The 144,179-nt window shown below is 45.5% G+C and overlaps 3 protein-coding genes and 3 pseudogenes across 4 annotated transcripts; 2 read left to right on the top strand and 4 right to left on the bottom strand.

The window, feature by feature from the left end:
* Nucleotides 1–25,466: 25,466 nt before the first annotated feature.
* Nucleotides 25,467–74,349, top strand: SUOX (sulfite oxidase). 2 transcript variants are annotated; one of them, XM_077483420.1, is made up of 4 exons: nucleotides 25,467–25,567; nucleotides 50,902–50,962; nucleotides 59,559–59,721; nucleotides 69,513–74,349. In XM_077483420.1, the coding sequence occupies exons 2-4, from the start codon at nucleotides 50,904–50,906 to the stop codon at nucleotides 70,971–70,973; spliced, it is 1,683 nt and encodes a 560-aa protein (XP_077339546.1). In that variant the 5' UTR covers nucleotides 25,467–25,567; nucleotides 50,902–50,903; the 3' UTR covers nucleotides 70,974–74,349. The 2 variants fall into 2 exon arrangements, with proteins under 2 accessions (XP_077339546.1, XP_077339547.1); XM_077483421.1 differs by lacking the exon at nucleotides 25,467–25,567 and adding an exon at nucleotides 25,617–25,926.
* A 10,107-nt stretch (nucleotides 74,350–84,456) lies between these two features.
* LOC143984180 (uncharacterized) lies at nucleotides 84,457–92,480 on the bottom strand. The gene is made up of 2 exons (XM_077484477.1): nucleotides 91,390–92,480; nucleotides 84,457–84,495 (listed from the first exon to the last, which is right to left on the bottom strand). The coding sequence occupies exons 1-2, from the start codon at nucleotides 92,443–92,445 to the stop codon at nucleotides 84,457–84,459; spliced, it is 1,095 nt and encodes a 364-aa protein (XP_077340603.1). The 5' UTR covers nucleotides 92,446–92,480.
* A 186-nt stretch (nucleotides 92,481–92,666) lies between these two features.
* Nucleotides 92,667–92,818, bottom strand: LOC143986406 (U2 spliceosomal RNA; annotated as a pseudogene).
* Nucleotides 92,819–93,122: 304 nt separating this feature from the next.
* LOC143986405 (U2 spliceosomal RNA) lies at nucleotides 93,123–93,274 on the top strand (annotated as a pseudogene).
* A 10,337-nt stretch (nucleotides 93,275–103,611) lies between these two features.
* LOC143984179 (uncharacterized) lies at nucleotides 103,612–108,849 on the bottom strand. The gene is made up of 2 exons (XM_077484476.1): nucleotides 108,168–108,849; nucleotides 103,612–105,002 (listed from the first exon to the last, which is right to left on the bottom strand). Exons 1-2 carry the CDS (start codon nucleotides 108,481–108,483, stop codon nucleotides 103,612–103,614), a joined length of 1,707 nt encoding a protein of 568 aa, XP_077340602.1. The 5' UTR covers nucleotides 108,484–108,849.
* Nucleotides 108,704–108,855, bottom strand: LOC143986404 (U2 spliceosomal RNA; annotated as a pseudogene).
* Nucleotides 108,856–144,179: the final 35,324 nt, after the last annotated feature.

The following is a 144,179-nucleotide window of genomic DNA, read 5'->3' as shown; positions in this document are numbered from 1 at the left end:
AGAAAAAAAAGTTATGTCAGAATGAAGGAGCAATGAGGAATGAATGGAATGCTGGCAGGATTCTGAGGCTGGGACAGTTGCAGACTAGAGCATACAGAGGGTTAAGAAGATTGGTAGATGAAAAGATTGTGGGCTCGGAAATGCTGAGGATGAAGGGGGGCTGCGAGCGTATTGAGAGCTGGACAAGCAATGAGAAAGAAGAAAAGTGCAGGGTGTGAGGAGTTAGTGTGCAAGTGATGCCGGAAAGATTACCGTACTTCATTTACCTTCTACAAAGCACATTCCGGTCGTACAGAGGCACTGGGCAGTGGTACACAGAGATAGAAGAGGATCACATGGCACTGCACAGTGGCAGAAGACAGGAGCAGGAATGGGGTCAGATGTCAGAATCCTCCCACATGCAGGGACTTCTATCACCAATTGCCACACGCAGTGCTGAGTGATGGGAGGAGGGGAGCAACCTCCACAGCCTGTGCCTCCGATAAAGCTGTACACCGGACGCACTTAACATACTGTGCAGGAGCAACTCAGAGCGAGATGTCGGGAGGCAGAGCTGGGAGGTGAAGCCGCTCTGCACAGTTTCCTTCAAAGTGTACACAAAGCACGGCAGCACTCCAGAACGGTGCCCCTGCCCCATTTTCGGCGCCATTATCGGCAAGAATTTTCTTTCGGCAAATTGCCTAAAAGCCCATTTTCGGCCGATATGTTTCGGTGGCCGAAATTTTGGTGCATCCCTACTTGTGATACTGGAAAAGTAAATGCAGGTTCTTTGCTGCTTCTCTGATATGGAAAGCCTAATGTTTAAAATAATTAAATAAAATCTCACTAAAAACAAAACATACCTTTTTGGTAGAGCTGCACGATTCTGGATAGAATGAGGATCGCAATTTTTGCTTAAAGATCAAGATTCTCAACATAACCTCATCTTTTACATAGGCTAAATTTACTGTTTAGTGCTTTTTTTTTTTTTTTTTCAAGAAAATTGCATTTGACAGACCTCCTGCGTAAATACAATGTGAAATAAATTATTGCAATGACCGCAATAATTTTCTAGCAAAAAATGATTTTTACTTGTAAGCAACAAGTGTCAGAAAAAGACTTAGGCCGCGTACACACGGGCGGATTGTCTGTCCAACTTAGTCCGCTGAACGGTGTTTCAGCGGACAATCCGCTTGTGTGTGGGCTTCAGCTGACTTTTTCAGCGGACTGTCTGACGAACAAAGTCTTATGGAATTTCCGTAATTTTGTCCGTTCAAACTTGGTTTTGTCCGTCCAAACTTGGTTTCAGCGGACAGTCCGCTCGTGTGTAGGCAAGTTGGACGGACTAAGTATGGCGCATGCTCAGAAAGGATTTACACGGCCGAAGGTTGCATTGCAGTGTATAGGACGTCGTTTTTCTAGTCCCGTCGTACGTGCTGTACACGTCATCACGCACGCTTTCAGCGGACTGTCTGCTCATCGTGTGTGGTCAAGTCCGTTCATTCAAATTTTGAATGGACTGTCTGTCGGATTGTCTGACGAACTTAGTTGGGCAGACAATCCACCCGTGTGTACACGGCCGTAGACTTAGTCTTTAAGTGGTTAAACTGACCTCAGTTGCAGACAGAAGTTCATCTCTTTGATCTGTAAATGAACAAAGATACAATATTTCTTTTTAACTCTTTTTAGCGCTGAGCAATGTTTGTGATAAATCATGAATCATGGAAATGCTGGATTAAGATCGTGTGGGGGGGGGGGTTGAATCGAGATTGCGATTTTCTTTTTAACAAGTTTTCATGCAGTTCTACTTTTTTGGAGTTTCAATGTAACTGGAGATGCAGGAATTAGAGAGAAGTTACAAAGCATAGGCTCTAAAAGGTCAAATCTATTGACCCTGTCAGATGGTCTGGAGTAAACTTTTAGATTTTTAGCTCAGTTGATGTTTACTTAACAGCACTAGCAGCTGTTGTGTGATTGCACTATACGTATGTATATATGTATTTTTTTTCTGCTCCTAGAAGCGAATAGCATATAAAAAAACGCTAGGGTGCACGAAACCTTAGGCAGGTGTGAGAAATGCTATAAATTAAATGCTTTCAGAAATGGGAGTGTTAATAGTTTACATTTATCAATTAAAAAATGAGTAAATGAACAGAAGAAAAATCCAAATCAAATCAATAATTGTAATGACCACCCTTTGCCTTCAAAACAGGGTACACTTGCACACCGTTTTTGGCAGGTAGGTTGTTCTAAACTTCTTGGGGAACTAAACCCAGATCTTCTGTGGGTGTAGGCTACCTCCAATCTTTCTGTTTCTTCATGTAATCCCAGACAGACTCAATGTTGAGATCAGGGCTCCGTGGTGGTCAGACCTTCACTTCCAAGACTCCTTGTTCTTTATGCTGAGTATAGCTCTTAATGACATTGGCTGTATGTTTGGGGTCATTGTCCTACTGCAGAATAAATTTGGGACCAATCACGCATCTCCCTGATGGTATGGTATGATGGATAAGTATCTACCTGTATTTCTCAGCATTGAGGACACCATTGGTCCTGACCAAATCTCCAACTCCATTCAACTGTTGCCTGCAGACACTCATTGTACTGCTCTCCAGTACTTCGGTGAACAGAAAATAAAAATTTGAGTGAAATTCGGTGAACAAACTGCCTCCTGCTACAGCCAAGTATTTCAAGTTTTGACTCATGAGTCCAGAGCTTTTGCTGCCATTTTTCTGCTGCCCAGTTCTTGTGTTTTCCTGCACAGTTGAGTTGCTTAGCCTTGTGTCAACGTTGGAGGTATAGCTTTTTGGCTGCAGTTCTTCAGTAAAGCCAATAATTTTGGCAAATTATGTGGTAAGGAAACTTACTGGATTTTTACTCTGAACAGTATTATACAGGATTCATATAGCACCAACAAATTACGCAACTCTTTACAATTTGAGGGTAGACAGTACAAATACAATACACTTTAATACAGTATGAATCGGAGGGCCCTGCTCCTTAGACCTTACAATCTAAGAGGGAAGGTCAAGAGATACAAGAGGTAATAACTGTGGGGGATGTGCTGATGGAGAAAATAAATGTACAGTTGTTAGGTGGGGGCCAGATGGGCTTCCCTGAAGAGATGAGTTTTCAGGGATCATCTGAAAGTCGAAAAAGTAGGAGAAAGTCGGACAGATTGGGGTAGAACATTCCAGAGGATGGGAGAGGCTCTGGAGAAGTCCTGGAGGCGAGTGTGGGATGAGGTGACAATGGAGCTTAAGAGCAGGAGGTCTTGGAAGGAGCAAAGAGAATGATTTGGTTGGTATTTTGAGACCAGGTTATTGATGTAGCTGGGGGCCAGGTTGTGGATGGCTTTGTAAGTTAATATTAGTATCTTGAATTGAATTTGTTGGTTGAGTGACAGCCAATGGAGGGATTGGCAGAGGGGTATAGCAGACACTGAGCGGTTTGTAAGGTGGATGAGCCTGGCAGCAATGTTCATGATGGACTGAAGTGGGGATAGCCTATTTAGAGGGGTAAGCCAATGAGGAGGGAGTTGCAGTAGTCGAGGTGAGATATGACCAGGAAGTGGATTAGAAGCTTTGTGGTGACATTGGTTAGGAAGGGGCGTATCTTGGAGAGGCTGCGGAGGTTAAGATGGCAGATTTTAGATAGCGATTGTATGTGGGGCCGAAAGGTTAGTTAAGAGTCCAGGATTACACCTAGGACCTTGGCGTGGGGGGACAAGTTGATAGTTGAGCCGTTGATATTGACAGAGAAATCGGGGGAAGTGGCACGTGGGGGAGGAAATATCATGAGCTCGATTTTGGATAGATTATGTTTGAGGAAGTGATGTGACATCCAGGCTGATAAGTCTGTTAGTAAGTTGGTGATGCGTGAGGAGACCGATAAAGAGAGTTGGGGGTTGGAGAGATCGATTTGGGTGTCAGTGGAGAAATCATATTGAAAGCCATGGAAGGCAATCAGATGCCCCAGGGAGGTGGTGTAGTTTGAGAAAAATAGAGCTCCAAGAACAGAACCTTGGGGCACCCCAACGAAGAAAGGAAGAGTAGAGGAGGAAGTAGAGTTGTAAGTGGCACTGACGGGAGTGGTGGAATAGGTAGGATGAGAACCAGTGAAGAGTACAGTCATGGAGACCAAAGGAGTAGAGTTTTTGGAGGAGGAGGTGGTTGTCCACTGTGTCAAAGGCAGCAGAGAGGTCCAGGAGAAGTAGTACTGAATAATGTCTGTTGGATTTTGCCGTTAGTAGGTCATTTGTGAGTTTAAGATAGCAGTTTCCGTGGAGTGTTGAGGGAACGAAATCCGGACTAAAGGGGGTCAAGAAGTTTGTTCTTGGTCAGATAGTCACTTAGTTGGTTGTAGACAGGGCAGTGAGTGAATTAAAGGGTGGAGGTAGTGAACAGTATGACGCCAAAGGGTTAAATAAGGATATTGAAATTAGTACTGTATTGTAATTGCTTCTTTACGTCCATCATAACTTTCATTTAAAATGGGGTAAAATTCCTTTCTTTTCTATGGTTTTATCTTTAGCTGAAAAACAAGATGTAGCAGCAGAAAACTACAATGGTAACCGTACATATTTCTTGGTGCAGGAACACTAACGTTGTCATAGTGAAATGTAGCAAACATTTTAGATAACAAGATAAGTTAAAAGGGATTACATTTTTCCTTTTTTAACCGGTTCCCGACCAGCGTACGCCGATGTACGTCGGCAGAATGGCATGGGCAGGCATATTGGCGTACAGGTACGTCCAATCTTCAATGCCACCCTGCCATCGTGAGCGCGCCACCGCCGGTGCACTCGCGTATCGGTCGGGACCCCCGTGAGTCCGGTCGCGGGTCCCGCGGACTCAATCGCCGCGGGTATACCCGCGATCATCTCACGGGGCGGCTGAATGGAGGAAATGCTGTTGTAAACAGCATTTCCCCATTCTGCCTAGCAACCAGTGACGCTGATCTCTGCTCCATGTGATTGGAGCAGAGATCAGTGTTCACTAAATGAAAGCCCAGCCCCCCCACAGTTATTAACACACCAGTAGGAACACTTAACCCCTACACTGCCACCCACTGGTTAACCCCTTCACTGCCAGTGTCATTTACACAGGAATCACTGCATTTATATAGCAGTGATCGCTGTATAAATGACAATGGTCCCAAAAATGTGTCAAAAATGTCCGATGTGTCCGCCATAATGTCGCAGTCACAATAAAAATCGCTGATCGCCGCCATTACTAGTAAAAAAAAAAAAAAATAAAACTATCCCTATTTTGTAAGCATTATAACTTTTGCGCAAACCAATCAATAATCGCTTATTGTGATTTTTTTTTTTACCAAAAATATGTAGAAGAATACGTATCGGCCTAAACTGAGGGAAATTTTTTTATATATATATATTTTTGGGGGATATTATAACAAAAAGTAAAAAATAATGCGTTTTTTTTTCAAAATTGTCGCTCTATTTTTGTTTATAGCGCAAAAAATAAAACCCGCAGGGGTGATCAAATACCACCAAAAGAAAGCTCTATTTGTGGGAAAAAAAGGACGTCAATTTTTGTTTGGGAGCCACGTCGCATGACCGCGCAATTGTCAGTTAAAATGACGCAGTGCTGAATCGCAAAAAGTGGTCTGGTCTTTGACCAGCAAAATGGTCCAGTCTGTAAGTGGTTAACCACCTCGTGCCCGCCCTATAGCCGAATGACGGCCGTAGGGCAGGCGCGTTCGTCCGGGAGGCCGTCCCTGGACGTCCTAATGTTTACTTCCGCAATGCGCGCCGCCGTGGGCGTGCATCGCGGAAGTTCTGTGTTCGCCGTGTCCCCCGGAGACAGGCAAATGCAGATCGCTGTAAACGGCCAATCACAGCGGCCGTTTACAGAGCGATCGGCGTGTCCAATGGGAGATGATCTCATATGTAAACATATGAGATCATCTCTCAGCGCCGCTCTCCCTCCTCACACAGACAGAGTGTGAGAGGGGAGAGATGAACGGCTGCAGCAGCAGCCGTTCTGCTTTCCTTTGTTTTGATGAAAAAAGTAAAAAAAAAAGTGCCATCCTCCCCCAGCAGTGCCATCCATCCTCCCCCAGCAGTGCCATCCACCCCAGTTCTACATGCCCCCAGTGCCACCTGTTATCAGTGCCATTTGTCCCCAGTGCCATCTGTCATCAGTGCCACATATGTGCCATCTGTCATAAGTGCCACGTGTCATCAGTGCCACATAGTGCCATCTGTCATCAGTGCCATGTATTAGTGCCATCTGTCATCAGTGCCATGTGTCACGTGCCATCTGTTGTCAGTGTCATGTGTCATCAATGCCACTTATCAGTGCCATCTGTCATCAGTGTCACGCGTTATCGGTGCCATGTATTAGTGCCATCTGTCATCAGTGCCACGTATTAGTGCCATCTGTCTTCAGTGCCACGTATTAGTGCCACGTGTCATCAGTGCCACGTATAAGTGCCATCTGTCATCAGTGCCACATATTAGTGCCATCTGTCATCAGTGTCACGTGTCATCAGTGCCATCTGTCATCAGTGTCACGTGTCATTGTCCTGGTGCTTCAAAAGTGTAATAAATAGTCAACAAGTTAGATGTGTAATTTATGTTCCTAGAACACATGATGGCGCTACTTGCATGTTGGGCCTCTCTATGTGGCCAGGCTGTGAAAAAGTCCCACACATGTGGTATTGTAATACTCAGGAGGAGTAGCAGAATTTTTTGGGGGGTGTCATTTGTGGTATACACATGCCATGTGAGAGAAATAACCTATTACAATGACAATTTTGTGGAGAAAAAAAAATGAAAAATCTTAATTTTGCAAAGAATTGTGGGAAAAAAATGACAACATCAAAAAGCTCACTATGCCTCTTACTAAATACCTTGGAATGTCTACTTTCCAAAAAGGGGTCATTTGGGGGGTATTTGTACTTTCCTGACTTGTTCGGGTCACAAGAAGCGAGATAGTCCACCAGTACATCAGATGTGATCAATTTTGTGCGATTCGCACCACAGCTTGTAGACTCTCTAACTTTCACAAAGACCAAATAATATCCACTAATTTGGGTTATTTTTACCAAAGATATGTAGCAGTATAAATTGTGGCCAAAATTTATGAAGAAAAAATAATAATTTGCATAATTCTGTCACAGAAACAAAGAAATATGTGTTTTTTTTCAAAATTTTCGGTCTTTTTTCATTTATAGCGCAAAAAATAAAAACCCCAGAGGTGATCAAATACCACCAAAAGAAAGCTCTATTTGTGGGAAAAAAGGACAAAAAATTCATTTGGGTACAGTGTTGCATGACTGAGTAATTGTCATTCAAAGTGTGAGAGCACCGAAAGCTGAAAATTGGTCTGGGCAGGAAGGGTGTTTAAGTGCCCAGTAAGCAAGTGGTTAAACAAGCAGCCATGGGTTTCATAACAAATCCATATATCTATTTCATAAAAAATCAGTATATATCCACATATCCAATAAAATTTTCAAAAAAATCTAATTTCTTCATCAATTTAGGCCAATATGTATTCTGATACATATTTTTGGTAAAAAAAAAAAATCCCAAGCGTATATTGATTAGTTTGCGCAAAAGTTATAGCGTCTACAAACTATGGGATATACTTACGGATTTTATATTTATTTGTTTTTTACTATTTAAGTCACAATCAGCGACTTATAGCGGGACTGCGATATTGCAGTGGGCAAATCAGATACACACTTTTTTGGGTAACCAGTGACACTAATACAGTGACCTGTGTTGTGTACTGACACTGGCTGGGAAGGGGTTAACAAAGGGTTAACTGTGTGCCTAGCTAGTGATTTTGTGTACCTGGGAGGTGTTTTTACTAGAAGGCATGGATCCATGTCCCACATATATATGTGATCCTGCACACAACGGCCACTCTGTAGCAGTAAAACTGGCCATGAAGCGATTGATATGTTTTTACCTTGGTCTTGAAGGGGGTCAATGTACTTTAAATGCTATAGAAACCCTGTCACTAATTTTCAGTTTGACAAGCTAAAATTTTTTATATATCCTTACTTTTGTACCATTTCAGGTTATTCAATTGATTTGCATTGCTTCCTTAAAAAAAAAAAAAAAATCATCTTCAGAAGACGCATAAACAGGCATGGTTAAGACCAAAAAAGCAGCAGTCTGCCATAGAGCATCCAACAAAAAATACATTAAGCATATCTCTAAATTACAAGATGTTTAGAACTGCTGTCAGCTCAGATTTGGCAGAAAGCATTGGAGCTCTGGTATACCCATCTACAGTCTTGGCAATAATGATTTAAATAGGAGAGCTGCAATTATCTGAGGTGAAAATAGTCATACGACTCACTCATGAAAATAGTGATTTGGATTTCAGAAAATTGTCTGCAGGTGCTCTGGACTGATAACTTGTGACTTCAACACAGGGGTGTCCATCTCTATTTCTTACATCACAATGCATCCCCTCTTACCTTGTGCGGCTGCTGGGAAGAAGTTGAGGGCGGAGCCGGGAAGCAGAAAGTACAGGGTCTGAAAGGAGGGCAGCAGTCAGCTGCCTGAGTCTACAGAATGCTGAGACCAAGGAAGGTCGGAGACGAGGGGGTGCTGCAGCTGCACAGAGAGGAGCAGGATCTATAGGAGTTCTGTCCTCCTCTCTGCTGCCGACTGCTGAAAAGGGGAGGGTGCAGGGATAGGCATCTCTGTGGCTGTGTAGAGAAGCGCAGAATTTGGCGGAGAATTTCTGTGCTCTCTGCTGCTGACTTCTGGGACAGGTGTGAGAGCCACATAAAATGGCCTGGAGGGCCGGATTGTGTGCCAAAGGACTGGAGAATACCTGTATAAATGTCTGCAAGCAACAGTGAAAGGGGTTTGGGGCAGTATTTCATTTGTTAATTTAATAAAAATTGATGGCTACCTCACTGCTGAAACATACTGGCAAATTCCTTTGCATCATGCCATACCATCAGACAGATTTCTGATTGGCCTCTACTACATTCTGCAGCATAATGACCCCAAACCCATGGCCAAAATCATAACAAAATGCTATTTGATACAAAATGATAAAGTGAATCTTGCAATAAATGGTATTGCCCAACAATGACCTGATGTGAATATCAGCAAGCTATTAGATTACTTGCAGACGCAAAAGCAAGTAACAGCTAAAGTGTGCAGTGGAACTGTGGCAAGATCTCCAGGGTGTTGTCAGGAACCATGAAACAGACAGAGACAGAAGTACAATCAAATCACACTTGTTAATAAAAATAAAAAGGTAGAGTGGCCTTATCTGTGGCAAGTGCTGCGGTGTGTGGGACTGGGAGACACTTTTATTAAATGGGTTCAGTTGCTGTATGCTAGGCCCACAGCGAGACTTAGGGTAAATGGGGACTTGTCGGAGCCGTTTTCATTGTACAGGGGCACTCGGCAGGGGTGCCCTCTATCACCCCTGTTCTTTGCTCTAGCTCTGGAGCCACTGGCGGCTAAGATACACGGGAACAAAGATATAATTGGGTTCCAAAGATCTATGGGTACGGATGTGGTGTCCCTGTACGCTGACGACACCCTGCTGTACCTAGGTGACACGCAGGGATCTTTGCAGGCAGTTATGGGCCTTATTAAGGCCTTTGGGGAATTGTCAGGTTTTGCCATCAATTGGGATAAGTCAGTGCTGATGCCCTTGGACCCCTTACTCGTCCCTATCCCTAGTTGTGCAGCGATGGTCCAGATAGTGACTGAATTTAAGTATTCAGGTAACCCCGGACCCATCCCACTATATTGCGTGCAACTTGGCCCCCCTTCTTAGCAACTTTAGGAAAAAATGCACGGCCTGGTGTAAACTGCCTCTGTCGATTGCCGGGAGAATTAACTTAATTAAAATGATTTGGGCTCCGCAATTACTATATATATTCCATATTTCCTCGGTGTGGATCCCTAGGAGATGGTTTGAAAAAATTGAGTCGCAATTTCGGGAGTTGATTTGGCGGAAAAAAACAGCTAGGATTAAGTTATCTACCCTCCAGTACAATAAGGAAGAAGGTGGGATGGCGGTCCCGCATCCCAGGCAGGGGCGGATCCAGGGGGGGGCAACGGGACAATTGCCCCCTCCCAGAAAATAGAACTTACTCCAAGGCTTTCTCCCTCCGCCACCTCACCAGATTTGCATGAGGCATCTAAATGCAGCTGGGACTTTATTGCTGCTTCCCCTGGCTTCCATCAGTTTATTTAGAGGGGGCCAGTGGGTCACTATGGGGGTCTGTAATTGATGTGACACAGGCTGCTGCTACATGCTGGCAGAGTTGCAGCAGAGCAGCACGAGTGTCACTTCACTTCCCTGTCAGGCGGAGTGATCTCTACCCGACAGGAGCTTCCTAGTCCCGGCTGGTGTGACGTCACGATTCAGAGGCGCGCAGGATTGAAGACAAGATGGACTGTAGCCATCTCAGTGCACTGCAAGTGAGTGATCACTTACTTAGCTAAGGCAGTGTTGTGTTAATGAGCTACGGTGGGCATTGTTATGTTAATGAGCTACGAGCGGCATTGTTATGTTAATTAGCTATGGCAGGCATTGCTATGTTAATTAGTTAACACCTTGTCTTACAGGTGAAGTGGTGAATGCTTTGGGGGTGAGGGGGGTGAAATAATTTACACTGGTAATTGTAATATGGCACATGGAGGGGGTTAATGTACTCACTCATGTATTTGTGTTCAGTGACAATTAACCCCTTTGTGCTGCATTAATGACAGTGGCACCATCAATGTTAATTAACCCCTTTTATGCTACAGCATGAAGGGGTTTATAAACACTGCCACTAGCGCCACTAATGCAGCACAAAGGGGTTAATTAATTGCCACTGGTCAGTAATACATCAGTGAGTACATTAACCCCCTCCATGTGTCATATTACAATTACCAATCATCATCATTATCATCATGATAATCACACAGCACAGGTGCGTTGAGCCACAGCACCTGTATTGTGTGATCATCATGATGATAATGATGATATAGAATGACAGAAATCCGTATCTTTATGCTTCATTCACACAGGGCAGACATGCGTCTGACATGCAGGGCTGTCTTTTACTGGCTTGGGGATGCATAAAGTGTTACATGCATCCCATTTATTTATACTGAGACACACAGCCGCTATATCCCAGTATGTCATGCGTGCGGATCCCAGAATGCATGCAGGGTTTATTCAAGGACCCGCACCAACATGTCATATTGGGATATAGCGGCTGTGTGTCTCAGTAGAAATAAATGAGATAAAACCGTCCCGTTAGCGGCCTTTACCGCCGTCGCCCGCCCACCCCAGTGTGAAAGCAGCCTTATTTTCTGGCAGTGCCCCTCCCGAGACTAGACTCTGGATCCGCCCCTGATCCCAGGACTTACTTTTTAGCATCCCAACTGCAACAGCTAGGGGGGTGGGGTTTGACAGACCTGACCGACCCTATCTGTAAACTGTTAGACACTAAGGGGGACAACGAAACTGCACTTACGAGGTTGGAGGTGGGTTACCCGTACCTAGATTCAAAGGCTCCCACTGTGCAACTGTTGAATACTCTGTGGCCGTATGTCAAAAAGACACACGGATTACGGGGGTACTTGCCCGACACGCCTATATGGCGCAACAAACAATTCAAAGAACTTCAGAAACTGACAGGCTTTAGCAACTGGGAAAGGGCGGGTATTAAGTATGTCTCCCAGCTGTATGCAGGTCATATATTTAAGTTGTTCTCTGATATTCAAATAGAATTTGGGGTTCCGCACAACAATTTCTTTAAATACCTACAGCTGCGCCAGCGCTGCAAATACAGGCAAGGTCCACTGTGCTGCGGCCTGCAGATCACGCTATTCTTCAATCCATCCTTATGAAGGAGGACAGGAAGGGGATGATCTCGAGCTGCTACAGTATAGTCCTTGCACGAATACAGGACCCTGCTAGGCTGCCATGTAGACAAGGGTGGGAGGCAGATCTTGGCCCCATTGACGGGGAAAAATGGGAATTGTGTCTAGCGGCAACCCCTTTGGTCTCACTGTCAGCGTCCCACAAACTGTCACAATTATACCTGTTACATAGGGCCTATAGGACACCCAAGAGACTCCATTCATGGGGCATCAGAGATTCCCCCCTGTGCCCAAAGTGTGAGACAGACCATGGTGATCTTCTTCATATGCTGTGGAAGTGCCCCAAGCTTTTTAGATTCTGGAAGGAGGTTACAGTTATGATTTCTACAGTATATAATGTGACCATCCCAATGGATCCGGCCGTCTGCCTGCTGGGTGCGCTGGAAGATGATACGCTGACTTCACACACAGGCACCGCAGTCCTAAGATTGCTCTATGAAGCACGTAAACTGATTGCCCAACGGTGGATTACCCCAAGAGTGCCTACCAGGGGGCAATGGGTGGACAGTGTGAGCAAATTATTAATTAAAGAAAAATTAACATACCAGCATAGGAAAGTCCCACAAAAATTTTATTTAATGTGGCAAGCATGGCTGGAGGTTCCGGGGTTGGTCCCCTACCAACTTATCAAAGACAGACTGATTCTGGGATAGACACTCGGAGCACAATTGCCCAAAGGTTGCTGATAGGGACAGAGAGTGAGCCGTACGAAAACAAGGCATTTCTGCTATTGGAAGAGGGAACGTTGGAATACCACTTTATTATGATGTTCTTTTCTAGAATGTGTACACAGGAAACTAAAAGTACTGCAAAGGGTTACTTTGGATGTAATGTTGTTCTTGACATATTAGTTGCTATGGTTTTTTCTATCTAAGATACACGATATTGGAATTGTTGCACAGTGGATAGCCTGGTGTATAAGAAATGAAGGGGAGAGTCAGTAGACAGAATAATGGTACGTTGTAACAAGAACCTGGGAATAACGAGGGTATGTACCGAAAGGGATTAAATGCACAAATGCAAGGGAATGGGTTGTGAAATCATTCTTTTTGGGACTTGATTCTTCTCTCACTGCATCTCACGTTGTTGTAATCAATATTTTGCTTTTGTTTCCTTATGTCTCTTTCTGCACTGTCTGGTGTATATTTTGTACTGTGCAACAAGCGAAATAAAAGTTATTTTCTGATAAAAATAAAAAAAAATAAAAAGGTAAATAGAAAAAAGTGTAGTCAAGCATAGCCAGAGTCCAGTAGCCAGATCAGGTAGTCAGCCAGTCCAAAGTTCATAAACCAGATTGGGTAATCAGCCAGTCCAGACGTCAGGGATCCAAGGAGAGCAAATGCAAGCAGGATAGAAGCCAGGAGGGATGTCAGCAAGCCAATCTTGAAACAAACAGCAAGAGATGGTTCCTAGTGATGTGACCAACGTGAAGGCAAAGGAAAGAGTGAGCTCGAAGGCTTTAAATAGGCAGGTCAGACAAGCATCATCGGGAACATCTGGTAACTGTGGAAAGAGAAGAGAGCTGGCAATTAGCCGACAGCTGAGCGGCCAGCCCAGAGGAGGAAGGGCTAAGCCAGCCCTGACAGGTGTTTGGAATAAGATACCACAGAATTACTTTGCAAGTAGCTTCCATGCATACGTCAGAGAATTTTGGCTTTGTGAATGGCAAGGAATGGTCCCACCAACGTTTGGATTACATTTATTTTCTACTTTTTGCACTTACTAGGCAGTTCCATTGATTAACCACTTCCAGACCGCCCATCGCATATATATTGCGGCAGGGCGGCCCAGCTTTGCGCAAAATCACATACCTGTACATGATTTTGTGCACAGGGTGTAGGGCGCTGCTCCCGCCAATCATCGGGCATGATGGCCGCCGTGACCTGCCATTAGTTCTGTGGTGAGACGGAGCAGTGGTGTGCCTATGTAAACAAGGCAAACCGCTGATCTGTCAGGGAGCAAAAGAGAGATCTTGTGTTTCAGCTAAGCTGAAACAGGAGCTCTCTTTTGTTCCAGTATATCTGTCCCCCCACACAGTTGGAAAGCACCTCCCAGGCACACACTTAACCCTTTGATCACCCCTGGTGTTAACTCCTTCCCTGCCAGTGTATACTGTGACAGTGCTTTTTTTTTTTAGCACTGATCACAGTATTGGTGCCACTGGTCCCCAAAAAAGTGTCACTTGGTGTCCAATTTGCCACAGTCCTACTAAAAATCAGTGATCGCCACCATTACTAATAAAAACAATAAAATAAAAAGTCCCTAAATATATCCCATAATTTGTACACGCTATAACTTTTGCGCAAACCAATCACTATGCGCTTATTGTTTTTTTTTTTAACAAAAATATGTAGCAGAATACATATTGGCCTAAATTGATGCAGAAATTTGATTCTTACTTTTTTATTGGGAATGTTTTATAGCAGAAAATAAAAACCACGGAGGTGATCAAATACCACCAAAAGAAAGCTCTATTTGTGGGGAAAAAAGGACATCAATTTTATTTGGGTACAGCATTGCAAGACTGCGAAATTGTTAGTTAAAGCAACGCAGTGCCGTATGGCAAAAAATGGCCTGGTCAGGAAGTGGGTAAAACTTTCTGAAGCTGAAGTGGTTAATAACTATTTGCAATATTTTTATAACCCTCCTGCTTTAGAGCTTTTTTTTTTCCCTAGACATTTGAGAAGTACCGTAGTTTGTGAGCTTTAACAGCAGACTAGGCAAGCCAAAACAGACACAATTCTCTACACTGGAGTTTTGGTTCACACATTCAGCCATGTGAATGGAAGGTTTAACAACTATGCAAACTTCCCGACACCAAGGATGGGATTATGTTACTAGAACAGGGTGGCTCCATAACTCTCACACCACCCATCCTGTTCTTGGACAATAAACATCTACCGTTCTATGGTTATTGAATGAAGGTGTCTGATACTTGTGTGTGCGTGTGCGTGTGTGTGTGTGTGTGCGAATGCTGGGATATTAGATAAGGTACAAGAAGTGGCTTAAATAAGAAACAAAATGTTATCAATATTCTAGAACAAATCCCGCTGAAAGTGACAAGCTGCTACTAGCTAAACCACAATTTTAGTTTTCACTGCTGGAAAAATAGCTTCAATAAATATTTTCCCACATGCTTGAAGGATGGACCTATCCCTCCTTGTATTGAGCATTGTGCAATGTTCTTTGAACCACCATCCAGTTAACTGTCCTGATAAGAGCTTTGCAGGTAGACTAAATAAAGGCCCATACATATGATCAGAAAATCGTACATAAAATACGGCTTTCGTTGTGATCATGCGATAGTCTGATCATTAGTACGCAGTTCTTGTCCGAAATTAACTGAAGTGACAAACACAAAAAATTATTTCTGGTACAAAATTCCAACACAATTCCAGCAATTGAACTCCATATTCAACCTGGAGTTCAAAATATACGTAATCCCTCAAAATTGGTTTCTTTTATTTGCTCCTCTTTGGTCTGTAAATAACCATTGAAAGCATTTTGTTCTATTTTCATAAAATATCCTGTTGATTTAGCAAAAAACCTTGTGGGCTGATGCTGTGCTGTCCTCTTGTTTCTGCACATGGAGTCATTATGGTGATGAGGAGGGATTTGTGTTCTTTGGAATCCATCTGTATTGATGTAGGCAGGGTGGAAAACACTTGCCAAGAATTTCAGATCTGTTGTCATCTCATAGAGGAAGGTAATAACACACTATATTTCAGACACATCAATAGTTCTTTTTCTGTACCTGTAGCGTGTTTTAGGTGATAAAGGGAAAAATTAGCAAGTATTACAAATATGTAAAATATAATATCCGTGCTTACGAATGACAAAATGTAAAAAAATCTAAAAGTGTATAATAACCATGTACTGCCAATGAAGTCCCAAATAAAGTCCAAAATAAAGTGCTCCAATCTTCATAAAAGTGCTGAAGTGCTCCAAACATCACTCTGCGATGTGGCACACATCCCTATTCACCAGAAATCATGGGCTCCCAGCTTTTCAGTCTGGGGGTTAAGCAGACTTTAAGCTGGAGACGGACAATGGATGACAAAATCGAATAGGGACCCCCCCCCCCCCCCCCACATGATTCACCAGGACTCAAGGTGTTTACCACAATTAGAACAAGGAAGGGGACCAAGAGTGAAATATTGCAAAGCTGTAAGATTTATTGCGCATAAAATATTGTACTTACAGGACATCAGTAAAATCAGGCATGTAGAAAGCAAGCAATCTAATTTGGGAATGCCATAACCAGCGGGAGTTCAACCGCAACCAGAAGTGACGTCGCTTGGACTCCGGACCGGAAATTACATTAATGCATTTCACCCTCCCATAGGGCGTTATCAAGGACATCATTTCCAGAACACAAAGTCTATACTTTTATATCCAAGGGGAGCAGCCTACCTCACAGATAACCAATAAAAATTTAGATAGCGGCCATTAAATATGTATACCTGAGGAGGGCATCTCTAACCTCCAGGCAACCAATACAATTAGAGTAACAGCCATCATGATCAGGGCAGGACTTAGGGTGGTGGGGGTCCCTGGGCTTGAGTATATTTATCGGCGTAAAACACGCACACCAAGTTTAGGAGGGAAGTTTAGGGAAAAAACTTACTTGCCCATCAATGCAGCCTTATCAGTGTCCATCTGTATCCATACTGATATGTCATTCAGTAAGTTGGAGATCGGATTGAAGGGGTGAGTTGAGTAGTGGAGAGATAGATCTGGGATTGGACACTCCGATCAGCACTCTCAGCCATTGGCTGAGAACATCAATCGGAAGCCGGTCGGCAGACCTTCCTCAGTCATGACCCTTTGACAGAAGCTGGCCCGGCTGCAGTACATATGAGCCCAATGTCGGACGGTTTCTATTGAATTGGCTGATGCCGTCCAACGTTCGGCCCGCGTGTATTAGGCTTAACTTTTCATTGGAAGCAGAAAAAGAGTTAAGACATTGGTGCCCCTTACTGCTAGTCACTTAACATTTGGAGTGAGATTTAAGGAGCATTCACACTTGTGAATGTATCCGCTTGGCGATTACATGCAAGAACCCCAGCGAGGCTTCCAGTGGATAGCTGCAAGTGGCAGCCCCATTGAAGGCATTAGGAGGCTGCTGATTCTGGCACGTAGTCGTGCCCACTCACATGTAATAGTTTATGCAGCAATCTCATGTGAATGATCGTGTCCAGGGCCAAATACTCACAGATAATCACTTACATTTGTATGGGCATGATTAGCTTTTAATGAGGCTACCTCTCACACCTAATCACGGGAAGCCCTGCATGGGTTCTCGCATGTAATCGCCAAACATGTGCATTTGCGAATCTGAATGCACCTTTCGTGATGCCACTACTGTCCTGCTCACTGTTCTTGATGGAAGCTCTGAGCTGTGGAAGCAATGCCCTACCTCTACCAAGATTATCCATACACAGGCACAGAGCAGAACAAAACAACGATAAGTCATATTGGAAAAAGTCCAGCTGCAGGCAGACCAAGGGCAATGCTTTTGGCAACTGTTTGTCTTTTGTTGGGCAATGCTTCAATAGTTCAGCTTTACTTTAAAAAATGCAAATGTCTATTAGGCTTAATCTCTAATAGACGGGACGTTTTACAACCTCCCCTGAATGATTTAACTTGACAGATAGTAAACAATGTTTAAAAATGTCAGTTTTGCTGCGTTTAAGTGCCGCGTTTCTTTTATTTTATTTTTTGCAAATGGTCAGAAACGAAAAAATGCCTGTAAACGAAACACAGCTAAATGCAAGTTACCACATTTACCAGCTGTTACAGGCATTTGGCGTTTCAAATATCTCTGAACATCTGTCCTGAACGCATTTTTTTTTGCTTTCCAAAAAATGCTTCTAAACTCAAGTGCCTATAAACGACCCTGTGTACATGTACTGATAAGATAACAGAGGAGAGTTCAGGGCCAGCTGAAAAAAATACCCAACTGTTCCTAAATGAGGATGAGCTCAGGTGTGTTTGCAACCTGCACGTGCAGAGCCTGCCAGGAAGTCAGCACTGCACAGCGCTAATCACAGGCAGTGAGACATTTTCCCAAACCACGGCTGCAGAGATCGAGAAATGTGTCACTGCCTGTAATTAGCGCTGTGCAGTGCTGAATTCCTGGCTGGCTCTGCACGTGCATGTTGTGAACACGCCTGATCTCATCCTTACTCCTAAACGTCCGTTTACCAGCAGCAGTGTACATGAAGTCTTACTAGACAGGAATCAACATATAATGCTGTTTACCACTATTCAGACATTTTACTACTATAATATATATTACACATTAACCCATACCTCCCAACTTTTTTGAGATGGGAATGAGGGACACCTACTAGCAAAAGTAGGTAGGCATAGGACACACCCCCCTGTCACACCCCCTTAAAGGAGAATGAACAAAAAAAATGATTAGTTAAACCCACAAGGGCCTTTTTTTTTTTTTACCACTATTATTACTTTATATTGGCTTTAGAAATTTACAAATGCAGCAATTTAGAAATTGGATGAAAAGTTTAGCACTGGGAAACACTTTTTGAAAGATAAATAGTGCATTTTATATACAACTATATAGATCAGACCAAAATGAGGGGTAAATGAGGAGGAACGAGGGACATTGCTCCAAATCGGGGACAGTCCCTCCAAATTAGGGAAAATTGGGAGCTATGATTAACCGATGTTATTTTAAATGTAAGAAATTGAAGCAGCACCAGAGCTTGGCTCTATTTTATTTTCAGCTCTGCTTTAGCTCCACCCCCTGAGCTATCAAATTCAGCCAGAGCCTTGCAAACCCACATTTGTTCTCCTGGCAGCAGTTGCAATATCACTCGAAGTATTGGATACTGTAATGAGGCTTTACATAGTTAGGTTGAAAAAGACACAAATCCATCTAGTTCAACCAAAAAAAACAAAAAACCTCCATATCGGTGTTGCCAACCTTCCATATTTTTTTATTTTTTACTGACAAAACATGGAAAAATTACTGCACATTTTTTACTGACATCCTGAAAAATCACAGAAACTCCTATTATAAACTAAGACAATCAAAATGTAAATAGTAAAAACATTATGTAAACATTTAACAATACTTAGAACAATTAATGTGCCTGACTTTACAAATAAGAACTCAAAACAGAGTGACAAAATGTGAGCATGAAAGGCCTGGGGCACCCTGGGATAGAATAGAAGAAAAAGTTCTGCGGCGTTCATAGCACATCTTGTCGTTGAGTGTGCATGGCTAGATTTTGCCTAACAGTGGGAGGGGCTTAATGGGGGCTCATTAAACAGAATCTATACCTAGTCGCTATAAACGCTGCAAATACTCCTTGTACTGAACCACAACTGACAACCTCACAGACACATTAAAAACTCAGGACAAAGTAATCATTTTTTTATTTTTTTTTATTTAAGTTTCCATTACATATTCTTTTACGCACACAAAGGGTACAATTTTGTCTGACTTGAGCCTACCTTAAAGGGGAGGGCCAGCTGAATTATTTTTTTTTTTTTAAGTCAGCAGCTACAAACACTAGCTGCTAAACTTTTAATAAGCAGACTTACCTGTCCAGGGCGCCCGCGATGTCGGCTCTCGGGTCCCGCCGCTCTGCGGCTTCACTGCCCGTTTCCTACTGTGCATGCGTGAGTCGTGCAGCGCTATGTGAATGGGGCGCGCTGTGTTCTGGGACACACAGTTCCCAGAACACACAGCGCCCCATTACCCAGAAGACAACGCAGGGAGGAGAGAAGACTGAAGATCACCGCAGAGAAGGAAGAGGCAGATTAGGTCGATCTGCCTAGCAATGGCCATTTCTGGTAAGCTTGAAAAGAAAAATGAAATTTATTTATATATTTTTTAGATTTTTTGCAACATTTTAATGTAGTTTTGTTTTTTAGGGTGGCTCTCCACTTTAAAGCAGCTGTATACCCGGCTTGCTCATTTTTACCTACAGGCAAGCCTATTATAAGGGTTACCTGTAGGTATACGTATACGGTTTAGGAGATATTCATCTTGCAGGCAGCCGCTGACGTCAGCGGTGCATGCACTCTGAAAGTCAGGTGGATTCTGCCAGACCTTGCCAGAAAGAGGACTCCCGCGCCGCGTAGGAGTGACATCATCGTGGCTCCGGCCACTCACAGTGCTGGAGCTGTGAACCCGGAAGAAACGCCGAGGGGAAGATGTCAGCTCCCTCAACGGTGACCAAGAGGCGGTGCAGGCACTTCGTTCTAAGGTATTTCATGAGGAGCATACAGTGCTCATTATGCCCTTGCCTCATAGGGGTTTTTTTTTTTCAGGGCATACAACTGGTTTTAGGCTGGGTTCACACTGAAGCACGGAGCATCTCCCAGCAAGGGTCCGTGTGTCCCTGCTCACCATTTCAGGCCCGATTTCAGTCAGAATTTGTTGAGGTTGAATTTGGACCTGAAACAAACCAGGAGACACACAAGACTCCTGTGTAATTTGCTCCACAGTCTTCCCCGAGATGTGTGAACCGGCTCCATAGAGAGCCCTCACAATCTCCTGCTGTGCAAATTGGATGCGGAGAACCAACATCCAATTTGCAATAGTGTGAACCCGGCCTAAAGAAGAACTTAATTAAAACCAGCAACTATTGGGACGATGAACACCTTGGTCAGGAATCGGGAGTCAGGACTATGCAAGCTTCAGCATAATGTATAGTGAGTGTAGGTGTTAGAAGTACTGTATTTATCGGCATATAACAAGCACCCCAAGTTTAGGAGGGAAGTTTAAGGAAAAAAACTTACATTTAAATGCCCATCAATGCAGCCTTGTCAGTGTCATTTGCAGCCTTCCATTGCAGCCTTGTCAGTCATTTGCAGCCTTGTCAGTCATTTGCAGCCTTGCATGTCATTAGCAGCCTTCCATTGCAGCCTTAGCCCTTGTACACACGGTCGGAGAATCCGTCAGAATGTGTCCTATCGGACCGTGTCGTCGGATAATCCGACTGTGTGTGGTATGCATCGGACTGATTCCGTCGGAATATCCATCGGACCCAATTTTCCAACATGTTGGAAATATTTCCCGACCAACTGGGCCGATCGGACATACTCCGATCATGTGTAGAGAATTTTGATCGGACCAAGTGCCACGCATGCTCAGATCAAATTCCTACATCAAAGCTATTGGCTACTAGCGTGAACGTAGTCCCATTGTAACGAAATTACGTCATCACATTCTGAAAGATTGGATTTTTCTCCAACTTTGTCCGACCGTGTGTATGCAACAGTTTCGGACAAGATCCGACGGACAAAATCCGACGGGCAAAATCCGACTGATTTGGTTGTGGAAATCTCCGACCGTGTGTACAGGGGCTTACATGTCCATTGCAGCCTTGTCAGTCATTTGCAGCCTTCCATTGCAGCCTTGTCAGTTTCTTTTGGAGGCTTTCCTTTTAAAAATGGCGCTGCCGAGATACACAGAGCGGATGTCCTGTGTATCTCGGCGGCGCTCGGTAGCTCTCGGCCGTTCTCGGCTATTTTCGGCGGCTTACGAAAGCTTCTGAGACCAGCAGAAAAGGCAGAAGAGCTCACAATCGGCGGGGGATCAGCATATAACGCGCACCCACGATTTTCCCCTGATTTTAAGGGGAAAAAAGTGCTTGTTATACACTGATAAATATGGTAAGTAACATTCAAAATATCATATACTGTAGAGTGCAGCAGTCAAGATGAACCCTCTGTGCACATCAAAGTCCCCAGCATTCCCCTATACATCAGGGATTACCCCTGGTGATATTACCTAGAAACAGGGCCGGATTAGCATAGGGGCTATTGAAGCTGCAGCTCTAGGCCCCTTTCTCAAGATAGGCCCATTTGCCCAAAAAAAAAAAAAGATTGACTTCGAGGATTGTAGCTCGGTGATCAGGAGTCACAGAGACCCCACATTTGGGGGGTGGGTAGCTAAAGACCCACTCTGGCACTGGTTAATATATGGGGCTGCTATCATCTATGGTTCCGGAGATAAAGGGCTCCTTGCACAGCCTGTCAGAAGCTACATACAGAGCGGCTAGTTTAAATACAAGTTGGAACACTCTGCAGCAGACTGAGAAGATGACCTCACAGTGCTCATAATAATTTGTATATTACTTATGATAATTAACCCCTTGCCACCCAGGCCCATTCTGAGACTTCTCTCCTACATGTAAAAATCATCATTTATTTTATGCTAGAAAATTACTCAGAACCCTCAAGCATTATATATTGTTTTAGCAGACACCCTATGGAATAAAATGGTGGTCTTTGCAACTTTTTATGTTACACAATATTTGTGCAGCAATTTTTCAAACTTTTTTTTTGGAAAGAAACTGTTTCATTCATAAAAAAAAACACTAAAGTTAGCACGATTTTTTTGTTGTGTACTAAGCGATGCTTTAATTTTTTTTACATGTTTAGAGTTACAGAGGAGGTCTAGTGCTAGAATTATTGCTCTCACTCTAACGATCGTGGCGTATGTAACCTGTGTGTATCTGGCTCTGATACTAACCAGTACCTACCCAGGGACTGACTAGTATCTCTCCCCAGCCTGTCCCCACACACCCTCTCACCTGCTGACCTGTGAATGGGGCAATCACTCCCGCAGTGCTATTGTGTTCTGACAGTGAATACAATGATTAGTGTTGCTAACTATAGCTGGCAGCACTGATTGTTTTGGGGAAAACCTGACAGGCTGGTTGTACTCAAGTCGGTTAATAGGTTGACTTGTGTAAAACCAGCTAGCCCATACATAGATCGACTATGGCTGGTCTCTGCTTAATTGGTGTAATTTCAACCCATGTATGGCCCACTTAACCACTACACAGTCCCTAAACATCCTTCCACAAACCTTTACATTTTTCCTTCCCATAGTACTTCATCTGCCTCTCCTTTACATAATGCCCACTTTCATACTCTCCACACTTCTCTCCTATACATAGTGCCCACTTTCATACTCTCCACACTTCTCTCCTATACATAGTGCCTTCTGTCATACTCTCCACACTTCTCTCCTGTACATAACGTCATATCCTACACACCCCTCTCTTGTACATAGTGCCCGCTGTCATACACTCCTCTCCTGTACATAGTGCCCATTGTCGTACCTTCCACACTCCTCTCCTATACATAGTGCCCACCGTCATACCCTCCACACTCCTCTCCTGTACATATTACTCACTGTCATACCCTCCACACCCTCTCCTATACATAGTGCCCACTGTTATACCTCCAACACTTCTCTCCTATACATAGTGCCCAATGTCATACCCTCCACACTCCTCTCCTGTACATACTACTCACTGTCATACCCTCCATGCTCCTCTCCTATACATCGTGCCCGCTGTCATACCCTCCACACTCCTCTCCTGTACATACTAATCACTGTCATACCCTCCATACTCCTCTCTTATACATAGTGCCCACTGTCATACCCTCCCTCCACACTCCTCTCCTGTAATTACTGCTTACTGTCCTACTTTCCACACTTCTCTCCTGTACATAGTGCCCACTGTCATACCCTCCACACTCCTGTACATATTGCTCACTGTCATACCCTCCGGAATAGACAGCAGGCAGACCCGTCCGTCCTCAGCGTAGACGGCACAAGCAGGCGGGCGATGATGACGTCAGCGCGCCGCTACTAAGCTGCCGTCGGGTGTACCAAGATGGCCGCGGCTCCGGAGCTAGGCCGAAGCCGCAGCCTTTCCTATGAGCGAGACCGCGGAGCTCACTCCACGGATCGTCCTCGATCATAATAATTTGGATCGATCAAATAAATTAACGATTAATCGAACAATTAATCGTTCATTTCCGCAGCCCTAAATTTTTATTTATGTATTGTTTATAAAAGGCCCACCAAAATCCTCTGCACCAGGCCCATGATGTTCTTAATCTGGCCCTGCCTAAAAATGTTAGTATATGTTATAGTTTGTTAATTTAGAAAAGCATCTAGATCTTCTTTCTAAATGTTCTACTGAGCTGGCCAGAACCAGTTCTCCACATTTTCAGCAGGGGGCCATTTATTCTTAATGTGATTAGATGTAGTGAAATTTTAAAACAAAATGGTGTAGAGTAGGACATCTTTCCCTATGGGTAGGGTGGCTCGTTGAAATGAATAAGCTGCCCTGCGATGTACACATGGAAAACGCGCTTGCTTATTTGTGTACCTGGGCTCGGGCCGGGACAAGGGGTGGGCGGGAGGTGCAGCTGCCCTGGACAGTGGTTTTATGTGAGGTGGGGAGTGGGCACTGCAAGGAGATTGAGGGGGAGGGGATTTGTATTGGGAGGGGTAATTTGGAGGGTGGGAGGGGGTAAGAATTGCCAGCAGTGGTGATTTAGGGGAATTTGTGTTGGAAGAGGGGATGGGGAAGAGGATTTGTGCTAGAAGAGGTCATATGGGGAAGGGGGGAGGATGTGTACTCGGAGGGGACAATTGAGAAGTAGAGGATTTGTGGTAGGAGGGGGTGACTTTTTTTGGGGGGGGGGGTTGCATTTGTGTTGGATGGGGGCAAACATTTGTGCTTGGGGGGGGGATTTCAGCAGATTTGTAGTTAGGGGATTTATGTTTGGGGGGTAAACAATGTGCAGAAGGCCCCCCCAATTCATGTGTCCGGCCCCTTCAGCAAACATGGATTCCAAGGTGGAGGGGCAGTTCCTTTTAAGCACCGCTTAGAACTCGAGGCTCTAATAGGCTTCAATATCGGTGGGCTTGGGTCACAGAGAGTCTGCTCTGATCCCACATGGGTGTGTTACAACAGCGACTGAATATTCGCTGTTGTAACACTTATCGCCGGCCAATCAGGAAGCGGGTTTTGACAACCAATTGGCTGAAAGGACAGGTGCTCCTATTGGATGCCTAGGAGAAGGGGAGGAGCTGGAAGCTGCCATGGAGGAGAGGACACAGAGATACACCACGCTACCTGTAGGGTTGCCACTTTTTCTTCAAGCCAAACCCGAACACTTTAGTGGCGCACAGCATAAAAATGTTTTTGGGGATTTTGTAAAGGATTGCAAAAGACCTAGGACACCTTTGGGCGCTCCAAGGAGAATAGTAATGTGGCTTGCATAGTGCCCCCTCACCCTCACTGTTCTGCGCTGCATTACTGCCTTAATATTGTGTCCAGGTTTCAAGTGGACTGAAACCTGGACACATGATTCAAAACCCGAACTGTCCGGGTGAATCCAGGACAGGTGGCAACCCTAGCTACCTGCCACAGCTGGGGAAAGTGCAAACAGCGGGGGGTGGGTGGTTGTTTGCCCCCACTGGTCCTGACACTGCCTGGGCTTATTGGGGGGGGGGCGCACGCGGCGTCAGCAATACAAACCTGGCCAGAGTTCTAGTTCCTCTCTACTCCATTCAAAATACACAAAAAATGTGGGCTTGCCTTTAGTTCTGCTTTACACTGTTGTTTTTTTTCCCATAAATTTCAAACAAATGAGGAGGAATGAAAAGGAGGTCCCCTGTGTTCCAATCCATCCCTCTCACAACGTTCACAAGAATAGCTACTGAGAGAAAACTTGTGCCCCTCCCCCTGTTTGGCTCGGGGCCCCCTCACACCAATTAGATCTCCTCCGCAGACTGGATACACAGCGGGGCGGGTGGAAGAGCCCGCCCACTGACGTCACGACTCGTATAATTGGAGGAGCCGAGTAAAGCCGGGGAGCTCGGCGAGGACGGGCGGTATCAGAGAGGTAAGTTCTCCTGGGGATTGAGCGCCCAGGGCGGAGAGTGGCGGTTATATAACGACATTCCTCTGGCGCTGTATGTATAGGCTGAGCGCTTAGCAGTACGTCAGCGCAGGGAGATACACGTGTGTCCGCTCAGTACTGTGACTACGTGTATATTGCTATAGACTGCCGGGGTCACCTCCATATGGCATTGCATCACTACAAGTCCGCTCACCTGGGTAGCTTAAGTCTGCAATGCCTGCCAGCTCTGTATGGCATCTTCCAGGTGCCAGTCTTTTGGCTTTCTTGATTGGTTAATGCAAGATTACATAAGACATGGCAGCTCGGTGTAAATGATGAAGAGGAGGACTATGGGCAAGCAGGTAAGTTAATTATAATTCACTGCACGTCTCCGCTGCAATAAAGGTCCTGCTTGTATTAATATTATTATATTTTATATAAAGTCTAATGCCCCGTACACCTGATCCGAATATCCTATGACTTTTTCGCTTAATAGTTGCAAGAAGGAGTTGAATAGGTTACTAAAGTCACAAAGTCTTGTTCAACAGAAAAAAGCAAGTGATGTCATGTATTTGTATTGTGTGTTTGGACAACTGTACTGACTAAACGAAAATCATACCATCCTGTAACGTGCAAGGAAAATTTTTGTGTTTGTCTGGTCAAATAACATCGGATGTATTGTGATCGGCTCTGTACTAACAATCCGATCATACGATTGCGTCTAAAGCTGTATTTTTCGTCAAGAGAAGGTACAGCTCGAGTGAGCACATCGCTGGATCCTGGGACAGGTCAGTGCCTGTTTAATAAAGCCAGCAGCTATGGGGTGTTTTTTATTTTTTTGTTTATTTAGCGTCTGACTTTTTTTTTTAATAAACACAAAAATGACTGAAGCTCCTCTTTAAAGAGGAGCTTCCATCTCCCCCTAAAGAATGAAAAGTCTTTACCTGTCGAGGGATCCAATGCTGGCCTCACCTGAGCCTGTTCGTCACTGAATTTCTTATCCCTAGCGCTGACATCTTCACTAAAGCATGCACGTGCCACACTGCGGTTTGTGACTGGTCCTGCAGTCTGCTGGGAGGTGAGGTTTCCCAGAAGGCTGCGGGTGAAAAAAGGGGGGGGGGGTGGCACTTCTGCTCAAATTGCGGCGATCTGGGCAGAAGTGGGAACCTGTCATATATCCAGGTACCCACTCCCCAAAATAACAAAATGGTATGGGGGGGGGGGGGGGGGAGAAGGCAAACAAGCATAACGTCCTGCCTTTTGGCTGAAGTTCTACTTTAATATTGTGTGTGGATCCAGGCATTGCAAAGAGGTGAAAGTGGCTCGTGCCCAGGAAGTGGGGTGAGGAAAGGGAACCAATGTCACAGTAGTGATCCCATCACTGGCAGCACATTGGGAACACCCATCTGCTCTTACTGTACTGCTTCCTCACTGAATGAAATCGCATTAACCAGGCAGGGCACAGTGATAGAGCAAAGCCATAGAAGTGGAGGAGTTCTCTCTTAGCAAATGGGAGGGTTGCAGCCAGCATGAGGCATGACTCCTTGTACCTTTTACTGTAGGACCTGAGGCACATTCTTGCATAGTAGTTACTGTTTTCTGTACAAAGTGCACACTCCTCTCTGTTGCTGTTGTGTATGTGTTTTTTTAAAATAAATGTGACACTTTTTGTAGACCAATGTGATTATTCTGTAATAAATATATATATATATATATATATATATATATATATATATATATATATAGATGTGTATGTATGTGAAACCCAACTTTCTTACTTTTTTTTTTTTCTTCCAAAAAAAAAAAAAAAAAAAAAAAAATGCACACAGCCACAAGGGGGCTGTACAGTGTGCATGAACATCTGCAACCACTGTAAAAACTTCCCTGGCACCTAGATTTACAGCGTATAGACACCAATTAGATTCAGGCTTGTGCCAGTACTTGCTTAAAGCACATACTATCCTATAGCACATAGACAGACTGCTACGTCTTGTAATTGAGGGGTATGGTTGCTGTACACAGCAGCTGTTGGTCCAAGGGAGGTTTTTATTGAGGGTCTGGATGCTCATGTACACTGTCTGGCAGAGGGTGTGCATCCAGGCTCACCTGCACACCTGTTAAATTAGGACAAGGGGCTGTTTATGTATAGCCACTGTATCCCCATAGACTTGCGTCGGCTGCCTGTGCACAGTACCTGATGGCTCTAGCCACGTAAAGAAGCAGCCAATTCAGTGTACAGGCCTCAGTGCCCGTGTCGGTGATGAAGGTCAGTATATTCACTTTGATCTCATATCAACATGTTTTACAAATGTGACTACCTAAACAATGTACACACTGTCAGTTCATGCCTGTTTTAACCAGTTTGGTAGGACATAAAGGAAGAGGGTCATAGACATAGAAAGCTGTCAGCTGTGCACATACAGCAAGAGAAAAACTAGGACACACAGACCTAGGGCATTAAAAGATGTATTTAATAATGTATAAATTGTAATAAACACTGTATTGTATAAACTGTACAAAAGCGACCATTGGAGCAGCGCATCTAGGGTCAAGGAGTATAGCAGTTTAGATGGACTCAGTGGGTTAGAATAAGCAGCATCCTCCATTATCTAGACGCACCTCGAGAGAGGTGTTGCTGCTTCATGTTCATTATAGTGCTGACATGCTTCAGGGTAGGGACCCCTTTCTCAAGCCTATCTTGCTTATACAAGGGGCTATATATAGCAGTCATGCTAATTAAACAAATAGCAGTATAACAAATACTGGGAAATTATATTCTTGAGGAATAAAAATCAAAAATAAAGGCAACTAATATCACAGGATTACACAGACCAGCCTCAACGTGTCTGCAAACTATGTACAATTAGAAAACCATATTTTATAAAAGATGTTACACAATCAGCATTTTTCAATTTTCTCCCTAGATGGAGATATACTGTACATCTGCATTAACTGGAAAGTCCAGCAATCCAAAAAGCATACAATGTAACAAATTTCATAAACCAATACTTACGAAAGTTATTCTAAGGTTTAAATGCTCATTATCTGCATTAAAGCAATATTAAAGCCATTCTCCCCCTTTTTTTTTTTTTTTTTTTTTTTTTTTGTACTTATTTTTAAATCAAGCATGTTCTACTTGCCTACTCTGTGCAGGCCAAATCCTCCTCCTTGGGTCCCCCACCGGCACTCCTGTCGTGTGCCCCACAGCAGGCTAGGTGCGCTCCCGACCCGTGGCTGTGTCCATTTACACACACGCACACAGCCATGACTCCACCCAGTCTGCTGATTCTCATTGGTTGCGATTGACAGCGTGGGGAGCCAATGGTTGCTACCAAAAGCCAATCAGGAGAGGCAAGGCTCCCGTGGACATCTCTGGATCGGGAGGGTGCTCGGGTAAGTAATATGAGGGGAGCGGGGGTTGCTGCACACAGGTGCCTTTTTACAATCACTTTAAGGTAAAAAAAAAAAAATATTTCACTAGCTGTTTCTTAAACCTCTCAGATACTTACCTGAGTCCTCTTTAAACCAATGTGTCTGCCAATGAGAATGGAGAGAGTCCCTTCTCTCCAGCAATGTGCATGAGAGGATTTACTCTCTAGGGACTCTCCTAGAGAGCCAATGCTCTCATGCACATTTCTGGATTCCTTGCATAGGAGGCTAAAAAAAATTCAGTCTTTAGAACCACTTGCATGTGAAGTTATTCTTTCTCAAGGATCGTGAAGGACCACAGCAGGGGTTTGCTGTGGGTTTCTTATAATCTGAAAGGTGTGTGTGTGTGTGTGTGTGTGTGTGTGTGTGTTTATATATCAGGGATGGCAGGCTGACAATATTCTGTTCTCTCAAAAAATATCTGAGATCTCAGGAACTGTTTTGGGGGGGGGCGGAGAGTCTCCACAATTATTCTAGATACCGAGTCTTGTTTTTAAAGTGTTTTTTTTTACTGCTTGTTCAGAATATTTAAATACTTTTCACAGGTTGTCAGGCCTGGGTAATCGTACAAAGAAATGGGCACCAGCGCTACGCAAACTGTACATGACTATAGGTAGCTGAAAGATGCTCAGTTAGACCCCTTTCACACTGGGGCTGCTCATGCATTAGCGGCAAAGCGCCACTTGTTTTATAGGTGCTTAACCACTGTTTAGGGGTTAAACTTCTATGTTGCGGCACTTTGGAAGCGTTGCCCATTTTTTGCAGTGGGCAGGGGTGTTTTGAGAGCGCACCTAAACCGCCCCATAGCGGCTGCTTGCAGGACTTTTTCTAATGTCCCGCAAGCGCACCAGCCGGGTATGAAAGCGCTCATTGCAATTAATGGGAGGCAGTTTTGAGGCGCTAGTTCTAGCGCTAAAACACCTGAAAACCTGCTTCAGTGTGAAGGTGGTCTAAAGCAACAGTAAAAAGTAAAACCTTTTCACTGTCACTACAAATTCACATTAGAAACTAAAACCTTTGATAGTTGAGCAGTATAAATATGTCAATATGAACGATACCCACAACAATTAAGAGGCGGTGGAAGGAGAGAGAAGGGAGGAAGAGTGTCCGCTGTACACACTGATTTACTGTAACTACATGGTGAAAAATCTGGTGCAACTCTGCATAGATCTTATATCTGGTAAACCATCAAGACTAGTAATTTATCACACATTTGTGCACTGGTGTTGCTTTACTAAAGCTGGAGAGTACAACATCTGGTGCAGTTGTGCAGAGAAGCCAATCGGCTTCCAGGTTTTATTGTCAAAGCTTCATTGAACCTGCTGCAGTTAGGAGCAGATTGGCTACCATGCACAGCTGCACCAGATTCTGAGTGCTCCAGTTTTAGTAAATCGCCCTCTGTTGGCTCTGATGGGGATATTTACATCTCACCACTTTTGGACTTCCCCAGCACCCTGGCTTGACTTATCTCTTTTTTTTTTTTTGGCCACCTCAGTGAGTTTATATAGGAGACTACATTCACCGTACAGCTAATTTATATCTCCTCCAAATTCCGCATCATCGTGGCATATTTCCTTGCTCAAGTTTTATTCTAAACAAAGTTAAAATCCAATCAAGACCGGATGGACAAACAAGATATCCAGCCCCGCCACCCGTTAATCTTATTAAGCTAGACTCAATACTTATTCTCGTAACTCTACTCCTGCAGGCATATGCTCTATTTTCTACCCGCTTCCCCCCTCCCAATCCCCCCCCCCCCACCACCAAAGGAAGCACAGTAAATATACCTGCCAAAGACTAGGAGAAATCTGTAGCCTGTGAGAGCATTCATTATGTCTCATCTACCTATGGGGGGAATCCCCAGTTTCACCAGCCCGGAACCCCATATCCTTTCGAATTTCTTAATGTTACCCTGTTTAATGAAAAAAAACCTTTCATTATTAATTATTTTTATTATATTACCTAGCCAAGTTTCAGCTAGCGGGCTGGAGTGTGACTGCCAATTTTGAGCAATTAATTTTCTTGCCTGAAAGAGGCATCTAATAACTGGTGTAAACGTATTTTTTGGGATTGTATGTCCCTCCAGTATAGCCAATAAGCAAGTCCTCGCAGTTGCCTCCAGTGTTAAGCTGAAAATTCCATTTGCATGGTCTACAACCTGTGTCCAATACCTAAACAACTTCGGACACCTCCAAAACATATGAATAAAATCTCCGACTTGGCCGCATCTGGGACACTGATCATTATCTCTCCAGCCCAGTTTAAACATTTTCCTGGGAGTCTGATATACTCGATGAAAAAAGAAGAGATGGGAGGCTTTCTGTGAAGGAGAGATAGAAACCTTACTTCCCTGTTCCACTATCCTATCCCAATCGAGTATGGACAGTGGACCCACGTCCCTCTCCCATCTCTTCTTATTTTCAATCATACCGTTACGATCTAAAATTTTCTCCCCAATTCTGGCATATAAGAGTGAAATCAGTCCTTTAAGCGTATCCAGGGACATCATTTGTGAAAGCACCGGAATCTGAATCAACCGCACACTTTGAGATCTAAATTGTGCCTGGATTGCATGTCTGACCTGGAGATATTTATAGAACGAACGGTTCGACAACCCAAACTCTGACTTGAGGTCCGCAAATGATTTAATATCTGAACCCTGAAACATCTGTGCTAATTGATCTATCCCTTGGTTTACCCACTCCCTGCATCTTTCTACTTTAAGTAACTCAGTTAAGTTTCTATTATCCCATAGAGGAGCTAATACGGATACCTTCTGATACCCCAATAACGCTTTGACTGTTTGCCAAAGTTTGGCAATCTGGATAATCGTTGGGCAATGCACATCAAACGAGTTTGCCTCAAGCGCTTCCATAAGCGTATTATGTGGGCATCCTAACATCAATAATCTATGGCAAGGTCTAGCTTCATTTATTACTGTTGCTCCTGCTAAGTGCTGTAGCTGAGCCGCTAAAAAAAAGTCTAGGATGTGGAATCGCCAACCCCCCCCCTCTTCCGGGGGCAGCTGCAACATCCGTAGGCTGATCCTAGACGGCCCCTCTCTCCATATAAGGATTCTATTTTCTTGAACCACCTCACACCAATCCATATCGGTGCATTGTGGAGAAAGTACAGAATTTGAGGAAGCCATACCATCTTGACCAAGTTGCAGCGTCCCGCCATCGAAAGGGGGAGATGGCTCCAAATGTCCGCCTTTTGTCTTAGCTTTGCTAGGAGTGGGATTAAGTTATCTTCCAGGTAGGAATTTACATCCCTTGTAATCCACACCCCCAAGTACTTAAACTTTTCCACCATCTTCAAATTCGCAATATCCTGTGGAACATAAGTAAGCTCCATATCCAACGGGAGTAGTGCGAATTTGTCCCAGTTAATAGTTAATCCGGACATATGTCCAAATTCTCTAATCATTCTCATCGCCGCTTTCAATGAGGTTTGAACATCCCCTAGAAAAAGCAAAACATCGTTGGCGAACAATGCAATTTTCTCCTCCACCTGTCCTCTCTTAAATCCCTGTATATCAGGGTTAGCCCTAATGGCAATGGCCAATGGTTCCACCGCCAAGACAAACAGTAGGGGGGAGAGGGGACAACCCTGCCTCATACCTCGTTCCAACAGGAACGACTCTGAAAACTCGTTGTTAATTTTAATTTTCACTCTTGGGTTTGTATACAGCAGTTTTATCCATTTGATAAAATTTGGTCCAAACCCAAATCTATCAAGAGCCTTAAACAAGTATTCCCACTCGAGACTATCGAATGCTTTGGCTGCATCCAGGGCCAATATTGCCCTGGAGCCTCCATTGTCCACCGGAATTTGAATATTCAAATGGTCTACGAATATTAATACTGGTAGACCTATTTGGGATAAATCCCGACTGGTCAGGGTGGATAAGCTTGTGGATACTTCTTTTCAAGCGAGTTGCAAGAATTTTTGATAATATCTTTACATCCGAACCCAAGAGTGAAATCGGACGGTACGAGGCAGGGTCCATAGGGTCTTTACCCTCCCTTGGGGATAACCACTATGTTGGCTTCCAACATTGAGGAAGGCAAGGCCCCAATCTCCAGGGCCTGCCTCAATGTCTCCAACAGTTGTGGCAATAGAACCTCCCCATATCTTTTATAGACCTCAATTGGCAATCCATCCGGTCCCGGTGCTTTCAGATTAGGCACCTTTGCCACCGCTTTTCGAAGTTCCTCAATAGTAATTGGGGCCTCAAGTGCCACTAAATCTTCTACTGTAAAAGTTGGTATACTTAAGTTCCCAAGAAAAGCTGCCATTGCTCCCCCTTCACCCCCCCCTTGAGATTTATATAGTAAGCTATAGTAGAGACGGAATATGCTATTAATGGTGGACGGTTCCGAGGTGATCTCTCCCTCTGGAGTCCTAACTGATAGTATCGCTGAGGGAGCAGTATTTACTTTAATCAGCAAAGACAGTATTCTTCCCACTTTCTCTCCCTCCCCAAAGTTTGCTTGTCTCTGAAATATGCGTCTATCAGTCTTGCTGGCTTGACTTATCTCTAAATTCAGTCACTGAGCTTGACCTTGCCCTGGTAAGACCCATGGCTCAGTGCGCAGACAGCAGCCAACAATCAGGCTGTCGGCTGCAAGCTGTCGTTTTAAAACTTGCCTCCCCCACAACGCTCAGTGTGCGTGATTTTGCTGCACATCTGGGGGTTGGAGTGTGGACTGACACAAAGGATGCAGGGGCAAGCAATGTTTAGATTGCTGGGGACAAGGAGATGCACAGTTGCGAAGATGTGCAACTACTGCCAGAGATTTTTTCGGTCACAACTGCGACTTGGCTAGTGGAAATTGTACAGCCTTTTTTAAAGACAATTATGCAGTCATGCAAAACGGTACCCAAATTTTCTTGGTGGTATTTAATTCACCAAAAAAAAAAACACCCTGACAATTTCCAGGAAAAAAAAACAACCTTTTTTTTTTTTTTTTTTCCTTATTTGCAAAAGTTTATAACGAAAACAAAGTCCCTTTTCTTCACTAATGCGTGATGGTGCCACACTGATCAGTGCTCTGATTATCAGTGTAAATGTCCCCTGTAATGGGAAAGCCAGTAATTGGCTTTTCTCTTTTTGTTCATTGATGGGCACAGCGCCTTTAATCTTGACCTTGGCGTTATATTGCCACCTTCAGGAGAGGACTAGGTAGAACATGTAAAAATGGCAAAACTGCACAGTACTGCCCAGGGGGCAGTCCTACTGGCTATAACCCCTCGCTCTGTTTCCAGCAGCTGTTTCTTTCTGCCTAGTGAAGGACCTGGCTGCCTGTGGGGACCAATTTTTTTCATTCTTCCTCCTTTTTTTTTTTTTCTTTCTGCTTGTAGATCACAGGAATCAAAAATCAACAGCCTGGCTCGGTGACAGGCTGGATAATATAGATCCTGGTAGTCTCCCCAGCCTGGCCATCGATAAGCCAAGTTGGCCACAACATGCCCCGTCTGGTCCAGGGGCGGACGGTGAGCTATATGCTCCAGGGCACACATATGAACAGGCTACTGCTGTCCGAGTCAGTGTGCTATGGCTAACAACCACCCCGTACTGATCGGGTGATGGGTCTGTCCGTGGAATGCATCCAGCAGTCCCTGCAGGAGGGGTAAGTATGGTTTCACCTTTCTCGGCAGGACGGAGCAGCTAGGCATTCCCTGGGAGGTCGACTAGGGGGTCTCACTCGCCCTTTCTTCTCCCTGTCCTTTTCCTAACTCCCCATGCTATGGGCCGCTGTGTGACTGGGCATAGGGGGTGCGGTGCATGTACCTGGCCAGGGGTCCTTTGGGGGGTCTCTGAGTCATGGCAGGGGGCTACGCTGGATGGTTGGTGGTCCACTCATTTTCTCAACGTTTTTTGCATGTCTGTGTGTTTGCCATGTGGGGCCTGGCCACCGCAGCCATTTTCCAGGGGCCACGGCCAGTTTTCTTAATCGCATTTTCTTGAAGTCCGATGCCCGTTTTCCCGGCGCTTTCAATCGTGTTTTACGGATGCGCCCATTTTCTGGTAGCCCCAGTTTTGTTGTCGTCTCTGGTGCTGGGTGGCTGTTTCAGTCTGGAACAGCGTGAAACTGACACAGAACACCTCGTGGCTGGCACAGGGGACAGCAGACGGCAGCAGCACAGCGCAGTACCTGGGTCAGAGTGTTGAGTCCTGCGGGGGGGGGCCTTCAGTCTGTAGCAGCTAGGAGGGTGGGATTTTGTTGTGGCTTGCCTTAGGCTTTGGGTGATCAGGTGGTGCCTCTCCACAGGGTCACAGGCTGCAGGGGCATCCGGTCAGGATCCAGTCGGATAACGCCACGGCGGTGGCATATGTTAACCATCAAGGAGAAACAAGGAGCTCGGCTGCAGCACTGGAGGTCGCTCACATCCTGCGGTGGGCAGAGCGGTGCGTGCCAGCTCTGTCGGCAGTATACATTCTGGGTGTAGAAAACTGTCAGGCGGACTACTTAAGTCATCAGATGCTTGACCAAGGCGAATGGTCGCTGTATCCGGATGTATTTCGGCTCACATCAGGTGGGGCACACTGCGCCTCTGCTCAATCAGAAGGTACAGAGGTTTGTGGCCAAGTCGAGAGACCCCTGGGCGGATGCGTCACATGTGTTGGTGGCTCCATGGGGGCATTATTGGCTGTTTTATGCCTCCCAACAACGCCTTACTTTACCGTCGCTGGTTTTAATGGCATGGCTGTTGAAAGCCAGGTGCTAAGGGACAGAGGGCTCCTGCCACAGCTTTCGACCAGGGCAATTGGTGCCTCACTGGACTTTCTGACATCAAGCGTCCGCTTCGCAGGTGTGTAAGGCGACGACTTGGTTGTCCGTTCACACTTTCACTACGTTTTATAAGGTTGATGTGAGTTCATCTTCGAATGCATGCTTCGGCCACAAGGTTTTGCAGGAGGCCGTTTAAGGTTGTAACGCCTCTGTTGAGGGGTTTCTTTTTGTTTATGGGTGGAGTTTATTTTCTTGTTCCCACCCCTCGTGTGTGGGTTTTATTTTTTTTTTTTTTTTTTAACACTTCTTGGGGACGTTCCTGAGGTCAAGTTTTAAAGGTGCTGTGTCCGTCAATGAATGAAAGAGAAAATAGGATTTTACGGAGAGTACAAAAATCCTTTCTCTGAAGTTCATTGTTGGACACAGCACCCACCCCTCCTATTTATGTTTGTACTGATTTTTTGACAAACTGAGCTGCTGCAAGCGGAGTGAGGGGTTACAGCCAGTAGGACCACCCCCCTGGGTGGTACTGTGCAGGTTTTCTGTTTTGCCTCGTCCTCTCCTGAAGGTGCCAATATAACCCTAAGGTCTAGATTAAAGATGCTGTGTCCGGCAATGTACTTAAGAGAAAATGATTTTACGGTGAGTGCAAAAATCCTATTTTTCATCAAATACTGACAACATGGAGGAAAGGAAATGCCGATAACCGCCATCTGTCTACATGTAATTAGCTGTGTCCAATGTGTGCCCTACATCATTGGCTCTTTACCTTGATCAGTAATACGCTGCTTCCAAGGTGCACCGGTGGGCAGGACATCAAATGATGTCCAGTCAGGATGGTAAAGCACGTGCCCGGCTGGCAAGAAGGTGTTAAGCAAAATAGAATGTATTTTGTTAAAATGAGCAAAATTGGGAAATATTTTCTATGCTATTGTCCTCCGGGCAAGTGTACACACCGAGGGGTTGTTAAATTGGCAGTTATAAAAGTTGCATAAATTGAGTTTGCTTGCACTGTTGTAAAATTCTCTTAGCGCATACCTTACTAAACACTTATCTCTGTAAAAGTCTGTAGACAAGGTTTAGATAAGGCAAGCTTTATGTGTTGTGTAAAATTCTTTGTTGGTTTGTAGCAATGCAATAAGCCATGGGTCTTCAAACTATGGCCCTCCAGTTGTTCAGGAACTACAATTCCCATCATGCCTAGTCATGTCTGTGAATGTCAGTTTTACGATGCCTCATGGGATGTGTAGTTTCACAACAGCTGGTGGGCCGTAGTTTGAGGATCTCTGCAATAAGCCAAGACTGCCTTTTGTGAGCTGGCTTTAATCCATTCCACCTCCTGAGAGAATAGTCATTTACACTGTTGGGGTAGGTAGTCTTTGGCTCCCCAGCTGTTGAGGAACTACGAGTTTCATGAATCATTGCAAGACTGACTGCCACAGGTATGACCCATTGAGGCATGATGGTATTTGTAGATTTTACCACAGCTGGAGTCAGTTTGTCAACCTCCCTCCTAGCTGTGCTCAATCAGTAGCTTGGAAGCCCATCTAGTGCTTTTCTGTATGAATGTGATGCCTTTATACACTTTTTTGATATAGGCACAAAACCAGTCTGAGGTCGTCTTCGTCCCAAAGACAGCGCCATGAAGTGCACGTGGTCATGAAAAAATCTGTATATAGTTGCTGGCAGTACTCTATCTTTCACGGTGGTTATGGGACCCGCAGAATACCAAGATATGGCTGCCCAAACCAGAATTGCGCCACCACTATGCTTTACCATTGGCACAAGACAGTCCTGGTTGTATGCTTGGGAAGGAAGGTGTTCATCACATGTGCACTTGTTCAGTGGTTGGGAACAACGAAGCTCAATTCATTGGACCTTACTACAGTATTTCATTGATCAATAGGCCACTATTTGAGTGTTGCACCTCTCCTCTCCTCTCGTGCATGCATGTTTTTTGCTTATGGAGTTCCCTCCACAGTTTGTGGACACGGGCTTTGGAAGAGATTGTGCTCTGCAGTCACGTTTGCTGTTTTTTCTTATTCTGAGCCACAATTCTGCACAATGTCGTGTTTTTATTTATTTTTTGTCTCCTGCGCTTATGCTTAATAGACAACGTTTCCCCGGAAACTGCAACTGTCTTGTCCTTTCATATTCCTCACGACACCACAAATTACCAACTTTAGTCAGAAGCACCAGCTAAGCGGGCTTCAACCATTTGTCCTCTTTGAAACTCAGAAAGCTCTTGCATGACTATGCAACAAATGATGAAAGTTAAGCTTCCTACCTGTTGGGTGTCTCATCACACAGTGGAAGCAAAATGTTACATCGCTCGCGGTTTCAAGGGGACGCATGTTGTCACTTCACCTGCAGATCATGTAGTGTTTCCATATATTTGTCCATCCCCCTGTATGTGCCCATGCTCAATGCGTGTGTTAATAAAGTGAATGGGTCCTAAATGAAAAATACTTGCATTCTAATCAATTTTTGCTTAAAAAAAAAAATAAACTCTCCACCATATCATAATTTAAAGTGGTTGTAAACCCTTACAAACCACTTTTGACCTACTGGTAAACCTAGATTGAGGCTTGCCGACAGGCACCGCTGTCTACGGTGCAGTTAGTGGCGGCTCCCATGCGTGAGAGTGAAGTCATCGCTGCTCCGGCGCTGTGAGTGGCCGGAGCAGCGATACCCGGAAGAAGGACGCTTCGTGCTACAGGGGATGGCGGTGACATCGCTGGCTCCTGTGTCGGGTAAGTGACACATAATGGGCTACTATGCATTATGCTTTACCTTTGCAGGGAGACCGAGAGGAAGTCAAGCCATCAGGGTTTACTTCCTCTTTAAAACCATAGTTTATGAGCTAAAACGTAGGGACTTTGCTCTGCACTAAACTGCAAAATATGTTGGTCAACCCCAATTCAGTTTGGAATTGTGCTTAAGGTATATTTTCTAATCTGTGTGTGTGTTGTGTATTTCACAGCTGTCCACTGTAAAATTCTAGGTATAAAGCAGAATCCAAAAGGTTATTCTAGTAAATATTTAGCTTTTGGTTAATGCTTGTACAGTGAATTGCTCAAGCAGCAGAAAACTTTTTTTTTTTTTTTTTTTTTTTTTTTTTTCAATAGAGTAAGGGAGGATTATAAACCCTGTTGGTTTCTCATTCCATCTGTGTCCCATAGGGGAGATTTCCCATTACTTCGAGTTTCATAGCCGAAACGGAAAGCAAGAGAGAATCCCTGGCTATCGCCAGAACTGGTTTTCCCTATATTCCTTTTTCCGGTGGCAACGGAAAACAGACCCAATGGGGTGAGGCTTTCTAACTGGGGCACAAGCAGCCTTAAAAACCTGACAGATATTCTAATCCCTTTCCACTCTGTCCAAATCTAAAAAAACTGAAATGATGCCTTTTTAGTTATACTTTTAACCACTTCAGCCCCAGAAGATTTGGCTGCCGAATGACCAGAGCACTTTTTACAATTGTGGCACTGCGCTGGTTATTGCATGGTCATGCAATGCTGTACCCAAAAGAAATTTGCCCCCACCCATTATAAATGGGGGGGGGGGGGGAGAGAATATATTATTATATTCAAATAAACAAAATTTTAGTCATAAATTTAGGCCAAGATGTATTCAGCCACATGCCTTTGGTAAAAAAAACAAAAATTCAATAAGCGTATATTTTATTGGTTTGCGGAGAAGTTATAGTGTCTACAAACTAGGGTTCTGGAATTTGCGTAGCTTTTAGTTTGACTGCCGATTTTCATTTCTTGAGGTGCTAAAATAAAAAAAAATTTATTTTTTTTTCCTCACACATGCCATGGTTGTATGTAAAATTGCACCCCAAAATACATTCTGCTGCTTCTCCTGAGTACAATGGTACCACACATGAGACTTTTTTGGAGCCTAGCCGCGTACAGGACCCCGAAAACCAATCGCCGCCTTCAGGATTTCTAAGGGTGTAAATTTTTGATTTCACTCCTCACTGCCTATCAATTTCGGAGGCCATGAAATGCCCAGATAGCACAAAACTCCCCCAAATGACCCAATTTTGGAAAGCAGACACCACAAGATATTTGCTAATAGGCATGTTGAGTATTTTGAAGATCTTGCTTTTTGTCAGTTTTGCAATTTTGAAGAAGAAGAAAAAATTTCCTTTTTCCTTAATTTTCAAAAACAAATGAGCTGCAAAATACTCACCATGCCTCTTAGCACAAACCCCAAGGTATTTGCTATCTGGGCATTTCAGGGCCTCTGTAACTGTGATGGGTAGTGAGGGTGCTTGGGGGGGGGGGTGGTTTATTTATTTATTTTTTTTGGGTCCTGCACATGGCTAGGCTCCCAAAAAGTCTCACGCGTGGTATTCCCGTACTCAGGAGAATCAGAAGTGTTTATTTTGGGATATAAATCCATATGCCCATGGTATGGTTGAGCAATATATCATTGACAACTTTGTGCAAAAAAAAAAAAAGTTAAATTTTCTGGAACTTGTGATTTAAATATTCCTATCGGCAAATGGCTTTGGGTGTTTACTTTCCATGGGGGGGGCGGTTTGAACTGTCCTGGCATTTTATGGACAACATTAGAATCTTATGTCATACATCTCCCACTTGAAGGTAAAGCCCTTTCTGACGCTTTTGTTTACATGAAAAATATTTTATTTATTTTTTGCTAGAAAATTACTTTGAACCCCCTAAACAACATTCACCAATGCAAAGACCAGGTTGGTCAGGACAGGAGGGACAATAAAAGCAGGTGTTGCACCTATATCCACATTTTTCTGCAGACTCTACAATTTCTTTGAGTAGGGGTACCACGGAGGACCTCCGGAAAATGCTTCTCATGCAGCCGGCTCTCTGCATTTGGATTGGGAGGTTGAGCCACATCACCATCCTGGAAACAGAAGGGCTGTGATGATCCCTTTCTGGAATTTAAGGAAGGATTCAGTTTGTCCTGAAGCTTTGTATAGCACATAAGCATTCAGAAGAGCCAATTGGAATAAATATACAGACCTTTCTTCTCCTTTTTTTTTTTTTTTTTTTTTTTTTTTTTCCTTCCTCCTTTTTATTTTTTATTTATCTTTTTTTTTTTTTTATACCAGAATCTGGCTTTTTAGGGCAATTGGGTACAGCACCAACAACTGGTCGTTGAGGTCCACCCTCCCATGTTAAGGTTGTGTTCATGGACACAGAGGGGTTTCTCCACTACACCAGTCGCCATTTGAATTTGGACCGTCGTGTCTGCGTGAAGGGAGGACAGCAAGAAAAACATTTTTATCCCTCCACTTTACAGTGAGAAAATTATTACAAGTCAAGCAGGCTCTCTCCCCCAGCCTAAAATGGGAATCTACAGTGCCTTGCGAAAGTATTCGGCCCCCTTGAACTTTTCAACCTTTTGCCACATTTCAGGCTTCAAACATAAAGATATAAAATTTTAATTTTTTGTGAAGAATCACCAACAAGTGGGACACAATTGTGAAGTGGAGCGAAATCTATTGGATTTTTGAAACTTTTTTAACTAATAAAAAGTGGGGCGTGCAAAATTATTTTGCCCCCTTGCGTTAATACATTGTAGAGCCACCTTTTGCTGCAAGTCGCTTGGGGTATGTCTCTATCAGTTTTGCACATCGAGAGACTGAAATTCTTGCCCATTCTTCCTTGCAAAACAGCTCGAGCTCAGTGAGGTTGAATGGGGAGCGTTTGAACCGCAGGTTTCAGCTCTTTCCACGGATTCTCGATTGGATTCAGGTCTGGACTTTGACTTGGCCATTCTAACACCTGGAAGATAAATCTCCGTCCCCAGTTTCAGGTCTTTTGCAGACGCCAACAGGTTTTCATCCAGAATGGTCCTGTATTTGGCTGCATCCATCTTCCCCTCAATTTTAACCATCTTCCCTGTCCCTGCTGAAGAAAAGCAGGCCCAAACCATGATGCTGCCACCACCATGTTTGACAGTGGGGATGGTGTGTCGAGGGTGATGAGCTGTGTTGCTTTTACGCTAAACATATCGTTTTGCATTGTGGGCAAAAAGTTTGATTTTGGTTTCATCTGACCAGAGCACCTTCTTTCACATGTTTGGTGTGTCTCCCAGGTGGCTTGTGGCAAACTTAAGACGAGACTTTTTATGGATATCTTTGAGAAATGGCTTTCTTGCCACTCTTCCATTAAAGGCAGATTTGTGCAGTGTACGACTGATTGTTGTCCTATGGACAGACTCTCCCATCTCAGCTGTACTTCTCTGTAGTTCATCCAGAGTGATCATGGGCCTCTTGGCTGCATCTCTGATCAGTCTTCTCCTTGTCTGAGCTGAAAGTTTAGAGGGACGGCCAGGTCTTGGTAGATTTGCAGTGGTCCGATACTCCCATTTCAAAATGATCGCTTGCACAGTGCTCCTTGGGATGTTTAAAGTAGGGATGCACCGAATGGGTTTTTTGGTGCCGAAACCGATACCGAAAATGAAAAATACACTAGGCCGAAACCGATACCGATGCCGAAAATGACTGTTTTTAAAAAATATTTTTATGCAGGAGGTCAGACTGGGGACACGGTACAGGAGGTGGTCAGAGACTGGGGACACGGTACAGGAGGTGGTCAGAGACTGGGGACACGGTACAGGAGGTGGTCAGAGACTGGGGACACGGTACAGGAGGTGGTCAGAGACTGGGGACACGGTACAGGAGGTGGTCAGAGACTGGGGACACGGTACAGGAGGTGGCCAGAGACTGGGGACGTGGTACAGGAGGCATCCCCCATTGCAGGCCAGTGTGTCCCCCCCCCCCTTGTTGCAGCCTGTGTAGGGAAGAGAGCCGCCTCCGCCGCCTGTTTGATCACAGCGCCGGGAACATCACAGCTTTCATTTCAATATCTGTGTGTTCCCGGCCGCGCACCGTCACACGCAGCCCCTCCCCCTTGTCCGGGCACTTAGACCATCCGCAGGATTGGACGGATGATCTGTCTATCAAAGTGCCCAGACAAGGGGGAGGGGCTGCGTGTGACGGCGCGCGGCCGGGAACACACAGCTATTGAAATGAAAGCTGTGATGTTCCCGGCGCTGTGATCAAACAAGCGGCAGAGGCGGCTGTCCTGCGCTATACACCCCCCATGATGGGCGTCACCAGGGCCCCCACCCAGGCCACGCCCCATTATCGGCCGTTTTTCTCTTTCGGCAAATTGCCGAAAAGGGCATTTTCGGCCGAAGTTTCGGTGCATCACTAGTTTAAAGCTTGGGAAATCTTTTTGTATCCAAATCTGGCTTTAAACTTCTCCAACAGTATTATGGACCTGCCTGGTGTGTTCCTTGGTCTTCATGATGCTCTCTGCGCTTTCAACAGAACCCTGAGACTATCACAGAGCAGGTGCATTTATACAGAGACTTGATTACACACAGGTGGATTCTATTTATCACCATCAGTCATTTAGGACAACACTGGATCATTCAGAGATCCTCGCCGAACTTCTGGAGTGAGTTTGCTGCACTGAAAGTAAAGGGGCCGAATAATTTTGCACGCACCACTTTTCAGTTTTTTTATTTGATAAAAAAGTTTAAAATATCCAATAGATTTCGTTCCACTTCACAATTGTGTCCCACTTGTTGGTGATTCTTCACAAAAAATTAAAATTTGATATCTTTGTTTGAAGCCTGAAATGTGGCAAAAGGTTGAAAAGTTCAAGGGGGCCGAATACTTTCGCAAGGCACTGTACAAGCCGCACGGTGCCACAGGTGCCAATTCCATGATCAAAAAGTGGTTTGCTTGTGTAATGTCCACATACAAGTGGTACCCCTTTCTGAATAAGGGTGACACCAAGTCCCACAGAATCTTACCAGCGCTCCCTATGTAGTCTGGGCAGTTCTCGGACAATACGCAACAATCTTCCCTCGGTCCACCCTAAAATGGACCTCCGCTCATCGGAATCCCCCCCCCCCTCCGGCACCACAATTGGCACCTTTCTGGGGGGAGGGGGGTGCAGTTACCTGGATAATCCAGGTAACTGCACCCGCTTCCGGGATAGCTGTCTGCGGAAAGGGGCGTAGATTACGCCCCTTTCCGCAACTGCCCGCCCCTTTGCGCAAGTGCTCCGCTGCCTGCTGGGAAACACACAGTTCCCAGAGGCAGCGGGGACCGTCCGGATTGCGGCTCGCGCATGCGCAGTAGGGAACTGGGAAATGAAGCCGAAAGGCTCAATTTCCTGATTCCCATACCCAAGATGGCGGCGGCAGGACCCGACAGACGACCTAGCGATCGTCTTCGGGTGCCGACATCGCGGGCGCGCTGGACAGGTAAGTGTCACTATTTTAAAAGTCAGCAGCTGCAGTATTTGTAGCTGCTGGCTTTTTAAAAAAAAAAAAAACGCGGAGTCCCGGTGGACTCCCGCTTTAAACCATAAAACTATATGTATAGCCCGTTTCCCGGTCACAGAGCTTGTACATCTTCACCCCAAAGCTGACACACTTGCTGGGAAAATACTGTTTGAATGACAAGCGGCCAGAAAACTGAATCAGGGACTCGACAACTTGATCGGGAGTAAACAAGGCTGCAAACTGCTGGTTGAAGTGGTTTACAAGGGGCCAAATTTTTGTGGAGCCAATCGTATTCAGGGTCACCTCAAGGATGACTGTTCATTGTCATTGAAATGCATGAGATGCAAGATCTGCTCATATCGTCTCCTGCCCATGGAGGCAGAACATGGGCATATGGTGAATTGGGTCAGTGGCCCAATATGACCAACTCGCCACTTTTATTTTTTTTATTTTTAGGCCCAGGAAGGTCTTAAATTTGGAGACTGCAATGGGTCTCCAATCTCTGGCAAGGGTCAACTGGGGATTAGCAGCGAAGAATTAACCAGCATACAAATTGCTTTGGTCTACAATAGATCTATAGAGATCTTCTGTGAAAAATGGCGATTAAAAATCAAGTGACCTAAAATCAACTGTTGGGTTTCCAATTCGGATTGGCAAATGCAGCAGGAAGTGCACGATGGGCTCAATGGGCCTATCTTTGTCGTCTTGGTGGCTGTGGGACACAAATTGAGCTAGTCACCTCACCAGGTTGAACTGCAATTATGGGACTCTCCTCATCACCAAGTGTTACTGCATTGCTGGATGTACGACCAAGATGTACTAGGCCACTGGTGCTTGCCAGTTCACCAACTAGTACTGGCTCTCTGCTCCATACGAGAGCCCTGCAGTTCTTGCACCTCAACAGCAGAACGGGGTCGGGTACACCTGACCTTGGCAGGGACCACTACTTCGTCATCAGAGCTACCTGTCAGTTGCTGCTCGTGACGTGTCAGTCTCTTCACTAGTGTACCTTCGATTGGACATTTTTGGCCTCTAAATTTTACTGATGCAACTAGTGAGACTCGCAGGCTTTCACACATACTGCAGGGGAGCCGTTTTGCAGGAAATTTACAGGTGCTATTTTTAACCCAAAAGATCCTGAAAAACACCCCAGTGTGAAAGGGGTCTAACTTTGAGATGAGGGGGGGGGGGGATCGGCCTCACGTATAGGCCCAAAAAAAAAAAAAAATCGGCATCATATATCGGCCTCTGCGATTTGCTAAATGGCCAGAGAAAAACCCATATCAGTTAACCTCTAGTTCAGACACTAGTACTAAAGGAGGTGTGTGGCGCGTGCCTGAGTGGTAGTGCTACTGGCACTAATCTGACGCTGCCTGGGGCAACGTAGACCCTAACTGATGTTAAAACTGATATCACCTGCCGGGAACACTTTTTATTAGGTAATGTATGGCCCTGACACTTAAAAATCAACCAACGTCACCCGTGACATTAATATGGTGATCACTGGTGACGGGGTGATCAAGGGGTTAAACCTTTATTAGGGGGGGTCTCTAGACTTGATGCTGATTAGTGTCATAAATGACACCAGTACAGTGATCAAAGAAAAATCTGAACGCTGCGCTGGGTGACACAGTGACAGGAAGTGAAGAGTTAACGGGGGGGGGGGGGGGGCACAATCAGGAGAGTGGAATGTATGTGTACTGTGTCAGTGTAGTGTTGGTGCAACTCACTTTGGATGTTCTGTGTCTGTCTGTCTCACATCACTTCCCCTTGCCTGTGTTTACACTTACAGGTAGGGGAAGTATTTCATTTTTTTATTTTTATCCATAACGATTTATTGAAAGATATTAGACATACAGTTGAAGTGCAAGGGTCTTCCAATCAACAATACAAAACTTTCAAATGGAAAATGCATGGATCAGCTAATTTTTAAAGTACTGTGTCACTATCTATCCGCAGACTGGGGGAAGTATTTCATTCAGCAGGTCCAGGCCAGAAATCATTGGCCTGGACACTGATAGGTTCTGATACAAGTCCGATTGTCGTGCCCTCAGTAAAGTAATGTTTCGCCCACCCATGCCATTCTGCCACAGTAAAACTGCGGCAGCTGGTCAGGAACTGGTTAAATAGCACTTGCTCTAACCACAATATAACTCTCGCTGTGAATTATAAATTGTAAACTAATTTTGTGAACTGCAGACTAATCTTCATAACCTAGTTTTGAAGTGTTATCCGGGTATAGTGCTTTGGGTGTGCCGAGAAAGCTGTAGAGATAAGATAAGGATAATAGTCCAAGCCATCACTGTAACGGTGTGATAATAGCATTAATGCTAAAAGATTGCTATTACAATAACATAAATACTATATGTACAAGAAAAACAAATATAAAATATGGTACAGCAAAAATTTGTAAATCGAGCAAGTTCACAGTGAGAAAAATAAAACGTGTCAAACACTGTCCTCCAGTAATTTTTCAAATCCTCAGATGTTAACGTTCCATGCGTGCAATAATCCCAAAAGTGATTGCCTCTGCGGTTTTTATTTTTTGCGCTAACAAAAAAGAGCCACCACTTTGGGAAAAGCATTTTTTTGCTTAAATGCACTGATTACTGTGTAAATGACACTGGCAGTGAAGGGGTTAACCACTAGGGGCTGATGAAGGGGTTGCGTGTCCTAGGAAGTGAGTCTAACGGGGGGATTGACTTCAACACACATGACAGAGCAGTGATCTCTGTCATGACACTAGGCAGAATGGGGAAATGCTTTGTTTACAAGGCATCTCCGAGAAGACTACTGGCATACATAGGATTTAAAGCCACCTGGAAGAGGAGTTTTACTACTTTTTATGTATTTTTATAGTCTGGTGCACTTTAAGCACCATCAAAATGTGAGTAGCCTGATGTTCCTTCTTCTAATTAACCGCTTCCTGACTGCTGCACGACTATATACGTCGGCTGAATGTCTTTAAGCAGCGGCACTGCAGGTGCACGCTAGGCTCTCCATGACCATGGACACCCGGCAAACCTCAAGTCCACAGTTATGGAGAGCCCAATGTGTGCCCATACCAGACCCTTGGCCGTTCATTAAGGGGGGTGGGGATGAGAGCGGCCCCCCTCCTAAACCATACCAGGCTGCATGCCCTCAACATGTGGGGTGGGTGATTTGGGGCAGGGGGGTGCCCTGTGGTCCCCCCTACCCCAAAGCACCTTGTCCCCATGTTGAGGACAATTGCCTCTTCCCCCCCACAGCCCTGGCCATTGGTTGTCGGGGTCTGCAGTGGGCCTATAGGAATCCGGGAGCCCCCAGATCCCAGCCCCCACCCTGTGAATGAGTGAGTATGGGGGGGGAAAAACTAGAAAGGTTTTTAAAGTAATTTTATTTGGCAGCTCTGGTGGTCTCTTCAGACTTCTCCGGTGTCTTCTGCCGGGCTCTTTTTGCCCGCTCTTTTGCTAGTGTTGGCACGGTCTTCTCCATCCTTCTTCCCTCCGGTCTTCTTCCAATGTTGACCCAATGCTCTTTCCCGATGTAATGCCGTGTGCATGGCATGATGGGGTGGTGACCCCGCCCCTTATGACATCATATCATGCCCTAAGGGGCGGTGTCAATGGATGACATCACCTGGTGACCACGCCCCTTGCCTATATAAGTCGTTGCACACATGGCATTACAACTGGAGAGCATTGTGTCAACATCGGAAGAAGACAGAGAAGACCTGGCCAACACTAGCAGAAGATAGCGGAGAAGAGGTCGGAGAAGTTGGAAGAGGCCTCCGGAGCTGCCTAATTACTATAAAAATCTTTCCTTCTTTCTCATAGGGTGGGGTGCCAGGATCTGGGGGCAGACCCCTACAACCAACGGCCAGGGTTTTTGATAAGAGGCCCTTGTCTTCATTACATGGGGGGGGAGACCGCAGTGCGCCCCCCTGCCTTAAAGCACCCAATGTTGAGGGCATATGGCCTGGTACGGTCCAGGGGGGGGGGGGGGGGTGCGCTCGCTTGTCCCCACCCCCTTTCCTGACCAGCCGGGCTGCATGCTCGGATAAAGGTCTGCTACGAATTTTGGGGGGGGCCCATGCTGTTTTTCGGCGTAGGGGGTTCCCCTTTAAACCTATATCAGACTGAAGGGCCTGGTATGCTCTTGGAGGGGGAACCCATGCCTTTTTTTTTTTTTTTTTTTTTTTTTTTAAATTTGGAGTGGCGCTCCCCCTCAAGTTCATTGGAGCACGAGTCGTATGCCAAGGTCAAATCGGGCAAGACGGCGATCTGACTTCTATGATATTCAATGGGCTTGTGTCGGACTGACTTGTGGCTCCAATAGGGAAACATTGATTTTCACACGTCATGCGACATGAGCTCCCAATGTCAGAGCGTTTGTCGCACCAGTATGAACCCTGCCTCGCACATGTTTTTTTTTTTTTTTAAACACATCTAATGCCAATTTGTATCTTAGGGCTTGTTTAGGGTAGTTTGCAGGATTTTCTTTTTTATATTCCCTCACTTTAACTGCATGAAGGGTTTTAGCTGGAGTTGAACCTTTTCATTTTTGTTTATCCCTTTAACTAAAGTATATTTAAAACTACATGTGCACCTGTCCTCTGGTAATAGTACTGCCGTGCAAGTTCATTACAGAACAAATCGTGTTGTCACCCTGTTAAAGTGGAACGTGATCCATTACTTGATTTAAAAAACAAAAACGTTCTTTAACTAGGAACGTACATGTCACATTAACCACTTACCGGCTGCCCACTGTCGTTATAAGTTAGCACTTAGAAGAAGAAAATCGTTGTTATGGCACTAGCTAGCTGCCATAACGCCATTATCCTCTTGGGCGGGCGGCTTTCAGATAAGTGGTCTCTGCAATGGATTCACAGCAAAATCACTTTTATCGTGGCGGCAGAGGCACTCCAGTGCCCTCCGCCGCTTACTGCAGCCGTTGGTTACACATTGTGTCCTCAAACTGTCAAACCATCAAATATAAATATAGTTATAACTGATCACATGTGCAGCATCAGTTGTAGTTGAAACAGAAGCAGCTTCTTTGGCTGTAAAAGATGGGGGGTTTATCTCCACTTTAAGGCTATCCACAGAGCGGCCTCTACAAACGCAATGCCTAAAAATAGAGCGCAACTGAGCATGTGCAGAGCAGGGTGGGGGGCAGCGTAATTACTGGATTTTAAACTGTATAGACACTTATTAATGTTTTACATAGTTATACCTGCAGGACTTAATTTTCTGTTTAAAACTTCCACTTTAAAGTCTAACTCCAGGTTTGTGTTAATTTTTTGAATAATTTGGGCCAAACTGTCACAATCTTCTTTTCATTACTGCGCTGACAGGTGCTTCCATCTTCACCCAGTCTTCCTTCCAGGTTTGCATCCTCTGGGCATTGGGTCACTCTGCAATGGCATCACTCCTGCGCAGTGGCACAGGTCTCTGAAGGGACCGCATGGGTATGCCGTCACTTCAGAATGCATGCAGTGTGACGATCTACTAAACCATGAAGATTTAGGATATATTCACTGTACCTACAGGTAAGCCTTACTATAGGCTTGCCTGTAGGTACAAGTAAAAAAAAAGGGTTTACTTCCACTTTAATATATAAAAAAAAAAAAAAAAAAAAAAAAAAAATGCAATACTCAACCTATATCCAGAGCTGCCACCACAGTAACTGTTCAACACCAGCTGCTATTCCAGTTTTAATGGTGACCAGTGTTCTACCCAATTTCTATGAGCCCTGGGCATCAAGGACCTGCCTTTTTGAAAGCTCAGTTGCCCTGAGCTTATAGTGACAGGACAGTGGCATGTCATTACATTATTGCAAGGTCTGTATTGCAATATATTCAGCAGCACTGTGCTTGATGAGTTTTATATTAACAAAAATCTAATGCCCAGGCTTTTATTTTAGATTTATTTTTATTTTATTTGGTTAATTTTATATTAAATATAACAAAAGGCTTTCAATGCTATATTTAACAAACTCTACAATTAAAACGTCAAAACAGCATGACAAAATTTGAGCCACAAGGGATAGAGTTGATAAACAAGTTCTGCTATGCATGGCAAACAGTGGACATGGACTGAGTGAGTGTGGGGTTTTTTTTTTTTTTTTTTTTTTTTTTTAAATCGCTGGATTTGTTGCCCATATACAGTATCTCACAAAAGTGAGTACACCCCTCATTTTTGTAAATGATTTTTATATCTTTTCATGTGACAACACTGAAGAAATTATACTTTGCTACACTGTAAATTGGTGAGTTTATAGCTTGTATAATTTGCTGTTCCCTCAAAATAACGTAACACAGCCATTAATGTCTAAAACGCTGGCAACAAAAAATGAGTACACCCCCTAAGTGAAAATGGCTGCTATATTGGGCCAGGAAATTTAATTGTGATCTATTTGATCTCCCCTTACGCCCCCCACATCCCAACAATGGGTTCAGGAGATTAACATGATACTTGACGCACACATTGGCACAAGATGCCGAACAAATTTACCAAAATTATGGCAAGAATGGTTGGAGTCCCCGTGAGTGGGCTACCCCCCCCCCCCCCCACAACCACAACTTGTATGGAAGGTGATTATGGGGTAGGACATACATGTGGAAGTTGTCCTTTGCTTGAGTTAGACTTGCCAACATGATGCACATGTTTGGAGACTCCAGGTATGCACTGTAAACTGTACTGTGATGGCAGTCTGTAACTGACATGCATATAACCCAAATATCTGTGTATGGGTTTACCTACTTGCTTCAACAATAAAATGTATTTTCTCAGATTTAAAAAAATAAATAAAATACAATTATTTTGGTCAGCATTCTGTTTTTACTAAAATAACCTTTTTAAGCTTCTATTTGCCTTGTTTCTAATGCAGATATGAAGATCCTTTATGGGATGTCCTCATTGGTGCTGCGCAGCCTTACTAGACCACAAAGGTAAGGCCTGATGATTAGGTTTATTAATATAGGTTGTGTGTGGGGGTTTTTTTTTTTTTTATTATAATCTATATCTGCTGTTTTTGTTAAATATCTAATCAGTAATGCTGTCATGTTTGAGCCTCATCGGGCACTACAAATGTCGGGTTCTGTTGACTAAAGTGAAAGTAGGTTGTAGAGTGGCACAGAATATGCTTTTCTTACTTGGACGGATTCTAATCGGCATCTTTTGGTGTCTATTAGGCCAGGTTTTTACATTTTTAAAAAATGAAGTCGCTTTAAAGACACTGTTACTTTGCCCGTGCAGGACAAAATGATGGTGTTCCCGGCAAAGGGATCTCCCTGACCTCCTTTTTCCCTACCAGCGCTCCCTTGCTGCTTTTTGCTCGTCTGCATGCAGCACTGGAATGACTGGTGTTGCTGACCAGGAGGAGCAGTGACATCACTTCCCAGTTATGTTGGTCAGACTTCTGTACAGCCAGAAGGGCTGGATAGCTGGCTGCTGTTACCTGCATGGGCAAGGTGTATCTGACTTATTATTTTTTTTTTTTTTCTCTTAAAAAAAAAAAAAAAAAAAAAAAAAAAAGCTATTTTAAGTGCTCATTATATTTTAACTAAAGACTACTCAAAACCCTCTATTAGAAATTCTAAAAGCTGAGGCCCTGTAGATAAAAATTATGGTAGGTCCGATTTCCCCCCCCACGATATTTGTGCCACAGATTATCAAATCCTATAATTTTCAGTAAAAATTACACTTCCATTTATTTTTGTGCACACAAACACAAGAGATGATGCACCATGTTTTTTAAATTCATTTTAGGGCACACAAACTCGGTATATACTTTTTATTTTGTTATTAAAGCTATAGCACAACAGTGAAGGCCTAATTTAACAGGTTTTGTAAAGAGGTTATACATATAAATGCACTAAATTGAATATTGCTACTTCAGCAAAGTTGTTTCACTTCATTTCCCCTTTTATATGAATCCAGTCCTATCTTTATTCCATCTTGCTTCCCCTTCCCTAAGCTCAGTTCCTGCCCCTGATGAAACGTGGCAAACTCCCACTTTGGACATGTGTAATAAATTCCACAGTAGTCATAACGTCATTCTCAAGTGATTTTTCTACCATAGAAACCAATACAGCTATAAAGCCTGACCACTAATTCAACTTTTCTGCTCTGCTTGAGGAATCCTGCATAACGTGGAAGTTCACATGACTGGAAATCCAGGAGAAAAGTTCTTGTATCAATGCTGAATGAGAAGTTTTCTTTCACTCTGCATGTTCCATTGTGGCATTTTAAAGATGAACACAGAAAATAAACACAGTTCTACCTTAATTTATTACCCTGCTTCTGATTTTGGCTGTTAATGGCCATTCATTGGGCTCTGACTTTGATGAAAACGTTAAGTAGTAACAGATTGCTACAAGTAGACTACATATTAAGTAGTCTTTTTTGTTTATTTTGCAGTCCATTTGCATTTGGGCAGGAGTGTTATGAACACTAAAAGTCCTATACTTTTTTAAGTCCTTTTTTTATTTTATAAAATCTGACAAGAAAAAGAGAAAAAAAAACTATCAAAGGTGCATATTCTTCTGAATATAAACAAAATCTGTAGCCGTATGCCTCTGCCAACTGATGCAACAACATATTGTTCTGGTACATTTTGGCCCTCCGGGGAGCCACTGGATATTGTGTCTGTATACCTACCTGGACATGACACAACTTGCTTACCCAGCACTTACTGACACACCTTTTGGAGTACTTCAAAGAATTTATTTGAACTTAAACATGAGCGAAACCCAATTAGTAAGGCAATAAAACAATATATTGACCCAAAGATAAATTTTGCTAAATATTGTTCAATCTAGCAATATATGACTAGTGAATAAAGGCTATTTTTGAACCGTTAAACTGTCTCTCTCCTCACTGGTCAGTGGTAGGTGGAGTAAGTATTGGCTGACAATGGTGGGGCCCTTGACGTGATATCAACAGTCCCAATAGGAAAGGAAGTCCTCTTCTGAGGGGATAAACTCTTCCCAAACCCAGGCTGACTCACTAGATCTCTATGCTCATGCATACTCAGTTCAGTTTAATGGACAGGGAAGAAGGGTTGTTCAACTGGAAAAAAAAAAGTGAAGTAGGCTTTCCTTCTCTTAAATGAAAGCAGTGGGAGGGTTGGCCTCGCATGGTGTTTACCTCCTACCCTCCCAGGGCATAGATTTTAAATTTCCTAGTCCGTATCTGAATGACCGTATGTCTGTCTCTGGGTTTCTTGGAGATGCTGCTCATCGGTCACGAGCATCAGGGTCCTGGTCTCCAGCAGCAGGGTTCGGGACGCACTTGGCAAGAGTCACTAGCAGCAGGACTCCAGTCTCGCATGAAAGCAGTCACTGATGGTGGGATTCCAGCCAAACCTGACAATGGCCACCAGCAGCTGTGTTCCTTACAGATCTGCAGCTTGATTTCCCCACTCCCTCTCTTGTTCACTCAAGAGAGGGCGTGGGGACAGGTGGTTTGTTGTCTCCCATCATAAGGCTACATGGAGAAATTGTCTACACACAGATGGTGTACAGAACTCCACCAGAAAATGTAATTTCCTAACAGACTCCATGGCAGCATATGTGTGGATTTAGCCCCACCTCTACTACTACCCTATAGGACTCCACTCCCATAAATCTTTGCTCCTCCTATTTTTTGTTTCAGGACCTATTTGCTGCTTCCTCGGATAGTGACTCGGAAGGGGAAGATCCCTGCGTGGGGGTTTTGATTTCGCTCTGCTTCCCCTTGGTTAAAGCCATCAGAGAAACTTTTTTTTATTTATTTATTTATTTTTTAAATTGGGAAGCTCCAGTGGCTGCCCCTTACAAGCAGAGGTCAAGCATTTGAAATCCGCTCCTCTGGTGGATGCAGCTGTGATAAGGCTGGTCAAACATGTGACCCTTTCCCTGGAAGACAGTCTCTTTCAGGGATGCCTTGGATAGGTGGATTGATTCTGACCATAAACGGGTCTGCCTAACAGCAGGTATGGCCTGCAAGCCAGCCTTAGACCTGGCCATAATGTCAAAAGCTATGGCAGTTTGGACAGATAACATGGATGAGATGCTTAGGAACATCTCGTAAGAATTGGCCAGGAGTTGGCTCATCCTGAAGCTGAAATTGGTATCTGTCTTTCTACTTCTAAGCCTGGCTGTGAATGCTCCAAATCTTGAAGGTCGAGGCAATCTTCCTTCAAAATCTGCCAAGAGCAATTCAACAGGGAACCGGCTAAGTCTTTTTGAGATTGAGCCCGCTCAGACAGGCCAGGTGGGGGCTTGTATTCTCTATCGCCATGTCCTCAATCCAAGACTTCTGGACCATTAAAACTGTCTCTTCTGGCCACGCCGGGACCTTCAGCAGCGCTCCCAGACTCGGGTGTTTTCCCTCATCTCTTCAGGCCTCAGAAGAAAAAAGACAGATTCTATTGGCCAACGTAGACTCTTGGAGCAAGGCGCTGCTATCCCCATCCCAGACAGCCAGTGAGGCATGGGGATTTACTCCCCTCTTTATGATTCAAAAGAACGGTGCATGGAGGCGTGTCATAGATCTGAACCACTTCATCAGATAAGGTTCAAAATGAAGACACTGTTCACAATCCAGCAGTCGGTCCAACAAGGAGACTGGCTAGTGTCTATAGATCTAGGGACGCTTTTTTTTTTTTTTTTTTTTTTTTTTTTTATTCCCCCCCCCCCCCCCCCATTCCGGTGGCAGTGGATTTCCAACAGTTTATCCGGTTTGCCATAGGTCAGTTTCACTTACAATTCACCTGTCTCCCCTTTGGGTTGTCGACCATCTCCATGTGTGTTCTTAAAGGTCTTATTGGCTGTTGTAGCTCTGAGAACCAGGAGGATCAGTCTCCATTACTTAGACGACCTCTGCCTCCTCCTCGTGGACGTTGGGTCTCGTCCGGTGTTCTGCCGTATAGTGTCCGGGCTGTACTGCGCATGCGCAGTACGAAGCAGACGAAGCTTCGGAAAATCTCCGAAGCTGAACGGTAAATTGAGGTGGTAGCCCCACCATCCAAGCGGACATAGGGTTGCGCTCGGCTATTTTTTTTATTCCTACTCTATGTCCACTTGGATAGTGGGGATAGAACCTGGACTCATGGCGCAGGTTCATCCTCTGCAGTTTTCGGAATCTGTGTTGCTGTGTACTGCTCATGCGCAGTACGCAGCGGACACTATCGGATGGAGGACGTTCTATGACAAGACACCGGCTCCACGAGAGGACATCTGCTCGTTTCTCCCTCCCCTGGCATGGTGGAGGGGGAGGTTCATCTGCTCGGCTCCGGTCTCCTGGAGGGAGCCGCTTCTCCCGCCCACCTCCTTCTCCCGGTCTCGTCAGGGGGGAGGTTAGGTTGCCTGCCTCTGCTTGGTGGCTCTTCTCCCGTCCCCTCCTCCCGGTGTGTCTACCGGGGGAGGGGGGGAGGTTTCGATCGCCCTGCTTCTGCCGGGGGGGGGTTAGTCCGCCTGGGGGCTGTGGGGGAGCCGCTTCTCCTGCCCCCCCCCCTCTTCCCGGTGTGTCTACCGGGGGAGGCAGGAGGATTCGATCGCCCTGCTTCTGCCGGGGGGAGGGGGGGTTAGTCCGCCTGGAAGATAACAGCAGCAAGCCTGTTTGGCTGGTGATGAAAGAACAATTATTCCAACCAGTTTTCATCAAACAGTTGTATACTAAAAGATGCTGTGAAATCCATGAAGCTTATCTGCTGCTGCTCCAGAATAAGTGATCCATTGCTCCCACTTCTCCTCTTCCTTTTGAAAGCCGCTATTTCCTTAGTTTTGATCCTCGGTATCTTTTTGTTGCCGTTCATGCTTTAACTCAAGCTCCTTAAAGGCAAGGCAGGTTTTGCTCCCCCCCCCCCCCCCCCCCCCCCGAGCTCCACGTGGTGGGGGGCTCCCCCCCCGAGCTCCATTGGCGGCAGTGTTGCTCCCGCTCTCGGTGGATGTCATATGATGGCACCCAGAACCGCCGCTCTTGCACGCCCCTGGGGGCGCACATCGTAGCGATCAGTAGTGTTGCAAGTCTGATGGAGGCTCTTTACATCGTGATCAGCCGTGATTGGACATGGCTGAGCAAGTGGTAAATGGGAAGAGCCGTTGATCTGCTTTTCCTCTCTTGCGTCTGACTGGCTCTCCTCTACTCGTGTATCAGCTGCTCTCCTGACTGGGGGGGGGGGGGATCAAGGCATCAATGAACCTTACAGTCCTTTGAGGTTGGATAATACTTTCTCTTCTCTATTTAGAGGCAACTCCTTACTGTATCTCCTTCTGTTTCCACAATATGCCAGGGCAATTTGTTTTATGGCCTTTATCTTATCAGGTAATTGCTGCTGATTTGAACTCCCAACAGTAAACTCCTCAGGGAAAATGCTGTTCTTGTATAAATTAGTGTCTGTATGTATACATACATACATACATACATACATACATACATACATACATACATACATACATACATACATACATTATAAATTATACATTATAAAAGGACATCAAGGCACCCATTCTATTGTCCAAATTGACTTTTTGTGGTTGGGGGGGGGGGGGGAGAAGAGATCCTTGTGTACAAATGGTAGTCAGAATTTCTATTGAACTGCATTTTTGTTGAGCTGTTTTGCTACACTGGCATATAAAATGGCTTTAAAGTGGGGTTCCACCCTAAAGTGGAACTTCCACTGATCGGAACCCTCCCCCCCCCCCCTCCAGTGTCACAATTGGCACCTTTCAGGGGGGAGGGGGGTGGAGATACCTGTCAAAGACAGGTATTTACACCCGCTTCCGGGCATAGACTCCCGTGGGAGTCTATGCCTCTTCCTGTCCTGCCGCGCTGTCTGCTGGGACACACACGGGTCCCAGAGACAGTGCGGACAATTCCTATTGCGCTGCGCGACTCGCGCATGCGCAGTAGGGAACCGGGAAGTGAAGCCGATTCGCTTCACTTCCTGATTCCCTCACCTAGAATGGTGGCAGCAGCAGCCGAGAGCCGAGCGATCGATCGGCCTCGGCTGCCGGCATCGCTGGGCCCCGGGACAGGTGAGTGTCCATTTATTAAAAGTCAGCAGCTGTAGTATTTATAGCTGCTGGCTTTTAATGTTATGTGTTTTTTTTTTTTTTTTTTCCCAGTACAGTCCCGCTTTAAATTCTTATTCACCATAGCTAACCAGATTTTCCCAAACTGCAGTGCAAACAAAGTAGAATCTGGTTGCTAGGGCTACATAAACTTGCATACTCTATCTATTATTCACAAGCCCATGACCTAGAACAGCGGACCCCAACCTTTCACCAGGGAACGGCTACGTGGAAGCAAATTGTGCCAAGGTCCAGGGGTGAGGGTTGGTGGTATAAGTTCTTCTCCTTCCCCTCCCTCATGGGCAATTTGTCAGTTCAACGGCTGAGGTTAGTGCTTCAATCATCCTGGCACCATGCTTGATATGGTGTCAAGGTGATTGAAGCACTTTATTTCTATGACATTATAGTTATAATAAATGAAATGGTTCAACTTGCCATAATGGAGAATCAGTGGGAGCCCAGAGCTTGCCACACTTCCATGCCACTAGATGTGGATTGTTACTTGTCACATCACCTGCCAGTGCCACCAGATGTGGATTGTCGTTGCATTGGCAGCACTGGTCCATTTAGCACAGAGGCAGGAGAGCGGTGATGCTGGGTAGGTTTTAAGAGATGTCATCTCTGCTCTCCTGACACCTCCAACATTGAAGAGGCTGACAGAACACCGGCTGTGAAGGGCAAAAGAATGGTGGGACGGGCAGAGATGTCATCTCTGCTTGCCCGTCCGCTCGCTCCTCCCATCCACCCGGTTCTCACGCCGCCCGCCAGGCTCTTTCATGCCAGCCACAGAGAGGCAAGGGCTGGTAGTGGGCCGCGGCCCGGTGGTTGGGGACCCCTGACCTAGAGAACTAAAATACAGGCAAAAAGGATGCTCCATAAGAAATGTTAATCTGGCTGGACATGCAACTTTGGATTATTTACTCCATTGCAAAAGCTTGATCAGATTCAGATTTGGCCATATATCTCTGTATTTTTAAGTCTGTATGATGCAGCCATTTAGCAAGCTACAAAAGATGACCAATGTAGTTATGGAATTAACTCCAGCTTAACGATGAGAGTAGTCAATTGGACAGTTTAATGCGGGGATAGTACAGAAATTGCTTGCCGTTTTCTTCACATTGGGACCTTCCTCAGACTGGAGCACCTGAGTATGGCAATCAATCTGTAGGGAGGATTTCCTAAACCAAATGTAACGGAGCAAAGACAAAAAATACACTATACTTTATTTCATGTAGAATATTTTAAAATTCCCTCATAATGCCAAACGCGCAAAAACCATATGCCCACTTCTCTCAATCATATATTACTCACGTTCATAGAACCTATAATCTCCTGTAATAGTACAGCAACATAACCATCATATTTGGAAATGGAGTAATTCAAATATATTTTGGCTGATCCTCCAAATTTGAAGATGGTTATACACTTGATTCTAGAAACTGAGCCAGTTGGTAAATATTTATTTATTCCAGAAAGGAAAGGTCATGCGCTTAGTTCCAGAAACTGAGCATATACGTTAATTTATTCCAAGGCATATAAAGCAATTTTAAGAGTCTTCAGGTATTGACGAAAGTTCCAGAGTATGTTCATCATATGCACCGCAGAGCCGCAAATTATACATTGGTTGCACCCTTGAAGAGCACTGTGGTCCAGAGGAGGATGTTTTACAGAGCCTGTGTGTTCCCTTTAGATTCCCTTAGATCATTAGTTCTCAACCCTGTCCTCAAGTACCCCCAACAGGCCATGTTTTTTGGGAATTTCTCTTAGATAAAATAGCTGTCCAAAATACCAAGCCATTGACTATGATTTAAAGCACTAGTGTAAGATGAAAGAAAACCTGCAGACATGGCCTGTTGGGACTACTTGAGGACAGGGTTGCGAACCACTGCCTTGGATAACCAAACCTATATTCGGCTGTAAGGACCTCCCTCGCACATCAGTAAGGGCTCATTCCATAATGCCATAGGCATAAAAGACTTGTATCCCTAAAAACGTTTCAAAACATGTGCTACCAGGTATCCACGATTCAAGTTTATATACAATATGATAAAGTTAAAGCTATTGCTTGTAAATTTTTTTTTTTTTTTTTTTTTTTTTTTGTTTTGTTTTTTTCCCCATGCCAGTTTTACTGCTGACTCACATCGTCTCTCGTGTGTGACATGATTGCTATACAATTAGGGATTTGATTTGGAGGGTCAAATTAAGGTTTTTGAGGATTTGCTAAAACCGGCGCACAAGGAATCTGGTACAGCTGTGCATGGTAACCAGTATCGGCTTCTAACTTTAGTTCAGTTGAGCTTTGACAATAAAACCTAGAATCTGGCTGCTATGCACAGCTGCACCAGATTGTGCGCTCCAGTTTTAGTAAATCAACCCCTAACTTGAACAAGCTGAAATTGGAGGAGGTTTGGCACAGTTGCTCCAGATTTTATCTGCTCAGCTTTTGTTCCCACCATTGTATTTTACTGTCTTTTGCATTGTTTCCTAGGTTGCAGAAGCAGATGGTTTGTGTACAGATCTGCTCACAAGAGAGAAGATACAAGAGCACAGGAGCAACACCCAGAGCAAATAACTGGAAAAAGGGTGTCATCACAGCTGGGGCACTTGTGGGATTGGGCAGTTTCTTGATTTATGAGACACAGCAAAGAAAAGTAAGTACCATTCAAAATGATCTAATATGTACATGGAAGTATTTTTGGACAGATTCTAGAAACAGACTATTGCATCCACATCCCTGGTGTAGAGTAAATGGAAGGAATTGAAGGGAGCAGAGAAAACCTGTCCCTTACTTTTAAGGATGCAAATGTCTGTCATAAGGCAAGCACAACCATAACGGGTAGTTGGGGGAAAAAAAAATAGTTTATTACAAAATAAACACTTTAAAACCATATTAGTCATAGAACAGAGGACCAAGATGAATACCTTGATGATGAGTATTAATCTTGGTCATCTGTTTTATGACTAATATGGTTTTATATTTTGTAATTAATTTTTTTTTCTATTACCCGTTATGGTTGTGCTTGCCTTATGACAGACATTTGCATCCTTAACCTGTCCCTTAATGCTAATTGGGACTTTTTTCTCTGCTCCCTTCAATTTCTTCTATTTACATTATAATAGGTCCAGGCACACTCATTCCAGAACAGGTACGTTGTGTTTGTGTGTTTTGGTTTCTTACAAAAAAAAAAAAAAAAAAAAAAAAGTGCATTTACAAATCGGGGGTGAGTGGAAGTTGTCATCAAGCATAGGTGAGAAGGGAGCAAAATAACGTTCCAGGGGGTTTACAACTTTAAGTGGAGATGGAATGGAGTGTATTGGGCCAGATGAGCGCTGTCTAAATGGAGATTGCCAGGGAAAAGCGACTAGGAGTGAGTGTAGACTGGTGTAGCTGTGGGCACTTTAAATGTAAGCTTTGATGTGGTGGTGGGTGGAATTTGTGGGTAGAGGCTGTAACGATATCACGTCTGAGCCAGGATATATTGTAACTAGTTGCCATTTTGTGTGGAACGCAGCCATGACAGTTTGGCTACCTTGTAAACTTACTTACATCTGTAAAAACTCCCCCCTCCCTTGTCTTAGGAATTCCAAATGTTTTAACATCTTCAAAAGGAAAGCAGAGAAAACAGAACCAGGCCAGGTCAAATAGACAAGGCTCAAGTTGCCTGGCAAGATATTGCGGCCTGTCGTAAAACTGTCACTTTCTCCATTCAGAGAACTAACAGATCCTCGTCGTAAATACTTCCAACAAGATGGCGTGCAAACAGATTAGTAACGTGTTGAAACTTTAACATTTTTTATAACTTTCAAAGCCATCATAGCACAGCCATAATATGGATATATTTGGTTTCCTCGGATAATTTCTAACATTTCAAGTCCAAACACCCCTATGTCAGGTCATATGGGAAGCCACTGGGACCCCTTACTCCTCCTAGATAACCCTGAAATGGGAAACCTGTCATGTGTGGACTTGTTTTGAAGCAAATATCATGCTGATCACTAAAATGGATATCTGCAGTCTATAAACAATAGAGAAGCAGAGAGATGAATATGTATCATAAGTGTACCTGGGACAGGGTCATGAGTGTAGACACCTCCCAGCAACCAACCCCTAAACAAGATGACCAGACGATTGGTCACTGGTCGCTGTCAACACCCCCTTTGATTTGACAGAAAAGAGGAGAGGCCAAGGCAATAGGCAGTTCTCCTTTTACCATCCAAGCAGGAACATCTGCCAAGTTTGAGAACCGATTACCTTTGCTCATCGATTGAACTCTGATCAACTCTCGGACATTAATTGCAAGTATTCTACCTTCTCAATTCTACCTTATTTCTTTGTGGCTGTATATTGTCTTTATTTTTTGAAACATCCTTTTTCTGTAAATGTTTTATTCGCACCAACCTTGACCTTTTCATAATAAATCCTTATGTTGAAAAGTGTTAACCTTGTCTTTAAAGCTCTTGATGCAAACTATAAACGAACCTGTCTCTTAAAAGGGCGCTACTGTGGTAGAGTAAGGCACTGAGCAGACCTGTCTGTGGTGGCAGTGTGTTTAGCAGGCGCTTATTCTAAACTTATAATTGGTATTGCTAAAATTACGAGTCCCCCCCGGCTCTGTCTTTAAACGGGGGTGGTGGCAGTTAAAGGGTTAATTGTGTAATTAGCCCAGTGACAATCGCTCTCAGGCTGCCCGCACCTAGATTGTGGTCCCGCAAGCTGGAGAATCTTTGTGCTGGGTGCAGCTGAGTGTGGCATTGTTACGTAAGTGACAGCGTGGTGTGAGGTTGGCCGGCCCTTTGTCGCCAGTTAGCGAGGAGGGCAGGGATCTGACACCAGCGTTCGTCACAGAGGCGAGCATTCGCTGGGTTATTGGTGGTTGGCAAGAAAGGGTGTTCTTGAGGAAGGGGTTATAAAGGTTGTCATACCGACTTTGGCTGTGAGTTAAAGTGGAAGTAAACCCATCAATTTAAGTTTCAAAAAAAAGTTACATTCTTGGCATGCCGGGAATGCTAACTGCACATTGGTTGTGCTCTGTCAAACTGTCAAACCATCCAATGGCTGGTGTCATAACTGATCACATGTGCAACACCATGGCAGTTGAAGATTAAACAAGGTCAGCTTCCTTGGCTGAAAACGATAGAAGGGTTTACTTCCAATTTAAGGGGTGAATGGACTTCTGCAGAGAGTATTATGGTTAATAGAGGTTGGTGGAATGCAGATTGGGTGGCTAAAATGTATCCATGATTGGGAGAGAAATGGGGGTTATGGGAGGGACAAATGGAGATTATGGAGAAAGTTGGTTGATGTAAACCTGATTTAGGGCTGAAAAACAAATCGATTTAATAGACAACGAATTGATTATGACATTAATCGATTACTATTTTCGTAATCGCTTCATCAGCCAGTAACATAATGGGGTTAAAAAAAAAAATGAGCCCTTTATAATACAAAGAGCAAATCGCTACTGTAAATATTACTTTCACAGTTCTACAGTAAAAAAAAAAGAACCCCCTTACAGTAGTGGTGGTGATCTGCCTTTTTCTACTATAAAGGGCTCATTTTTTTTTTTTTTTTTTTTTAAACCATTATGTTACTAAACATCTTAGACCTGGTTTACATCTGTGTTTATTGGTGCTTTTTGCAGAAATGCACTACAGTTCATTTACATGATTTCCTATGGGACACGTTCACATCTGAAAGGGTCAGGGACTTTTAACGCAAAATGGTGCTTTATTGGTTCAATATGCTTCAATGGAGAAGCTGCAGAAAAGCATGTAATGTGTTTTTTTTTTTTTGCAGCAGCAATTTGTGTGTTTTTTTTTTTTTTTTTTTTTTTTTTTAATCTGCCCCCAAAAAAATGCAAATTGTAGTAAAATTACGTGTGCAAAAATCAAATCGCACTGCAGAAACAGATCAAATGCAAACTGCATAGGTGTGTACAGAGCCTTATGTTGACCACATCGATCAGTTTTCAGATGAGAATTTTCAGAAAAAATCTTTGTACATTCGCAGAATGAAAGAATTTTGTTTGAAATTTTCAATTGTTTTTAACATTCTATTTTTAAAATGAATGTCATTTCTGAACGAAAACCACATACACGGTCTGAAAATTCCTTTCACTAAAGTTTTCAATTTTCCAAATTTTTCTATCACTGTGGTTGAAAAAATGTTAATTTGACCCACTTTTTAAATAATTTTTTTTTATTTTAGATTATTAACAGATTAATGGAAACAATCGGCCAACTAATCGATTATGAACATAATCGTTAGTTGCAGCCCTAACCTGATTCATAAAATTTGAGCTGGGAACATATATCTGTAGTGTTTTCTGCTCTCTCTCCAAAGCAGAGTTCCGTGTCTTATTTCTGTTCCGTAGCTCTGTTATGAGCCTGATGACTTCTGACGAGTTCTCAGACAGATAAAAGCAGCCTGAAATTTGTGTCCTGGGAGGTTGCTATAAATTAGCCAGCTTGCCTTCTCACAGTACAGCTCTGCACAATGCCTTACTTTGCCAATGTGGATTGGGGGTGTGTGCCTTTCCTCCAATCAACTGTCTGCAATAATCCACTTCCAGTGCTGAACAGGAAGAGAAAATCTGTAATGTGCGCTCTCTAAAGAAGATATAAGGCTGAAGACGGCAGATATACATGTAAAACTTATGTAAGGAGATTTTTTTTTCATCTTTGTATATCCTCTGAGTCTGCTCAGTTCACTGGGTATATGGGAGGGTTTACATCCACTTTAAGACAGGTTGCTGGACCGAGGGAAGCTGTGATCACTAAAATCATAGATGTGACACAATGGCTTTAAGGGCAAGTGTGTGTTTGACTGACTGTGGAGCAGTGGGCTAGAAGTGGAAAGCATAAGGTGTGGGGTGTTTTTTTGTTTTGTTTTTCTCCCCCCCAGTTGTTACTCCTGTCCATTTCCTGTTCACTGGTTCTAGGAATATTATCTGCTCTTCAGAATCCAGATGAGTGGTTATATCTTTGAGCAGATGCTAGATCGCCCTAAATAACAGGAGGCGATGGCTTGCTACATAGTTAATCTGGTTGAAAGAGACCAGTCCATCCTGTTCAATGCAAAGAGAGAACATACGCAAGTGGAAGGCCTTTCATATACACTGTGCTAAGCCCACAGTTGATCCAGATGACGGCAAAAATCTGTCGCTCTGTTTTGTTGTAGCAGTTAACCTTATCCCGCGTACACATGATCAGACTGTTCGGCGGACAAACCGTTGGACTTTGAAGCGGAGGTCCGCCAGACTTTTCGAATGAGTGGACCTGCCCACACACAACCGGACTTTTCTAGCGGACTAGGTCCACCGGACTTTTGGCAGGAGTCCGCCGTACTTCTGAAAATGAACGGACTTGCCCACACATGGAAGGAAGTCCGTTCATTTTGAACGTGGCTCCAGGTAGCCGGGGCTAGCAAAGGAGGTCAATGTCGCCGCCTTTGGCGGCGAGATTGACACGTCAGTGTCACCTGGTATGGACTTAAAGGGAAAGCCCTACGCTGAAAAAACGGAGTGGGGTCGTCTTCCCCCCCCCCCCCCCCCTCCCGGGTCCATCTCAGACCCTTATCCGAGCACGCAGCCCGGCCGGTCAGGAAAGGGGGTGGGGATGAGCGAGCACGCCCCCCCCTCCTGAGCCGTACCAGGCCGCGTGCCCTCAACATGGGGGGTGCCTTGGGGGAAGGGGGGCGCTCGGCCCCCCCCACCCCAAAGCACCTTGTCCCCATGTTAATGAGGACAAGGGCCTCTTCCCGACAACACTGGCTGTTGGTTGTCGGGGGGTCTGCGGGCAGGGGGCTTATCGGAATCCGGGAGCCCCCTTTAATAAGGGCCCCCCCCCTATGTGAATGAGTATGGGGTACAATGTACCCCTACCCATTCACCTGGTGAAATAAAATGTAAAAAAAAAACACAACACAAGGGGTTAAAATTTATTGCACAGCTTCTCGCCAGACTATTTTCTGCTCTTTAACTAGTGGAGGAGCCCAGCTTTCTTCTTTGTCGCCGCCCGGGGGTCTTCTTCTGACTTCGGGGGCCTTGCCCCCCCCTCGTCGGTTCTTCTTGCCAGGCCACCGCTCGTTCTTCCAGTTCTTCCTTCTCCTTCTCCTTCTCCTCCCAGGAAGAAGATGATTATTCCCCAAAGCAACCCCCATGTTGAGGGTACGGCTCAGGAGAGGGGGCGCTCCCTTCCTGGGGGGTGGCCGGGCTGCGTGCTCAGATAAGGGTCTGATATGGACCTTGAGTCCCACGCCGTCTTTTCGGCGTAGGGCTTCCCCTTTTAAGTCCCATACCAGGTGACAGGGCCAGCGACGTGTCAATCTCACCGTTGGAGGCGGTGACATTTACCTCCTTCGCTAGTCCCGGCTACCTGGAGCCGCGTTCAAAATGAACGGACTTTCCTCCGTGTGTGGGAAAGTCCGTTCATTTCAAAAGTCCGGTGGACTAGCACACAATGCCGGATTGTCCAAAACTACTTTCGAAGTCCGCCGGACAGTCTGATCGTGTGTACGCGGCATTACTTGATCATAAAGAACTGCAGCCTGCTCCATGTACTTTGTAATAAAGAAAAATCTTTGCCATTCTGAAGCTTCCCTCCAACCACTTTGCATATTTTATTTATACTGTGATTCTGTACTTGCCAAATATGCTGCATAGATTTTCCTCCACTGAGTCTGGCTGCAAACCTTTTAACTGTGGGCAGCTGAAGCTGCTGCCTGTTCACTGGATTTAGAGGCACACCTCCAGTTATGCAGTCCTCTTTGGCCCTCTAATGACTCATCCTCCCTCCCTTCCTGACACTCAGGAGAGAGAGAGAGCTGTACATGTTATAAGCCTAGGCTTTTTAACCAGACAAGCAGTTAAAACCACAAGCGCAGAAGATTTAATTGATGGAAAGTTGAAAAAGGGCTGAAGGTCCGCTTTAAAGTCCACCTGTATTAGCTAATTACATTAACAAAATACTTTTAGGCCTGGCTCACACCTATGCTTTTTTATTAATTTTTTTTCCAGTTTTGCAGAAACACACTACAGTCCATTTAACATGGTTTCCTATGGGTCATGTTCACATCTGTGCATTTTAGGGAACGGGACTTCAGGGGTGTGGGTTTTTTTTTTTTTTTTTTTTTTTTTTTTTTCTTTAGGCTTCTGTGGTTCAAAAATGTGTATTGAAAAATGCAAACTGCAACCTGCATGAACCAGGCCTAAAACTAGCCATTGTGATGTGCCTATACTTTTGAAATTCCTCAGCCATGTGAGAGAACCTGAACCAGACACACATACTTGTAAATAATGATTTTTCAGCTCTGAACTTTGAGATGTCGCCCCCTCTACAGATCTGTAAGTCGGCACATTGCATGGCAGATAGTGGGGTATAGCAAATCGAACTTGGAGTCCCAATATTTATTTTTATTTTTTTGTGTAACTGTTTGAATTGTGGTTTACAAGGATTATTTACTGTACCAACTTCTCTTCATCAACCTCTCCCCTCTCATCTCTTGATCTCTTAAACTGAAAGATAAAAACTGTCACCACTTTTAGAATGCATCGTATGCATTGCTTGACGATGAACAAGCTTCATTTCAGTATGTACTTTCTTCCTGCAAGTAAAAATGGGTAGGTAGCTCAAGCACAACAAGTCTTCTCCTACTTTCATTCTAAAGCCCCGTACACACGTGAGGACTTATGTCCGACAGACTTCAGAAGGAGTTCTGCCGGAGTTCCGACAGAGTTCTGACTGACTTTTCGACTGAGCGGACTTGGCCACACACAATCGCACCAAACTCCGACGGATTCGAACGTGATGACGTACGACTGGACTCGAATAAGGAAGTTCATAGCCAATAGCTGCCCTAGCGTCGGTTTTAGTCCGTCGGAATAGCATACACACGAGCGACTTTTTCGGAGGGACCGGGTCCGGCGGAGTTCCGTCGGAAAAAATTTCAAGCATGTTCCATTTTCTAAAGTCCGTCAGACTTTTGCGAATCAAAAGTCTGTTGCAGCCCACACACGATCGAATAGTCTGACGGAATCATTCCGTCGGACTTTGGATGTTGAAAAGTCCGCTCGTGTGTACGCGGCATAAGAGATTGGCTGGAGAACTTTTAGGTTTTATAACTTTTAGAATTTAGGTAATTTTTCCACCAAAGCAGTACATTCTGGTTCTCTGATTACTTTTGTTGCTCAATCTAATGAATGTTTTAAAGACAATAACTGTTCCTAATCTTTAATCTCTTGCTGCTTCATTTGATTAATGGATTGGCAATTTGTAATTTTAAAATCTAGCATGAGTTGGCATTGGAAATAAACTACAGTGCCTTATATTCATACCCCTTGAAATTTTCCACAATTTGTCATGTTACAACCAAAAAAAACTGTAAATTTATTTTATGTAATAGACCATCGCAAAGTAGCACATCATTGTGAAGGGAAAGGAAAATGATAAATGGTGTGGTGTGTGTGTTTTTTTTTTTTTTTTTTTTTATACAAATATTTGAAAGGTGTGGCGTGTATTTGTATTCAGCCCCCCCTGAGTCAGTACTATGTATAACCGCCTTTCGCTGCAAGTCTTTTTGGGATGTCTCTACCAGCTGTGCACATCTAGTGTGACATTTTTGCCCATTCGTCTTTGTAAAATAGCTCAAGCTCTGTCAGATTAGATGGAGAGTGTCCGTGAACAACAATTTTCAGGTCTTGCCACAGATTCTCAATTGAATTTAGGTCTGGCCATTCTAACACCTGAATATGCTTTGATCTAAACCATTTCATTTTAGCTCTTGCTGTATGTTTAGGTGAACCTCAGTCTCGAGTCTTTTGCCGACTCTAACAGGTTTTCTTCTAAGATTGCCCTGTATTTGGCTTCATGCATCTCCCCATCAACTCTGACCAGCTTCCTTGTCCCTGCTGAAGAAAAACCTCCCCACAACATGATGCTGCCACCACCATGTTTCACAATGGGAATGGTGTGTTCAGGGTGATGTGCAGTGTTGGTTTTCTACTACACATAACATTTTGCTTTTAGGTAAAAAAAAGTTCAGTTTTGGTCTCATCTGACCAGAGCACCTTCTTCTACATGTTTGCAGTGTCCCCCCACTGTCTTGCAAACATGACTATTTATGACTTTCTTTCAATAATGGCTTTCTACTTGCCACTATTCTATAAGGGCCAGATTTGTGGAGTGTACGACTAATAGTTGTCCTGTGGACAGATTCTCCCACCTGAGCTGAGGATCTCTAGCGTTACCATGGGCCTCTTGGTTGCTTCACTGATTAATGGTCTCCATGCCTGGCCTGTCAGTTTAGGTGGATGGCCATGTCTTGGTAGGTTTGCAGTTGTGCCATACTCTTTTCTATTTTCTGATAATGAATTGAACAGTGCTCCAAGATGTTCAAAGCTTGGGGTTTATTTTTTATTTTTTTTAATAACCTAACCCTGCTTTAAACTTCTGCACAATGTTATCCCTGACCTGTCTGTGTTCCTTGGCCTTCATGTGGTTTGCTGACTAAGGTTCTCTAACAAACCTTTTGAAGGCTTCACAGAACGGCTGTATTTATGCTGAGATTAAATTATACACAGGTGGACTCTATTTACTAATTGGGTGACCTTCTGAATGCAATTGGTTCCACTAGATTTTAGTTAGGGGTATCAGAGTAAAGAGGGCTGAATACAAATACACGCCCCACTTTTCACATTTATTTGTAAAAAAGTTTGAAAACCATTTATCGTTTTCCTTCCACTTCATGATTCTGTGCCACGTTGTGTTGGTCTATCACATAAAATCCCAATAAAATGTTTTTGGTTGTAACATCACAAGTGTGGAAAATGTCAAGGGGTATCCATACTTTTTCAAGGGGCAATTAACGGTAAACAGAATATATACATGTATGTATGTGTATATATATATATATATATATATATATATAATTTTTTGTTTTTACGGTAGCAATGAGTACAACCACATGACACCAGGCTATCATATAGCAACTCCAGCACCACCTTATAAGGCCACATGTAGTTCGATCATTGCTGACCTTTGCATCTAAAGATACTTGCTGTCTGTCATGCTGATCCAGGGACATCACTAATCCTTAACCACTGGCTTTAGTTGCGGGATGCTTGGTCCCGGTCAGTAACCGGTTTAGGATACATCCACACCTATACAAAACCCATATGCTGCATCTTTGGTACAGTTTCAGAAAAATGTTCTATGGAGATGAAGGGTAATGCCTTCATCTCCATAGAACCCACTGCACCTAATACACATAGGTGTGACTGTAACCTTTTTAATATTTTTATTAAAAATCAAAAAAAGTTGGTTGCATGATCTCCAGGCATCAGATTCACGTTAACTACCTCTGCATTCTTTACCCTCACAGCTGTTTTTTTTTTAGAATCAACATGGATTCATTTTTAACTAGACTTTTTTTGTATTTTCTTAGGTTGCTCAAGCTGATTTTGAGGAGCACCCTGTACCTGGTCTCTCTTTCCCCACATATACAAGAGAAGATGTGAAGAAACACAAAACGCTGGCTGACGGGGTGTGGGTGACATATGCAGGAGAAGTGTTTGACATCACCGATTTTGTAGAGTTGCATCCTGGAGGAGACCGAATCCTGTTTGCAGCTGGAGGAGCTTTAGAACCTTTCTGGGCCCTTTATGGTGTGCACAAAAGTGAGCATGTTCTGGAAATTCTGCAGGAGTACAAAGTGGGAGTACTTGATCCAAACGACAAGGAAGAGGTGCCAGACTTATCTGATCCCTATTCCCAAGATCCATCTCGACATCCAGTTCTAAAGGTCAATAGTGCAAAACCATTTAATGCTGAACCTCCTCCAGAAATTCTCACGGAGAATTATATCACTCCAAATGAGCTGTTTTTCAAGAGGAACCATTTACCCGTACCTAACATAAATCCTGATGAATACCAATTAACTATAGATGGACCCCATGGAAGAAATCGGGAAGCCCAACTGAAATTGTCCCTTAATGATCTGAAAACAAAATTTCCTCGACATGAGGTTATTGTTACCCTGCAGTGTGCCGGAAACAGACGCTCTGAGATGAGTGCAGTGAAACCAGTCAAAGGACTAGACTGGGGTATAGCAGCTATTAGTAATGCTGCGTGGGCAGGTGCACTGCTAAGAGATGTATTATTAGATGCTGGATACACAGAGGACACACCCAAAGCTCTACATGTGCACTTTGAAGGATTGGATAAAGACTTAACGGGGACAAAATATGGAGCTTCCATCTCCTTTCAACGTGCAATGAACAAGCAAAATGAAGTGCTGCTTGCTTATGAAATGAATGGGGAGCCAATTCCCAAAGACCATGGCTTTCCTTTACGGGTTATTGTTCCAGGAGTAGTGGGTGCCCGCAATGTAAAGTGGCTTGGTCAAATATCAGTGAGCACAGAAGAGAGTTCTAGCCATTGGCAGCAGAATGATTACAAGGGATTCAACCCATCTATAGACTGGGATACAGTGGATTTTAAATCTTCCCCTTCCATACAAGAGCTGCCTGTGCAGTCTGCCATTACAGAGCCAAAGGCTGGGCAAACAGTCACTCCAGATTCTGATGATAAAGTGACTGTTAAGGGTTATGCCTGGAGTGGAGATGGGAGAGAGATTGTGCGAGTAGATGTGTCTCTTGATGGAGGGAAGACCTGGAACGTGGCAGAGTTATATGGAGAGAAGCGGAAGGAAGGACAGTCATGGGCATGGAAACTATGGAAGCTGGAGGCCTCTCTACCCACTGAAGACAAAGAAGTAACTATTATTTGCAAAGCTGTTGACAGCAGTTACAATGTGCAACCTGATACAGTAGCACCAATATGGAACTTGCGTGGTGTACTAAACAATTCTTGGCACCGTGTGCATGTTTCTGTTCATAGAGATTAGCAACAATCATGTACTGCCTAGAAGTTTCTTCTATTCCCTGCCTAGAAATTGCATCAATTACTAGTATAGGAGGACTTAGGTGGGTGGCCTTAACTGGAAGCCTTAAAGTGTGACTCAAGCCTAAACCTTCTGTTATTTTTGGTCATTGGGAATGTTTTATTGCTATGCGCACAGTAAGAAAGTAGTTTGGTCACTAAGGGGCAATCTACAATAGGGTCAGACAGCATAGCAGCCATCTGATCTAAATCCTAGTTGCCTGGCTATTATGTTGGAAAACTCTGCACTGCTGGTAAGGACTTGGAACCCCTGTCTAAAACAGGTATGCAGGTTTGGAAATTAGTCCAAGTATTGAAGACCATGTATTAGCCTAACGTCTAGGCAACTAGCAGAAGTTGACTTTGTCAGTCATCCATATGTCATCCATTCCATGTTTTACTTTAAAACCTTTCCTTTAACTATCCGATACAAAATAGATTTTGATTGAACTTTCTCTTTTTAAATGAGCCATCAAAGCCTTAAACTAGGGATTAATACATTTTTATAATGGACTATTGAATAAACCCTAGACTGCTATGCATTGGTAATAATTTAAAGTTGAACTCCAGGAAACCTAACAGTCCTCCCTTACAGTGGGGCTGTGTCAACAATGCAAGTTAGTTGCTGGTTTATGTTCAGTAAAGCACTTAAAGTGGTTGTAAACCTCAGACATATAAAATATGAACAAAGCATATCCCTCTATAGTGTGTACGTGTCTCTATCCAGAGCATAGGGTAATTTCTGTCTGCTGCCTCGTTCCTTTATCTGTATGAGTTACTTTAAACAAGTTTTCCTGACAAAAAAATGTGACTGGGATGGGAGCTGCAGCAGATTGACAGTGTCAGCACTGTTGCGGGGGGATGGTTATGTGTAGTATTCCTTTCCTCTAGCTCTCATCACTGAGCTCTACAATGTGTCATTTCAGCTCTCTGCCCCCCCCCCCCCCCTCCTTCTTTTTTTTCTTTTTTTTCCCCCTTTTCTCTGACCATTCAAACAAGCTTAAATTCTGGACTTGATAGATACAGAGAAGACAAGACTGCAGTTGAGAAAGTATAACTTGTGTAGGAGGATTTGTTTCATCTTGGTGTATCCTCTGAGGCCAGCCACTTCACTGGGTATATGTAAGGGTTTACAAGATCCTTCACCTTTTGCAGTCTCCTTCTCCATGCTTCAGCAGTCTAAGGTCCACTGACATGATCAAAACTAATGCAGGGACATTGGATTGCATTGGATGTGAGAACACGTAAGGGTATTCCACCACTGGAGAATGGGGGGGGGGGGGGGACAGCAGATCAGGTAAGTAAAAGTGCTTTTCTGTACCCTAGAGTTGGGGAGTTAACCCTTGCAGCATGAGTGCAGGTGGGTTTTTGGGACTGAATACAAGATTAATCATTAGTCAATAGACTAGAGACAGCAGGTTATTGATGTTGATTCTAGGGAGACAGACTGTAACAAAGCAAAGTATTTACTCTTCCCAGTTCCAATAATTTTGGCTGTGGTTGAGCCTTAACTCTCCCTTTCCTGATAGTCAAAATACATACATGTGTACTGTTATACCCACCTAATAATTTGTGATTTCCACCAGACCACCAAGGCGTGGCCTCCATTAGACCTCTGAAGGTATGCTGTGGTATCAAATTCGCATGTTGGGGGGGGATTGTGACCAGCTCTCTATGGAGCCGGTTCACATATCTCCGGTGCAAATTGCACAGGAGTCTGTGTGTGTTCTGGTCCATTTTCAGTTCTGAATTCAGCCAAAAATTTTGGCTTTAAATCATACCTGAAATGGTAAATGGGAATTTACCGGACCCCTGCTGTGTGCCACTCCGTGCTCTGAACCCAGATTTAAGTCTTGTAAGTTGTGAGGTGCACCCTCCATGGATCAAACTTGGTTTTTCCAGCACATTCCACGGATGCTTGATTTGGATTGAGATCTGGAGAATTTAGAGGCTAAGTCAACACCCCAAACTCATTTTTGTGTTCCTCAAACCATTCTTGAATTCATTAGACCAGGTTGCCACCTTCTATTTGCTCAGTGTTTGCTCCAGTTCTGATGCTCAGATGCCCACTGTAGGCTCTTTTGGCTTTGAACACGGAAGCAGAAACCCACAGAATTGATGAAGTAGAAGGTGCCTTGTACAACTATCTCTTGGACAGGGATTCCAGTTAGAAGCACAATAGCGACATCAAGTCGCATAAAACTAGTAGTCAGACTTATTATTATTATTTTTTTTTCCTGATTAATAAAACAAGGCAGTCTAAAGCCTTGTACACACGATCAGATTGTTGGCAGGGGATTGTCTGTTGACAGACTGTTGTCCTAAAATCTGACCATTAGTACGCTCCTTCTGACAATTGTCCAACTTTCAGCTAACAAATGTTGGTTGGCAGGCTAGTAAATTTTTGTCTGACAACTGTCTGATTTGCGTATCATCAGTGCACAAGTCGAAAGTATAAACACGCATTCGCTCAGAATCAATGCTCATCAAACAAAATTAGCAGAAGGGGGGGGGGGGGGCAAAGGGTGGTGCTTGAGCTGAAATTCCTCGTAGTACATCACTACATTTGTGTTTGTTGGCCGACAATTGTTTACCGTTTGTATGGAAGACAAGTTTCTGGCACATGCCCTTTGAACAAAAATCAGACACTCGGTTGGCCAACAATTGGATCGTGTGTACAAGGCTTTAGTTGCATTGTAGATCTAGGCCTCATGCACATGGATGTTGCTCAAGTATTCTAGGCTAAAATTTCTGGTGCTTGCTCATGTTTTGGGAACCATAGGCCAATAGATTCTGCATCTGTGTTTACCACATGCATGTGGCTTGTTCAGGGGAAATATGCTGCATGTGCTGGTAAACACAGATGTAGAAGTCCTCTGGACTATATATCTATATCTCTATCTTTTCCTCCGCTGAGCTATCGTGTTCTGACAAGGACGGTCCCCTGCCAGCCAGTGTGTACAGCCTTTTACAATTATGTAGCTCAAGACACAGGAGAGCATACAGCACGAAGTGCATTGCTTTTTGTCAATAGGAGTTGTAGACAAAAGGGTTTGTGTTTTTTGTTTTTTTAGGTACTGCTTGGGCACATTAATATAGGCTATTCTTAACTTTTCACAGTAAAATGAATGGAGGGGAAAAAGTGTGAGCTATTATATGTGAGTTTTTATTGCTTGCAATGTTCTGTGGCCAATGAATGTAAAACAAGCATGTAATATACTATATTGAATGTTTAAAATGTAAATTTTTACAAGCAAAATAACATTGTAAAATATATTTATAGCAACGGTCTTCCATTAAAAAAAATAAAAAAATAAAAAAAAAGATTTAAACTGTGTCAATATGACTGGACATTTTCTGAATTGGTGGAAAAGCCTCAAACACTCAGGCTAGAGATTATATATTACAGCGAGGGACAGCTAAATCTAAAAAACAGAAGCACCTGCACAAGTGACATAATTCACCGTTCGTATATGTCCCATGTCTGTCTTCTGCTTTCAGTAGAATTCTTGCTGTGTTCATCATAGCATAACAGATTTTTCTATTTTCCTTTTATTTTATCTTTGGATACTTCAGTCATCTTCTCACTGTCTTCTAATGACAAAAAATAGAAGTGGTGTATCCTGAATCGGTACAACCATGGTAAATCTTGGGAGCTGTACCTGGACCCCCACACTCTGAAGATGGCCTTTAATGTGGCTGCAGGCACAGAGGATTCTGCATTTGTGCTCGCTTTGGCACTTTGTGCCATACATGTAGTCAGCCACAGGGTGCTATATAGGGCCCAGGGCCATAGTCCATCCCTATGAAACTCTAAACTAAACCACGATAAAGGCAAAGCCTCGACTCTGTATAATGTCCAGTGTTGTGGCCAGGTAAGACAGGGTCACCCTGTATTTGCTTTAGAACTTGCATTACTAATTATTCCCAACTTCTGGATGGGTGCTACCAACAGACAATGGGGACTGCCATGAGAGTACCATGGGCTCCCTCACATGCCTGTCTTCATCTATGGGAGCAGCGGACTGTCTACCAGATGTCGCGGTATCTCAGCAAGATACTTGCCTGGCTCAGGTACATTGATGACCTCTTTTATGATGTGGTTGGGGGATGAAGAACAACTCTGAGTTCCTCTATGCTTTAAATAACAATGAGCGAAACATCAGACTAGCCCACACGGTAGACCCCAGGACAATTTCCTTTCTCGATCTACAAATCTCTGTAGTGGTTAGTAGAATAACTACTTCCTACTTTCAGAAAGCCTACTGCAGCGCATACGCTCTTATAGGCCTCCAGCCATCACCCCGATCATCTGGTCAAGGGGAATCCCTGTGGGTCAGTTCCTGCAGCTCCTCAGAAACTGCTCCAGGGATGACTATTTTCATAGGGAGGCAGGAGAGATGTTTGGCTGATTTAGAGATCGAGACTACTCCCATAGAATACACTAGGGAAGGGACCACAGATTGGCTGGCTGACTGACCTACCCCCCTCTCAAGGGAATTTATGCATGTGGGCACTGCCAAATGTGTTCATCCGTTGAGAAAATTGCAAATTTCACTGATGCGAATCGGAGTGTAGTCTTTAACCACCTGCCGCCCACCATATAGCAAAATGATTTGGATATTCTGACCGGATGTCCTATGATGTCACTGGGATATCAAGCTGCTGCGTGTTCCTGGGGGAGGACATTGCGGCGATTGGTGTTGCGGTGTGTCAGACTGACACACCGCAACACCAATCTAGCTAAAGAGTCTGATGGAGACGCTTTACAATGTGATTGCCCGTGTCCAATTATAGCTGATCACAGTGTAAACAGAGCCGTTGATCGGCTTTTCCTCACTCGTGTTTGGCAGGCGCGAGTAGAGGAGAGCCGATCTGCTTCTCCTCTGGCAGGGGGGGGGGGGGTGGGTCTGTGCTGATTATCAGTGCAGCCCCCCCCCCCCCCGAGGATGACCACACTGAACCACCAGGGATGCCACCACCAGGGATGTCAATCAGTGCCCAAAATTGGGATCACTGGCAGGCATTGATTGGCATCCATCAGCACCATCTATATAGTGCCCATCTGTGCTGCCTTTCAGTGCCACCTATGAGTACCTATTAGTGGCCATCAATGCCACCACATTGGTGCTTATCAGCGCCCATCCATGAATGAGAAAATGTACTTATTTACAAAGTTTTGTAACAAGCAACAAAACTTCTTTTTTTTTTTTTTTTTTCAACATTTTTGGTCTTTTCTGCTTAAAAAAAAAATACAAATCCCGGAGGTGATCAAATACCACCAAAAAAAAATGCGCCATTTGTGGGAACAAAATGATAAAAATTTTGTTTGGTTACAGTGTTGAATGTGCGCAATTGTTATACACCTTCCTGCCCAGGCCAATTTTCAGCACTGTCACACTCTGAATAAGTGCCCTGTATAGAAGTGGTTAAAATTAATAATTTCCAGCCCTTTTAACAACGTTTCAACAAGTATATGCTCCTATGGCCACTCCCTACATGTTACGATCCCCATGAAGAAGTCGCATGACGTAACGTGTAGGGAGTGGCCATAGGACGAACCGGAAGTAGAGTAAGACAGGCAGGAAGTTGCCATTACACCTTCTTCCTGATTGTGTTTGTTTTTTGCAATTTAAATGTGAGAGTCTTTACTGCTTCTTAATAAATCTACCTGCTGTTTTTTAAACTACTACACTATGGAAGTCTCCTGTTTCTCTCTCTCCCCCTCCTTTCTCTTATTTTGAGCCATATACTGTGGAATAGAAGTGAGGATCCATATTGCCTATTCTATAAGCTGGGACTGGCCCTCTAGTGGCGGAATTGTATCATTACATCCCTCCTTTGGATTTCCTGATGGCTATTATTAATGAATGAAATAAGAGAATCCTGGAGTTTGTTTGATTTGTTTATTCACTTCGTTTGAAGGTGAGAGTTCTGGGAGCCTTGAGTAGCGGACATTCTATCAGTATTCTATCATTGATCCCTTCTCCATTTTTTTTTATATTTTTACCCGTGCTGTTTTATGAACTTTATATTTTTTTCACGGCATTATATGTATGCACATATTTATATTAGTTTGAATTTGTGTATTTGAGTGGCACGATTTGCGCAGGACCCACCCCTCTATATCCATTATTTGATAGTTTGTGTTCACTATTTTGTCCTGCTGCATTTTTTAGTTAGCATTTGCACTTTATATCACTCAGGCTCTTTTTCACAGCATCTGTGTTTCATTAATTTTGATTTTGTTCCACTCTAGTCACTCATTACCACTTAGCGGCGCGAAGGCTGACCACTTTCACATAGTGAGACACAGTGTGTGACATTTTTTTAAAGCCAGTGGCGTGCAAAACACACTCCAAAAAACTTCACCCGGTGCATAAAAAATGTGCACACACATAAAGAGTGACACAAAAAAGTGCAATGGGTACACAAGTCCTCTAAAATCAGAGGACCTTGTCCTGAATCCCCCGGGGCGTTAGGCTCCTGACAGGGACAAGGACACTTAAAACTTGGTCTTCCTGGCCGAAACCAGTCAGACCCCGTTCTTTGGAAGGTCTGCTGAAACAGACCCACCCAAATACTAGGTAGGGCTCCCCCGAAGGAAGACCCCCAACCCTAAGGCAGAGGGTGAACTAAGCCAAAAGGCCATGTCCACCCCCACACCAGACTTTCAGGACAGGCCCTAGAACCTGTGACCCTACTCATCACAGCAAACGTGAAGAAGTGACAAAACAAGACGTGGCAAAACACACACTGAAAATAAATAAAAAGTGGGGAAGGGATAGTGAAGAGAAGAGTGAAAAAGGTGGTCGTTGTGTGAAACAATGACCAGGTCCTCCGGCCGGGAATAAAAAATTCCTCTGGTCCCAGCCAAAAGGCCCGGCCCAAGAGGCAGGTGCTAAAAAAGTGTGTTATGGTGCAGTGACCTTGGTGCCCAAAATCAAAGTGACCCTCACTCACAGTGATTGTTAGGCACCCCTGGACTGCCACTCCAGGGGCACATACTCCATAGGCTTTCAAGACCACCCCCGACCCCCGGTCAAGACCACAGCAGCCCCCACCCCGGACAGGAAGGCATGAAGATCAGGAAGCTCGGTGAGAGCCCTTTGCCATCAGGCTCCACCGTCGCTCCCATCACTCCTTCCTAATTATATTCGGATGTACTAACCGCTCCTCCCCCCCCCCCCCCCCCCCCCCCCCCCCCCCCCCCCCGCCAAGGGAGCAGCCGGTTTTCCTTTCCGAAAAACTGCCCGGGGCTAGAACTACCCCAATCCAGACCAGAGGCCAGGTACCCGACCAGGCAGCACCCATCCTCACCAGGAGCATCCTTCCAGATGGCTCAGACTCAACCATGCATCGGCCCCCAGTTTACTGTCGGGTGGCACGACGTGGCCCCTACCGAAACCATCCTTCGGGATGCAAATTACACCATCGGAGAGCGCCGCCCAAACCCTCTCAAATAGGGATGGACCAGCGGCTCCTTTGGCAACTGATAAGAACAGATTTTTTTTTTTTTTTAAAAAGCCCATGGCGTGCAAACACACCCAAAAAACTTCCACCCGGTGCATAAAAAAAGTGCACACACATAAAGAGTGAAACACTAAAAAGTGCAGATGGGTGCCTGATGTCCTCCAAAAGAAGGACCATACCCTGATCCCCCGGGGCGTTAGGCTCCAGACGGGGACTGAGGTACCAGACTCAACAAGTGGTCCCTGGACGAAACCGGAAGACCTCCTTTCCCCGGGAGGACTGCCGAAACGGAACCTCCTAGGTCCTTGGTACTATGGGGGCTTCCCCGAAGGTGGCCCCCCTCATGGAGATTGGACCAAGCCAGAAGGCCTATGTCCGCTCTCCCACAAGATGTTCAGGATTGGTCCGAGGACCGACACCCTACTAATCAAAACGTGAAGTGACAAACAGTGACAAAACACACACACACAAATAAAATTAATAAAAAGTGAGGAAGGGATAGTGGAGAGGAGAGTGAAAAATGGCCATTGTGCAATACAATGGCCGGCCCTCCGGCCAGGAATCAAAAATTCCTCTGGTCCTAGCCAAAAGGCCGGGCCCTAGAGGCAGGTGTAAAAAAAAGCGTGTAATGGTGACGTGACCTAGGTGCCAAAATCAAAGTGCGGACGCACAGTGAATAAGGCACCCCTGGACTGCCACTCCAGGGGCACATCACCATGGGCTTTCCAACAAAAGCATCCCCGACAGCCCCCACCACAGCCAGAAAGGCATGGAGATCAGCGAGCTTAGTGAGACCCGTTGCCATCAGGTCAAACCCTCACTCCCGTCACTCCTACCTAATTATATTCGAAAGGTACAGGCCGCTCCCCTGCTGGAACAGGAGAGCTAAGCGTTCCCTCCCGAAAAACTGACTGGGGCTAAAGCTGCCACATTCCAAGCCGGTCTGCCAGGGTCCCCTCCCCTGGCGCCGACCAGTGGTTCTCCGCCCCCATCAGAAGGCTTCCCGAACCGGCTACAAACCAGTCCGGGTCACCTTTACACCAACAGGCTTTGCATAGCAACCGCCACCCCTGCTCCACCGCCGTAGAACAGGGACGGTAAGCAAGCGCCACCTATTGGCAACTGATAAGAACAGATTTTTTTTTTTTTTTAAAACCATCAGATATCAAGCAAGTCTGGCTTTAGCGAATCAAACTCGTTCACCATCAAGCACCTTCCGCCCAAGGTCTTTCCAAGTACTCAACTTGAATCATCATATAGGTTTCATCTTTATGAATTCATCAGAAAAAAAAACAGTTTAAAACAATCACATTATACATACATTAAAATACAATATACGCACCCCTACCCCCACCCTCCACCCCTTTTCCACTTCCCCCAACTCCAATACTCATCCGCTTCACCCACTCCCATCCACTTCCTATCCATCAACAAAACCACATATAATTTTGCCAAAATCATATTCACACAATCCCTTTCCGACAGTACACACTTTTTCCTGATTTCCAAACACCTTACGTCCCATACAACTTCTTTCAGAATTGCACTCAAAATCCAAACTTTCCTCTGTATTGCTTTCGGTCCTTCCACCAAACCAAAAAACCAGATCATTTTATTTATATCCTTAACTCCCAGCACCTCCACCAGGAAAGGAGTCAGCTTTCTTCTCACCCTTTGTACAAAAAAACAGCCAAACAGAGCATGTTCTACTGTCTCCACTTCATAGCAATCTTCTCTTGGACAGCTCTCCTCTCTTGCCAGGTCTCTACCTCTTAAAAAGGCTTTTGTCAGAAGCGCCTCGTGAAAGGCCAACCAAGCAACCTCTTTCTGCCTGTTCGAAACACCTTTTATAAGGAACCTTTCCCAACATACCTCCACCATTTTTGACCCGAGACCCCAAATATTGTCTCGTACCTCCTCTCCTCCAATCCACTTTACCAAGTTTTTCTTTTCTAGAGCACCTGCTCCCAGCTCCTTCAATTTATTTGTTACAAAAAAAGTCATCAATTTCAAATAAAAAAATGGGGTTACTAACGCCATTGGTCTTGTTAGATCTTTTCCACACCAGCCCCATTTTATGAGGGCCCAACCAGCTAAATACCTCATTAAAATTGCCGTTTTACCTCCTCCTGTGAAGGCTTTGTAATGCGTCAGCCAATAATTTGTACTCAGAAAGACATCAACATCTGGGAAACCATAGCCCCCTCTTTTGGGGCTCTTCATGACAGATTTTCTCTCAACTCTCTCCATTTTACTTCCCCCAGAAAAAAATAAACAATATCCTGATAATCCTCTGCCATCCTTTTGTTTGGAGGAAAAATTAAACTGAAATAAAGCAATAACGGTAAAATAACAGATTTCACTACCAGTACTTTTCCTGATAGCGTCAATCGTCTCAGTTTCCACAAATCAACTTTTTTCAAAAGCTCTTTCTGCATTAACTTGGTTCAACAAATCCCTCTCAAAGTGAGTCCCCAAAATTGTCAAATTGTCAACCACTTTAACATTACTCAAAGCCCCAGAACCGCTCAACATGCAAACTTGACTCTTCTGCCAGTTCACATTTAGTCCAGACACACTACTGAACAGACTTAGTTGTAATTCCGCTCTCCTGGCATCCATTTCCGAGGAACACACAAAAGTAACATCGTCCATGTAACAGATGGCTTTAACACATTCTCCTCCGCTCCCTGGCAGAAATACACCTCTCATTCTTTTGTCTTTCAGTACATGCCTGAGCAACGGTTCTATGGCACAAATGAACATGATAGGTGACAAAGGGCACCTCTGTCTCACCCCTGCTCGAACCGGGAAAAACTCTGTCAGATTGCCATTGACTACAACTTGACTCATAATGCCCTTATACAAACCTTTCAACGTTTTCAGAAAAGGTGGCGGGATCCCCATCTCCTCCAACACTTTAAACAGAAAAGAATGTGCAACTCTATCATATGCCTTTTCTAAATCAACACCCATCAGGGCTAACGGCGTATTGTTCAGTTGGGCATAACCAATCAAGTCTCTCAACAAAATCAAAATATCGGATATCCTCCGACCAGGGACAGCGCACACTTGCCCTTCCCCCCACCAACTTATTAACCACCAAGCTCATCCGGCTAGCTAATAGTTTAGCCACCAGCTTGTAATCCACATTTAATAGCGTAATCGGGCGCCAATTTCTAATCTTTCTCCGATCACCCTTTTTAAAGATCAATGAGATTACTCCTTCCTTCATCGATGGGGATATTTCCCCCGTTGATACACAGTACTCAACTATTTCCTTCAGATGTTTCTTCAAAATAGGCAACAAATTTAATATACAATTCTGCTGGTATACCATCCCTTCCAGGAGTCTTATTCTTCTGCATGTTTTTTAACACACTCTCAACCTCCAATTCTGTTATAGGGTCCAACAATCCATCTGCTTCTTCCTTTCCCAAACACTTTCCCAGTATACCACAGTATTCGGTCTGTTCTTCCTCCTTCACTCCTTCCTGCACCTCGTATAAATCCTTATAAAATGAAGAAACCTCTTCCATTAACCTTTCTCCTCCCACCTCCTCCTCTCCAACCAAAATTGTAGACACAGTTTTCTTTCCAGAAAAGGCTTTCTTGAAGAAATATCTCGTACATTGCTCTCCTTCCTCCATATCCTTAATTTTTGCATTAAATATGATTTTCGTCCCTTTCTCTTTCAACAGCTTATCTCTCTGTCTTCTAACTTCTTCCAACTCATCAGCCACTTCTAGCCCCATTTTTTTACAGTTATACAAAAAATGTAATTTTCTTAGTAACACTAATTCTTTCTCCTTTTCCTTCTTAGCTTTCATTTTGCACATTTTTTGAAGAAAACTAGCCAGACAACTTTTCGCCCAATCCCACCATCCAAGGACATTCGTAAATTCTCCTTTCTGTTCAACCAATTTTTCAAGGTAGGTACAAATTTTCCCACATACTTCCTCATCCTCCAAAATAGTTACATTCAGTTTCCATAGACCTCTTCCAAACTTCACTCCAGCTCCCAATCCCAAACCACAGCACAAAAGCTTATGATCAGAGAAAAGAACCGGGGTTGTCACATACTCTTTCACTTCCACAAATTCAGATACAAACACAAAATCAATTCGTGAGGACACCGTCCCTTTATCTGACAGATAGGTATGTGCAGGATGTTCTCCCTCCACCACCATAGCAACATCCTTTAACTTAAAATCACTGAATAACTCATTCAGTAAACGAGATGTCACATCCATACCTCCACGTTCACTTATACCATGTCGATCACTCCCCTTCCGCACACAATTAAAATCACCCGTGATAATTGTTGCAACTCTACCAGGTAATTGCAATTTCAGTGCATCAAAAAACTCCCTCCTCCCCCTCTTATCTGCTGGCGCGTAGCAGTTAAACAGTCTCACTTTTTCATTTTCATATTCCAACATTATAGACAAGCATCTGCCCGGTACCACCTCCTCATGTGACACTATCTTAATATCCTTATTTTTGAACAACACTCCCACACCTTCTGCTCTTGTTTAGCAACAGGGTGTCCATACCGCTATCCCCTTCCCCCATTCAGTAATGCCACATAAGTCCTCCATACCACATTCCTGTATGCAGATGATATCGGCCTTTACTGACTCCAAATAGTCCATGACCATAGCCCTCCTCCCACCAGCCTTTAGGCTTCTAACGTTTAAAGAGGCCACAATAAGAGCCATCAACACATAAAGCATAAATCTAGCCATCATTAACAGTATTCTTATTCCTTCTGACGCTCAGTCCCTCCCAGAACTACTTTCTGTCTTCTCCTTGAGCAGGGTGAGCTGGCGGCCTCCTCCTCGGAGGCCCCAGATAAGGCGATGTGCAGGGAGCCTTCCTCCCCACTTTCTGCTTCTTCCTCCTCCAACCGGGTTCGTTTCCCCGCTAACTGAGACTCTGATATGATCATCTGCTGACCACACTCCAGACTTCCCTCATCAAAGTCATCATCCATTTCTTCCTCATCTTCCTCCTCTTCCTCACTAGAGGAAATATCTCCGATCAGAGCTGATGCCGGAAAAGAACTAGATACCGGACTGGCATCCGGGACTCCTTCAGTAACGACCTCTACTCCTTCCTGGAAACCCTGGGAACAACCCGCCGTCTCATTGGTCTCCATCTCTTCTTCTCGTTGGGGGGGAACTAATTCTGCCTCAAGACCACCCGCATGATCTCTTACTTGTCCCTCTGCTGTCTCAGAAGCTGCGGGGCAAGGTCCGGCAACATCAGCTGCAGCCGCAGCGACACCACCCGGTTCCCCTGCCCCACCACCTCCACCCGCAGCATCACTGGGAGGAGCGTCGTTGGATGCAGACTCCGGGGTTCCGCTGGCATGGCGCCCTTCCTCGGGAGCCGTCTGCTCAGCACCCCCCTCCTTGTCTGCCCATCTGCTCCTTGTTCCCCCATCCCATCCTGGTTTTAAACAGTTTTGTCCGTTCTCTTGCATAGACAGGGCATTGTTTCACCAGATGTCCCTCACTTTTGCATATATCGCACACTTTTCCGGCTTTGCAGTCTTTAGCTTTATGACCCATTTGTTGGCAGAATCTACATTTCTCTGTCATCTCACATGTATCACTAGTATGTCCATATGATAAGCATTTCCTACAGTATTTTGGCTGTCCTTGGTAGAACAAAAAGCCCCTTTCTCCCCCAATTGTGAACACAGGAGGTGGCCTCTTTACTCCCCCAATACAGTCCCGGTCCAATTTAAATCTGCCAAAAAATCTATATTTACCAGATTTTATATCTATTTAAGATCGGTTCTCCTCCTCTCAGAGACTCTGTCTCAATATCTCAATAACAATAACTGTCTAGAAAAGCCCTAACCAGGGCGGGGTCAGCAAAAGGATTGTACATATGAACCACAATAATTTTTTCCTCCTCCATGAACAACGGAATAATCTGAACAAATTTCAGCACTCCTTCTCCCTTTATTTTCTCAGCTTCTTCATAAACATTCCAACAGGTTGCTGTAGAAGTAAAAGTTACATCATAAATTCCCTGACTGGGAAAATCCTGCAGACACATAATCTCGCTGACCCTGATGTTGAATAGGTCCGTCAAGATGTCCACGACCACGGTCTTCAAAGTAACTTGTTCCTTACATCCTGGCTCAACCAGAAAACGCAATGAGTCCTTCAACCCACGATTCGCCATTTTGAGAAGAGAGTCCACAGATCCGCCTGCTCACCTATGGGGGGCCCCCACTAGGGGAGACCCCCACAGCTCCGCCACCGACCTGCGCCTTTAGAAAGGCGATCGCTTCCCGTTGCCCGGGGACTAGGCCTAAGGCCAATAGCAGCAAGGGGGGGCCCTCCGAAAAGGGACGCTCCCCCCCCAAGGCCGACCGTCGAGTACCCCGGGCACCTCTCGGCTAAGTCTCCTACAGTAAAACTGCACTTGATCTTAGCCAAAAGGCCGAGAAGCCATAGTGTGAGACATAGTGTGACATAGTGTGACAGTGTGAGACATAGTGTGACAGTGTGAGACATAGTGAGATAGTGTGAGACATAGTGAGATAGTGTGAGACATAGTGAGAGACATAGTGTGACATAATGAGACCTAGTGTGAGACACAGTGAGAGACATAGTGAGACACAGTGTGAGACGTAGTGTGAGACGTAGTGTGAGACGTAGTGTGAGTCATAGTGAGACACAGTGAGACATAGTGTGAGACATAGTGTGAGACACAGTGAGACATAGTGTGAGACATAGTGAGACATAATGTGAGACACAGTGTGAGACATAGTGTAACACATAGTGAGACAGGGTGGGACATAGTGTGACATAGAGTGAGACAGTGTGTGACATAGTGAGACATAGAGTGAGACATAGGGTGACAGTGTGATACATAGTGTGAGACATAGTGAGACATAGTGTGGGACATAGTGTGAGACACAGTGAGACATAGTGGGATATAATGAGACAGTGTGAGACAAAGTGAGACATAGTGTGAGACACAGTGAGACATAGTGTGAGACATAGTGTGAGACACAGTGAGACATAGTGTGAGACACAGTGAGACATAGTGTGAGACACGGTGAGAGACACAGTGAGACATAGTGTGAGACACAGTGTGAGACACAGTGAGAGACACAGTGAGACATAGTGAGACATAGTGAGAGACACAGTGAGACACAGTGTGAGACATAGTGAGACATAGTGTGAGACACAATGAGACGTAGTGTGAGACACAATGAGACGTAGTGTGAGACACAGTGAGATGTAGTGTGAGACACAGTAAGATAGTGTGAGACATAGTGTGAGAGAGACATAGTGTGAGACGCAGTGTGAGACACAGTGTGAGACACAGTGAGACATAGTGTGAGACATAGTGTGAGACACAGTGAGATAGTGTGAGACATAGTGTGAGACATAGTGAGACATAGTGTGAGACACAGTGAGACGTAGTGTGAGACACAGTGAGACATAGTGTGAGACACAGTGTGATACATAGTGTGGGACATAGTGAGACATAGTGTGAGTCATAGTGAGACATAGTGTGAGACACAGTGAGACATAGTGAGACATAGTGTGAGACATCCTGAGACATAGAGTGAGACATAGAGTGAGACACAGTGTGAGACATAGAGTGAGACATAGTGTGACAGTGTGAGACATAGTGTGAAACATAGTGAGATATAGTGTGAGACATAGTGTGAGACACAGTGAGACATAGTGTGAGACATAGTGAGATATAGTGTGAGACATAGTGAGATATAGTGTGACAGTGTGAGACATAGTGTGAGACATAGTGTGACAGTGTGATACATAGTGTGAGACATAGTGAGACACAGTGTGACATAGTGTGAGACATAGTGAGTCATAGTGTGAGACATAGTGAGATATTGTGAGACATAGTGAGATATAGTGTGAGACATAGTGTGATACATAGTGTGAGACATAGTGAGACATAGTGTGAGACATAGTGTGAGACATAGAGTGAGACATAGTGAGAAACATAGTGTGACATAATGAGACATAGTGTGAGACATAGTGTGAGTCATAGTGAGACATAGTGTGAAACACAGTGAGACATAGTGTGAGACACAGTGAGACAGACATAGTGTGAGACATAGTGTGAGACATAGTGTGAGACATAGTGAGAGACATAGTGTGAGACACAGTGAGACATAGTGAGATAGTGTGAGACATAGTGTGAGACATAGTGAGAGACATAGTGTGACATAATGAGACATAGTGTGAGACACAGTGAGATAGTGTGAGGCATAGTGAGACATGGTGTGAGACATAGTGAGACATAGTGTGACACATAGTGTGACAGTATGATACATAGTGAGAGACAGTGTGAGTCATAGTGAGACATAGTGTGAAACATAGTGAGACATAGTGTGGGACATAGTGTGAGTCATAGTGAGACATAGTGTGACATAGTGTGAGACACAGTGAGCCATAGTGTGAGACACAGTGAGACATAGTGTGAGACAGTGTGAGACAGTGTGAGACACAGTGAGACATAGTGTGAGACATAGTGAGACACAGTGTGAGACATAGTGAGACATAGTGAGATATAGTGAGACAGTGTGAGACATAGTGTGAGACATAGTGTGAGACATAGTGAGAGACATTTTTTGATTGAAAATGTATACTTTATTTTTCAAGAAAATATACAAAAAACAAAATACTTTTGACAGGGTACATTCCACACTGTACTGCGACGCAGCGCATAAAATACACTACATAACAATACAGTTCCAAACATACAAATAAATTACATTCATTCTGCGGTATGATGCCTGATGTGTTGTGCAGAGTAATAATACCCCGAAACATCACATCATGCATGACGCCGCATTACCCTGAAAGCATTACCAAAAACATTACCAAATACATGTTAAGTCATACAGTCTTAGTCATAGTCAACATCAGAATGGCATTTCAATGAGCAACAGGTGTGATGGGGAGGGTTGGAGAAGGTGGGGAGGGGAGGGAAAAAGAGTTCACAGGCCCGAAGCTTTATTTGAACTGCCAAAAAGGGTACATAGTGGTGGGAGGGTGGGGGGGAAGGGGAAATCTTCAGACCTCCTCTTCCTCCATGTTGTCCATCAGGTGATAGTCTCTGAGCAGACTGTGGGTCAGTCTGCGGCAGTCCTGGATGGACATCCTCTCCCTCTGGTGGATGAGGTGCTTTCTGGCGCACCAAACAGCGTCCTTAAAACAACACAGCACCCGCCAGGCACTATCAATGTCCTCTTGTGAGTGAGTCCCACAAAATAGTCCGTTTAACACACCAAAGTGTGTTATAGCAGTCTGTGGAACAAAGTCTTTGAGATCAGGTTCCAGAGCCCTCAACAGGCCCTGTGCAAAGGGACACTCCCAGAAAACATGCAGAGCAGTTTCCTCCTGGGTGATGCAAAAGGGGCAGTGTCTGTATCTGCACAGGTTTCTGGCATGCATGAATGTCCTGAGTGGCAACCCCCCTTGGATTGCCATCCATGCCAGATCTTTGTGCCTGTTGGTAAGTCTCTTTGAAGAAACATTCCTCCAGACCACTTTGCAAGTGGCTGAAGGGAGGCCTGGAACAGTCTCAACAATGTCTGATGCTCTGATCAACTTGTGGATAGTTTTTGGCTTCCACAAGTCGGGCTTCACTCCATGTAGCCCCTGCTCCTTAATAAACTTGAAAGTGTCCAAGTAATACCAAGGAGTGTCCCAGTTGTAGGGGATGGAGCTGTCCCATTTGTCCCATCCAAGAGACCTCCAGAGAGGCAGGAGGAAAAAACGGGACATGGAGTTACCGCCAGAGTCTACAGTTCTGTCCACCAAAGTTCTGCGGATGCAGTTACAGGCAAAGAAGACCCTCAGTAGAGTGGCGATGTCGGGCACGCCCTTACCGCCCTTGAGGGGTTCTTTGAACATAACCGCTCGCTTTACTCTGTCCATTTTGGAGCTCCAGATGAAGTGAAACACTGCCCTGGTGATGGCCTTGCAGGTGTTAACCCGGGGGGGCCAGGCCTGGGCGAGGTACTGCAACACAGGGAGAATCTCGCTGCGGAGTACCAGTGTTTTACCTTCGATGGTGAGTTCTCGGAGGCTCCAAAGTCCAAACTTCTGTCGCATCTTTGCCAGTCGTTCTTCCCAGGACTTCAGGGCTGCGCCCTCTGCTCCAAACCAGACCCCAAGGATTTTGATGAAGTCTGCTTTGACGCTGAAGGGCATAGGTGCAGAAGAAGGCAGGAACCACTTTCCGAAGAGCATGACTTCCGACTTCCCGCAGTTGACTTTTGCCCCTGAAGCTTGGCCGAAGTCCTCACACGTCTGGGCGAGTGTGTCGATGGAGTGCCGGTCGGCACAGAACACCGTCACATCATCCATGTAGAGCGAGCACTTGACCTCCCGTCTGTCTGGTCCTGGTGCGGTGATCCCTCTGATCTCTGGGTTCCGTCTGATGCTTCGGGCGAAGAGCTCTATACAACAGACAAAAAGCAGAGGTGAGAGAGGGCAGCCTTGTCTGACCCCAGACAACACTGGAAAGGGGTCAGTTTTCCAACCGTTCACCAACACCACACTACAAATTTCATTGTACATTACATTTACATATGAACAGAACATTTCCCCAAGACCGAACCTGCGCAGAGCGCTGCACATAAACTCATGGGAGACACGGTCAAAGGCCTTCTCCTGGTCAAGGCTGACCAGGGCCGCGTGCACACGGCGGCCATGAATGTACTGGACCGTGTCCCGGACAAGCGCAAGGCTGTCCGCAATCCTGCGACCAGGAATGCCACAAGTCTGATCCGGGTGGATGATCTGTCCGATGACAGATTTCAGCCTGTTGGCCAAAACCTTGGCGAGGATTTTGTAGTCCACGTTCAGAAGAGAGATCGGACGCCAGTTTTTCAGGTCCGATCTCTCCCCCTTGCGCTTATACAAAATCGTGATCATGCCCTCCCTTAGGGTCGGAGGCATTCTGCCCTCCACCACCATCTCCTCGTACAGCTCGAGCAGGTCCGGGCCTACGAGGTCCCACAGCGTTACATAAAGTTCAACTGGGAGACCATCGCAGCCCGGGGTCCTGCCTTGCCTAAAGGATCTAGCGGCAGAGTGCAGCTCCTCCAACACCAAGGGGGCGTTGACGTCCGACGAACCTGCAGGATCAATTTGGTTAGTGATACCTGACAGGAACCTGTCGGCTGCCTGTGCATCTGTTGTTTTCGGGGAGTAGAGGTTGGTGTAGTAGTCGCTGACCACTTGCATCACAGCCTCCTTTCCCTTCTGGAGTGCTCCGGTCTCGTCACGCAGCTCAGACAAGGGTGTGTGTCCTGAGTGGAGTTTCCTGAAAAAGAAAGAATTGCACTTCTCACCTTTCTCAAGGTTCTCCACCTTGGCACGGAAGACAATGTGCCTGGATTCTTCCTCAAAGTGCCCTTTCAGGCTCTTCTTGGTGTCCTCCAGGTCCTGCCTAACGTCCCAGCCACAGTGGTGAAGGTCCTGCAGGGACTGCAACTGACGTTGCAGTCTCCTGAGTTCCTTCTTCCTGGCACACACTTGCTGTCGTCCCCTTGCCTGAAAGAAGCTGCGTAGCTTGACTTTCACAAACTCCCACCAGTCACTTACCCTTCCGAAGAATCGCTTTTCCTCCTTCCAGGTGGCATAGGCCTCCCGGAGTTCCCCCATCAATTCCTCATTTTCCAGCAGGGTACTATTCAGCTTCCAGGAGCCTGGTCCGCGGGCAAAGCCCTCGCCCAGGTCACCCCGAAAGTGAATAGCCCTGTGGTCAGAGAAAAAGCAGGGGATCATGGAGAAATCGCGATGCTTGACTGCTCTTGAAGTGAGCACGAAGTCGATCCTGGAACGCACTGATCCGTCGGGACGGCACCATGAGTAGTTCACGGTACCTCTCCCTATGGATCCCACGGCGTCCTGCAGGGAAGCCTCCGAGATCATCTCCTTGAGCAGCCTGGATGTAGCATCAAGTTTTGCGTACATGCTGGAGCTGCGCCCATCCTCCTCTATCGGACAGTTAAAATCACCGCCGATTACTACTGCCCTGGTGGTGACGAGTTGGGTCCGCAGGGTCTGGAAAAGTTCCAGCCGCTCATTCTTATCTGGGGGGGCGTACACGTTGATGAGCCTAATTGGCTCTCCCACCCACGAGCCGTCTATGACCAGAAGACGGCCACAGACTAGCTCATGGATGGAGTCAACCGCGAAGCGCCCACCCCTGATAAGAATGGCTACACCTGCAGACTTACAATCGCCACCCCCGGACCAGTAGGAGGGACCGAGGGTCCACTGGGAGGTCAGATGAGTGTACCTCCTCAGAGGGGGAAGTGCGCACTCCTGGAGCATGTAGACATCACTCTGTTGTGTGGCAAGAAATGTCAGTGCCGCTTGCCTTCTAGATGTATCCTTGATACTCCTCACATTAATGGAAAAGATTGAGATCTCTGCCATAATGAAAAAGGGGTATGAGGTCTAGTCGGCAAGGGACCGAACTTACCTCCCCGGAGGGGGGTCTTCCGCTGCCTCTTCTGCTTGTCCTGTGTTCTCGGCCAGGCCGAGCTCCTCCAGGACAGCATCCATCATTTTCTTGGTGATGGGGACGTGGATGTCGGAGGGGAGGTCAGGCACAGGGATGGCCATGACCTCCTCCTCCCCCTCCACGTCCTCATCCTCCTCCCCCGCTGACTCGAGGTCCTCCACTATTGGCTCTGGTCCCTCGCTTTCGCGCTGGTCACCAGTGGGCCTTTTCGTGGAGGAAGCGGGTTCCTCTGCTGTTGGACTCCTAGGCTTCCGTTTCCGGCTTCCTGAGGGTCCACTGGTGGGGGTGGAAGGGAGGGTGGGGAAGTCCTCCAGGGAGGACAGGTCCGGGGTGGGTGGGGGGAGGGTGGGGGGGGTCACCTCCAGCACAGAGGGGGTGGGTGGGGGTGTGCTGGAGGCAGGGGCTGGGGGAGGGGTCTGGGCTGGGGCCTGGACAGGGGTGGGGGTAGGGGTGGGGGTGGACTTACCAGTCTTCGTCCGTGGTTCTTTTTCCGGCTGCTTCTTCCCGGTGCTGGGGGATGGTTTGCCCTGGATCAGGACGCCAGCATAGGACCGGGACCGCTGGGGGCAGTGTTTAAACACGTGCTCAGCTGCTCCGCAGAGGTTGCAGGTTTTGGACCTCGGACAATCCTTGGTCTCGTGGCCTGCAACCCTACAGAACCTGCAAGCAGGTTCTTTGCAGTCCTTCCCCATGTGTCCGGTACTGCTGCACCTGTTGCAGGTGAAGGGTATGCCGGGGTAGAAAAGGATGCCTGCGGAGTTGCCCAGGGAGAAGCATGGCTGCAGGTGCAGGATGTCCCCCGAAGGGTCCTTCCTGAACTTGCAGAGTACTGACCACTTACCTATCCAGAAGCCGTTGGCATCGAGGATTCGGACGGGGTCCTTCACCACGGTGCAGAACCTCTGGAGGTAAGTGGCTATATCCTTACCTGAGGTATGGGGGTTCCTCATGGCCACTGTCACCCACTTCTCGTCCCGTGTTATGGGGCAGTTCGCGGCGAACTTACGGAAGGGGGATTCAGGACCACTCGCCTTGACCATATCCCAGTATCTTCTGCAGGCCTGGAAAGACACAAAAGTTATAAAAAATATACCTCTTGTGAAGGCCTGCACTGAAAGCGTTTCCGCTTTGCTGAACCCCTGCTCCAGGATCATCTTCTTGCCGAAGATCTCCGGGGTCATGTCGGGGACCCTTCCGTCCACCTCCTTCAGTTGCAGCACGACCGTCTGCTTCATCCAGGACTCCAAGGTAGGCAGCCCGTCTGCAGGGGGGGAAGGCTTGGCTGGTCCCGGCTGGCTGGTGCTGGCCGGGGTGGAGGTAGAGGTTGAGGCAGCAACATCCTCGGGGACCTCGGTGGAAGTGGCTGGAGCGGGGTTCTTCTTGCTTCTGTTGGTCTTTCTCTCGCTCTTCCCCATCGTCTTGGAGAGAGAGAAGTCGCTTCAGGTGTTCGTTCGGCGGCTTCCTTCTGGATTCCTCGACGTCTTCGCTCTGAAGCCTTTATAAAGGCTCTTGCATCTACTGCCCGAAGGTAGTAATGCGGAGGGGGGGGAGGAGGGAGGACCGCAATCTCGTTCCTTGTGGGGGCTAAGCCTCTGGCCCAATAGCAGCAAGTAGGTGAAGCTGAATTTAATCAACGATCCTACAAGGCCGAGCAGAGGGTACCCCACAAGGACCTAATGGCTTGGATAGATACAAGTGGTTCTCAACGTCCTAGCTGTTAAGCAGAGACACCCCTAAGGGCTATAGTCGATACTACACTTGATCTTAGCCAAAAGGCCGAGAAGCGATAGTGAGAGACATAGTGAGATATAGTGTGAGATATAGTGTGAGACATAGTGTTGGACATAGTGTGAGTCATAGTGTGAGACATAGTGAGAGATAGTGTGAGACATAGTGAGACATAGTGAGACATAGTGAGACAAAGTGAGACATAGTGTGAGACATAGTGTGAGACATAGTGTGAGACATAGTGTGAGACATAGTGAGATATAGCGAGACAGTGTGAGACATAGTGAGACATAGTGTGAGTCATAGTGTAAGACATAGTGAGACATAGTGTGAGACATAGTGAGACAAAGTGAGACAGTGTGGGATCGCTTCTCGGCCTTTTGGCTAAGATCAAGTGTAGTATCGACTATAGCCCTTAGGGGTGTCTCTGCTTCACAGCTAGGACGTTGAGAACCACTTGTATCTATCCAAGCCATTAGGTCCTTGTGGGGTACCCTCTGCTCGGCCTTGTAGGATCGTTGATTAAATTCAGCTTCACCTACTTGCTGCTATTGGGCCAGAGGCTTAGCCCCCACAGGGGCGTTAGGCTCCAGACGGGGACTGAGGTACCAGACTCAACAAGTGGTCCCCGGACTAAACCGGAAGACCTCCTTTCCCCGGGAGGACTGCCGAAACAGAACCTCCTAGGTACTTGGTACTGTGGGGGCTTCCCCGAAGGTAGGCCCCAACTCATGGAGATTGGACCAAGCCAGAAGGCCTATGTCCGCTCTCCCACAAGACGTTCAGGATTGGTCCAAGGACCGACACCCTACTAATCAAAACGTGAAGTGACAAACAGTAACAAAACACACACAAATAAAAAGTGAGGAAGGGATAGTGGAGAGGAGAGTGAAAAGTGGCCATTGTGCAATACAATGGCCGGCCCTCCGGCCAGGAATCAAAAATTCCTCTGGTCCTAGCCAAAAGGCCAGGCCCTAGAGGCAGGTGTAAAAAAAGCGTGTAATGGTGACGTGACCTAGGTGCCTAAATCAAAGTGCTGACGCACAGTGAAAGAAGGCACCCCTGGACTGCCACTCCAGGGGCACATCACCATGGGCTTTCCAACAAAAGCATCCCCGACAGCCCCCACCACAGCCAGAAAGGCATGGAGATCAGCGAGCTTAGTGAGACCCTTTGCCATCAGGTCAAACCCTCACTCCCGTCACTCCTACCTAATTATATTCGAAAGGTACAGGCCGCCCCTCTGCTGGAACAGAAGAGCTAAGCGTTCCCTCCCGAAAAACTGACTGGGGCTAAAGCTGCCACAATCCAAGCCGGTCTGCCAGGGTCCCCTCCCCTGGCGCCGACCAGTGGTTCTCCGCCCCCATCAGGAGGCTTCCCGAACCGGCTACAAACCAGTCCGGGTCACCTTTACACCAACAGGCTTTGCATAGCAACCGCCACCCCTACTCCACCTCGCCGTAGAGCAGGGACGGTAAACTAGCGCCACCTATTGGCAACTGATAAGAACAGATTTTTTTTTACCACTCAGAATGAATTACAAAACCTCAGCTAAAACTTGGCACTCGAACCATACACTGAGCTGTATTCCGTTCATCATATGTGGCTTACACAACACATAAAAACCAAAACAGGGTTTTCCTTACATTAAAAATCATGTAACACCCCCTTCCCTCCACCCCCTAAAATCCCACATCACATCCGCTTCTTCCTTACCCATACTCTTTCTCTCCATCTCTAACACTACATACAATTTTGCCAGGCACCAATCCATACATTCTTTCTCAGATATTGCAAGCTTATTTTTATACATCGCACACCTTGCCTCCCACAACACTTCTCTAACAATTGCAGAAAACACATATTTTTTCCGCTTACAGACCCTTCCACCACCTCCCAAGCCATACACCCCAGATTCAAAGGATAGATGGTCAATCCCTAACACCCTCCGAACAAACCCTTCCAATCTCCTCCACAACTCACGGGCAAAATTACATTCCCAGAAAACATGACGAATGCTCTCTTTTCCACCACATCCTTCCCTCGGGCACTCCTCTCTTCTCACCAAATCTCTGGCTTTAAGGAACTCGAGAGTAGGCAAGCAGTGGTGCATAGCCATCCACCCAATTTCCTTCTGCTTACCCGTTATCCCCTTCACTTTTAGACTCTGCCAGCATTCCTCCGCCTGCTTCGTTCTTAAGCCCATTACATTAGAAATTAACTCCCCCTTCCTCAACCACTTCCACAAATTTTCTTTCTTATTAGCATCAGGTCCTAAAACGTGTAAACTATTCTTCTCATAGAACAATTTCATCCTCAAATAATACATAGGCGGTACCAAAGCCATTGGTTTCCTCAGATCCTTTTCCCCCCATCCCCACTTCAAAAGGGGCCACCCAATCAGGTACCTCATTAAACATGCCACTTTCCCACCTCCCAGGAAGGCTTTATAGTGTACCATCCATCTTTGTACGTCTAAGAAAAGTTCCACATTGGGGAAGTTATAGCCACCCAATTGCTCAGACTTCATAACAACATCTCTAGCCTTTCTCTCCATCTTGGATCCCCAAAGGAATATGAAGAGTAGACGAGTCACCTTCTGGGTCCATCTCTTGCTCATAGGAAAAATTACCCCAAAGTATAGTAACAGGGGCAAAATCACTGCCTTCACCACCAATGTCTTCCCAGAAAACGACAAATTCCTTGTCTTCCATAGCTCCAATTTCCTCGCCACTTTCTCGACTCCCTTTTCCGTATTAGCTTGACTCGTAAGATCCCTTCCGAATTGAATCCCTAGCACGTCAATCTTCTCCACCTCCTTCAAACTGCTCCGCGAGATATCGCATGAACCACTCAGGGCACACACATTACTTTTTCCCCAATTCACATTAAGGCCCGACATGCCCCCAAAAATCTTCAGCTGGAGTTCTGTCCTTCTCAGGTCTCCCGCCGAGCTGCAGAGAAAGGCCACATCGTCCATATAGCTCAGAGCCTTCACATTGTTTCCGTTACTGCCAGGCACGAATATTCCTCTAAAGGCTTTGTCCAGCATCACATGCCTCACTAAAGGCTCCATTACACAAATAAAGATTATAGGTGACAAGGGGCACCCCTGTCTCACTCCTGACTTTATTCTCACCACCTCTGTCAAGTTACCGTTGACCAAAATTCTACTACTTATATCCTTATACAAGCACTCAACCATCCCAACCAAATCTTCCGGGAATCCCAGACTCTTCAAAACTACCAATAAATACTTATGGGATACCTTGTCGTACGCTTTTTCCAGGTCACACCCTGCAACCGCCAAAGGCAAGTTATTGCTCTGTGCGTAACAAATGAGATCCCTCAGGAGGATCAAATTATCAGATATTCTCCTACCCGGAACAGCGCAAACTTGCCATTCACCAATTACCTTACTTATCTTTTCCCTCATCCTGTTGGCAAGTAGTTTTGCTAAGATTTTATAATCTACATTGAGCAGGGTGATTGGTCTCCAGTTCTTCACTTCACGCGGGTCACCTTTCTTATATAATAGCGTAATAACGCCTTCTTTCATCGATTCAGATAAGGTCTTATTTTCCATGCAAAATCTAATGACTTCAACCACTTCCTTCTTCATCAGTTCCCAGAACCACAAGTAGAACTCCGCTGGTATTCCATCACGCCCAGGGGTCTTGTTCTTCCTCATATTTCTGAGTACGTTCTCCACTTCCACTTCAGATACCACATGCAGCATACCTTCTACCTCATCTTTATTCAAGTTCCCTTCCACCACTTGACAGTATTCTTGGATTTCCTCTTCTGACGCTCCTCTCCCACTTCCATACAAATGGTCGTAGAATGACTTAATGACATCCTTAACCTTATCCCCCTGCACTTCCACCTCTCCGTCCAACACAGTACAAATAGTTCTCTTAGGCTCAAAGGACTTTTAAAAAAAATACCTTGAGCATTTTTCCCCCTCCTCCACCTTTTCCACTTTAGTACGAAACACAATCCCCTTCCCTTTCTCCTTCATCATCCTATCTCTCTGCTCCCGTACTTCTTTAATTTCACCGTCCACCTCCACTCCCATCTTTTTACATTTAAACAAAAAATGCAATCTGTCCACAAGGCGCCTCCCCTCCTCGCGCCTTCTCTTTGCTTCCATACTGCCCAACCTTCTAAAAAAATCACCAATCCTCCTCTTTGCCCAATCCCACCACACCAGCACATGGTCAAATTCATGTTTTTTAAGGAGCAAGTAATCATAAAAGGACTCAAATTTACCACAAACATCATTATTCTCAATCATTAAACAATTTAATTTCCATACCCCTCCACCAAAGCTTATTCCAGCATCTAACTCAATGCCCCCAGAAATAACGGAATGATCTGAGAAGGCTACAGGGTTCGCCTCATACCCCTTTATTCCCAGAAAAGAGGAACAAAAAATAAAATCAATCCGTGATTTGACCGTACCCTTATCAGAATGAAAGGTGAAAGACAAATCCCTCCCCTCCACCACCTTCGCCACGTCCTGCAAATGAAAGTCACTTATCATATAGTTTAAGTTTTGAGGACACATCAACTCCACCCCCTTCCCCACTGCTTTCTCTCTCCTCATCTTTCCTGACACAGTTGAAGTCACCCACTAACACTGTGGGTATCCTTCCAGGCAAGTGTAGTTTTAATATATTAAAAAACGCACACCTCTCTTTCTTCTCAGCAGGCGCATAGCAGTTAATCACGCAGAATTTTTTATCAGAAAGTTCAAAGACAGCCAGCTGCATTCTCCCAGGCACCACCACTTCATGCGAAACAAACTTTATATTACTATTTTTAACCAGAATCCCAACTCCTTCACTTCTTGACCCACATATAGGAGACCACAAGGAGATCCCACCCTTCCATTCCCCACTTGGACTCCTCTCAATCCCACATTCTTGCAGACAAATTATATCCGCTTTCAATCCACTCAGATATTCCAACACCACCGCCCTCCTCCACCCGGAACCAATACTTCTCACATTGATAGAGCTAAAAATCAAAGCCATAAGAAAAATTAAATTTCTAACAAAACCAGCCATCATTTCCAAACTTAGTTACATCTCCTCTGCATCCTCTTCCGGACGCTCGCACACTACCACTTTCTGTCTCCTCCTAGACACAGGAGAGCTGGCGGATTCCTCGGAACCCCCATCGTCAGGGAAAGGTAAGTTACCACCCTCCTCCCCCTTATCACCCACTTCCCGAGGTCTTTTATATTGTGGTAACCCCTCCATCATCTCATCAATGACGAGTCTCTGCCCACATTCCAGACTTTCTTCGCTATCCACCGTCAGCATGGCCTCTTCATCCTCACTACTGGAGGACAAACCGCTCACAATATCAGAAAGTACCCCTGGACTAACTATTACAAAGGGTGCTTCCTCTCTAACAACACTCTCCTCTCCGCCTTCTCCAATTGGTATATCTTGTTGTTGCTTCAACTCTTCACCTTTTCCACTATCAGCCCTTCCCGGACCCTCCTCATCTGCTGCCACAGCAGCAGTTTCTGTATGCAGCTCTTCCTCCATTTTCTCCGTATCCCGAGGAGCTACACCCACACCCCCTTCCTCTACTACCACAGGAGGCTCTGCCTGTACAGTTTCCTTAACCTGATCTTCTGAGTGGTCAGCCTGTGCAGCCTTGAAAGTAGGCCTCCCAGAGTCTTCTTCCCCTGGCCCACTCCCAGGCTTCGGCCGCCCCTTCTTCTCCATTCTTTTATTTATCCTCTGCTCCAAATCTGCCATCCTTTTTGCAGATTGGAAGTGATCACATTGTTTGGCAAAGTGATCTGGGCTCTTGCAAATGTCGCAGGTCCTCTTCCCTTTGCATTCCTTGGATGGATGGTCATTCCTCCCGCAAAATCTGCATTTGATGTCTTGCTTGCATTCGTTATTTGTATGACCATATGTGAAACATTTTCTACAAAAACTCAGTTGACCAGGATAATATAAGAACCCCCTCTCCCCACCAATGTTGAAGGTAGCAGGCGGCCGCTTTACCCCTCCGATACAAAATGGATCCATCCTAAATCGTCCAAAAAATCTGTATTTTCCTGACCATATCTTGAACTTATTCATTACCTTCTCACCTCCCCTTAACTCTTCACAATAATTTTGGAGAAATGCCCTTATCAGGTTCACATCCGCAAATGGATTATATAAATGCACTATAATAGCTTTTTCTTCCTGCATAAATAACGGAATGATATCAAATTTCTTTACCAGCTCCACCATATTAAGTTTTCGTGTGTCTTCGAATACGTTCCAACAAACCTCATTAGAAAGGAAAGTAACATCATAAATACCTTGTTGTGCAAAATCTTGCAAACATAATATATCTTTTACCTTGAGACCAAGGACGTTCAGCAACAGGTCGACCACGACATCCCGCAAGGAGATCTCTTGCCTAAATTCTGGCTTCACATGAAACCGAATTGAATCCCGTAAGCCTCGGGACGACATTATGGCGCAGCGACTGGACCGACAGCACCCAACGAAATCCAGGAGGGGGGGTTATCCCCAAAAAGGGGGCCCCCCGGAGACTCTCACCCGCCAAAACAACCGCGCCCTGTGGGACTATGACCCACCAATCGCCCTCTCGTAGACCTCCAGCAGCGTCCTGCCCAATAGCAGCAGGGGGTGCACCAATCAAGGAAACACCCCCAGGCCGAGCAGGACTGGTGCCTTCCGTCAACCCTTTAACTACGACACGAAGATCGCAGCCAAAAGGCCGAGAAGCGAGACATAGTGTGAGACATAATGAGACACAGTGAGATACATAGTGTGAGACATAGTGTGACAGTGTGGGACGTAGTGAGACATAGTGTGAGTCATAGTAAGACATAGTGTGAGAAACAGTGAGACACAGTGAGACATAGTGAGACAGTGTGAGACATAGTGTGACACATAGTTTTTTTCTATTGAAAAAGCCCATGGCGTGCAAACACACCCAAAAAACTTCCACCCGGTGCATAAAAAAAGTGCACACACATAAAGAGTGAAACACTAAAAAGTGCAGACGGGTGCCTGATGTCCTCCAAAAGAAGGACCATACCCTGATCCCCCGGGGCGTTAGGCTCCAGACGGGGACTGAGGTACCAGACTCAACAAGTGGGCCCCGGACAAAACCGGAAGCCCTCCTTTCCCCGGGAGGACTGCCGAAACAGAACCTCCTAGGTACTTGGTACTGTGGGGGCTTTCCCGAAGGTAGGCCCCCCCTCATGGAGATTGGACCAAGCCAGAAGGCCTATGTCCGCTCTCCCACAAGACGTTCAGGATTGGTCCGAGGACCGACACCCTACTAATCAAACGTGAAGTGACAAACAGTGACAAATACACACAAATAAAATAAATAAAAAGTGAGGAAGGGATAGTGAAGAGGAGAGTGAAAAGTGGCCATTGTGCAATACAATGGCCGGCCCTCCGGCCAGGAATCAAAAATTCCTCTGGTCCTAGCCAAAAGGCCGGGCCCTAGAGGCAGGTGTAAAAAAAGCGTGTAATGGTGACGTGACCTAGGTGCCTAAATCAAAGTGCTGACGCACAGTGAAAGAAGGCACCCCTGGACTGCCACTCCAGGGGCACATCACCATGGGCTTTCCAACAAAAGCATCCCCGACAGCCCAGCCCAGACCACGACAGCCCCCACCACAGCCAGAAAGGCATGGAGATCAGCGAGCTTAGTGAGACCCTTTGCCATCAGGTCAAACCCTCACTCCCGTCACTCCTACCTAATTATATTCGAAAGGTACCGGCCGCCCCTCTGCTGGAACAGAAGAGCTAAGCGTTCCCTCCCGAAAAACTGACTGGGGCTAAAGCTGCCACAATCCAAGCCGGTCTGCCAGGGTCCCCTCCCCTGGCGCCGACCAGTGGTTCTCCGCCCTCATCAGGAGGCTTCCCGAACCGGCTACAAACCAGTCCGGGTCACCTTTACACCAACAGGCTTTGCATAGCAACCGCCACCCCTACTCCACCTCGCCGTAGAGCAGGGACGGTAAACAAGCGCCACCTATTGGCAACTGATAAGAACAGATTTTTTTCTATTGAAAAAGCCCATGGCGTGCAAACACACCCAAAAAACTTCCACCCGGTGCATAAAAAAAGTGCACACACATAAAGAGTGACACACTAAAAAGTGCAGACGGGTGCCTGATGTCCTCCAAAAGAAGGACCATACCCTGATCCCCCGGGGCGTTAGGCTCCAGACAGGGACTGAGGTACCAGACTCAACAAAGTGGGACCCGGACGAAACCGGAATCCCTCCTTTCCCCGGGAGGACTGCCGAAACAGAACCTCCTAGGTACTTGGTACTGTAGGGGGCTTCCCCGAAGGTAGGCCCCCCCTCATGGAGATTGGACCAAGCCAGAAGGCCTATGTCCGCTCTCCCACAAGACGTTCAGGATTGGTCCGAGGACCGACACCCTACTAATCAAACGTGAAGTGACACACAGTGACAAACACACAAAGATAAAATAAATAAAAAGTGGGGAAGGGATAGTGAAGAGGAGAGTGAAAAGTGACCATTGTGAGATACAATGGCCGGCCCTCCGGCCAGGAATCAAAAATTCCTCTGGTCCTAGCCAAAAGGCCGGGCCCTAGAGGCAGGTGTAAAAAAAGCGTGTAATGGTGACGTGACCTAGGTGCCTAAATCAAAGTGCGGCGCACAGTGAAAGAAGGCACCCCTGGACTGCCACTCCAGGGGCACATCACCATGGGCTTTCCAACAAAAGCATCCCCGACAGCCCAGCCCAGACCACAACAGCCCCCACCCCTATCAGGAAGGCATGGAGATCAAGGAGCTTAGTGAGACCCTTTACCATCAGGTCCCACCCTCACTCCCGTCACTCCCACCTAATTACATCCAGGACGTACTGACCGTTCCCCCCTCCAGGCTAAAGGGGAACAAGCGTTCCAATCCCGAAAAACTGACTGGGGCTAAAGCTGCCACAATCCAAGCCGGTCTGCCAGGGTCCCCTCCCCTGGCTTCGACCCAGTGTTTCTCCGCCCTCACCAGGTGCATCCTTCCAGATGGCTCAGACTCGACCATGCATCGGCCCCCAGTTTACTGTCGGGCGGCACGACGTGGCCCCTACCGAAACCATCCTTCGGGATGCAAATTACACCATCGGAGAGCGCCGCCCAAACCCTCTATAGGGATGGACCAGCGCCTCCTTTGGCAACTGATAAGAACAGATTTTTTTTTTTTTTTTTTTTTTTTTTTTTGAAAAAGCCCATGGCGTGCAAACACACCCAAAAAACTTCCACCCGGTGCATAAAAAAAGTGCACACACATAAAGAGTGACACACTAAAAAGTGCAGACGGGTGCCTGATGTCCTCCAAAAGAAGGACCATACCCTGATCCCCCGGGGCGTTAGGCTCCAGACAGGGACTGAGGTACCAGACTCAACAAAGTGGGACCCGGACGAAACCGGAATCCCTCCTTTCCCCGGGAGGACTGCCGAAACAGAACCTCCTAGGTACTTGGTACTGTAGGGGGCTTCCCCGAAGGTAGGCCCCCCCTCATGGAGATTGGACCAAGCCAGAAGGCCTATGTCCGCTCTCCCACAAGACGTTCAGGATTGGTCCGAGGACCGACACCCTACTAATCAAACGTGAAGTGACACACAGTGACAAACACACAAAGATAAAATAAATAAAAAGTGGGGAAGGGATAGTGAAGAGGAGAGTGAAAAGTGACCATTGTGAGATACAATGGCCGGCCCTCCGGCCAGGAATCAAAAATTCCTCTGGTCCTAGCCAAAAGGCCGGGCCCTAGAGGCAGGTGTAAAAAAAGCGTGTAATGGTGACGTGACCTAGGTGCCTAAATCAAAGTGCTGACGCACAGTGAAAGAAGGCACCCCTGGACTGCCACTCCAGGGGCACATCACCATGGGCTTTCCAACAAAAGCATCCCCGACAGCCCAGCCCAGACCACAACAGCCCCCACCCCTATCAGGAAGGCATGGAGATCAAGGAGCTTAGTGAGACCCTTTACCATCAGGTCCCACCCTCACTCCCGTCACTCCCACCTAATTACATCCAGGACGTACTGACCGTTCCCCCCTCCAGGCTAAAGGGGAACAAGCGTTCCAATCCCGAAAAACTGACTGGGGCTAAAGCTGCCACAATCCAAGCCGGTCTGCCAGGGTCCCCTCCCCTGGCTTCGACCCAGTGTTTCTCCGCCCTCACCAGGTGCATCCTTCCAGATGGCTCAGACTCGACCATGCATCGGCCCCCAGTTTACTGTCGGGCGGCACGACGTGGCCCCTACCGAAACCATCCTTCGGGATGCAAATTACACCATCGGAGAGCGCCGCCCAAACCCTCTATAGGGATGGACCAGCGCCTCCTTTGGCAACTGATAAGAACAGATTTTTTGATTGAAAATGTATACTTTATTTTTCAAGAAAATATACAAAAAACAAAATACTTTTAACAGGGTACATTCCACACTGTACTGCGACGCAGCGCATAAAATACACTACATGACAATACAGTTCCAAACATACAAATAAATTACATTCATCCTGCGGTATGATGCCTGATGTGTTGTGCAGAGTAATAATACCCCGAAACATCACATCATGCATGACGCCGCATTACCCTGAAAGCATTACCAAAAACCATTACCAAATACATGTCAAGTCATACAGTCTTTAGTCAAAGTCAAAATCAAAATGACATTTCAATGAGCAACAGGTGTGATGGGGGGGTTGGAGAAGGTGGGGAAGGGAGGGGGAGAAAGAGTTCACAGGCCCGAAGCTTTATTGAACTGCCAAAAAGGGTACATTGTGGTGGGAGGGTGGGGGGGGAAGGGTAAATCTTCAGACCTCCTCTTCCTCCTTGTTGTCCATCAGGTGATAGTCTCTGAGCAGACTGTGGGTCAGTCTGCGGCAGTCCTGGATGGACATCCTCTCCCTCTGGTGGATGAGGCGCTTTCTGGCGCACCAAACAGCGTCCTTAAAACAACACAGCACCCGCCAGGCACTATCAATGTCCTCTTGTGAGTGAGTCCCACAAAAGAGTCCGTTTAACACACCAAAGTGTGTTATAGCAGTCTGTGGAACAAAGTCTTTGAGATCAGGTTCCAGAGCCCTCAACAGGCCCTGTGCAAAGGGACACTCCCAGAAAACATGCAGAGCAGTTTCCTCCTGGGTGATGCAAAAGGGGCAGTGTCTGTATCTGCACAGGTTTCTGGCATGCATGAATGTCCTGAGTGGCAACCCCCCTTGGATTGCCATCCATGCCAGATCTTTGTGCCTGTTGGTAAGTCTCTTTGAAGAAACATTCCTCCAGACCACTTTGCAAGTGGCTGAAGGGAGGCCTGGAACAGTCTCAACAATGTCTGATGCTCTGATCAACTTGTGGATAGTTTTTGGCTTCCACAAGTCGGGCTTCACTCCATGTAGCCCCTGCTCCTTAATAAACTTGAAAGTATCCAAGTAATACCAAGGAGTGTCCCAGTTGTAGGGGATGGAGCTGTCCCATTTGTCCCATCCAAGGGACCTCCAGAGAGGCAGGAGGAAAAAACGGGACATGGAGTTACCGCCAGAGTCTACAGTTCTGTCCACCAAAGTTCTGCGGATGCAGTTACAGGCAAAGAAGACCCTCAGTAGAGTGGCGATGTCGGGCACGCCCTTACCGCCCTTGAGGGGTTCCTTGAACATAACCGCCCGCTTTACTCTGTCCATTTTGGAGCTCCAGATGAAGTGAAACACTGCCCTGGTGATGGCCTTGCAGGTGTTAACCCGGGGGGGCCAGGCCTGGGCGAGGTACTGCAACACAGGGAGAATCTCGCTGCGGAGTACCAGTGTTTTACCTTCGATGGTGAGTTCTCGGAGGCTCCAAAGTCCAAACTTCTGTCGCATCTTTGCCAGTCGTTCTTCCCAGGACTTCAGGGCTGCGCCCTCTGCTCCAAACCAGACCCCAAGGATTTTGATGAAGTCTGCTTTGACGCTGAAGGGCATAGGTGCAGAAGAAGGCAGGAACCACTTTCCGAAGAGCATGACTTCCGACTTCCCGCAGTTGACTTTTGCCCCTGAAGCTTGGCCGAAGTCCTCACACGTCTGGGCGAGTGTGTTGATGGAGTGCCGGTCGGCACAGAACACCGTCACATCATCCATGTAGAGCGAGCACTTGACCTCCCGTCTGTCCGGTCCTGGTGCGGTGATCCCTCTGATCTCTGGGTTCCGTCTGATGCTTCGGGCGAAGAGCTCTATACAACAGACAAAAAGCAGAGGTGAGAGAGGGCAGCCTTGTCTGACCCCAGACAACACTGGAAAGGGGTCAGTTTTCCAACCGTTCACCAACACCACACTACGAATTTCATTGTACATTACATTTACATATGAACAGAACATTTCCCCAAGACCGAACCTGCGCAGAGCGCTGCACATAAACTCATGGGAGACACGGTCAAAGGCCTTCTCCTGGTCAAGGCTGACCAGGGCCGCGTGCACACGGCGGCCATGAATGTACTGGACCGTGTCCCGGACAAGCGCGAGGCTGTCCGCAATCCTGCGACCAGGAATGCCACAAGTCTGGTCCGGGTGGATGATCTGTCCGATGACAGATTTCAGCCTGTTGGCCAAAACCTTGGCGAGGATTTTGTAGTCCACGTTCAGAAGAGAGATCGGACGCCAGTTTTTCAGGTCCGATCTCTCCCCCTTGCGCTTATACAAAATCGTGATCATCCCCTCCCTTAGGGTCGGAGGCATTCTGCCCTCCACCACCATCTCCTCGTACAGCTCGAGCAGGTCCGGGCCTACGAGATCCCACAGCGTTACATAAAGTTCAACTGGGAGACCATCGCAGCCCGGGGTCCTGCCTTGCCTAAAGGATTTAGCGGCAGAGTGCAGCTCCTCCAACACCAAGGGGGCGTTGACGTCCGACGAACCTGCAGGATCAATTTGGTTAGAGATACCTGACAGGAACCTGTCGGCTGCCTGTGAGTCTGTTGTTTTCGGGGAGTAGAGGTTGGTGTAGTAGTCGCTGACCACTTGCATCACAGCCTCCTTTCCCTTCTGGAGTGTTCCGGTCTCGTCACGCAGCTCAGACAAGGGTGTGTGTCCTGAGTGGAGTTTCCTGAAAAAGAAAGAATTACACTTCTCACCTTTCTCAAGGTTCTCCACCTTGGCACGGAAGACAATGTGCCTGGATTCTTCCTCAACGTGCCCTTTCAGGCTCTTCTTGGTGTCCTCCAGGTCCTGCCTAACGTCCCAGCCACAGTGGTGAAGGTCCTGCAGGGACTGCAACTGACGTTGCAGTCTCCTGAGTTCCTTCTTCCTGGCACACACTTGCTGTCGTCCCCTTGCCTGAAAGAAGCTGCGTAGCTTGACTTTCACAAACTCCCACCAGTCACTTACCCTTCCGAAGAATCGCTTTTCCTCCTTCCAGGTGGCGTAGGCCTCCCGGAGTTCCCCCATCAATTCCTCATTTTCCAGCAGGGTACTATTCAGCTTCCAGGAGCCTGGTCCGCGGGCAAAGCCCTCGCCCAGGTCACCCCGAAAGTGAATAGCCCTGTGGTCAGAGAAAAAGCAGGGGATCATGGAGAAATCGCGATGCTTGACTGCTCTTGAAGTGAGCACGAAGTCGATCCTGGAACGCACTGATCCGTCGGGACGGCACCATGAGTAGTTCACGGTACCTCTCCCTATGGATCCCACGGCGTCCTGCAGGGAAGCCTCCGAGATCATCTCCTTGAGCAGCCTGGATGTAGCATCAAGTTTTGCGTACATGCTGGAGCTGCGCCCATCCTCCTCTATCGGACAGTTAAAATCACCGCCGATTACTACTGCCCTGGTGGTGACGAGTTGGGTCCGCAGGGTCTGGAAAAGTTCCAGCCGCTCATTCTTATCTGGGGGGGCGTACACGTTGATGAGCCTAATTGGCTCTCCCACCCACGAGCCGTCTATGACCAGAAGACGGCCACAGACTAGCTCATGGATGGAGTCAACCGCGAAGCGCCCACCCCTGACAAGAATGGCTACACCTGCAGACTTACAATCGCCACCCCCGGACCAGTAGGAGGGACCGAGGGTCCACTGGGAGGTCAGATGAGTGTACCTCCTCAGAGGAGGAAGTGCGCACTCCTGGAGCATGTAGACATCACTCTGCTGAGTGGCTAAAAATGTCAGTGCCGCTTGCCTTCTAGATGTATCCTTGATACTCCTCACATTAATGGAAAAGATTGAGATCTCTGCCATAATGAAAAAGGGGTATGAGGTCTAGTCGGTAAGGGACCGAACTTACCTCCCCGGAGGGGGGTCTTCCGCTGCCTCTTCTGCTTGTCCTGTGTTCTCGGACAGGCCGAGCTCCTGCAGGACAGCATCCATCATTTTCTGGGTGATGGGGACGTGGATGTCGGAGGGGAGGTCAGGCTCAGGGGTGGCCATGACCTCCTCCTCCCCCTCCACGTCCTCATCCTCCTCCCCCGCTGACTCGAGGTCCTCCACTATTGGCTCTGGTCCCTCGCTTTCGCGCCGGTCGCCAGTGGGCCTTTTAGTGGAGGAAGCGGGTTCCTCTGCTGTTGGACTACTAGGCTTCCGTTTCCGGCTTCCTGAGAGTCCACTGGTGGGGGTGGAAGGGAGGGTGGGGAAGTCCTCCAGGGAGGACAGGTCCGGGGTGGGTGGGGGGAGGGTGGGGAGGGTATCCTCCAGCACCGGGGTGGCGGGTGGGGGGGTGCTGGAGGTTGGGGCCGGGGTCCGGGCTGGGGCCTGGACAGGGGTGGGGGTAGGGGTGTGCTTACCCGTGGTCTTCTGTGGCTCTTTTTCCCTTTCCGGTGGCTTCTTCCTGGTGCTGGAGGATGGTTTGCCCTGGATCAGGGCGCCAGCATAGGACCGGGACCGCTGGGGGCAGTGTTTAAACACGTGCTCAGCCGCTCCGCAGAGGTTGCAGGCTTTGGACCTCGGACAATCCTTGGTCTCGTGGCCTGCAACCCTACAGAACCTGCAAGCAGGTTCTTTGCAGTCCTTCCCCATGTGTCCGGTGTTGCTACACCTGTTGCAGGTGAAGGGTATACCGGGGTAGAAAAGGGTGCCTGCGGAGTTGCCCAGGGAGAAGCACGGCTGCAGGTGCAGGATGTCCCCCGAAGGGTCCTTCCTGAACTTGCAGAGTACTGACCACTTACCTATCCAGAAGCCGTTGGCATCGAGGATTCGGACGGGGTCCTTCACCACGGTGCAGAACCTCTGGAGGTAAGTGGCTATATCCTTACCTGAGGTATGGGGGTTCCTCATGGCCACCGTCACCCACTTCTCGTCCCGTGTTATGGGGCAGTTCGCAGCGAACTTACGGAAGGGGGATTCAGGACCACTCGCCTTGACCATATCCCAGTATCTTCTGCAGGCCTGGAAAGACACAAAAGTTACAAAAAATGTACCTCTTGTGAAGGCCTGCACTGAAAGCGTTTCCGCTTTGCTGAACCCCTGCTCCAGGATCATCTTCTTGCCGAAGATCTCCGGGGTCATGTCGGGGACCCTTCCGTCCACCTCCTTCAGTTGCAGCACGACCGTCTGCTTCATCCAGGACTCCAAGGTAGGGAGCCCGTCTGCAGGGGGGGAAGGCTTGGCTGGTCCCGGCTGGCTGGTGCTGGCCGGGGTGGAGGTGGGGGTTGGGGCAGCAACATCCCCGGGGACCTCGGTGGAAGTGGCTGGAGCGGGGTTCTTCTTGCTGGTCTTTCTCTCGCTCTTCCCCATCGTCTTGGAGAGAGAGAAGTCGCTTCAGGTGTTCTTTCGGCGGCTTCCTTCTGGATTCCTCGACGTCTTCGCTCTGAAGCCTTTATAAAGGCTCTTGCATCTACTGCCCGAAGGTAGTAATGCGGAGGGGGGGAGGAGGGAAGACCGCAATCTCGTTCCTTGTGGGGGCTAAGCCTCTGGCCCAATAGCAGCAAGTAGGTGAAGCTGAATTTAATCAACGATCCTACAAGGCCGAGCAGAGGGTACCCCACAAGGACCTAATGGCTTGGATAGATACAAGTGGTTCTCAACGTCCTAGCTGTGAAGCAGAGACACCCCTAAGGGCTATAGTCGATACTACACTTGATCTTAGCCAAAAGGCCGAGAAGCGATAGATAGAGAGATAGTGTGAGAGACAGTGTGAGAGATAGTGTGAGAGATAGTGTGAGACATAGTGAGACATAGTGTGAGACATAGTGAGAGACAAAGACATAGTGTGAGACACAGTGAGACATAGTGTGAGACATAGTGAGATAGTGTGAGACATAGTGTGACATAATGAGACATAGTGTGAGACACAGTGAGATAGTGTGAGACTTAGTGTGAGACATAGTGTGAGACATAGTGAGAGACATAGTGAGAGACATAGTGTGAGGCATAGTGAGACATAGTGTGAAACATCGTGAGACATAGTGTGGGACACAGTGAGACACAGTGAGACACAGTGAGACATAGTGTGAGACAGTGAGACATAGTGTGAGACATAGTGTGACACAGTGAGACATAGTGTGAGACATAGGGAGATATAGTGAGACAGTGTGAGACACAGTGAGACATAGTGTGAGACACAGTGAGACATAGTGTGAGACATAGTGTGAGACATAGTGAGACACAGTGAGAGACATAGTGTGAGACATAGTGTAACACATAGTGAGACAGGGTGGGACATAGTGTGACATAGTGAGAGACATAGTGTGAGACATAGTGTGTGACATAGTGTGACAGTGTGAGACATAGTGTGACAGAGTTTGAGACATAGTGTGTGACATAGTGTGTCATAGAGTGAGACATAATGAGACACAGTGAGACATAGTGTGACAGTGTGATACATAGTATGAGACATAGTGAGACATAGTGTGGGACATAGTGGGACGTAGTGAGACATAGTGTGAGTCATAGTGAGACATAGTGTGAGAAACAGTGAGACAGTGTGAGACATAGTGAGACATAGTGTGAGACACAGTGAGACATAATGTGAGATAGTGTGAGACACAGTGAGACATAGTGAGACATAGTGAGACATAGTGAGACATAGTGAGATATAGTGTGACAGTGTGAGACAAAGTGAGACATAGTGAGACATAGTGAGACATAGTGTGAGACATAGTGAGAGACAAAGACATAGTGTGAGACATAGTGTGAGACACAGTGAGACATAGTGTGAGACACAGTGAGACATAGTGTGAGACATAGTGTGAGACATAGTGTGAGACATAGTGAGATAGTGTGAGACATAGTGTGACATAATGAGACATAGTGAGATATAGTGTGACAGTGTGAGACAAAGTGAGACATAGTGTGAGACACAGTGAGATAGTGTGAGACATAGTGTGACAGTGTGATACATAGTGTGAGACATAGTGAGAGTCATAGTGAGAGACATAGTGTGAGGCATAGTGAGACATAGTGTGAAACATCGTGAGACATAGTGTGAGTCATAGTGAGACACAGTGAGACACAGTGAGCCATAGTGTGAGACATAGTGAGACACAGTGAGACATAGTGAGACATAGTGAGATAGTGTGAGACACAGTGAGACACAGTGAGACAGTGTGAGACATAGTGTAACACATAGTGAGACAGGGTGGGACATAGTGTGACATAGTGAGACATAGAGTGTGACAGTGTGAGACATAGTGTGACAGAGTTTGAGCCATAGTGTGTGCCATAGTGTGTGACATAGTGAGACATAGAGTGAGACATAGTGTGAGATAGTGTGAGATAGTGTGAGACATAATGAGACATAATGAGACACAGTGAGACATAGTGAGACATAGAGTGAGACATAGTGTGACAGTGTGATACATAGTGTGAGACATAGTGAGACATAGTGTGGGACATAGTGGGACGTAGTGAGACATAGTGTGAGTCATAGTGAGACATAGTGTGAGAAACAGTGAGACATAGTGTGAGACATAGTGTGAGACATAGTGTGAGAGACAGTGTGAGACACAGTGAGACATAGTGAGACATAGTGTGAGACATAGTGAGATATAGTGAGACAAAGTGAGACATAGTGTGAGACACAGTGAGACATAGTGTGACAGTGTGATACTTAGTGTGGGACATAGTGAGACATAGTGTGAGTCATAGTTAGACATAGTGTAAGACATAGTGAGACACAGTGAGACATAGTGTGAGACACAGTGAGACATAGTGTGAGACATAGTGTGAGACATAGTGTGAGACATAGTGTGAGACATAGTGTGAAACATAGTGAGACATAGTGTGGGACATAGTGTGAGACATAGTGTGAGTCATAGTGAAACATAGTGTGAGACATAGTGAGACATAGTGTGAGACATAGTGAGACATAGTGTGAGACATAGTGAGATATAGTGAGACATAGTGTGAGACATAGTGTGACATAGTGTGAGACATAGTTTGACACAGTGAGACATAGTGTGAGACATAGTGAGATAGTGTGAGACATAGTGAGAGACATAGTGTGAGACATAGACATAGTGAGACATAGTGTGGGACACAGTGAGAAAGACACAGTGTGAGACATAGTGTGAGACATAGTGTAACACATAGTGAAAGACATAGTGTGTGACATAGTGTGTGACACAGTGAGACATAGAGTGAGACATAGTGTGACAGAGTTTGAGACATAGTGTGACACATAGTGAGACATAGAGTGAGAAATAGTGTGAGACATAGTGTGACAGTGTGATACATAGTGTGAGACATAGTGAGACATAGTGTGGGACGTAGTGAGACATAGTGTGAGTCATAGTGAGACATAGTGTGAGACATAGTGAGACATAGTGTGAGACATAGTGAGACATAGTGTGAGACATAGTGAGATATAGTGAGACACAGTGTGACATAGTGTGACATAGTGTGACACATAGTGTGAGACACAGTGTGAGACATAGTGTAACACATAGTGAGACATGGTGGGGCATAGTGGGACATAGTGTGAGACATAGTGTGACAGAGTTTGAGACATAGTGTGACACATAGTGTGACACATAGTGTGACACATAGAGTGAGACATAGTGTGACAGTGTGATACATAGTGTGAGTCATAGTGAGATAGTGTGAGACATAGTGAGAGACATAGTGAGAAACAGTGTGAGACATAGTGTTAGACATAGTGAGATAGTGTGAGACATAGTGTGAGACATAGTGTAACACATAGTGTGTGACATAGTGTGTGACATAGTGAGACATAGAGTGAGACATAGTGTGACAGAGTTTGAGACATAGTGTGACACATAGTGAGACATAGAGTGAGAAATAGTGTGAGACATAGTGTGACAGTGTGATACATAGTGTGAGACATAGTGTGACAGTGTGATACATAGTGTGAGACATAGTGAGACATAGTGTGTGACGTAGTGAGACATAGTGTGAGACATAGTGTGAGACATAGTGAGACATAGTGAGAGACATAGTGAGACACAGTGTGACATAGTGTGACATAGTGTGAGACACAGTGTAACACATAGTGAGACATGGTGAGACATGGTGGGACATAGTGTGACATAGTGTGAGACATAGTGTGACAGAGTTTGACACATAGTGTGAGACATAGTGAGAGACATAGTGAGAGACATAGTGAGATAGTGTGAGACATAGTGTTAGACATAGTGAGACACATAGTGAGACATAGTGTGAGGCATAGTGTGAGACATATTAAGACACAGAGTGAGACACATAGTGACACATAGTGACACATAGTGTGATATAGTGTGGCACATAGTGAGACATGGTGAGACATAATGGGGTAGTTATTCCTGCGCTGCCACTATTATGTGATAGATCGAGGAACTGCTGCGTTCACCGAGATGGATCAAACCGTATCCTCTTAATTCTAGCGTGAGGGTAAGTTGGTGTCGCGCTGTTCTAGTTTAAGGTATTAATCGAGAAGGGATGGTTCCCTATATTTCTCACTCAAAAGTATGAGTGGGAAAGGTATTTCTCACTCAAAGGTATGGAGGAAAGGTGTTATCCACTAACACAATATAGAACTCTCCCCCTCTAGCTGAGAATACATATAGTCTAGTTATATTTATATAAATTGTCAAACCCTAAAATAAACCCAGGGGATTAAAAATTAATAAACACACTACAGGAGTGTCTACACCTAGACACCACACAAGAATTATAGTACTTGTTTAACCAAAAAGTAAGCTTAGTGTAATCGTGGTACACAAATAAGAACGATGTAGTCAGAAGAATTATCAGAAAAGTAAACACTCTACAGAGCTAGCTACGGTCAGCTGACTAACCATGAGACAGAATGTAAATATAGGCTTAGCTCCGTCACCTGCAACAATCCAAGCAAGCAAAAAGTGCTATGTGCTTATGAAACCGACGTAAACAAATAACAACAGAATATCTATTGGTGCAATGTATAAAAATTAATTTAAAATAAAAGTGAAATCAAGTGACCAAAATAGATTAATCCCCTGATGAAGTCACGTGGTGTGACGCCACGCGTAGGGACGGGAAGGACGCCCTCTGCTGCTGCATAGAGACACAAGCTCGCTACTCGTTATTACATTGAAATTTTATGAATGAAAAATTGTGAGTACCCTGTGTAAATTTCTTTAATAAATTTATTATTTTCCAAAAATTACTACACTATGGTACCCCTCTTGTATTCATTAATTATGGCCCCCTGGAGCTCCAAAGACATGTGAAAGGAGAAGTTTTAACCTGGTGAGAAGAACCTTAACCACTTGACCACTGGGCACTTAAACACCCTTAATAACCAGACCAATTTTCAGCTTTCGGTGCTCTCACATTTTGAATGACAATTACTCAGTCATGCAACACTTGACCTATGTGAAATTTTTGTCCTTTTTTTCACACAAATAGAGCTTTCTTTTGGTGGTATTTAATCACCTCTCGGTTTTTTATTTTTTGTGCTATAAAAGAAAAAGCCCGAAAATTCTGTAAAAAAATGAATTTTTCTTCGTTTCTGTTAGAAAATTTAGCAGATTAGTAATTTTTCTTCATAAATTTTGGCCAAAATTTATACTACTACATATCTTTGGTAAAAATAGGTACAAATTGGTGGATATTATTTGGTCTTTGTGAAAGTTATAGAGTCCACAAGCTATGGTGCCAATATCTGAAAATTGATCACACCTGAAGTACTGACGGCCTATTTCAATTCTTGAGACCCTAACATGCCAGAAAAGTACAAATACCCCCCAAATGACCCCTTTTTGGAAATAAGACATTCCAAGGTATTTAGTAAGAGGCATGATGAGTTTTTTTGAAGTTGTCATTTTTTCCCACAATTCTTTGCAAAATCAAGATTTTTTTTACTTTTTTTTTTTTTTTCACAAAATTGTCATATTATCAGTTTATTTCTCACACACAGCATATGCATACCACAAATTACACCCCCAAAACACATTCTGCTATTACTCCCGAGTACGGCGATACCACATGTGTGAGACTTTTACACAGCGTGGCCACATACAGAGGCCCAACATGCAGGGAGCGCCATCAGGCGTTCTGGAGCACCCAGGACAATTCTGACATTTCTCTCCTACATGTAAAAATCATAATTTATTTGCTAGAAAATTACATAGAACCCCAAAACATTATATATGTTTTTTTAGCAAACACCCTGGAGAATACAATGGTGGTCGTTTTTTATCTCGCACAGTGTTTGCGCAGCAATTTTTCGAATGCTTTTTTTTGGGGGAAAAAAAACAGTTTTGTGCTTAAAAAAAAACACAGTAAAGTTAGCCCAATTTTTGCATAATGTGAAAGATGAAGTTACGCCGAGTAAATAGATACCTAACATGTCACTCTTCAAAATTGCACGCGCTTGTGGAATGGCGACAAACGTCGCTACTTAAAAATCCCCATAGGCGACGCTTTAATTTTTTTTACTGGTTACATGTTTTGAGTTACAGAGGAGGTCTAGGGCTAGAATTATTGCTCTCGCTCTAATGTTCGCAGCGATACCTCACATGTGTGGTTTGAACACCGTTTTCATATGTGGACGGGACTTACGTATGCGTTCGCTTCTGCATACAAGCGCATGGGGACATGGGCGCTTTAAAAAAAAATATTTTTTTTTATTGTTCATTTTACTTTATTTATTTTAGTTTGACATTTGTTTCCCCAAAAATAATTTTTTTTATCAGTTTTATTCCTATTACAAGCAATGTAAACATCCCTTGTAATAGGAATATGGCATGACAGGTCCTCTTTACATTGAGATATGGGGTCAATAAGACACCACATCTCACCTCTAAGCTGGGAAGCCTGAAATAAAAAAATAAATAAAAAGATTCTGGCTTTGATCGTATTGGCGAGTCGGTAGAAGCACCAGAGGGCGACGGGAGGGGATGTCTATGGCTGGGTATTGCAGGGTATCTCTGAGTATGGCTGCATATCTCCGGGTATGGCAATTTATGGTAGGGTATTGCAGAGTATTGGCAGGGTATTGCAGAGTATTGGCGGGTATTGCAGAGTATTGGCGGGTATTGCAGAGTATTGGCTGGCATTGCAGAGTATTGGCAGGGAATTGAGGGGTTAAATTTTGGTGAGCAGCGATGTGGGCACTGCAGATGCAGCCCACAGCGCTGCTGACACCGATCTCTTCCCCCTCCGCTGTACCGATCGGTACAGAGAGGGGGAGGGAGGAACCGGCGTCATAACATGACGCCAGTTTGTTTACAAGTGATCACTCCGTCATTTGACGGAGCGATCACGTGGTAAACGGCCGCCATGATCCGTTGAGTGAGTGCGCGATCCAGGGGGCGCATGAGAGCGGTATTCTGGGAGGACGTTATATGACGGCCTCCCGGAGTTAAACAACCGCCCTGTAGCCGTCATTCGGCTATGGGCCGGTTGTTAAGTGGTTAAAGAGACCTCCAGCTTAAGGCGTTTTTTGCCTTACCACAAGGTAAGGGGCCATTGCCCACCTGAGTGTATGGTGTATGAGTGTATGGTCACGATAAAGGAATCCACTGGGAAGCGGTGTTTCTCCAATCACATTGCACATTTACAACAAAAGTACGAACACTTTGAGGAACGATACATATATTGTTGAAGTGCCTTCACTGTTCCCTTTCATCACCTGCGATTTTGGACTGATTTGCCAAAGTGGATACGGCATTTCGCTGATCCACGTGTAGCACATTGCTTATATGAACTTGGCTCTGTAGTGCGTTTACTACTTTTTGAATATATGCACTTTTTGCTCTCACATATGCTGCTCTAGAGTTCTTTCAACATGTCGGTATCTAAGTTTTATTGCACTTAGCACTTTTTGGAATTGTGTGACTTTTCAATAAGCTAAACCTTACATAACTGACATAGAGGCTCTGTTGGGTATTTACTCTTATTTTCTAATTTTCTCACACCTTGATTGGTCTACCTTATGAAATTCACGTCTATTAATCTATTGCACTTAGCACTTTTGGAATTGCAAGATTTTTCAACGAGTTAAACCTTACATACCTGACATAGAGGCTCTGTAGGGTATTTCTTTCTTTATTTTTTTTAGAAATATATTTTATAATTATATCATTTTTTCCCACATCATGATTGCTTTACCTTATGAAAATCACGTCTATTAATCTATTTTGGTCACTTGATTTCACTTTTATTTTAAATTAATTTTTATACATTGCACCAATAGATATTCTGTTGTTATTTGTTTACTTCAGCTTCATAAGCACATAGCACTTTTTGCTTACTGGGATTGATGCAGGTGACGGAGCTAAGCCTATATTTACATTCTGTTTCATGGTTAGTCAGCTGACCGTAGCTGACTCTGTAGTGTGTTTACTTTTCTGATAATTCTTCTGACTACATTGTTCTTATTTATGTACCATGATTACACTAAGCTTACTTTTTGGTTAAACAAGTACTATGATTCTTGTGTGGTGTCTAGGTGTAGACACCCCTGTATAGTGAGACATAGTGTGACAGTGTGAGATATAGTGAGACATAGTGTGTGACATAGTGTGAGACATAGCGTGAGACATAGTTTTTTTTTATTGAAAGCCTGTGGCGTGCAAAACACACTCAAAAACTTCACCCGGTGCATAAAAAATGTGCACACACATAAAGAGTGACACAAAAAAGTGCAGACGGGTACACAAGCCCTCTAAAATCAGAGGACCTTGTCCTGAATCCCCCAGGGCGTTAGGCTCCTGACAGGGACAAGGACACTTAAAACTTGGTCTTCCTGGCCGAAACCAGTCAGACCCCATTCTTCGGAAGGTCTGCCGAGACAGACCCACCCAAATACTAGGTGAGGCTCCCCCGAAGGGAGACCCCAACCCTAAGGAAGAGGGCGAACTAAGCCAGAAGGCCATGTCCACCCCCTCCCCAGACTTTCAGGACAGGCCCTGGGACCTGTGACCCTACTCATCACAGCAAACGTGCAAAGTGACAAAACAAGATGTGACAAACACACACTGAAAACAAATAAAAAGCGGGGAAGAGATAGTGGAGAGGAGAGGAGAGGAGAGTGAAAAAGGCCAGGAATAAAAAATTCCTCTGGTCCCAGCCAAAAGGCTCGGCCCAAGAGGCAGGTGCTAAAAAAAGCATGTTATGGTGCAGTGACCTTGGTGCCCAAAATCAATGCGATCCTCACTCACAGTGATTCTTAGGCACCCCTGGACTGCCACCCCAGGGGCACATACTCCATAGGCTTTCAAGACCGCCCTGACCCACCGTCCGGACCACAGCAGCCCCCACCCCAGACAGGAAGGCATGAAGATCAGGAAGCTTGGTGAGAGCCCTTTGCCATCAGGCTCCACCGTCGCCCACATCACTCCTTCCTAATTACATTCGGGAAGTACTAACCGCTCCTCCCTGCAGCATAAGGAGCAGCCGGTTTTCCCTCCCGAAAAACTGTCCAGGGCTAGAACTATCCCAATCCAGGCCAGAAGGCCAGGTACTCGACCCTCTGGATCAGACCAGTGGCAGCACTCATCCTCACCAGGAGCATCCTTTCAGACGGCTCAGACGTGGCCCCTACCGGAACCGTCCTTCCGGATGCTAATTACGCCATCGGAGAGCGCTGACAAAACCCTCTCTATTAGGGATGGAACAGCGCCTCCTTTGGCAACTGATAAGAACAGATTTTTTGATTGAAAATTTATACTTTATTTTGCAAGAAAATATACAAAAAACAAATACTTTGAACAGGGTACATTCCACACTGTACTGCGACGCAGCGCATAAATACACTACATAACAATACAGTTCCAAGCATACAAATAAATTACATTCATCCTGCGGTATGATGCCTGATGTGTTGGGCAGAGTAATAATACCCCGAAACATCACATCATGCATGACGCCGCATTACCCTGAAAGCATTACGAAAACATGTCATAAAAATCAAGTCATACAGTCATAGTCAAGGTCAAATGGTATTTCAATGAGCAACAGGTGTGATGGGGGGGTGGAGAAGGTGGGGTAGGGAGGGGAAAAAGATTTCACAGGCCCAAAGCTTTATTGAACTGCCAAAGGATACATAGTGGTGGGTGGGGGGAAATCTTCAGACCTCTTCTTCCTTCCTAAAGTCCATCAGGTGATAGTCTCTGAGCAGACTGTGAATCAGTCTGCGACAGTCCTCGATGGATATCCTCTCCCTCTGGTGGATGAGGCGCTTTCTGGCACACCAAACAGCATTCTTAAAGCAACACAGCACCCGCCAGGCACTATCAATGTCCTCCTGTGAATGAGTTCCACAAAAGAGTCCGTTCAACACACCAAAGTGTGTGATAGCAGTCTGTGGAACAAAGTCTTTGAGATCAGGTTCCAGAGCCCTCAACAGGCCCTGTGCAAAGGCACACTCCCAGAAAACATGCAGAGCAGTTTCCTCCTGGATGATGCAAAAGGGGCAGTGTCTGTATCTGCACAGGTTTCTGACATGCATGAATGTCCTGAGTGGCAACCCTCTTTGGAGGGAGGCCTGGAACAGTCTCAACAATGTCCGATGCTCTAATTAACTTGTGGATAGTTTTTGGCTTCCACAAGTCGGGCTTCCCTCCATGTAGCCCCAGCTCCTTAATAAACTTGAAAGTGTCCAAGTAGTACCAAGGAGTGTCCCAGTTGTAGGGGATGGAGCTGTCCCATTTGTCCCAGCCAAGGGACCTCCAAAGAGGCAGGAGGAAAAAATGGGACATGGAGTTAACATCAGAGTCTACAGTTCTGTCCACCAAAGTTCTGCGGATGCAGTTACAAGCAAAGAACACCCTCAGTAGTGTGGCGATGTCGGGCACGCCCTTACCGCCCTTGAGGGGTTCCTTGAACATAACCGCCTGCTTTACTCTGTCCATTTTGGAGCTCCAGATGAAGTGAAACACTGCCCTGGTGATGGCCTTGCAGGTGTTAACCCGGGGGGGGGGCAGGCCTGGGCGAGGTACTGCAGCACAGGGAGGATCTCGCTGCGGAGCACCAGTGTTTTACCTTCGATGGTGAGTTCTCGGAGGCTTCAAAGTCCAAACTTTTGTCGCATTTTTGACAGTCTTTCTTCCCAGGACTTCAGGGCTGCGCCCTCTGCTCCAAACCAGACCCCAAGAATTTTGATGAAGTCTGCTTTGATGCTGAAGGGCATGGGTGCAGAAGAAGGCAGGAACCACTTTCCGAAGAGCATGACTTCCGACTTCCCGCTGTTGACCTTTGCCCCTGAAGCTTGGCCGAAGTCTTCACACGTCTGGGCGAGTGTGTCGATGGAGCGCCGGTCGGCACAGAACACTGTCACATCATCCATGTAGAGCAAGCACTTGACCTCCTGTCTGTCTGGTCCTGGTGCGGTGATCCCTCTGATCTCTGGGTTCCGTCTGATGCTTCGGGCAAAGAGCTCTATACAACAGACAAAAAGCAGAGGTGAGAGAGGGCAGCCTTGTCTGACCCCAGACAACACTGGAAAGCTCACACCCACAGTAGGCAACAGGAGGATAGGGATAGTGAGGGACAAAGCTAAGGTCGGGGCCACAAGCAGATGGGAATAGTCAGGGACACGCCAAAAGGTCAGGATCACAGGCAAACAGGGATAGTCAAGGACACGCCAAAGTCGGTAATGGAACAACAGAAGAGCACACGGCAAGTAACAGGAAGCTAACACACAAAGGTTGGTCAGCCAGGCTGGCCTGCAGTGCACAGGGTAATATAGAGCTCTCTGATAGGAACTAGGGTGGAGTCATGCCAGAGGATGGATTACAAAAGCAGACAGGTGAGGGTCGGCTGGTCTCTAGATGAACATATGGGAACAGATAAGCACACAAACTATTGCATAACCATGACAGTACCCTCCCTCTTACGAGGCCTCCCCCTCCCCCACCTGGGTCCAGGCTTAAAGGGAAACTCCAGATGGAACCTCCTCAACAGACTAGGAGCAAAGACCTCAGATGCAGTGATCCAAGACCTCTCCTCAGGGCCAAACCCTTTCCAATGTACAAGGTACTGAAGAATACCTTTACGGAGCCGGGAATCCAAATCTGGACTAACCTCGTATTTTAGATTATCCTCAGAGACTGGAACTGAGGTAGGGAGAGGACGAGAGGACTTAAGGACTAAAGGCTTCTTAGGAATGGGTAAGGGCATGAGAAGATCAGGAGCCTGAGCAGGGTCCCCCAGACCCTTAAAGATGAGCTGGGCATCCATAACAGGACCACCAGACTGGGCAGAGGTCAGTGGATCCCTGAGGTCAGGTTGGTTAGAAGGTGACATGTCACAAGAGTCAAGCTGTATAGCTGAAACACAAACAGAATTCAGAGAACCCTGAGAAAAAGATTGAAAACCCCTCCTGGCCGAATGAGGTATTCTATCCAAAGGATGGATTGAGCCTCTTAAACGGGTTTGAACGGGCATAGTAGCAGTAGGGTGAGGCCAGGTCACAGAAGGTCCTGAACAAGAAGCAGGAAGCTTATTGGGCATGGGCTGGACTGGCATAACTGGTGCAGAGGCCGACTGAATAGTATTGTCAGGTGTAGCGACCATCTCAATCACATCACAGGGCATAGCAACTGTGGAACTTGCAGACAAGTTAGCCTGGCTGTGCGTCCAAGGGTGATTAGGGACAGGCAAAGGTAAGTGGTTATGCAAACTGGAGTGAATGATCGACTCAGGTTCATAGGTGGGCCCCTCATCCAGAGTACCACATGACCTAGAGAGTGCACCAGTCCGACTATTGCAGGACGCATGGCAGAGATCGCTATATACAGCGGGAAGAGCAGAAGATACTGGGATGGTGGTAACAGGAAGTCTCTCCTTTGGGGTACCCTTGAGTAGGCAGGAGGAACCCCAAGCCAGGATCTGTCCAGCAGACCAGTCAATGTGTGGAGAATGGAGCCGTAACCAAGGAAGACCTAATATGATAGGAGATGAAGCCTTAGGTAAGACAAGGAAGGATATCCACTCCTGGTGGAGTGTCCCTACTGACATCTTAACAGGAAGAGTCTGGAAAAAAGGGTATGAGGTCTAGTCAGCAAGGGACCGAACTTACCTCCCCAGAGGGTTGTCTTCCGTTGCTCCCTCTGCTTGTCCTGTGTTCTCGGACAGACTGAGCTCCTCTAGGACAGCCTCCATCATCTTCTGGTTGATGTTGACGTGGAAGTCGGGGGGGAGGTCAGTCACAGGGTCGGCCATGATCTCCTCCTCTCCCCCCACATCCTCATCCTCCTCCTCCCCTGCTGACTCGAGGTCCTTCACTATTGGCTCTGGTCCATCGCTGTCGCGCTGGTCCCCATTGGGCCTTTTAGTGGAGGTGGCGGGTTCCTCTGCTGTTAGACTCGTAGGTTTCCGTTTCTGGCTTCCTGAGGGTCCACTGGTGGGGGTGGAAGGGAGGGCGGGGAAGTCCTCCAGGGAGGACAGGTCTGGGGTGGGTGGGGGAGGGTCTCCACCAGCACAGAGGTGGTGGGTGGGGGTGTGCTGGAGGCAGGGGAAGGGGTCTGGGCTGGGGCCTGGGCAGGGGTGGGGGTAGGGGTGGTGGGGGTGGGCTTACCAGTGGTCTTCCATGGTTCTTTTTCTTTTTCCGGCTGCTTCTTCCCGGTGCTGGCGGATGGCTTGCCCTAGATCAGGGCTCCAGCGTAGGACCGGGCCCGCTGGGGGCAGTGTTTAAACACGTACTCAGCCGCTCCGCAGAGGTTGCAGGCTTTGGACCTTGGACAGTCCTTGGTCTCATGGCCTGTGACCCTACAGAACCTGCAAGCAAGTTCTGTGCAATCCTTACCCATATGTCCGGAGTGGCTACACCTGCTACAGGTGTAGGGTATCCCGGGGTAGTAAAGGATTCCTACGGAGTTGCCCAGGGAGAAGCACGGCTGCAGGTACTGGATGTCCCCCAAAGGGTTCTTCCTGAACTTGCAGAGCACGGACCACTTACCTATCCAGAAGCTGTAGGCATTGAGGATTCGGACGAGGTCCTTCACCACGGTGCAGAACCTCTGGAGGTAAGTAGCTATGTCCTTACCTGGGGTATGGGGGCTCCTCATGGACACCGTCACCCACTTTTCGTCCCGTGTTATGGGGCAGTTCGCAGCAAACTTACTGAAAGGGGATTCAGGACCACTCGCCTTTACCATATCCCAGTACCTTCTGCAGACCTGGAACGACACAAAAGTTATAAAGGAAATACCTTTTGTGAAGGCCTGCACCGAAATCGTTTCCGCTTTGCTGAACCCCTGCTCCAGTATCATCTTCTTTCCGAAGATCTCTGGGGTCATGTCGGGGACCCTTCCCTCCACCTCCTTCAGCTGCAGCACGACCGTCTGCTTCATCCAAGGCTCTAGGGTAGGGAGCCCGTCTGCAGGGGGGAAGGGCTTGGCTGGTTTCGGCTGGCTGGTGCCGGCCGGGTTGGGGGTGGAAGTTGAGGCCGCGACATCCTCAGGGGCCTCGGAGGAAGTGGCTGGAACGGGGTTCTTCTTGTTCTTTCCGGTCTTCTTTACGCTCTTCCCCATCGTCTCGGAGATGGAAGTCCCTTCTGGTTCCTCGACGTCTTCGCTCTTTTTCGTAGCCTTTACAAAGGCTCTAGCATCTACTGCCCGGAGGTAGTAATGCGGAGAGGGGGGGGGAGGAGGGAAGACCGCAATCTCGTTCCTTGTGGGGGCTAAGCCTCTAGCCCAATAGCAGCAAGTAGGTGAAGCTGAATTTAATCAATGATCCTACAAGGCTGAGCAGAGGGTACCCCACAAGGACCTAATGGCCTAATGATTTGGATAGATACAAGTGGTTTTCAACGTCCTAGCTGTGAAGCAGAGACACCCCTAAAGGCTATAGTCAATTTTTTTTTTTTTATTCTCTTATTGAAAAATTACATAGAAAAAACAAAGTCTTACATTTCACAAAAAACTAATTTACAATATTCCACAAAATAACATGTACAGTAATGTATTTTCCAAAAATAAAATACAGAAAAGAACAAAGTTCACATTTCTTTGTCTAGAGAAAAAAAAAAACAATATACATGGAAAAAAACTCTTTGATAAGTCCTTTACATACAATTATAACATCCGTTTAAGTGTATTTACATATCAAAACATATGGAGAAAACATAAAACATAGTCTTTACTTCTTTATTTTTTGAAGGAAGACAAAAACAGGAAAACACATTTCTGACCCTATCCATCTATACATGGAACAACTATTCTTTCCCTATATAGAAAAAACAGTTCTCTTGCAACTTTCGCCATCTAGTGAAAAAACATGAGAATGTTTAAAGCAATATTATCAACTCACAATTTTATAGATATATCAGAAAAAACTTCTTTCAAAAAATAGAAACAGGAGTCAGCTCTTGTTCTTTTAAAAAAAAAAACTGCCCACACTCTCCAGGACTTAAAATGCCAAGTCCTTTCAGCCTCTTCTATACCCAGTTTGATACGGTCCATATAACCATATTCAAATAAGCATCCACAGACCATAGCCGTGCACTCTTTAACCAGCAATCTTTCATTCTTAAATACTAGAATATTTCTCACATCCCATAAACACTCTTTCACATAGTTAATCAAAATCCATAATACCCTTCCTTCCCTTTTCCCTAACTTCCATAACCCATACAAAACCATCTCATACGTAATTTTCTTTTACACCAGTCATACCTTCAATAATTTTTTCAAGTCTTTTCCATACTTTTTTTTGCAAAACTACACTCCCAAAATAAATGTACAATATTTTCTATCCCCCTGCATTTCTCTCTTGGACATTTTTCAGTATCTGACATACCTCTCTTCCTCTGAAACGTTCTTACAGGTAAACAGCCATGCACCCCCATCCAAGCCAAGTCCTTTTGTTTATTATCTAAAACATTCATACACACATTCTTCCACACTCTCTCACTCTTTACTACAGTCAAACCTCCTATTCCCTCCATCTCTTCCCTCTCATCCAAAATCCTACTCACCTTTTTTACATTCATACCACAACTCTTTCTTTATTCCAGCCAAACCAAACTTTTCTATTCCTCTTTCTATACGTACATAATACCACGGAGCTTTAAAAGCTTACAGGTCTTTTCAAATCCATCTCACACCACCCATGTTTCTTAATCACACTTCCACCAGTATATCTTAACATACATCCAGCTAAATTATTCTTACTACTAGTTTTCACACACATCCCTAAATACTTAATAAACAGAAATCTTTCCACACATACCATACCTTTCCCACCATTCATCTTACTCTTCATCACCTTGTCTCCCTTTTAGTTTCTCAGCCTTCGAAGACCAAAAAAATTGAAACACAATCCTCACCACTCTCATAATCCTGTCCTGTGTTGGAAAAACTTGGTATAAAAACAACAAAATAGGTAAAATGACTGACTTAATAATTAAAATTTTTCCTTCCATTGATAAAGTCCTTAGAGACCAAAAATTTATTTTATTTTGAATCCAACTTACTACATCCTCCCAACTTTCTCTCCCATACAAGTCACACTCAAACTTTACACCCAACACTCTTACACTCCCTCTACATATTTTCCAGACACTCTGTACATTCACACCCCACTCTCCAAAAAACTTACATTCACTCTTATCCATATTAATTTTGAAACCACTCCCCATACAAAAAATATCAATCAACAATCTCACTCTTCTTAAACTTGCTACATCCTTACAAATCACAGTGACATCATCCATATAGCCTATTACTTTCAAACTTCTTCCCCCACTCCCTGATACCATTAGACCACGTACGTTTTTGTCTTTCATCAACATTCTCATTAACAGCTCAATAACACATATAAAAAGCACGGGGGACAAAGGACACCCCTGCCTAACTCCTGATTCAACTCCATCCGTCAACCACCCATTTACTTGAATTTTACTTTTAATATCGGTATATAAACATTTAACCCAACCAATCATTTTTTCAGGCACACCCATTCTTTCCAAAACTTTAAACATAAAACCATGCGCCACACGATCATATTCTTTTTCAAAGTCAACTGTCAATACAGCGGCTCTCTGCTTCCTCTCTTTACAATCCCACAACACATCTCTCAAACATACCAAACTTTCAGAAATCAATCTACCCGGTACCGCACACCAATCATCTTATCAATCACACCACGTAGTCTATTTGCTAAAACCTTGGCAATCTGCTTATAATCTACATTAAAGCGGAGGTCCACCCTAAAGTGGACCTTCCGCTCATTGGAATCCTCCCCCCCTCCGGCGCCACAATTGGCACCTTTCAGGGGGGAGGGGGGTGCAGGTACCTGTACAGTACAGGTATCTGCACCCACTTCCGGGATAGCTCTCTGCAGAAAGGGGCGTAGATTACGCCCCTTTCCGAAAGTCCCCCGCTGCCTGCTGGGAAACACACAGATCCCAGAGGCAGCGGGTCCATCCTTATTGCGCAGCGCGACTCGCGCATGTGCAGTAGGGAACCGGGAAATGAAGCCGAAAGGCTCCACTTCCTGAATCCCATACCCAAGATGGCGGCGGCAGCACCCGAGAGACGATCGAGAGATCGGCTTCGGGTGCCGACATCGCGGGCGTGCTGGACAGATAAGTGTCACTATTTTAAAAGTCAGCAGCTGCAGTATTTGTAGCTGCTGGGTTTAAAAAAAAAAAAAAAACGCGGACTCCCGCTTTAAGCAGGGAAATCGGCCTCCAATTTTTTAGATCTCTTTTCTCTCCTTTCTTATACAGTAATACAATCAAACTCTCAGACATACATTTAGGTAACCTTCCTTCTTCCAACACAGCCACACATACTTCATGCACATACACACCAATCATCTCCCAAAAATGTTTATAATATTCAACAGGCAAACCATCTAAACCAGGTGTTTTACTCCCCTTCATTTCCTTCAACCCATTCTCCAACTCATTCAGATTATTATCCTCACTCAATCCTATCTTATCCATTTTTTCCAACCCCACCTCTATTTGTTCTAACACATCCTCTTCCACTTTCATATCCCTATTTTTCTCCGAAAACAGATCATCATAAAATTTTCGAACTTCATTCCGCACCTGAACATTTCCACTTACCTCACATCCACTCTCATCCAAAACACTCAACAACTCACTCTTACCTCCAAAAACCTTTTTAAAGAAACATTTTGTACATTTTTCATCATTTTCTTTTATAACAGCCCTAGCCTGAGCAAGAATAGTTTTACCTTTGGATTCAATAAAACTGTTCACTTTCTTCTTAGCTTCTACAATCTCATTACTCACATTCTCACCCCATTCTCTCATTTCCACTAAATGTGTCAATCTCCTCTGCCACCATTCATACTCCTCACGTTCCCCTTTCACTCTCTCACATCCTTTCCTTATAAAAAATCTTTTTGTTCCTTCTTTCACCCACCCCCACCATTCAATCACACTCCCAAAATCGAATTTTTTTCCACTTCCATCTCTCAAACATCTTCACATACTCTTCTCTTATTCTCACATCCTCTAACATCTCTACATTCATTTTCCAGACTCCCTTTCCATGCACTTCATCTGACTTCATACTCACGACGCATTCAATACGGCCATGGTCCGTGAAAGGTGCACGATGAACATCATAAGAGATGGGCTTAAGACTCGTGGAAAGCAAACAAAAATCTATTTGTGAGCTGATATTGCGACTTTCACAAAAATAGGTAAAACCTTTACCTTTTCCTACATCCTCCAAACCAAGGTCTGTATATAGTTCTTTCAGAACCTTCCCGGATTTATCCATCCCACCACCTCCACCACCCACACCATCACCACCAACCCCACTTCCCCCATTCCCACTCCCACCAACCCCACTCCCACCAATCCCACTCCCACCAACCCCACCACCTCCCCCCAAAAACACAATTGAAGTCCCCCAGGACAAAAATAGACTCTCTTCCGCCTAAAAATAATTAAAATTTTTCAAAAAGTTCAATACGCTCTTTCTTACTTGTAGAAGCATACACATTTACAACCTTAAAAATAAAACCACCAAAATCAACTTTAACTAAAAGTGCCCTTCCTCTATCAATATGAATAGTGTGTAAAATTTTAAACCTCCACCCTTTAAGCAAAATCCCCACTCCTTCATTCTTCTTACTCCCCGCCGACCAGATCGCGGGTCCATGCGTCCATGCGTCTTTAGAGGGGTCCTCCTGCAGGTTACATTCCTGGATACATAAGATGTCACTCGGTACCAGGGACAAATATTTCAATATAGCAGCCCTCCTGGGTCCTGCACAAATACTTCTTACGTTAAGGGAGGATACCTTTAAACGCATTTCAGGCTATAGGAGAAGAAAAAAAGACATGTCAAAGACATCATACCAAAAAAATCAAGTGTTACCTTTGGCCAATTTCCCTCTAGCCTTGGGTGCCCTGGGCGTTTTTTTTTTTTACCCTCACCCATGACCCCCCTCGGCTCAAGACCACGGTACACCATCACAGCCTGCATAATTTCCACCTGGCCAGCACTAGCAAACGATTCCACCTACCTTCCGGAAGAGTCTGAGTCTATGTCTGGAGGAGCAGGACTAGGGCAATCTTCAATGACCTGTGAGGGCCCTTCCTCCTCCAGACCTTCCTTCTTTCGTTTAAGGGTATCCCTTGACAGATCCATCTCCACTGGACCCCCACCCTCTGCTGGGACAGGTTCTGGATCAGGTACCTCAACTGCTGGGGCTCCCACCTCTGACACAGCATCATCAGGATTTAGGGTCTCTGGGACTACACCACTTACAGGGACACTGGACTCCATGACAGTAGGACAAGCTGAAGGGACTTCCCCTACCATAGGATCCTTGGTCACCACTGCAGCTGGTATTGCCGCTGGGACCTCCCCCATGGCAGGATCATTAGTTCCCGCTACAGTGGGTTTTGCCCCACTCATTGCCTCTGCATAAGACGTTACTGGGGTCCCCATTGCAATACTCTCTTGAGCCCGTGGACACTGCCTAGCCAGGTGTGTTTCACTATCGCAGTAGTGGCATTTTTTCCCCACTGGACATTCTGTGGTCTTATGCCCAGACTTGTAACAGTTTCTGCACACTTGTCCTTCTTTGCAATACTCCCTTGTGTGACCAAAGGTAAAGCAATTGCGGCAGTACTGAGGCTGTCCAGGGTACCACAAAACATCCCGGTTTGGGCCTATGGAGAAAGCCTGTGGGGGTTGGTCTTCCCCACAAACCTCGCCAGCTCTAAACTGGACAAAGTACCTTTGCAGTCCATTAAAAGTACCAAGCACGTTCTTTTGTTTAACCCCAGCAGACACAAAAGAACAATATCGTTGGAGAAAAGCCTGAATCTTCTGATCTCCCACAAATGGGTTGTACATCTGGACTGTCAGAGGAATGCGTTTCCTCTATTCTGTGGGCAAAAAAGTGATGCCCAACAGGGATGGGTCATCCGACTTCTCAAATCTTCTCAAGAGGCAAGTCTGTAGATGGATGTTATTGAAAAAAGTAACATCAAAAAAAACGCTGGAGGGGAAGGACTGCACACAAAAAATGCTCTCATGAGACATCCCAAAGAGATCCATGAGGATCTTCTTCTGCACGAAAAAAAAGTCCACACTCGGCCCTCCGGGCTCGGGTATGACTACGCGAAGAGTGTTAGGCGCATCGGGGGGCACCGCTGCCATCCCTCCTACCGCAACCCACCAAGATTCCACCAACCCCGAAAGGAAGGCTTAGCAAGGCGATCACAACCCGCTAACTTCAGGTAGCGTCCCACCCAATAGCAGCAGGGGGTGTACCAATTAAGGAGAAAGCCCCAGGCCAAGTGAGACTGGTACCTTCAGAAACTATTGGCTCAGACACAAGATCTTTGCCAAAAGGCAGAGAAGCGATAAATAGTGAGACATAGACATAGTGAGACATAGTGTGAGACACAGTGAGACATAGCGTGAGACATAGTGAGACATAGTGTGAGACAGACATAGTGTGAGACACAGTGAGACATAGTGTGAGACATAGTGAGACATAGTGTGAGACATAGTGTCAGACATAGTGTCAGACATAGTGTCAGACATAGAAAGACATAGTGTGAGACATAGTGTGAGACATAGTGAGACATAGTGTGACACATAGTGAGACACATAGTGTGAGACATAGTGTGTGACAGTGTGTGACAGTGTGAGACATAGTGTGAGACACAGTGAGACATAAAGAGACATAAAGAGACATAGTGTGAGACATAGAAAGACATAGTGAGACATGCACATAGTGAGGCATAGTGTGAGGCATAGTGAGACATAGACATAGTGTGAAACATAGTGTGAGACATAGAAAGACATAGTGAGACATAGTGAGACATAGTGAGACATACACATAGTGAGACAGTCTTTGGGTTTCTTTTTCAGGGGCCATTGAAAGCGGCTCTAGAAAGTCAGATTAAATATTGCCTTGCCACTCGTATCTATGAGCCAGCGTGCATTCCACCTGCGTTACTGCGTACCACCTAAGTTGGACATAACGAGACTGGAAACACCACCGCTACAAGGACCTCAAATGCATTTCACCGGAAATGATGATTTCCTGATGAGGCCTTCGATTTACAGTGGGTGCCACTACACGGCACATGTAAATGTAAGTTTACTGGCTTATGTTTTTACGGGGAAAAGTTTTAAATAAACGTACTGCACAATTCTTTGGTATTGTTTTTTAATTTTGGGATATCCCGGCTAGTGACATTGGATGTATGCTAAGCCCATACCAACATAAAGGAATTTCATAAAAGCTGTGAGGGTCCTGGTGGCCCAAAGCCATCTGGTGAGTGGCCCCCTTATTACTATAGGTGGTGGTGCATATTTGTAAAAAGGAGCACTTTAAAGTAAGAAGAGTATGGATCACAAATGAAATTGCATAGAGGACTGTTATTGCTGTAATTAATCACAGGACGTCTTTTCACTGCTATTAACAGCACGCAATTTTTTTACTTTCATTCACTTGTGTTTTTTTTTCTGATGTGGATTTATGTATCAGATATATGGTGTACACTTTATTAGCTAGTGCCTCAACACACAACATTGTATGAGGCAGGAGGGAGCCTGGAAACATCCTGGTGGATCACAGTACTGGTGTTAGTGGAAAAAAATAAAAATAAATAAATATATATATATATATATATATATATATATATATATATATATATATATATATACACACTACAGTACCTAACATTCTCCATGTGCAACACTTTAAGGCCGGGTTCACACTGCTGCGGGGGGAGATCCGGATGTGATTCGCACCCGCACTGCAGTGCAAATCACATCCGATCTCCGTAGCAATGCGAGTTCAGCCATACAGATAGTATGGCTGAATTCGCATCGCTCCCGCAGCAAACTCGCACGGGACCCTTTTTTTGGTCCGCAACAGAATCGGATCGCATGGGGGTTCACACCATGCGATCCGATTCCTGTGCGAGTTGGCAGATCGCACTGCGATATGCGGACGGATCTGGGGGTGTCATTAACATTTCATTGACACTCCCAGCCGTCCGCATAGGGCAGTGTGAACTGCCGGCGGGAGTAATGCGATGCGGGAAAACGCTGTGGATTCGCGGCGTTCCCGCATCGCAGCGGTGTGAACCCGGCCTAAAAGTCTTTACAGGTTATCAGTTTACAGTTAAATATGAGCTCTGGTGCTAGAAATATTCCTTTTTTCCTTTTTTTTACTCAACGTTATTGCTATCAGAAGGGATAAATGAAATCCCTTGTGATGCCTTAGGCCAGTGGTGGCGAACCTTGGCACCCCAGATGTTTTGGAACTACATTTCCCATGATGCTCATGCACTCAGCGGTGTAGTGGAGAATCATGGGAAATGTAGTTCCAAAACATCTGGGGTGCCAAGGTTCGCCATCACTGCCTTAGGCAATGACAGTTCCTCTTTGGGGGGGGGGGTCTATTAACTTCTGATCCCTCCTCTTCCCCCCAATGCAGGTGGTAAAACGCAGATCAGTTTGATTGGTGGCTCTTCTGGCTGGTACCAGCCATGTAAATACAGAACTGAAACTAGAAGTGACTAAATCCTTGTAGCTTCCAGCTTCATTTGTCACAGAGGGGAGGGAAGAAAAAAAATGTTCCTCTTCGCTTGTGCACTGCCAACCCAACCTGATATCAAATAAAATCTGTGTCAATGGAACAGCAAACATATATTGCAGCTGCCATCAATATATTGAAACACTAAGAACCAAACTAATATGTGTGAATTTGACAGCGCTACTGCATACTAGAAAAAAAAAGTGTGTGTGTGTGTGTGTGTTTGTGTGTGTATATATATATATATATTGTAGACATGTCACTGGAGAAGTGATCGAGGGGGTGTACATCTCACCTAGGTTGCGACATAGTGTGAGATGGTAAATCCAGGATGGATCAGTTTCTCAGCAGCGATATGCTGTTGAGTGGTTAAGTAATTTTGCCGGGCCTGGGTTTATATGGAATGGCAGGTAGGTTTGGTAGAGGGACCTGTCATTCCACATCCCCCGATCCAGTTCTGGGTTTGGGATCAGGTGAGCTTTGATCCTAATTAGCCTGGGAAGGTAAAGGCTCTGCAAGGCCTGCAGGTGATTGCTCCCAGCCAGGGAATGAACAGCCTGTATGTTGAAGGAAGCTGCAAGCACAGACACTGCTGGAGCTAAAACCCACCCTGCGATATCCAGACGAAAAGACGCTGTCTTTATAAATGTCAGATAGGTGAGAAGAACCTGTTAGTAAGCGCCCAGCCGGGCTAGGTCTTTTGTTTATTTTGTTGTACTTAGAAAGCACGGTGTTGCTGTATGTTTTGTTTGCTGGACTGTTTGTACCACGAATAAACGCCAAGATCTGCTTCATATATTCCAAGTCTGCTGTGAACTGTGTCCAAACACACCCTACCCCGGGAAGATCCCTTACAATTGGTGGAGAATGCGGGCAACAGACGGTTGCTAGGGGCAACGGTGTGGACAGACTTGGCTACAGCTGCTTATGTCCTGGGTGAAAGCTGCATCTAAACTCCAAGAACAGTCCAGCAACATGGAGGAGATGCTGAAGCAGTTTATGCAAGTGAGTTTGCAACAACAGCAGGCTCAGACAGAGGCCAATAAACGACATGAACAGTCCATGGCTGCACAACAGCAGATGATGGCTGCACAACAACAACTTCTCGAGCACCTGATAGCAAATCGAGAGGCGCCTGTGGTTGCTAATCCACCCACAGTGGAGGGAGCCGCTCCAGAAATTTTTTTTGGGAGAAGGACTGTGCAGAAAGCGCTGCAAAAGATGACTGCTGAGGACGATGTTGAGGCCTTTCTAACAATATTTGAGCGCGTGGCTGAGCGAGAGAAGTTACCAGCCGCTGAATGGGCAGAGGTAATTGCGCCCTATTTAACAGGTGAACCTCAAAAGGCCTACTATGACCTCAGTGAGCAAGAGGTCAAGGACTATACTCGGCTAAAAGCGGAGATACTTGCCCGACTAGGAGTTACTACTGCGGTCCGTGCCCGGAGGGTACGCAACTGGAGCTACAGTCTGGACCAATCAGCGAGGTCCCAGATGTATGACCTAATCCATTTGGCAAGAAAGTGGTTGGAGCCAGACACTTCTACTCCTGCACAAATCCTAGAGAAGATCGTGATGGATCGCTACCTCCGAGCACTTCCTACTGACCTGCAACGCTGGGTGGGACAAGGTGATCCTAAGGATGCAAACGAACTTGTCAACCTTGTGGAGAGGTTCCAGGCGACTGAGGACTACCTCCGTGATGTTCCTGCAGCATCTTCACCTCCCCGGAGCGCCAGACCTGTGCCGTCAGCTGGTAAGAGACTTCCATCTATTGGGGGAGTGTGGAGGGCTGCTGATGGAGGGATAAGGGCTCAAGTGGTGTCTCAGGGACAAAAGACTGGTGATGGTCCCGGGTGGCTAAGGGGCTCTAAAAAGGACTCCTTGCCAAGGAGACCAGCCCCTATCCAGTGTTGGAGATGCCATGAGGCGGGACACGTGTCTGCCCATTGCCCTCTTACCTCTGAACCCATGGAATGTGACGCTAGCCGGCGCCAGTCGCTATTTGCGGAACCATCTTGTGCTGCAGTTCCTGGACTAGAGACTGAACCGCAAATCTGCAACATCACAATCAATGACTTTCCTGTTAAAGCGTTAATGGACTCAGGAAGCCTCGTAACCTTGGTGCATGCTAGCCTGGTGGCTGGGGACTTAGAGCCTAACAAGCATATGAGTGTTGTGTGCATACATGGTGATACAAAAGTGTACCCTATAGTGCGGGCTAAAGTCGGGACTAAACAAGGCACCGTACAATATGAAGTGGGTGTGGTTAAAAACCTCATGCATGATGTAATATTGGGCCGCGATTTTCCGTTATTCTGGGCTCTCTGGGAAAAAAGAGAAATCCCCAAAAGGAGTGAGGATACCTCTAAGGAGGTTGCCTTGTCCGCTGTGAATGATAAAAGTATGCAGGATGAAAATGATTGTTTTCCTTTGCAGGTCCTGGTTGGGGAGGAGGATCCTCCCACTGAGCAAAATATACTAGACTTAGAGGTGTCTAGGGATAATTTTGGGGCTGCACAATTACAGGACCCCACTCTCAAAAATGCGAGAGAGCAGGTTACTGTTATGAATGGGGTACCTCAGGAACCAGATGCTGAAAAAAGATTTCCACATTTTTCGGTGACTAATGATCTTTTCTATAGAGTCAATAAGATTAAGGATGAGATTGTGGAACAGCTTCTGGTACCTAAGCCGTACCGGCGTCAGGTGCTTGACATGGCTCATAACCATGTTCTTGGGGGACACTTGGGGACTGACAAAACGAGAGAGAGGGTTCTCCAGAGATTTTTTTGGCCGGCCATATATGATGACATTAAAAAATACTGTGAGTCGTGCCCCACATGTCAGGTTAATGCCCCAGTGTCTCATTTTCGCAGTCCTTTGGTTTCGCTCCCTATTATAGAGGTGCCTTTTGAGCGTATTGCCATGGATTTAGTGGGTCCCATTGTAAAGTCAGCTAGAGGACACCAGTATATTTTGGTAGTCATGGATTATGCGACCCGCTATCCTGAGGCTGTACCCTTAAGAAACACTGCATCTAAAACAATTGCACGTGAGTTGTTTTATATGTTCTCTAGGACTGGGATCCCCAAAGAAATCCTAACTGACCAAGGTACGCCATTTATGTCGAAAGTAATGAAGGAGTTATGCAAACTATTTAAAATCTCACACATCCGTACCTCTGTATACCACCCCCAGACGGACGGATTGGTGGAGAGATTTAATAAAACTTTGAAACATATGTTGAAGAAAGTGGTGGAAAAAGATGGTCGTGACTGGGATCATTTATTACCCTACCTCATGTTTGCTATTAGGGAAGTGCCCCAAGCGTCCACCGGGTTCTCACCATTCGAGTTGGTCTATGGTCGTCACCCTAGGGGTCTACTGGACATCGCAAAAGAGACATGGGAGAATGAGTCCACCCCATACAAGAGTGTTATTGAACATGTAGCACAAATGCAGGACCGTATAGCCACTGTAATGCCCCTCGTAAGGGAACACCTCCAGAGGGCTCAAGAGGCCCAAAGTAGGATTTACAACCGGTCCGCAAGAATCAGGACATTCAACCCAGGCGATAGGGTCCTTATACTAGTCCCCACTGTTGAGAGTAAATTCTTGGCGAAGTGGCAAGGTCCTTATGAAATTGTTGAAAAGATCAGTGAGGTGAACTACAAGGTGCACCAACCAGGTAGAAGGAAGCCTTTCCAAGTTTATCACATAAACTTGATCAAGCCCTGGAAAGACAGGGAATCCTTGGTGGCGACAAATACTGTTAATAATTTGTCACAACCAATCCCTCCAGTCAAGGTAGGTGATACTCTATCAGTGTCACAGAAACAGGAGGCTCAGGAATTTCTACAGAAAAACAAAAACAAGTTCTCTGACCTCCCAGGGCGTACACACCTCATCCATCATCACATTGAAACTGAGCCTAGAAGCAGAGTAAACCTTAAGCCCTATAGGATACCGGAGGCACGTAGGGAAGCCGTATCTGCCGAGGTAAAACGTATGCTTGCTCTGGGGGTAATTGAGGTGTCCCAGAGTGAATGGTCCAGCCCAATTGTGCTAATCCCAAAGCCCAATGGAACTTGGAGGTTCTGTAACGATTTCAGAAAGTTGAATGAGATCTCCAAGTTCGATGCGTATCCTATGCCCAGGGTAGATGAGTTAATTGAGAAGTTGGGTAACGCCAGGTACATAACCACCCTCGATCTCACAAAGGGCTACTGGCAGATTCCACTGTCTGCTGAGGCTAAAGAGAAAACGGCATTCTCTACCCCTGATGGACTATTCCAGTATGTAGTGATGCCATTCGGGTTACATGGAGCGCCTGCAACCTTCCAGAGGTTGATGGACTTAATTCTGCGACCACATCGTGTTTACTCAGCTGCCTACCTCGATGATGTGGTCATTTTTAGCCCTGATTGGGAAAGTCACCTCTGTAAGGTACAGGCCGTGTTGGATGCCATAAGTGATGCGGGGTTGACCATAAATGCCGAGAAGTGTGCTCTAGCCCTAGAAGAGGCCAAATATCTGGGCTACATTATTGGGAGAGGGTTGATTAAGCCACAGCTAAATAAGATTGAGGCAATACAGAATTGGCCTAGACCCCTGACAAGGAAACAGGTTAGAGCTTTCCTGGGTATTACGGGGTATTACCGTAGATTTGTGCCGAACTTTGCCTCAGTTGCTGCTCCACTAACTGACTTGACAAAGGGCGGAAAGACAGCAATGGTCACGTGGACCCCAGAGGCCGAGAAGGCTTTCCAAAGCCTTAAGTCTGCCTTGTGCCAACCACCTGTGTTAATCACCCCCGATTTCAGGCGAGAATTTCTGGTCCAGACAGATGCCTCTAACACAGGCTTAGGTGCAGTACTCTCACAAGTAGTGAATGGTGAGGAGCATCCAGTGACGTACTTGAGTAGGAAACTAACCCCGGCCGAGAAAAATTATGCCATTGTGGAGCGAGAATGTTTGGCAGTAAAGTGGGCTCTAGAAGCTTTAAAGTATTACTTGCTAGGCAGGAAATTCAAGTTGGTGACAGACCATGCCCCCCTAACATGGATGAAGTTAAACAAGGAGAGAAATGCAAGAGTGACTAGATGGTTTCTGTCCCTACAAAACTTTAATTTCACTGTGGAACACAGGCCAGGGAAATTACAGGCAAATGCTGATGCATTGTCGAGGGTAAGTTGTCTGTGGGGAAAAAAGGCTCAGCCCTCCGGTCTGAAAAAGAGGGGGGGGATATGTAGACATGTCACTGGAGAAGTGATCGAGGGGGTGTACATCTCACCTAGGTTGCGACATAGTGTGAGATGGTAAATCCAGGATGGATCAGTTTCTCAGCAGCGATATGCTGTTGAGTGGTTAAGTAATTTTGCCGGGCCTGGGTTTATATGGAATGGCAGGTAGGTTTGGTAGAGGGACCTGTCATTCCACATCCCCCGATCCAGTTCTGGGTTTGGGATCAGGTGAGCTTTGATCCTAATTAGCCTGGGAAGGTAAAGGCTCTGCAAGGCCTGCAGGTGATTGCTCCCAGCCAGGGAATGAACAGCCTGTATGTTGAAGGAAGCTGCAAGCACAGACACTGCTGGAGCTAAAACCCACCCTGCGATATCCAGACGAAAAGACGCTGTCTTTATAAATGTCAGATAGGTGAGAAGAACCTGTTAGTAAGCGCCCAGCCGGGCTAGGTCTTTTGTTTATTTTGTTGTACTTAGAAAGCACGGTGTTGCTGTATGTTTTGTTTGCTGGACTGTTTGTACCACGAATAAACGCCAAGATCTGCTTCATATATTCCAAGTCTGCTGTGAACTGTGTCCAAACACACCCTACCCCGGGAAGATCCCTTACAATATATATATATATATATATATATATATATATAATATAATATTTTCTAATATTCATTAGCTCTTTCGGATTCACATATTTTAGTTTAACCCAACAAGATGGAATGGGAGAGCCTGGGAAATCAGGGGTGATTGCGGTGGCTAAACGCAACAGCAGGGATCATTTTTGCTGCACTAAAAGCATCATGGCCACAGCATACATTACCCCCCCCCCCTCTACCTCTGCTGCTTTGCAGTATAAGGGTGAGATGTTGGGGAGCTACTTTTTTATTTACCATCTCTCCTAAACACAAGTGTAAGGGCCCACTCATACATGGTGCTGCAGATATGACTCTCCTGTGCAAGGCCATCTTTTACCAGCACAGGGATGCACAAAGTGTTGCGTACATCCTCATGCCAATATCTGTCCCAATGTTGGTGCAGGTCCACAAATACACCCTGTATGCATTCAGGGACCTGGCCGCACCCACGTGACATATTGTGTCCATTTAGCCATGTGTCTCAATAGAAATGAATGCGATGCTGGTAAAAGATGGCCTAAGAATGCAATTCACTGTCCATCTATGATCAGGGGTGGACTGACCATTTGGCCACTCGGGCACTGCCCGAGGGCCCCGGACCACTAGGGGGCCCCATCAGGGTTGCCAGCCTCTGTAAAACCAGGGACAGTATGTAAAAATCAGTGTTTTTTTTTACATCCGTCTCTGAAATGTCCCTTACTGACATCCCTTTGGTCTAAAAATCCTGAGATTATAGCTGCCCCACCTCTCCAGTACCTTCTCAGCCAATAGAAACATGTTTGTGTATACTGTGTGTACATGTATGTTTATACTGTGTGGCCCCATAATCTCTGATTGCCTGGGGGCACCATAATCTCCTATTGCCCGGGGCCCCATCAGTTGTCAGTCTGCCCCTGTCTATGATTATCTTAATTATGATAATCACACCATGCAGGCGGTGTGGTTCAATGCACCTGCACTGTGTGATTATCACATGAATAATCAAATTTAGCTGCTGTATAAATCATTCATGGGCAACAGGGGTAGGGTGGCATAGGTGAACTGTGAATGGGGTGTTTTACTGATTGTACCTTTCTGGAGACAAAACTCGCTGCAGACTTGCTGGTCCCCACTTTCCTCACACTGTTTTAATGGCCCCTGTGATTACCCCCCAAGTCTGAGCCTGCTCTTTGCTTAGCACCTACTTGCTGAAGGAGGCAAGCAGTGAAGAAGATGCTGAGATTGATATCACTCCAAGAGCCAGGGCCAGAACCTTGATCAATATTTCAGAAGTTTTTTTAGGGGGGGAGAAAAAAAAGAATCCTTCCATTTCCCAGCCAACTAGGTCCCCCTGGCTGAACTGATGGGGCCTCGAAGATTTGAGTCAGACCACCAAGGAGCCACGGGGATAGGGGAAAGGGGGAAGCACAAAGAAAGTGCCTACCCTTTGGATGCCTTGTGAAACTTACAGGACCCCCCTCCTCCCCTAAAAGTGGCCCAGTGGTACTTCCTTAGCAGCCCTGCTTATAAATATTCCAAGATAGTGCAGTCCAAGGAAACGTTGCACAGATGCAGCCCAGCAAAAAAAAAAAAAAAATAAGTTTAACTATTGCTTCCCACCTTCAGCTTGTGACTGAATATATTGCAGCCAGCACTCAAATTTAAACCCTAGGTGATGGTCTTCAGCCCCGGAGGATTTGGCTGCTCAATGACCAGAGCCATTTTTACAATTTGGCATTGGTAATTGCGCGGTCATGCAATGCTGTACCCAAACAAAATTTGCATTCTTTTTTTCCCCCACAATTAGAGCTTTCTTTGATGGTATTTGAATGCCTCTGTGATTTTTTATTTTTGCGATAAAAATGCAAAAAGACAGAAAATTTTGAAAAAATATGTTATTTGCTACTTTTTGTTATACAAATAAATCCAATAAACTAGATTTTAGTCATACATTTTGTCCAAAATGTATTCAGTCCCATGTCACTAAGCGTATATTTATTGGTTTGCGCAAAAGTTATAACGTCTACGAACTAAGGGACATTTTCTGCAATTTACACAGCTTTTAGTTAATGACTGCTTATCTCATTTCTCAAGGTGCTAAAATGGCAGGGCAGTACAATCCCCCTCCAAATGACCCCACTGTGGAAAGTAGACACCCCAAGGAAATTGCCAAGAGGCATGTTAAGCCCATTGAATATTTTATTTTTTGTCACATTAGGGGCATTAGCGGTAGGGTAACCAAAGCACATAAACCCAAGGTAAGTATAGTAGCAAGTCCTAGTTGTAATCTCAGAACACCCAAGAGGATAGTATGCAACCGGTCAAAATATATTAAATGCATTAAAATGTTTGTTCACCAATGCCAGAAGTCTGCCAAGCAAAATAGGTGAGTTGGAAGCTCTGGTGCATCAGGAGAGCTATGATGTAATCGGTATTGCTGAAACTTGGCATCATTCCTCACGTGACTGGGCTATTAATATTCCTGGCTATGCACTCTTTCGGAAAGACAGAGTAAAAAGGAAATGTGGAGGGGTCTGTCTGTATGTGAGAAGTGATCTCAAAGCGAGTGTGAAAGAACCTGGTGGATGGAGAGTGTGATGAGTTTGAAGCATTATGGGTGGAACTGCATACAAATGTGCGTAGTTCAACGTTAATCATTGGAGTTTGTTATAGACCACCCAATGTTAATGAGGAGGTGGAGACTCAGCTCCTTGCACAGATAGAAAGGGCTGGGACCGTGATAATAATGGGGGATTCTAACTACCCAGAAATTGACTGGAGTAATGGCACTGCTGGGACAGTTAAAGGGGAAAAAATTATAAACCTATTACAGGACAATTTTATGGTCCAGTTTATTGAGGCCCCAACTAGGAATGATGCTCTGTTGGACCTGGTAATCTCAAACCATGCAGAGAGTATTACTAATGTTCAGATAAAGGAACGCCTGGGTAGCAGTGACCATAACATGATTTCATTTGATGTTAGCTGTAAGCAAAAATCACATACGGGAAAGATAAAAACACTTAATTTCAAGAGAGTAAATCTTCCAAGGATGAGGGCAGCTCTCCAGGACTTAATGCCCTGTACACACTGTCGGAAATTCCGACGGAAAAGGTCAGATCGGATTATATTGACGGAAAATCCAATCGTGTGTGGGTTCTATCTGACTTCAAATTTTCCGACAACAAAATCCGATCTGACTTTTTCCGATCGTTTGTAGAGAATTCCGATTGGACAAAGTGCCACACATGCTCAGATCAAATTATGAGATCAAAGCTATTGGCTACTAGCCGCAACGTAGTCCCATCACAACGAATGAACGTCATCACGTTCCGAACAATCGGATTTTCCGACAACTTTTTCCTACCGTGTGTATGCAACACCAGTTTCGGACAAAATCTGTCGGAAAAAAACAGACGGATTTTATTGTCGGAATGTCCGACTGTGTGTACGGGGGCTTAGCCTGGGAAAGAATATTGGCATCAATGGTCACAAAACAGAAATGGTAATTCTTCAAAAAGACTGTTTGTGAACTCACTGCAAAGTATATTCCCATGGGAAATAAGTTTAAAAGGCTAAAAATAAAACCGATGTGGCTCACGGCCAAAGTTAACCCCAAGGTTCAGTGCTGGGACCCTTACTTTTTAATATCTTTATAAATAATATTGGGTCTGGGATCAAAAGTAACATTTCCGTCTTTGCAGATGACACCAAGCTATGCAATGGAATAAAATCCTTAGAGGATGTCTCCAAAAGGCTCCCAAAAAGTCTCACACATGTGGTATCCCCATACTCAGAAGAAGCAACAGAATGTATTTTTGGGGTGTAATTCCACATATAACCATGCCATGTTTGAAAAATATATCATTTAGTGACAACTTTGTGTAAAAAAATTAAAAATAAAATAAAATTGTAATTTTCCCGAAATTTGTAGCAAAATATCAAATATTCCATGGACACAACATGCCTTTCAGCAAAAAGCTTGAAGTGTCTTCTTTCCAAAATTGGGTTATTTGGGGGGGTTTGTGCTATCTTGACATTTCGGAGCCTCCAAAATTGTGATAGGTAGTGAGGAAGTGAAATCACCATTTTTTGCCGTTAGAAAGCCTGAAGGCGGTGATTGGTTTTCGGGTTCCTATACACGGCTAGTCTCACACGTGTGGTATCCCCATACTCAGGAGAAGCAGCAGAGAGTATTTTGGGGTGTAATTCCACATATGCCCATGGTATGTTTGAACAATATATCATTTAGTGACAACTTTGTGGAAAGAAAAAAAAAGTTTGTAATTTTCCCAAAACTTGTGGCAAAACATAAAATATTCCATGGACTCAACATGCCTATCAGCAGAAAAACACAACATTTAGAAGCTTATGTCACACATTACTTTTGCGCAAACCAATAAATATATGCTTATTGACTTTTTGTTTAGAAAAAGACATGTGACAGAATGCATTTTTGCCTAAATGTATGACTAAAAAGTAGAAAATATATATTTTTTCAAAATTTTCAGTCTTTTCTCGTTTATATCACAAAAAATAAAAATTGCAGAGGCAATCAAATACCATCAAAAGAAACCTCTATTTGTGGGGAAAAAAGGACGCAAATTTCATTTGGGTACAACATTGCATGACCACGCATTTACCAGTTGAAGCAGCGCAGTACCAAATTGTAAAAAGTTACCCCAAATCCTCTGGGGCTGAAGTGGTTAATATCAATACCAGACCTGAAGGGCCTGGTATGGATTTTGGGGGACCCCCACACAATTTTTTTTACATTTTGGTTTGAGGTTCCCTTTAATATTCATACCAGACCCAAAGGGCCTGGCAATGGACTGGGGGGGGGGGGGGACCCATGCTGTTTTTTTCAATGACTTTTATCTGTGTTGAAGGGATCCGGCAATTCATTACAGCCATGATCAGTTTTAAATGATATTTTTTCCTTTAGAAATATCATTTTGCTGTGGTAGTGTTCTAAACATGGGAAAACTGCACCACTTTACAGGCATACTATAGACACCCCCAGGCATGATATTTAAAGGAATATTTAATTTTTATAGTTTCACTTTAAGCATTATTAAAACCACTGCTCCCAAAAAAAAACTGTTTTTAAAACTTTTTTTTGCATTGATACATGTCCCCTGGGGCAGGACCCGGGTCCCCAAACACTTTTTATGACAATACCATGCATATAAGCCTTTAAAATGAGCACTTTTGATTTTTCATGTTAATGTCCCATAGACTTTAATGGTGTTTGCATGTTTATCCAAATTATTTGCCTGTTCACGGGTTCTGGTGTGAACCGAACCGGGGTGTGTTCGGCTCATCCCTAACAGTAAAGGATCAATCTATTTTAGGTCCAGATGCAAAATATGAAGAAAAAAAAACAAAAAACAAAAAAACAGGCACGGATGTCATCATGGATCCCCTGCTGAATGAAACAGAAGACAGCTGCATGAAAAGATCATAAGTGGTCGCTCAGGCACCATGCAAATTGTATAAAAATAAATTCAACACAACATGTTTATTTTTAAGCATGTACTGTATTGTTATTGCCATGTTCTGCTAAACAACTGTGTATGCTTGTCTTAATGACATTTTATTGATTTAATTACTTCTACTCCCCACTCTTATAATATCCATCACAATGTGCAGCGCCACATTCTACTATAACCTTTTCCATACATTGTTGTGCTTTCCCTCAATGTTTGTATGAAAAACTAGAGATGTAATACATTATGGTGGCACCACCAAAGCAAAGGTTAGGTGTACAAGCATAATGTTCCTACTTGGTGATTAAAGCTGCACTCCAGGAAAAACAAAAATGCTGTCCTGCAGTGGGACTGCTCCCACGCTGCAAGCAAATGCTTGTTTAGGTCTGGGGGACTGCAAAAAGCAGTTTGTAAGACTGTTCCCCCAGCCTCTTCTTCACTATGCTGTGACGGATGGATGCCCTCTGACTTAAAGTGGTTGTAAACCTTCCTTTAAAAAAATAAAAAATTAATAACAAACATGCCTATACTTAACTGCTCTGTGCAATAGTTTTGCACTGAGCAATCCCGATCCTCCTCTTCTGGGGTCCCCTGTCAACACTCCAGGTCCCTCCTCTTCATCAGGTGCCCCCACGAAAAGCCGCTTTCCTTGGGAGCACCTGTGTGGGCTCGCTCCTGAGTCCCGTTGCTGCGTCCATTGACACAGACAGCGGGATCTGTCCATACAGCCTTTTTACACAATGCAGAGGATTAACCCCTTAAGTTCCAAAGTGAGTATAACAAGCATACTATTCTGTATACACAGATCGATTTTACTATTGTGGGTTTAGTAACACTTTAATGTATTGAATGCATTTAGGGGGAAATTATTAAGGGTGGGATCAATTTAATCAAGAACAATACAGAGCCCAAAGCTCGGCATTAGTTGTAACAAGGGACAGTCTGCTGCCCAAACATAGGGAAGTAGAGGATTGTCCGGCTGCAGGGGGAGCGAAGAATCAGGTGAGTAAAATCGCTCAGTACCGTCCCCCTAGATATAAATTAGCATTTAACCCTTGCAATGCTGGGGCATAACCACTGTAAGGGAACATTTTTCTCACCCCAAGACGAGCTGTAAAGCAGTGGCTGGAGCCGCTTTATGTTATTGAATTGTCACAGCTTCTCCCTTCCATCCACCGGTAGCTGCCAGCGGTAGGGGGAGGGGGAGTTTTGGCTTGTTGCATAATTTGGCTGAAAACATAGTTGTGAAATAAGGTTTATAGAGGAAGAATCTGAATCCAGAACATGATTGTAAGGATTCATTTAAAAAAATGGTTATATATTGTGCTATACTTGTGGTACACAAACAATTCAAATACTTTGTAAAAACAAAGAAGAAAGACAGCAGAAAAAGACCAAGTGGTCTTCCAAGCCTGTCCTTTTTATCAGTTCTTTTTGTCTTTTATAGATCTATGTTTATCCCAAGCATGTTTTAAATCCACAAAGTCTGTTCCAAGAATCAACTACTCTGTTAGGGAAAAAAAATACATTTCTGAGATTAGTTTTGAACTTTCCTCCTGCTAGTTTAAGGCTATATCTCTATGTTTTTGTTCTTAATTTTATACTGAATTTACTGCTCTAATGAAGCTTATTCACAACCTTAATGTATTTAAAGATTTTAATCTCAC

Source organism: Lithobates pipiens, unplaced genomic scaffold (genome assembly GCF_037356315.1).
Source record: "Lithobates pipiens isolate NorthernLeopardFrog02 unplaced genomic scaffold, aLitPip1_a1.2 Scaffold_16, whole genome shotgun sequence".
Classification (NCBI taxonomy): Eukaryota; Metazoa; Chordata; class Amphibia; order Anura; family Ranidae; genus Lithobates; species Lithobates pipiens.
Note: the sequence above shows the minus strand (reverse complement) of the source record. Positions and strands in the feature narration are given on the sequence as shown.

What these genes read in the sequence shown, in the direction of transcription:
- SUOX (XM_077483420.1), top strand. Translation starts at nt 50,904, where the DNA reads ATGAAGATCCTTTATGGGATGTCCTCATTGGTGCTGCGCAGCCTTACT. An exon ending in AGCCTTACTAGACCACAAAG is followed by an intron (nt 50,963 to 59,558) that starts GTAAGGCCTGAT and finishes ATTGTTTCCTAG; the next exon opens with GTTGCAGAAGCAGATGGTTT. An exon ending in ATGAGACACAGCAAAGAAAA is followed by an intron (nt 59,722 to 69,512) that starts GTAAGTACCATT and finishes GTATTTTCTTAG; the next exon opens with GTTGCTCAAGCTGATTTTGA.
- LOC143984180 (XM_077484477.1), bottom strand. Translation starts at nt 92,445, where the DNA reads ATGGGGAAGAGCGAGAGAAAGACCAACAGAAGCAAGAAGAACCCCGCT. An exon ending in CCACCCCCTCTGTGCTGGAG is followed by an intron (nt 84,496 to 91,389) that starts GTGACCCCCCCC and finishes TTACTTCTACAG; the next exon opens with CAACCTGTTGGAATGTTTAT.
- LOC143984179 (XM_077484476.1), bottom strand. Translation starts at nt 108,483, where the DNA reads ATGGGGAAGAGCGAGAGAAAGACCAGCAAGAAGAACCCCGCTCCAGCC. An exon ending in AGTGCAGGCCTTCACAAGAG is followed by an intron (nt 105,003 to 108,167) that starts GTACATTTTTTG and finishes TCTGTTGTATAG; the next exon opens with AGCTCTTCGCCCGAAGCATC.